At 35.0% G+C, this 137,810-nt stretch overlaps 3 protein-coding genes and 1 long non-coding RNA gene across 9 annotated transcripts in view; 1 reads left to right on the top strand and 3 right to left on the bottom strand.

Annotated features, from left to right (window-relative positions):
* The window catches only part of si:dkey-3h3.3, a 150,608-nt gene extending 100,722 nt beyond the window's left edge, over positions 1–49,886 (top strand). For 3 of the 4 annotated variants that reach the window (XM_087250965.1, XM_087250964.1, XM_087250963.1), the window contains exons 3-5: positions 47,000–48,019; positions 48,889–49,106; positions 49,222–49,886. In XM_087250965.1, the coding sequence (XP_087107091.1) occupies positions 47,000–48,019; positions 48,889–49,106; positions 49,222–49,291 (1,308 nt within the window). In that variant the 3' untranslated portion in view covers positions 49,292–49,886. Of the gene's footprint in view, positions 1–45,601; positions 45,841–46,999; positions 48,020–48,888; positions 49,107–49,221 lie in introns of those variants that run through there. The other variant, NM_001123062.1, reaches the window with a different exon arrangement.
* On the bottom strand, positions 39,201–53,172 carry LOC147844087 (uncharacterized). Its single transcript, XR_015491679.1, has 3 exons — positions 52,544–53,172; positions 52,128–52,220; positions 39,201–39,617 (listed from the first exon to the last, which is right to left on the bottom strand). It is a non-coding gene; the product is annotated as an uncharacterized LOC147844087 (long non-coding RNA).
* Positions 53,173–54,965: 1,793 nt separating this feature from the next.
* Positions 54,966–121,063, bottom strand: parp8 (poly (ADP-ribose) polymerase family, member 8). 3 transcript variants are annotated; one of them, NM_001077175.1, is given in 26 exon segments: positions 54,966–56,245; positions 57,858–57,942; positions 58,040–58,109; positions 58,251–58,324; positions 58,457–58,526; positions 58,831–58,903; positions 62,141–62,253; positions 66,707–66,755; positions 67,512–67,579; positions 69,284–69,349; positions 69,447–69,572; positions 69,879–69,971; positions 72,897–72,992; positions 73,531–73,584; positions 74,997–75,579; positions 79,008–79,136; positions 79,217–79,283; positions 87,077–87,167; positions 87,265–87,325; positions 93,753–93,847; positions 100,349–100,417; positions 100,527–100,597; positions 101,755–101,844; positions 105,293–105,330; positions 119,882–119,936; positions 120,483–120,804. In NM_001077175.1, coding segments are annotated over 26 exon segments (2,580 nt in total). In that variant the 5' UTR covers positions 120,574–120,804; the 3' UTR covers positions 54,966–56,142.
* Positions 121,064–136,492: 15,429 nt separating this feature from the next.
* pdzd2 (PDZ domain containing 2) overlaps positions 136,493–137,810 on the bottom strand; it is a 139,005-nt gene continuing 137,687 nt past the window's right edge. Inside the window, exon 28 of the transcript XR_015491523.1 lies at positions 136,493–136,686. The gene's annotated coding sequence lies outside the window, so the exon portion shown is untranslated. The remainder of the gene's footprint in view (positions 136,687–137,810) is intronic.

The raw sequence follows: 137,810 nt of genomic DNA on the forward strand, positions 1-137,810 counted from the left end.
TTATCGATATCAGCCAAACAATCCATATCAGTGCATCCCTACCTTTAAAAGAAATATTACAATCATCTTGTATATATGATAATAGCATAATATATATTTTCACATTACTTTCCTAAACGCATTTAGTTACTTAAATGTAGTTAAAGTTAGTCATTATTATATTATATTACTTTTAAAAGTAAATTTACCCAACATTGTTTGGTTTAAGTGAGTTGAAGATAGAGTTAGGTCGATAGATGATGCCATCATCTATCACCGATGGCCGATAGACATCACCATGCTGAGCCGGCATTGCGATCCTCCGCCCTGCCCTGTCGCAGCAGCGACCCTCTTGCGAAAAATACACATTTAAGCCCCGTTTACAGTAATAACTCTTGTAACATCAAAATGGCGTATAGAACGAAAAAAATCCACGTCCACACTGATGTTTCACCTAGCTTTTTTGAAAAGCCCTCCTTACACACTATCACTTGACCGCGCAAACAAACACTGTCATGCACTGCAGCATACATCAGTGGGTGCTTTGAGACTCTTCGGTCTTTACGATCAGGTAACGTGTCACAGCATCAGTACACTGCTTCAATCTTTGGCTTTCATGCTTGTACTTAGTAATTTTAGTGTAAACCTCAGATACTGTTGGTTGGTTCCTGTTGGTTGTGCACCTTTTTTACCAACCAAGATTTTCAACGCCATTATAATGACAACGATCACTGCCTATGCATCCCAGAGTCCTGTGGAAAAAGTGATTGACAGGTGTTAATTTATAACTTACCTTTATTTATTTATGATTTGGTTATGGGTAAAACAAAGACTATGCGGGTCAGGTAGTTGAAACGGTAGACTACAAATAATTAATCCGTTATGAATTAATTAATTAATCATAAATAATTAATTCTATGACGACGATGCCATCGTCCATCGCGATGTTTCACATTAGACATTGAACAATGCCAAACTGGTTGACCTCGCCCAACCCTAGTTAAAGAGACATATTTTCTTGCTTTTGTGTGCTTTTGGTAATGTATTCTGACTTTATTTTTTACATTTATATGAATTCTGATTTTATATCTCACTCTTGTTTCCCCCTCAAACTGCAGTTTATTGGCTTATTACAACTTTTGCAATTCTAAATTTATTTTCTGCTGTTCTTTATTCAAAGTCTGATTTCTGAGAATAAATAAGTGTTTATATAGTGGAGGTTGTTGTTGGTGTGTGTGAGAGAGAAGGATTATTTGAAAGACTGATGGGGGATTTCTTCTTTATATATATATATATATATATATATATATATATATATATATATATATATATATATATATATACACACCTAAAGTAATAAGTAGAAGAATGGTCAGTCTCTCCTTTGCTGCTGCCTTGTGTATCCATTAACAAACCTCTCGCTTTTTTAACAACCAAGCCATAAAAAAAGACCTTTTTTCCCCCTTTACACTTGCAACTGTTTTTCCCCCACAGTTTCAATTTTGCTTTAATTTGAACTTCATGCCAAAGCTTGAGGAAGGTGAAAGCAAGGTGGGAGACTTGCAAGCGCAAGGTGCAAGCAATGAAAAAGGGAAGAAGAAAAAGAAAGCCACACACGCCATCCATTGGCCTTTGTATTGATTCACAGGGGTGTTGAAAAGGTCTTTGGTCATGCCCTTACCAAAGCATACTAATTTGCTCGATCAAGTCTGTCAGAATATCGACTGGGAGGAGGTTCGGCGGCCGCCATTGTGTTTCCTCCAGCAGGGAGCCGGTCTGTGAAACAGGATTACCAGAGGTCACGCAGGCACTGAAAGGATGTCCATCACTTTCTGTCTGCTAATACAAAGGGGCGGTTCGGGGACGTGATTGAGATGTTGAAGACAAGAGGAATGGCAGTTTCAGAAAAAAAAGAAAAAGAAAAAAAAAGAGAAAAACATCTCTTGCATGCAAATGTCTGACTGTTAATGTATTCATAGCCATTTCACAGAGTTTTAATCACAGAACGCCACTGGCTAACAGTTTTCTGCTCGATTTAAAAAGTAAAATGAAGAATAGTGGATCAGCTGCAGAATTTACTGTAGCACAAAAATGCAATAAATACATTGGTAAAAATTATTGATTGTTTCAGCTTTATTGAAACATTTCATGAGTTTGACCTTGACAGTGACTTTTTTAATGATAAATTTCTTTAATTTCGTCATAATTTTGTTTTGTTTTTTTGTCTTGTGTAAGATTTACCTGTTATGAGGTGAGAAATTTCTGGTTGTAAAATAAATCAGTACATATGATTTGTTGTAAAAGCTCTTTAAGTTAGAATTTTACAATTTGTTACAAATGAAACGTCTAAATGTTTACAACAAAATGTAAATAAATTGTAATTACTTTTATTTAATTAATAGTTTTTCCCACATAATTACTTAATTATTTTCGGCTGAGTTTCTTTATTCATCAGGAGTCACCACAGCGGAATGAACCAAAAACTTATCCAGCATATGTTTTAAACAGCAGATGCCCTTACAGCTGCAACCCAATACTGGGAAACAAACAGTACACATTAACACACATAAACTACGGCCAATGTATTTATTTTTTCAATGAACCTATATCACATGTCTTTGGACTGTAGGGAAACTGGTACATGCAAACACCACACAGAAATGCCAACTGACCCAGCCGAGACTCGAACTAGTGACCTTCTTGCTGTGAGGCGACAGTGCTAACCACTGAGCCACCTTGTCGCCATATAGTCAATTCATTCAATTAATCAATAAACTAAACATTTTCTGTTCAAAGCTCATTTTTAGCCCTTTTATTACAAAAACATGTACTAGCATATATTCTAGCAGTTATAAGCCCCTTTCACACATACAGAGCTTTCTGGGAAAATTACCGGCAATTTTCCGGAAAGGTCTGTATGTGTGAACAGGCCCTTTTTGAAAATGCAGTAAATTTCTTCTGGCAATTTTCTGGAAAGAGAAGTTGTAACTTTACCAGTAATTTGCCGAATTGCTGCGATGTGTGAACACAGAAGGAAGATTGCCGGAAACAGCACAATCACGTCTAGAACGCTCTGACATGAGTCGTCTACTTTAGCCAATCAGAACACTTAGACGCATACACATCCACGCTGTTTATGAAAATAAAAGCCTTTGAATATTTTTCCAGACTCATTTAGGTGCTAGATGTTAGTCAGATAACATTGCTATGATTTGCCAACTGTGTAAATAATTATCGATAAAATGCTTATGACAAACCGCTGTTTGTTTACCTTCAAGCTCTGCTTCAGTTGCTTGACGTTTGTACAAGTGAAGCAGCCGGTGAGCGCCAACACACACACACACACACACACACACACACACACAGATATACTATGTATCGACATCTTGACATGCAAAAGTGTTCCTTTATATGTTTTCATATAAGTTGTTCACAATACCTATCCATCCACATCATTTGTAATGTAGTCAAGCATGTAAACATGTAGCTGTGGTTCATGTTTCTGCCTTTGGATGTCTCACAAAGCAGCTGCATAAATGATAAAGCTTTAAATAAAAGTTAAATCGCCAGACCCCTTCTGTGTTTACAAATACAAGCTATATGTAGCTAATACTGCCGTTTAGAGGTCGTTTCTGGTTAATGGTGTCAGAACTTATCGGTAATTTGGAATGGATGTGTGAACAGCCTTTTCCTGAAAAATTCTGCAACGTCCGTGCCTGTGTGAACACCTTGTTTAGGAGCTTACCAGTAAAGTCGTTCCAGTAATTTTCCAGATATTTACAAGTACCATTGTGTGAAAGTGGCTTATGTTAATGTATATTCTGTTAATGGTAACACTGTATATTCTATATGAATAATTCCCATTCTCTGTCACTCACAGTCCCTCAGCCTGTGCTCCTGATGAGCGTCAGGCTCTATAAATAACCCATTGTGTCTCCACTCCTAATGTTTCCTAATCTCTGCACGCGCGCTGAAATCCTACGCCACATCGTCCAACAAACCTCTTTGCTCAACAGTGGTTTTTATTATGCCCATTATTATAACAAATATCCAATTATCTATTATCTTGTCGATCTGATTGTGTAGCTCTTTGTGGCGGCGAGGTCAAATACTCTTACCTCTATAGGTGAACATCTGCCTGTGCTTCCTGCCTCGTGGCCTGCAGCCCCTTTAACCTGATCACATAGGTATTTTGCTTTCATTCCCCCCGCGTTTTGTTTGTTTGATTGGCTGAGCAGGTGTTTTATAACCATTAGAGACTCCATTGCGACCCCGTCTCTGAGTAGTAAGCAAATAGAACAAGCAGACAGCCAAGTCATGCAAGTGATTTTTTTCTTCTTGCTCCTCAATGGAACCATCTGGTGAATGAGCCAAAGAAAAAAAGGAAACATAGGGTCGGTGCGCTTGTTTACCTTTGGTGACATAATTGTGTTTGGAGGAGAGCGTTTGGTCATGGTGAGGCTGCCAGTCGCTTACACTGCTTTTAATAAGAGCTTCATCTGTGGCCTTGTTTGCTGTCAGTCAGCCATTTTTGTTATCAGTCAAAATTATGTGATTTTCTTATAGATTTTTGTTTTTAAATGTATCCACCTTGTCCACACCTCAGAATGGTTTGTGTTAATATCAAGATTAACTTCCCTTAAATTATATACAATTTGTGTTTTTAAAAAGGTGGTATTATTCTCCTCACACACTGTGAAACTTAATAAGCAGTGCTTAATTTGAGGCAGATCCTGTTCTGGAAAATGTCTGATATTCGTGTTTTGCGTTCCGGTATTTATTTGAATGGATCCTGCATTAACTTATGTGCTGTGAATACCTGTGTGTGTGTGTATGAGAGAGAGAGAAAGAGAGAAAATAAGAATGCAAGCAAAGGCTGTGTGGACAGTAGTCATCATGCGCAAGTTAAAGGAAAACTATTGGGCCTCAACAGTATTTTCAGCCAATCCGTTTGTTAAGCGGACATAACGGTGACATACTGTATGAAATACTTTATCCAGGCCTAAGCTGCTACTCATTTGAATTGAGAAATATATTTGTTTATAATCACTTTTTAGTCATGTCACAGATTAAAATGAATTTTATTTAAAATCATTGTGTACACAACAATCTCTGTACTTCACAAATACCAAAATTTTAACAATTTATGAAAAATGTATCACTTTTTGGCCATTGCATATTAGACATGGATTTATGTCTTGCAATCGTGATTTTCGAAAGTATCACAGCGCTTTTATTACCATTTGATGAGTCTTCCCATACAGTTTGATAGAGCGCTTGGACCTGGAAGGGTTCGAGTCCGTTGAAGAACAGTTCCAGAAAGCAGTTAAGACAAAAACAGAATCCAAAAAATAAAATAAACAAGTAAATAACAGGGTGAGAATGTGGTAAAATCTGAAAATGTGGTAAAAATCAGATGAGGGCTTTTCTTTTTCTGGATTGCTTTTGAAAATTGTTGGTTGGGTTTAGGGAAGTGTGTGGGCGGGTCAATCAATAAAATTGGTTGGGTTTAATTAATGTTAATTGAGATAAAATGTTCAATTAATCGAGATTTAGATTTTAGTGCTTACATAAACATACAGTAATATTAGCTTCTTGATTAAGTGCTACAGTAAGTATGAGAAGATTAGTATGTGCTAATGTAACGGCTGTATTTATTTGTATGCAATTTTTTTTTTTTTACCCCATCCTCATCTAAACCCAACACAATCTCACAGCAGTTGGTAAATTTTTGATTTAGTGGCTAATTTCTATTCATTTGTATGATCTCATTTGTATATTTTAGTACAGTTTGCCCATCCCCCAATGAAGGCTAGGGTTAGGAACGGGGTATGGGAGCATGCCTCCTTTTAAAAAAAATTACTTTTTCATTTGAATGTATTATATGAGCCACTATTCGGACAATGTTTTAAATAGTTAAACTTCATCATGAGATCAGACTGAGTAAGCCACATGCTCTACTCCTCAATGATAACCCTTCAAAACTGCCAATCCCATTATATATTTATATATATATATATATATATATATATATATATATATATATATATATATATATATATATATATATATATATATATATATATATATATATATATATACAGCATTCACTATATTATTTTTGTGCATGAACAAATAAAATACAGTCGCATAAAGATATGCAAACACAGTTTGACATGCTGAGAACTAGAAATCCTCTAGGAACTTCAGGCTGTACAATCAAATTTGAGTTCACAGATTTTTCTATCTATTAAATACTGTATGATGAACTTTAATTTTAGTGTGGTACACTTATTTATTTAATTTACTTTAAACTGTTCAGTTTTACATTGCAGTTCACCTATAAAATTTAAAAAGACAAATTGTTTGAATGAACAGATTGTTTTCTATAGGACATAAGCAGCAACATAACATAACATAGTAACACCCCACACAAATCTCTCATTTAAATTAATATTTTCTATAGGATGCTTTACAATATTATATTTGTGCATATACATTAGACTAGTCAGTACTGAATCTAATCTGGAGCTTATCTCACAAAATAACTTACAGTAATAGTATAAAAAAATAGTACGCCCAAATTTGTATGTAAAATAAAAATATTAAATACAATTTTAAAAAGTAGCAAAAATCAAGAGAAAAATAAAATATATACAATTTTGTTATAATGTTGTAGTTTGTAACTTTTTAATTGTATTATCTTTCCATTTCTAAATATGTTCTGTGGCTAAAATATAATTTTAATAAATATATCTGTTTAATAAATCTGTTTTGCTCAAATGCACCAATATATATTACCCATATTCTCTGAGAAATGAATACAAATATTCATTTTTAAAATGGGGTGTACTTGTTTATGCGGAGCACTGTATATAGAGAAATTAAAATGAAATGTATTGGGTTTAATTTCTGCATTATACAAGATGCTGGTGTCAGGATCACATGAATCTTCAAATTGTAAATTGGAAGCTTGGAGATTAGATCTTGAGGAGGATATTTCAACAGAGGACTGGATGAAGAGATGCGAGGAAGCTTAATCAGTAACAATAAACACTCGTCTGAAACTGTTACAATATAAATGATTGATGAGGATTTACATAACTCCAGTTATATTGCATAAACATAATGAAAATATTTCAGATACTTGCTTAGATAGATAATAGATAACGTTTGAAAAAAATATTCTTGAGGTTAATATACCAATGTCTCCTTTATTTATTTTTTTATTTAATTTATATCCCAAGGAGATCAAGTTTAAAAAGACTGAGCATATATTTATGAATATATGTATTCTTTAAGCGAAACGGCTTATTTCTTTAAATTGGAAAAGTATATGTGCACCAACTATAGGCTGTTGGCTGAAAGAGATGGTAACATACATGACAATGGAAAAAATAACCTATATGATAAAAAATACATACATAATTTTTAATAGAGTTTGAGGACCTTTTACGCTGTTTTTAAAAGGTGGTGGATTTGTAAATGTTTTACTAGAAGATTAGTAACAGAAGTGATATTGTATTCTGATGTAAAACACTGAGAAGCCTTTTCTTTTGTTTTGTTTGTTGGTTTGTGTTGGATCTGACACATGGAAATGTGGATGTACATGTTAAAATATAATAAAAAGGAATTTGGGGGTAAAAAAGAAATGTATTATATTTTTGTATCTTAGTAACATAATTTTTTGTGTTCTTTCTTGCTTAAAATAATGTCTCATGCATTTTTTAACAAGTTGAATGTCTACCAGTCAGCAAATGTTGTCCTTGCAAATACTCAACTGTTTTTTGACTCTTGCAACTGTGACTCTCGATTCTTGGTCTCAATGCTGACAGTGGAAAGATCGAAATGTTTGTTGTTCATTTGTAGCGTTGTTGTCAATAAACATTCAGAACCGACGTTCATCCCTCCATGTACTGGGCAGACCATTATGCCACACTACTACATGTAATTATAAAATTGATGATAATTACAGAGTGACTCATTAATCTCTCATTAGACCATTGTGTATAAACTCAATGACGTGCAAATCATTAAAACGAGAGGGGAAGAAGAGGATATGTACTTGAACAAGAACCGTGAAGAGCAACTTATTATTTGTGGTAAGACACATCTGAAATATAGAGGGATATGGCTTATTTATACATGTCAGGGTTTTTTTAAAGGTATTTATTTGTTTGTATTTGAATGTTAATTTCAGATGGATTGGAATGTTAATTTAAAAATGTGTGTTTCAGCTTATTTATTATTGTATATACAATGACCTGGAATACTATGTGGATACTTACAGTATGTCAGATTTAAATTTAATAACAAAATACCAAAGCAAATAGTATGTGCAAGCAAATAATGCAAGAGCTTTATTCAGAACTAACTTTTTTAACTGGTGTCAAGGTGATTTTAAGCGGTGGATGAAATCAAGTTCCCCAAGTGAATGCAGCACATCGCATAAATTATTTGACTATTAACTGATTAAATCTTTTATTTTGGGAGATTGGTTATATAGTTTTTATAAATTAATATCTAAAGTAACTGTCAAATGTTTTGACTGAAAAACGTTCCTTAAAATCTAAATATTTTCAAATATTACTTTAATGTTGCTATTGTACTACCAAGGTTACAGCTTTGGGTTTTTAATTTAGTTTAGATTTATTTTAATTAGTATTTAATTTCACTTTTGTTAATTACTTTACAGTGTTACTCTAGTTTTTAAATATATACAGTGCGGGGCACAAAGTAACACTCAGACAAAAATGTTTTTAAATTTTTTGCTCGTTTAAACTACTTATTTAAAATGAGCTGAAACAACACAATTCTTGAGATTTCATTGGGACAACTTCTGCATTTTTTACAGTGCTTTTTGGTTTTGGCCAAATAATGAACTAAGTAATAGGGTTAGACAAACCATATATTGTCAACACCCAAGCCTCTCCTGCAAATGATCACTGATTGTATGATCGCCAGACCTATGGTTTCTGTGCAGTATTGCCTAAAGTGCCAGGAGTAAAAATGTTACTGTTTACTGCGGCAAGTTGTAACAGGGTTAGTTGTAACATGTGCTTAAAAAGGCAGATTTCATGCCATTAATTTAAATTCAGTTTACTTTAAATAGCATACTTTCTCACTACTTAACTATTTTTTATTCTACATAGCACAGCATGTTTATTTATTTATCTATTGGATATACACATTTGGATTTATTTGCATTATTATCCATTATTTTACAATGCATTTATTTGCATTATTAGCAATAACATTTATATTTTTCTATTAAAAAACATTTTTATATAAAAAGTTCTCAACAATACACTCAACATTTGAAAATTATTTTGTTGGTTTAACTGGCATTCAACAGCGAGTGACTTAATTGTAAAACCCTGTTACAACTACAGTAACTCTGCAGAAATGTTTCCATCTTTTAGCCTAGAAGATGATGTTCACAACAATATAAGATTTTGATAACCTACTTGCACAAATTTATATATATATATATATATATATATATATATATATATATATATATATATATATATATATATATTAGTGCTGTCAATCGAAAAAAAAAAATTAACTAATTAATCGCACCTTTTTTACAAAATTAATTGCAATTAATCGTGATTAATCGCATTTAAGATACTGAAACTTGTAATTTTGGCTATTCAAATGTAAAATTAATGTAAACGCAAGACCAAAACTATTTAAATTCAAATTATAATTGTTTATTAGAATTAAAATTCAAAATATAATTGTTTAATAGAAATTTTGTTTAACTTGTAACACAGATTTCTTCATGTAAACAACATACCCACAATAAACCATCAAGATCCTGCTTGACAGCCATATTGATTACAGAAATTAAAACACAGGCATGTTAATGACATTTAAATTTCAAAACAATCAATGCCAATAAAGAAAACATTGATTTCCATGTTGGATTCTAAATGGACTGCAAAAAAATGCCAAAAATACAGGAATTGCAGATGGGGAAAATGAAAAATTATAATAATAAACTATAGAATACAAACTGTTGCACTCATTGTAAAGTTTTATTGCTGTAAGTTGTGAACATTAGTTATAGAGTAGAAACAATTGCGCTTAATCCTCCTTTACATTCATCCAGTTGCTAAGACTAGGAGTATCCCGCAAGTGCACAGAGACTCCTAAATGCCCGCAAACGAATGATAATTTCTCGCAAACCGGTCATTAAATACATTGCACACCCCTCTCCCCCGCATCCCTCCTAGCTCTTCAGGTAGCCTATGTCGCGCGCAACTCACCCTTACCGTCTTTCAGGTATGTCTCGCGCGCACATGCCCCTAGTCAGATACGTCGCTCACTCTACCCCTGACACCCCTCAACGGGCCTAACACAGACACACACAACGCGCTGCAGACGTTTTGGCCCCAACGGCCTTCCATACTGGAGCGACTCCCCTCAGATTCAACACACATGATCACGTTCATCAAATTTGCTAAGTGTCCTTAACTAAGCGTCCTAAAGTATTACTGTATTTCACAAGGATTCTGACACAACAACGCGAAGCATACGCTTTCGTTGCGTTTAATGAGGAAACACGCTAAACTTGGAGGGCTCATGCTGAAAGGCAGAGTAATGCTCTTGTCTTTGACAGCTCGCGACTTCACCAGAGACTTTCTGAGTACAAGTACATAAGACACCACGATTTTAATATGACTAAGATTATACTCTTATTAAAAGTCTACCGTGTTTAGCCTAAGCAGCAATTTTATTACCTTAAAGGAACACCGAGTCACGAAATACGGAGGATTTTCTTTCTGTTCGCCATGCGGTATCAATTTACAACAGAAGTCGAAAGTTAAAAATGAAACACCCGAAATTGCATGAAACTCTGGATAACCTGTGATGCAACTAATTGTTTTATACTGGAACTTGCCTTCAAAAAGTGCTTCCTTGGACGTATCCACATTTCTTGCATGTTAAACACAGGTCCACCACAACAGGAAGTAAAAAAAATGTGCAACTGCGTTAATTGCGTAAAAAATTTTTAATGCGTTAATTATTTAAAGTTAATCGCATGCGTTAACGCACTAATTTTGACAGCGCTAATATATATATATATATATATATATATATATATATATATATATATATATACAGTATAGTAAAAATACTTTATGTGGCAAAAATGGTTTCTCCTGTGTTTCCAATCTAAATTTCGAGCCAAACTTTTTCAATAATTGACAGGAAGATGTCTGCCGACACTGACGTGAGAACCTCGGAAGCATGTCATGGTTAACCCTACGCAAATACCTTGAAAACTGTGTTACACACATTTTACCCTGTGTTACTTTGTGCCCCGCTCTCCCCTATACAACGTTGTGTTTTTTTATCCTGGTAATGTAGATGTTGGACTGAAGCAGCGAATATTAATTTACACTAAAGGGCAGAGGGTTGCTAAATAACTTCTGAAAGATTTCACATGCTGTCTGGGCTTTCATTGCCTTTCTACACCTTCCTTTCTTCATGTGTTTAATACATTTTCTGTGTCATTTCATTTTATTACACACCTTAATTTGTAAACTAATTAGATGTATTTCTTTGGTTATTATCTACATCTGGTAAAAAAAAAAAAAAAATATATATATATATATATATATATATATATATATATATATATATATATATATATATATATATAACTCTGTTCAGTTCAGTTTCAGTTAATAACATTATAATACAGTATATACACATACACAGAATATAACCATCTTAATAGGCAAATGTATGTGAAGCATTTGATTCATGCCTGCTGCTGGTGTCATTTACTGGCTGAACGATGATCAGCAAACTCAGATGTCTTATTTATTTTGAGCTGAATCTGAACCGGACTGTTCAGCACTGAATCTATAAGCCGATCGTGTGTGTGTGTGTGTAGCAACAATTCTGATAAAAGCTTGACTCTCGCGGCCTAATTGATTTATTTACAGTGATCCGGTCTTAGTGGGAAGCCCCTTTCATGTTGATTGATCACCGCAACATGCAGCAGATTTAACAGCACAACAAACCTTTTTGTACTAATGACCCAGGAGCATTAAAGCTCTCGGGCAACGTCTCCATTCACTCAAAAGTGTGGATTTGCAGCTCACGTGAGAGAGGCGACTTGGTTTATGTGTTCCTAAGAAGCTGCCCATAATGAACAATTTCTCCTAATGGCAAATTATCCCTGTTTCTCTTTCCTGAAGCCGAGGCCCCTGCAAATTGATGTATCTGTCCTCCGAGGGTTTCACCGTCACATTACGGCGTTTTAAAATATTAATATGAGAGTGCATTTAGCCAGGAGTAGCGAGGCACGTTGCTTTCATGTAGGTCACAAGAGACTGACTCCCTCTCCCTCTGTCTGTTTCTGTCTGTCTCTTTCATTTTATCTCTCTCTCTCTTTCTTTTCTCCTTTCTCGCTCTCTTTTTTCATCTGGCTAGTTCAGATATTCTCAGTTTTTTTTGTAAATAACTGAATGAAGAGTTGATATATATATTTGTGTATGTGTGTGTGTGTATGTTTGCTATTATTTAGATTTTCTGACTTTCTTTGCTTGGCATTCAGTGTGTAGAGGTGCCCTCTCAAACACTGATTAAAGCAGACGACGTGTCACATCCTGTTACAATATGAGCTGAATGTGGAATCCTGGGAGATTTGAATAAGGAATACACTCAGGTTTTTTTTCCTCTCCGCTGGAGTCTGAGCGGATAAATGTTTTACATGCCGGTGTCGACCGATGTCCATTGTAATGAGAAGTGTGAAGGACACGGGCATTCACATATAATCTTACCGTTAATGACATTACGCTTGTCGTTTTAATTGTTATCTAATGTTCTGTTGAAAGTGGTTATTCTTTTATGAACTGGGCTTTTTCATTTGAAACGTACACTATTATAGGTGAAAACTCAAGTATTACTACTTGAACAAAATCTATTAAGAGACTTTTGTTTGTGTAACCTAATATAGTCAAGTTGATTTTGTCCTTTCAAATATTTCTGACTTGAATAAAACTATTTATTATAGTTTTTTAAATTAAATGTTTAAAAAAAGTAACATGCCTTTTTCAAATGAAGTGTTTTGAACTGTTTTTATACAATGTGCATTTTTTTACATTGCACTTTCATTTCAAAACACCTGCCTCTGTAATTAACAGTGTAGTTATTTAAGTAATTCCATTTGCCCATTTGGGACCCTAGACTACAAATCTAGTCTTATGTTGCACAGGTATATTAGTGGATAATAGCCAAAAATACATTTTATGGGTCAAAATTATAATTTTTAATGCCAGAAATTATGTGAATATTAAGATTTATTTAGACAACTCATATTTTCTTAGTATTTAGACTTTTCTGAACCTCCGATTTCAGGTTGTCATATAGTTGTTCATTCATTTTCTTTTCGGCTTAGTCCCTTTATTAATCCGGGGTCGCCACAGCGAAATAAACCGCCAACTTATCCAGCAAGTTTCTACGCAGCGGATGCCCTTCCAGCCACAACCAATCTCTGGGAAACATCCACACACACACACACGCACACACACACACACACACATACACTACGGACAATTTAGCCTACCCAATTCACCTGTACCGCATGTTTTTGGACTGTGGGGGAAACCGGAGCACCCAGAGAAACCCACGCGAATGCAGGGAGAACATGCAAACTCCACACAGAAACGCCAACTGAGCTGAGGCTCGAACCAGCGACCTTCTTGCTGTGCGGCGACAGCACTACCTGTCGGATGTGCGCCACTGCTTCGTCCGTCATATAGTTGTGTCTTCACCAAATGTTATCATATCCTAACAAACCATGCTATAATGGAAATATTTATGATTCAGCTTTCAGGCTATTTCTGAAGGCCAGTTTGCTGTGGTTGTGTAGATAATGGCACCATTTATCCAACCTTTAAACCTACACATTTGTTAATAAAAGAAAAACATCTTATAACTTTTTTCATGCATTTTTCCCTCCTTATTTACAAATACTATGATAAATTGTGGATGGTTTTCCTATGATATATCCAACAAAATCTCACAGCAATTCGTTACATTTTGATTTAGTGGCTAATTCGTATGAATTCGTACGATCTAGTTCGTACAATTGAGTACGATTTGCTCATCACCCAATGACGGTTGGGGTTAGGGGTGGGGTTGGGTTGGGTGCCACGCCTCCTTTTTAAAATAGTAAATTTTCTTACAGTTGAACTCGTACGAATTTGTACTAATTAGCCACTAAACTGACAAAACGTAAAATACTTACGTTTCCGCCTGAGATCAGGCTGGATATATCGCTGATATCGTGATCTGTCAGTATCGGTGGCAAAATATGATAATATCGTATCATATTACTGTACCTGAATATCTGACTACTTATTATTATTTGTGCTCGACCTTATTTATTAATTCTTGTAATGTCTTTGATTCAATCCTTTACAAGATTATTAAATCGCAGCAAAATAAAATAGTGCAATGTCAGATTTTTCCAATAGATTTAGATTCTTCTGAACCTTCAGATTCCAGGTTTTCAAATAGTTGTCTTTACCAAATATTATCATATCCTAACAAACCATAATACTAGGGAAATATTATATATTCAGCTTTCAGACTATTTATAAATGTCAGTTTGCTGTGGTTGTGTAGACAATGGCCCCATTTATCCAACCTTCAAGCCTACAAATATCAATAAAACTATCCCTAACCTTAACCAGATCCCACTTAAATAGCAGCAACAATGTAACACAAACATGGGTATTACAACAAACAATTGCTTTTTATAAACAAGTTAAAGAATCATAAGAGCAAATTAACTAATTTGTTTAGAAATGTACAGTAGACCTTTGTCTCTGAGATATTCTGACATGTTTAACATTTTCTTCAAGGTCAAAGAAAATACAGCATGTATTGCAGCGGATCAGAGATGTCATAAAGAGGGAATGTGCCAGGGCTTGTAGTTTATTGTAAATCACTGTTGACAGAATTGCTGGGGCAGCATGATTAAAAATTGATAAGAAAACATCCATGCGCTGTGATCTTCCCTCACTGTTTCAGGGAGTTAGAAGCAGCACATATGGTGCTTTATCTCTCCACAGAGCTTAAAGATATGAAAGAGTGGTGATTGTCTGAATTACCAGCAAAATCATCACGTTTTTAGATAAATACAACATTAGTGAGCTTTGAATCCAAACCAACTTCCTTGAATGTTAAAATGTAAAAAGAAGGCTGAAGATTTTTTTACTCATGAGCTCAACCACGACTGATATAAATCTCACAGTAGAATTACATAAACATTCTATAATCAAATTACATTTATTTGAGAAGGAAAAGTACTTTTCAATCATAATTAGGTGAGATTGTGCTTTTAAAATACATTTATTTTTTAGATTCCACTGGCATCTTTTTTTCTTGATTTAATGAATAGTGACAAGGAGGATGTAGCCTCAGTATTAAAGTTAAATGTGAGGAGGGCTGGGCCGTAATATTAAAGTCCACATGAACAAGAAGCTGCAACCATTTTTTTCCCATATTGTAATGCAGTTCCTAAAGAAATGGAATATTAAATGAGCAAACAGTTGGCATGGCTTGTTTTTTTTTTCCTGCGAGCTGAATGGATGTAGTAAAGTACACTGTAAACACTGTACAGCTGGGGTACCAGAAAAAAAAACGTAAAATAACGGCCGTTAAATTGCAAATGTTTACCATAAAACAACAAATACTAAATTACAGAAGTTTACCAGAAAATAAAATTTAAGGAAATTTAACTGAAGAACAGGAAGTACATTTGCAGATTTCAATTATAGATTACAAGACCAAACCATCTTTTTAAGGACATGCACAAAATAATTGTTCACCCCAAAACTAGCAATGTGAGCTAACAAAATCTTATGGTTAGTTTTAAATTCATTTGTACTTTAAAGTTGAATGATAAGGAGGGCGTGGCCTTAATATCAAAGTTAAATGTGAGGAAGGCGTGGCCTCAATATTAAAATTGAATTGTGAGGAAGTTGTGACATCAGTATAAATTAAATTATGAGGAGGGTGTGGCCCTAATATTAAAGTTAAATGTGATGTGTCCAAGAATAAAACTGTAAAAAGCGATTAGTTACTTTTACTTTAAAAAGTGAGTAAATCCGTTGTGACCGGTAACAGTTAAGTTGACTTAACTGTTATAATTATGCATATAATTCATTTACTTAATAATTTTATGGCAATGGGTTTACTCACCTTTTTGTGCAAAATCAACTAATCACTTCAAAAGCAATGAGTTTACTCACTGTTTTAAGGAAAGCAAACAAATAATTTTTTACGTTTGTGTACGTAAAACGTGTACGTAAAACCATGTTCTAACCATGTTCCATACATTTTTCGCTATTCAACGCACTCAAGTGAGCACTCCTCCGTCATTGAAAACCAGAAAAGCATGTTTGTGTGATCATTTTCTGGGTGAATATATTTCACAATTTAAATTTTGATTTATGTCTTTTGGACTAGAGGTTTTGAGAAAAGATGGCCTACGCCTACGCATGTGCATGGAAGATGATAGATGTGAGCAGTGTTCCGTAGAGTTAAAATAGTGTTCCATACAGGGCGCATAACTGCAATTCACTGATAAAAAATAGTTTTAAGTTTTATTAAAAACCAATGTCGGAATATACTACTATTGTGTTAAACTTATAGATTATGGTATTTTTAATAACTTTTTTTGAAAGTTTGAAATGATATAACTTTGATTTGATTTTCCGATCATGATTATTTTATTACAGCATGACAATTTAAAATATTATAACATTAAATGAATGCAAATTAATGCTAACTTGGCTTTTATGAATATCATCACTGCACAAAGATTATCCAAACAGTGTTTGCAGCCTGTCTCTCAGGCTCTCTCTGACTGAAAGTTGCGCTATGAGGTCATCACCCACAACTGATGTTTAAATATCCATATTTCGCAGCATTTATTCAACAAAAGATATTTTATATAACAATTTGTGATAACATAATATTTATTCTATAAAGACTGTAATACTGTGTGATGCATAAATTAAATGCAAATGCAAAATTTCCCCCCTCCCCCCTTTAGCTTGCCCTCTGTCAATTTCAAGCGCATTAGGTGGATGTAGAAAACTTACTGAATTTTCTCAGAAACATATGGTAAGAGGGTCTCTCTTGTGCTCGAGGGTGAGAAACTGAGAAATAAAGATTACACAGACATATAGCTTGTCTAGGATCCATAAGTATTTATTTAGAGATTGCCATTAAAAAGTAATCTGTAAGGAACATCGCTGTGTACAGAACAAGGTTAGTCTACGTTAATGATATGAAAGTTGTGACCTAAAAATTTAACTTGAATGATGAGGAGGGCATGGTCTGAATAATGAATAGGTTGTGCCCTTAACAGTAATGTTGAATGATGAGTAGGGTGTGTTCTTAATAGTAAAGTTAAATGCAAGGAGGGCTTGGCCTCAATGTTAAATTTAAATAATGGGTAGGGTGTGGCCTTAATAGTAAAGTTAAATGCGAGGAGGGTTTGGCCTCAATGTTAAATTTAAATATTGGGTAGGGTGTGGCCTAATAGTAAAGTTAAATGCGAGGAGGGCTTGGCCTCAATGTTAAATTTAAATAATGGGTAGGGTGTGGCCTTAATAGTAAAGTTGAATGTGATGAGGGTGTGGCCTCAATATTAAAATCGAATGGTAAGAAAAACATGAACTCAAGAGTAAAGGCTAAAAATAAAAAAGTTGTGGTGTTAAAATTAAAGGCTAATAACCTCAAGGTCGTGGTCTCAAAACTAAAGCCTATAATGATTATATTTTAACTTATTTTCATGATTGAGACATTTATCGTTGGATTTGAGACACTGAATTTTTCATACTGCCTCTGTAAGCGCCAACAAACACTCTCAATAACTAACAACTAACAGTTCTGACTTTATGTTTGCTGTATTAGTTTGAATTAGCCTCAAAGCATACAACACGTGCATAAACAACAACAAAATAAACCTTTCTCATCATCCATTCTCATCGTTTTGCTTTCCTTTTTCATTCAGTTCTACTAGTCATCCTTTGTGTGTTGTTTCACTGTCATGTAAAGGCAGTTTAGTGTTTGCTTTTATGGGCTTCGCATGGCAAAGTGCATGCAAACAGAAGAGTGTAATATGGTAATCAAATTAGCACAACACATCAAAGGTCCTGGCTTTTTACAGCGCCATTTTCAGATCACAATTCACAACGGCAAGAGCCAATACAATAAAGGGCTTGGCAGCGTGTGTGATGATCCTGGCAGAGGACTTTAGAGTGGTGCAGTGTTCATATCACTCTCAATCCACTTTCACATTAAGAACATCATCTATGAATATTTATTTGGAAATACTGATGAGATGTCAAACGCAACAGTAACACCTTTGATGAAGATTTGGGCTTTATATGAAAATGCAATTCTCTTTGCAAATTCAACTCCATCATGTGACAGCGGCATCCACAAAGGTTCAAAGGTTTAGAAATGCATTTTAAGTGAAAAATGACATCCTTTTAAGTTGGCTCCAGTTGTTTAAAATGCTTTAGCCATAACTTTACATTATACTGTAACAAATTACATTATATTATATTATAGTATCATATATTTTTTCTTGTATGTTTCACTGCAAGTTTCTATTGTGTACATGTTTTATATTGGCAAATTACTTGTTAATAGAGGTTATATTAAAGGTCAACTGTCTTTGTGGCTCATCTTGAGATCTGTCAGGCAAATGAATGGAGGGAACCAGTAAACAATCAAAAACCTTGAAAGCAACTGGTGCTTTATTATTTGTTTTTAAATTGTATTTTTGAACTGTACATTGCACAGTAGATGAAATCTCCTAAATAGTAAATAGAACATAATGCATTGGTTACTCAAAATGAGGACCATTAGAAAGATGTTTTATTCTAGATGTTTGCATACAGGGTCTCACACAATTCCTTCATGTCGTCATAACAAAAATCAATTAACGTAAATGTTTTTTTTTTTTTTTACAAATTTAAGTTGATTGAACTTAAAGCAATTAAGTTGTCCCAAAAAAAAAAAAAGGATTGTGTTGGTTCAACAAATATTAAAGTACTTTGAATAAGTAGCATGTGACATGATGGCTCAGTGGTTAAACAGTGGCTTAGTCGTAAAACATATGCTGGAATAGTTGGCAGTTCATTTCGCTGTGGCAACTCCTAAATAAATGATTGAATGAATGAATAAATGAATGAATAGCAAGCATCCTTTTTTTGAGTGCATGTTTTATCTATTCAATAAATTGCAATTTTTTTATGTGTACTATAGCTCTGGAAAAAATTAAGAGACCACATGCAGAATAATCATAGTTTCACTAGTTTTGTTTTACTGTTTATATATATTTATAGTTGAAGTCAGAATTATTAGTCCCCCTTTTTTTTTTCCCTTTTTTAAAATATTTCCCAAATGATGTTTAACAGAGCACATGTTGCTCTGATGTTCAAAGTATGTCTGATAATATTTTTATCTTCTGGAGAAAGTCTTATTTGTTTTATTTTGGCTAGAATAAAAGCAGTTTTACATTTTTATAAAAACCATTTTAGGTCAAAATTATTAGCCCATTTAGGTAAGTTTTTTTCCGATAATCTACAAAACAAACCATTGATATACAATAACTTGCCTAATTACCCTAACCTGCCTATTAACCTAATTAGTTAAGCCTTTAAATGTCACTTTAAGCTGTATAGAAGTGTCTTGAAAAATATCTAATAAAATATTATGTGCTGTCATCATGACAAAGATAAAATAAATCAGTTATTAGAAATTAGTTATTAAAACTTTTATGATTTAAAAATGTTTAGAAAAAAAGTCTTCTATCCATTAAACAGAAATTGGGGGAAAAAATAAACAGAGACCAGGGGGGGCCAAGTTGAAGCACTCACTCTGGTCCCCCAAGCTCTGCGCTAGTTGGGGAAATTCCAAATAAACCAAAACAAACCATTACAATTGGCTTAAGATTGGCAAGCAAAATTTTGGACATTGCAACCTGCAGAACCTGGGAAAAAAATTATTAAATAATAATAATTCAGGGAGGCTTATAATTATATATATATATATATATATATATATATATATATATATATATATATATATATATATATATATATATATATATATATATATATATTTATATATATATATATATATATATATATATATATATATATATATATATATATATATATATATATATATTTATATATATATATATATATATATATATATTTATATATATATATATATATATATATATATATATATATTTATATATATATATATATATATATATATTTATATATATATATATATATATATTTATATATATATATATATATATATATATATATATATATATATTTATATATATATATATATATATATATATATATATATATATATATATATATATATATATATTTATTTATATATTATTGTATGTGTTATTGTACTATTATATTGTATGTGACAACAAATAGTGCTGTTTATTGTAAATTTGGATGAGATGTCATCAATAATTTATAGAATAAAACTAAAATTGTAATTATATCTACAACTATATATTTACTAATCATAAATCTAGAGAAATTGAGAATTTTCGAGTCTGTACAATAAAATGTTGCCATTTACAGCACTATTTGTTGTCACATACAATAATAAAACGAATTAAACTTGTTTTAAAACATGTTTAAATTCATTTTTATATGACACAATACTTTAAGAAATCCATATTAGTATTAAGAATTTATATTTTAACATTTTACTTAAGCCCATACATAATATATCCAAAGAAACAGGTAAAAGACAGTATAAAATAAAACACATTAACCCAAAACACACCAATTTATGGCATTTCCAGAGAATAGTGTTAAAGTGTTTACATTTTCAGAGCTGAATACTTCTAAATTTTAAAGATCACATTGACAGGTTATAATTTATAAACAAAGAATATTGTTGATTTATATGCTTTAATTATTGTGTTTTCTGTCCACTAGTGTGAGGCACCTGCTCTTCGAGTTTTCCCCTTTTCTCACAGAGATGGACACAGAAGCATGGACGTGGATCCGACAGCTTCCCCGCAGTACTAAATAATTGAGAGGGCTCTCAGCTGGCCTGGAGAACTTATTAACAGGGGAAAGCAAGCAGATGGTATGAAACTTGTCATCTGGCAAAACAACACAAAAAAGTATGAGAAATTAAGTCAAGCAGTCATCACTCCCTGTGTTGCACTACTAATGCATACACGTCCTCCAATGCGTCCCGTACAACACTCACAGGAGCTGGGATTACTGTCCGTATTCCCTGTTCGCTTCTGGACGCCTCGCTCCTCGTGTCGGCATTAAAGTTTCAAGCGGCGCGTGGCTGAAAATTGTGAGACGGTTGTTCTACATGCTGGGATCCCTGAAGAAGCAGTGCTGGAAGGCAGCCATGGGCAACAGCGTGTCACAAACGCCGGGTCTGTTGAGTCTCCAGGTGCTGCTCAGGAAAAGACTCATGTTTGGTTAGCACCTACAGGGACCCGCAGCGTGTTCACTTCCCTCCTGCAGGAAACAAATTGATTGTGTTTTACGAGAACATTCCTGTTCTTGAAGCACTTCTAATAGCTGAGGAATCTACATAACGATATCAAAGTACATTTTTAGGTGTAATAAAACAACAGTTTCTTATTTTTTAAGTCACCTGAGTGATGGAGGGCAAAACATGCAGTGCAGACCTGTCAATTTCACATCTTACAAAAGAAAAACAAAAGTCCTTTCAGGCAAAGGCAAGGCAAGTTTATTTATATAGAACATTTCATACACAATGGCAATTCAAAGTACTTTACATTGACAAGAATTAGATAAACAAGAAAGTAAAAATTATTAAAACAGATAAAAACAGAGTAAAATGTGTTAAAACAGGTTTTTTTAAAAATGAAGAAAAAAAAGACAGACAATAGTGCGATCTGTCAGGTGTAGCATAGTGCTCATTCAGTAAAGGCACAGCTAAACAGATGTGTTTTCCGTCTTGATTTGAATGTGCCTAATGTTGGAGCACATCTGATTATTTCTGGAAGCTGATTCCAGCAGCAGGGGGTGTAGTAACTGAAGGCTGATTGGAATTTTTAATTCACTTGATCCTAAAGATCTGAGTGATCTGTTGAGTTTGTATTCAGTGAGTATATCTGTAATGTATTGCGGTCCTAGGACATTTAGTAATAATACTTTATAACAATATTAGAATACTTAAGTAATAATATGTCAAAATCTATTCTGAATGTAATTGGGAGCAAGTGTAAAATCCTGAGTACAGGTGTGTTGCGTTCTGATTTTTCGGTTCCGGTCAGAATCCTGGCCGCAGCATTCTGGATGAGCTCCAACTGTCAGACTGTCTTTTTGGGAAGGCCAGTCCAGTAATCCACCTTGCTGGCCATAAAATCATGAACAAGTTTCTCACTGGAAACAAAGCATCTAATTCTTGCAATGTTTCTGAGATGATAGTATGCTGATTTACTGACTGCTTTGACATGACTGTTGAAACTCAGATCTGACTCCATAGTAACACAGAGACTCTTGACCTTATTTTTTGTTGTTTGACCCTTAGTGCCGAGGTATGCATTCACCTTGAGAACCTAATTCCATTCCCAAATGCAATGACTTCTGTTTTCTCATTTTTTTAAAAAAAGTATAAATAAGTATACTTAGTAGTATTGTTTGTGTAGTGGGCTATAAGTTTACTACAGTTTAAAAGTGTTAAGTTAACTTTTACAAAAGTGAGTAAAAATATTGCTTTAAAGCGATTAGTCGACTTTGAATGTGTGAAAAGTGTTTTAAAAGTAATTTTTTATTTTTTTTATGTAAAGTTAACTGACCAAGGTATATTGGGCATAGTGTTAGAGCTGTAGAAAATGTTGTTTGGTCAGAGAAAAATCCCCACAATTTACAGAAGTCTAATACATCGTAACATCAGATTAGGTGACTGCTTTAAAAGAAAAAAGAAAAATGATTAAACAAAGGCACTATAATTGTAAAAAAAAAAATCAGTGTAACATTCATTCATTCATTACATTTTCGTTTCGGCTTAGTCCCTTTATTATTTCAGGGTCGCCACAGCAGAATGAAACGCCAACTTATCTAGCACATTTTTATGCAGCGGATGGCCTTCCAGCCGCAACCCATCTCTGGGAAACACCCACACACTCTCAATTACACACACACACACACACACATACACTCACACAATACGAACAATTTAGCCTACCCAATTCACCTGCACCGCATGTCTTTGGACAGTGGGAAAACTGGAGCACCCGGAGGAAACCCACACGAACGCAGGGAGAACATGCAAACTCCATTAGTGTAACAGCTCCACATTATAAAAGGAATTTTTTAACTCCCTTTTGTAACTAATCACTTTTATTAATGTAATGAATGTGCTTTAAGTAGTTTACTTATAAGTGCATTATTTTAATACTATTTGAGACTTTAAGTGCTTTAGATTTAACAGTTAACTTTGAGTCCAGTTGAATGTTTCATTTGATACAATAAAAAATACAATGTTTATTTTTAAAGCACTATTTGAAACGACTGTATTTTACCAAAGTGCTATAATATAATAATAAGGCACAAAAGAGGTACAATAGACAGCAAGAATTAAAAAGGCTGAATGAGCAAACAATATTATCAAATTTAGAAACACTGCAATGAAAAGCAACAATAACGGCAGAGATCAAAGAATATTAAAGCAAGAGAAAATTGCATAATTATTTTAAGCAGACTTGAAGGCTGAAATAGAGGAAGTCTTATATGCAGTGGTTGACTGTTCCAGAGTTTTGGACCATCACTAGCAAAAGTAAAATTGTCTTGTTTTTTTTTTGGTTTTTTGTAAATATATAGTTGTTTAGACATGGTGAATAGATACTAATCAGAAAAGAAAAGAAGAATGTTTATTATTATTATTTTCTTTGCAAATTCAAAAGCATATAGAAAATAAATGTGCTTGTCCATTCTGTATAAAAGACAAATGACAATGTTTATTCCACCATCACAAATTGTGGATTTTTTTTGTAAGTAAAATAAACTAATTTGGTGACTTAGCACTGTCACCTCACAGCAAGAAGCTCGAGTCCCGATTGGGTCAGTAGGCATTTCTGTGGAGTTTGCATGTTCTCCCCATGTCTGCATGTGTTTCTTCCCAGGATCTCTGGTTCCCCCATAGTTCAAAGACATAGGTGAATTCAGTAAACTAAATTGGTCATTGTGTGTGTGTGTGTGTGTTTGTGTGATTTAGTGGATATGGATGTTTTGCAGTACTGGGTTGCAGCTGGAAGGGCATACACTGTGTAAAAAATATCCTGGATACGTTGGTGGTTCATTCCGCTGTGGTGATCCAAGAGGGACTAAGCCGAAGAAAAATGAATGAACAAACAAATTTAAAAGATTTAAAACTCTATTTATGAATGTTTTAAAGCATCAGAGATTACAGAGAACATACATTAACCCTTTATTGGGCAAAGAGTTGTACCTCATATATATATATATATATATATATATATATATATATATATATATATATATATATATATATATATATATATATATATATATAGTAAAAAAAAAACTATGTAATAATCTATAAAGAGTTTAACACTTTAGAATAAATTAAAATGATCTTCATTTGTGCTCTAAATAATAAGAGGGTGAGTAAATACTAAATAGCATTTTCATTTTGGGGCAAACTTTTAACTTCACCATGAAATTTAGTTAGTTGTACTCATAATGTTTGGTAAATCTCTTCACATGTATATAGTTTCCATCATAAAAAAGGATCACTACTTAATCAAATATTATTATATTAATAATACTTATTATTAACCAGACAAAAATGAAAGCCAGTAGAATAAAGTAATGTTTTTCCTCCCAGGTGGGCACACTTAGCATGTGACGTCACATGTAAAGTATCGTGCCAGTGCAGAAACTCCATCAACACATACCAGTCATCCATTGTGATTTAGGGCCTTCCTTTTAATTGCAATTCAGATCATGGCAACAGTTCATGTAAAGTGGCGGTTTGAAAAGAAAGCCAGCCATGATGCTGACCCTGCTGTGCTACAACTAACCTTCGGAATAATTGCAATGCACTCACTCCAGCATAGTTTGGTTTACACCCATCCACAATGGTGCTTATGGAAATATCTCCATGCGTGGCACACATAATATCTCTTAATTAAAGAATAATTTCAAATGTCCACAATGCTGTTTTTCAGCCAGACACGAAATGGCTCTTCTTGTCCCGAGAGACTTGAAGTGGTGTTTTTTTTTATATATCTGACTCTGGCAAAAGTGAGCGTGTGTTTTCATTATGTAGTGGGCCACGAGGTTGCTAATGGATTTGGGATTTTTGATCGGCATTGGTGTATACTGATTTAGTTTGATTTGCGTTGAAAGCATGCTGTTTTTCACTTACAGATATACTGCTGTAAACTACGATTTAAAATCATGAACTTTCGTGAGGTTATTTCTGTAGATTATGCCATCTTCATGTCAGGTTTTTCCTTTTACAAACTATTTAATTAAGCTTAGAAACTCAATGCCTCTTGTATCATAAGCAGAAAACATTCCTTTTACACTAATAACAGACTATAAACCGTCAGATAATTCACGTACACTGTAAAAAGAAAAAAAAAGCAAATGAACTTATCTAGTATACCTAACTTACATAACTTATATCAATCAGACTGACTTTAAAATATTAAATTAAGCTTTGCATAACTTAGCTGAAGTTGAAACCTGATTAAATTAGCAAAATAAATTAAAGTAGCACAAAACACATTTGTAATCATTACTTTTTGTCATATATTTTTTGTGTACTACTCTTTGCTTGTGAAAAGCTGTTTTTTATGGAGCCAGATCAGTCTCAAAAATGTTACATTTACAAAATAAAATTCATAAATCCACAAAATTCAGTTTATAAGTTCAAAACACAATTCATAAATACAAAACATGATTCAAAAATACACAAATCCCATTCAGAAATTTAAAACGTAATTAAAAAATAAACAAATCCAGTTCATAAATTCAAAACACTATTCATAAACTCACAAATCCAATTTGTTAATTCAAAATACGATTCAAAAATACACAAATCCAATTCGTAAATTCAAAACACAATTCAAAAATACAACAATCCAATTCATGAAGCAAAATTATTTTTGATTTTTACTTGTGAATTCATGAATTGTGTGTATTTTGTAAATGTGAATTGTGCTGTGAATGTATGAATTTTATTTTGTAAATGTATCATTTTTGAGACTGATCTAGCTCCATAGTTTTTCATGTAGTTTGTAATAATAGCAGGAAAAAAGATATTCCACCATGTTTTGTTGGCTTTAAAAAAAACTTAAATAAGCACAGTATTTAGCAAGGCTGCTTTGATTATGAAACATCAATGTACTATGACCAACTAATCCATCCAGTCTTGCCTGGAATGGCACATAAACATAAACACAATCTAATGTATTTTGGGATATTTAAAGAGCTGTATGAGTGGTCAGAGTCAGGGACATGTCAGAGTTTGTACTCATGAGGCCTGACAAACAGACGAAGGTTTTTGCATGGCAGGAAGCCTTTTAGCCCACTTGTGAAAAAAACAACAACACTAGTATCTCTTCAGCTGCACCTCAGAACCTCTGCCGTTTCTTCAAGGTTAAATATTCCTTACCATGTATTTGTAGTATATATATGTGCTTCATTTATTTAGTTTTGTAACGAGCATACAAGGTTTCTTTTTGCATAGAACCTCGATGATTTACTGTAATTCCTCAAGAATCATAAGCAAAAGTCATACACATATACATTTATGAAAAAAAACATTATAATAAATTCTTGAAACTTTGAAAAATTGCAAGATTCATTGGATATATTAGACATATGTTTGTTTGAAATTTGACGGTTTTTTTTCCAACTGGTTTGACACAATTTCTGAAACATCTTACTTAAAATGCAAAACTACACAGCAAATCTCCAAAACCAGAAGCTGTTTCTCAGTCTTGAACTTGTTTTCAATTGCATAAAACACTTTTTTTTTTAAAAACTTTATACACAACTCTACCTAAAACACAAATGTCTAACAGGAAGCCACTGGCTTTCCTTTTCCAAACACAACCAAACAAAATACTACACCTATTCCCCAGGTCACACACACACACACACACACACACACACACACACACTGCTCTAATGTGGAAACAATTTTTTTTTACTAATCACTAACTGCTTTAGCCTAGGCCAAAGGTGACGAGACGCTGGGCTGTTCTGGGCCGAAAAAAACACCCGTCCACAATTTGTAGTTTTGTGCCTAACACATATTCACCTTTTCTAAATAGTAAATTAGAAAAGAATAGAGGAATTATTCTCAGCCTGGCTCTGTAAAGTGTATGATGGCCAGCCCTACAGTATACCCGCATGATGCTTCTCCAGGCAATGGACACTTTTTTTCCTCAGACCCCACACATACAGTTGTGTTCTTAACTGTATTCTGGGGCATATACTTTTTCTTTACATATGTTCTTTTACATATATGGTTTTGTTGTATGCTACTGTATGCAACAGTAATGTTTGGCCTAATAAATAGTTTGTTTTTACATGTCATTGGTGTTTACAGTGTACCTGTTACTTTCTGTTAGCTTTCACCAAAGAACACTGTATTGAAATGTAGCTTTAAGCCAATGACAGAGCACAGAGCTTTAGATTTAGAACAACAGTGTTTACATGGTGTACCCAAAGATTTACTATTATGAAAAAAAGGGTTTGCCATTTGATGCAAATGCTTCATTCAGACGTGTGCTTATGGCATTTTGAATGCAGTGTTACATTTTGAAGGAGATGTGAGGCATTTTGCATTTTGTGTGTGCAGTTTTGAAAATTGTGTGTAGACTTTTGAAAGAAGGTGACGCTGTTTTAAAAATGTGTTTAAGCAGTTGGAAAAAACACATATACATAAATGAATACATGGCACATGAATGTCATTGTATGCTCTGAATGACAGCATTTTTGTTTAAACTTTAAAAAATGCCATCAGTAGTAGACAGAATAAAACAAGAATTACGTTTTAATGTTTTTATTCTGTGACAAAAAAATGGAAATTACTGAACCTACACACAGGAGCCTGATAAAAATGCTCATTTTTGAAGAAAATCTTAGATGGCATTAAGAGGTTTTGTTTCAGTTTTTGTTTCAGTTTAGGTTTTTTTATCTGAACTCTTCATATATATATAACTATGTAATACCCTCCAGTAACACCCAATTATTTTTCCAGTGAGTATTTCAATAAGAGCCTTATAAAAACCTTTAAATAATAATAATAAATAATAATAAATTAAATTGTTCTCTATTTGTGCTCTGAAAGACAAGAGGATGAGTAAATAATAAAAGCATTTTCATTTAGGGGTGAACACCTTTACCCTGAAATTTAGTCCGTTGTATTTATAATGTTTGGTAAATGTCTTCACATGTATATAGTTTTCATCATAAAATGAAACAGTACGTAGTACTTACTCAAATATTATGATATTAATTATACTTATTATACATTTTTTTATAATTTATATCATATATTTTTTACATTGATGTTTTTTTATAATTTATTTTATCATTTATTTATAATAATTTTATGCTCTGAATGACAGCATTTCTGTTTATATTTTAAAGAAATGTCATCAGTAGTAAACAGAATAAAACAAGTTGTTTCAAGTTGCTTAATTAAAAACCCTGGAACTAGCCACAGTTCTGGATTGTTATTGTGAAGTTAAAAAAACACTGTTTTTTGTTCTCACAATCTGCTACAGAGTGTATGTCAAGACTTTCCCAAGGCAAGACTTCTCAAGAGTTTAGCAAGAGATTCTCAGGGCAACTGCGCAGGTCGTCATTAATTTGGTCCACTTTAAAGCAGCAAGAGAGGAAGAGGCCTGGTAATCCTTCGCTATCTTCAGGTGTTTCGTTTATGGCAGTTACTATGGAGACAATCAGCAGACTTACTGATGTAGCCTTTACTTAAAAGCTGTCATTGGGGGAAAAGTCCATTTGTAAATTTGCCTCCAGCATCCTCAGAGGGACAGACCCAGCTCCCCTTACAGACTCTCTTAACTATCAGTCTAAACATAACATTTGTCAGCATGTCATTTCAGCACCTTAAAGCAATTGCTTCAAGTTTTTCTAACATGGCTTTAGAAGCCAAAGGTGAGAAGCAGAGTCCTTTTTTTCCCCCAACAGGAGAATGTCTGTTCTTTATCAGGCTACACTCGCACATTCATTTACCAGGAACCAAGCAACTGGACATTGATAAAGGTTTGACTGATCTATCAGGATTAAACATGTCTTTTAAAGGGACATTCACTCAAAATGAAGATTCTGTGCACCTTTTACTCACCCTCAGCTTTGCTCCAGCCACGACTCCTCGACATTTTGCATGAGAAACTACTGTGGAAGTAATATTCTAGGCAGCTCACTATGGCTGCATTTACACCAGTACGTTTTTGTTTTAAAATGAAAATCATCCTCTTTCAGACTGGCATTTTTACTGTTTTAGAAATATAAAAATGATATGACCATTCATGTTCACTGGGCATGCATATACAGCTGAAGTCAGAATTATTAGCCAACCTTTGAATTTCTTTTTTTTTCTAAATATATATATTTCCCAAAGGATGTTTAAAAGAGCAAGGAAATTTTCACAGTATGTCTGATCATTTTTCTTCTGGAGAAAATTTTATTTGTTTGATTTCAGCTAGAATAAAAGCAGTTTAAAAAATGTTTAACACCATTTAAAAAAATTTATTATTTGTAATTAATTAATAGCTGAATACATTTAAGTTTACACGTATTTACACAAGTAAATGCATAGACATGATGGGCTAAAAATCTGTGGAAATCTGCAGATTTCTGCACTCGCAGATTCTGTGTGGGCCTAGTCATAATAATAGGTCAATGGTCATATATGTCATATAAAAGAAGTTTGAAGAATCAAGGATGCGCTATAATCCAGAAAACCAGCTAAAGAATGATTGTGGTAGCCATGCCTCTGTTTTCAAAAGTTTGCATTTCAGGCCATCTATACTGAAACACAACACCAGCGTTTCCAAAATAAAACCAGGTCTATGGCTTTTTTTAAATTGCTCCATTTTCACAGATAGAAGATGCTTAAGTAGTGTGCATGCCGGACAAAAGCATAATAAAACTTGTGGTATTTAAAATGACATTGCATTTGTGTAAATGGCACCTGCAGTAAAGAATATTTTTTTGACATGATACATGTCAAGCAACCATATGACTTAAGGTGAAAAAAAATCACGTTTGAGATTTGTACTTTATTAGCTTAATATATCTTTAAGAATTTAAATAATGGTGTGTGTGTGTGTGTGAGAGAGAAAGAGCGCTCACGCTTGGTAAAAAAGTGAAAAGTCTAGTCAATGATGATGTAAAACAGACTATTTAACATAATCTGATTATTTTTGGATAGGTTCTTGATGTAAAAAAATTATTATATTGATTTTTTTAAAGTGCACAGTAGAAATATTTAGTTAATATTTTGTTTTAAAAGAGGTAAAACAATTGAAGAAAATTAGCAAATAATCAACCATTTATTGCCAATGTGTGAACACTTTGTAATCATGTAATCCATAAAAAAAATTACTTTCCAAAAAATGTTACAATGAAATTTCCCCACAACTCACAGAAATCTAACACACTTTCAAATTAGTGATTAGTGATTAGTTTACTTTAAAAAGTGAGTAGACCTGTTCCCTTGAAATTATTAAATGAACTCTGTGCAAAATTGTAAAAATAAAATAAAATAAAATTACTTTGTCAACTTAGACATAGTTAATCCAAAACTGAAAATTCATCATTTCATTATTTACTCACCCTCAACATGTTCTATATTGTTTGTTTGTTTTATTTCTAACTATGGGAGTCAATGTAACAAGTTTTTAGCTTTCTTCAAAATATCTACTTTTGTGTTAAACGAACTAAAGAAACTCTCAAAGCTTTAAAACCACTCGTGAGTAAATTTTGAATAAATGTTCTTTTTGGGTGTACTTGGGGAATACTATAACTTTAGTATCCCTCAAGTTACAACGGGTCTACTCACCTTTTTAAGAAAATGTATAGATTTTTTTACAGTGTAGTTAGAGAGCTATCTAAAAACAAAGCAAATTAGTTTATTATTTAAAGTCAGTTATGAGACACCCCTATAATTAATCACCCTAAATATTTTATATTAGAAAATTAAAATGCAGCAAAAAATTATTTAAAAACCAACTGTTTCTACATGAAGTGACCGTCCAGCTGTAGACCACCTCCAAACTCTCATGTGAGAAGATGAAGACAGTGTTGATTCCCAGCACTGCTCTTATGGCCAGTTGTTATGTCTGACGTCCAGCTGTTGCCTTCATCTGCTGCTTGACAAGGCTTTGAGACTAGACAGCAGCACACACACACACATGCATACACCCGGACTTAATGTACCATCCATTAGTCTAATACAACCCTAATACTGTTGTTTGTTATAGATATCCAAGACACATAAAGCATGCATATGATATTTAGTAAATAAATGATCTCTGCCACAGCATGGCATTTGAAGTCCATTGTAAATAAACATTTGTCTTTATTTATAAAAGAGCAACGCAAAGTATTTGAGCATTTCATTAAATGATAAATACTCCATTTAGAAGATGGATGCAATGCCGAATATTCTATTTAAATTGTACATTATCTTGAGAAACCAAGTGATTTCATTTACTACCTTTATTGATATGACAATACAGATATTAAAGACAGATGTCCACAGTTTTGAGTTGAAGAGTAAGATATGAAGCAGATATCAGTAAATCGCAGCACCATCATCCAGTCTTCCATTTGACATTTCAGATTCAACAGTCCTGTGCGCATATACATAATTGCCCCAGCAGTAATAGTGCTTCTGCATTAACCAAACACCATTTCCAACCACATCAGTCTTTTTTGCTGAGAATTTTCTACTTAGTCTGATGGTCTGATTCTGAATCAAATGAGGGAAACACTCGACAAATGCAAATGCATAAGATTGAAGCACACCAGACTATAACCTTTTAGTGCTCAGAAAGTTATTCTCATATTTTGAGTCTCGAATGAGCTCATTTGAACACAATTTAAACCAAACTGTTCAAGTTTGCTGCATTACATCTGATTTCATTTCCATTTTGTATAAGTTTGATGTTAAAGTGCATATTTGGGTGTCTGTGTCAGATCTGGTGTACAAAAGTATTTACATAGAAAAGCATATTTTAAGATTTCAAATAATGTGAAAATAAAATATCAAAATATGAGTGAAATAATGCCTTATGGGCGATTGTATGTGTTTTATGTGAATTACTGATCGCACAAAATTTAATAATAATTAAAATACATTTCATTTGAATTCGCCTCAACTCAATGACACCGTACAATAAACAAGAGCAATAACACAACAAGAGAAATAATGAAATATACACAGCAATAGTGCAGATAAAATTAATTAAAGATTAAAAGCCATCTTAAATAAGTGGGTTTTGAGTCTTAATTTGAATGATGTGAGGGGGTCAATGTTTCTGATGGCAGGTGGTAGTGAGTTCCAAAGCCACGGAGCAGAGCAGCTAATGCTCTGTTGCCCATAGACGATAGATGAGCAGAGGGAACAGACAAGTGGAGGGAGGAAGAAGATCGCAGGGTGTGAGAAGAAACAGAAATGTGGATGAGGGCAGACAAATATGAAGGGGTGAGAATGTGAATGACTTTAAATGTTAACTTCAAGATTTTAAGATCAATTCAAAAATGAACCGGTAACTAATGAAGCTGCTGCAGGACAAGGGTGAGGTGATGAGAAGAAGGGGTTCTGGTGATGATCTGGTGATGTTCTGGACCAACTGAAGCTTATGGAAGGATTTATGAGTGAGACCAAAGAGAAGGGAGTTGCAGTAATCTAAACAAGATGTGACAAAGTTATGGACAAGAACAGCAGTGGCATGCGGGTAAGAGAAGGGAGAGGGTTAATGTTGCGTAGGTGGAAGTAAGCAAACCGGGTGATGTTATTGATGTGAGAATCAAAAGATGGGGTGCTGTCAAGGATGACACCCAGACTCTTAACCTGTTTAGATGATTAAATAGAACAGTCATCATTTGAAAGAGAAAAGCTGTCAGTTTTGGAGAGTGTTGATTTGGTCCCAACAAGCAAAACCTTAGTTTTTGAACTATTTAATTTGAGGAAGTTAAGAGAAAGCCAGAATTTGTTTTTTGCTAAAGTTTTTTTAATTATAGAACGTTTTCTGAAAACATTACACTCAACATTACTCCACCCAAGATAAACAAAAAATAGAGACATCCTTGAAATATAGATTTAAAGACTTTAATGTTGTTGATTATTTAATACATAATGATGTAATGGTTAGTGCATCAACATTTGGAACAATGCTGTCCAAACTTGGTCCTTGAGGGCCGGTGTCCTGCAAAGTTTAGTTCCAACCCCAATCAGACAAACTTGGGCTAGCTAATCTCTTACTAGGCTTTCTAGAAAGATCCCTGCAGGTGTGTTGAGGCCAGTTGGAGATAACATCTGCAGGACACCGGCCCTCCAGGACTGAGTTTGGACACCCATGGTATAGGAGCTCATGCTGAACAGCTTCAAACTCACAGGTTTCCTGTTCAGTCTCTTTCATATCAATAAAAGGTGAAACACACACACAAATAATAATAATAATAAATACATAGTAGTGACAAATAGGTAAAATCTAGTGATTTGGAAATGCACTCTAAACAATTACTGGTTGCCTCAAAATTTTAGTTGAATGAATTTAATCTTAGGAGTATTGTAACTAAAATTAGCTTTGACTTAAAACAGATTATAACTCAAAAACAAGTTTTGGAAAGAACTTGGATTAAAGACCTTGGTTTAACTTTAATAAGTTATGATACTTGTTGATTGTTATTTTTACAGTGTACACAACAACAATTAAAGAGTATTTTGTGATTGCACTTAAATGTTTTAATTTGTTATCAAATGAAATATTAGGCGACACGATGGCTCAGTGGTTAGCACTGTCACTTCACAGCAAAAAGGTCACTGGTTCGAGTCCCGGCTGGGCCAGTTGGCATTTCTGTGTGGTGTTTGCATGTTCTCCCCTCCGGTTTCCTCCTGGTGCTCTGATTTCCCCCACAGTCCAAAGACATGCGGTATAGGTGAATTGGAAAATCTAAATTGGCCGTACTGTATGTGTGTGAATGTGAGTGTGTATGGGTGTTTCCCAGTACTGGGTTGCAGCTAGAAGGGCATTCTCTGTGTAAGACATATGCTGGATAAGTTGGCAGTTCATTCTGATGAATAAAGGGACTAAGCCAGGGGTGTCCAAACTCGTCCTGGAGGGCAAGTGTCCTGCGTATTTTAGCTCAAACCTGCTGGAGCTAAACTATCCAGGACCAAGTTTGGACACCCCTAAAGTAAGCGCTTAATGTGTTTTGTAGGAATACACTGTATACTGAATTACATTCTACTAGCATATGTCATCTGTGATTCATTGTAAAAATATAGGATTTGCATAATAGTCCTTAATGTTTATCTAATTATACTGGAACTAGCACAGGGCTTTGATAAAATAAACATTGTGACCCTACCCATGAGTTAGTTACAAAGTCTAATGTTATTTATTTATCCTCAGCCTCAACGGCAATCAATTAATCTGTGTGAATAATAATCAAGTCAACTAATTATCCAGAGGAGAAAGATTAGCCTTCCTCTGACACTCGCGAGTCACGTCCGCTCAAGTCTGCTTCTTCAGACATAATCAATATCTGAAACTTCTTTGATGAATTAGCTACTGGTCATCAAGCAAAGTCTCTCTTTTATTTATCGGTCAGCAGGCTATTTCATTTAATGAGGTAAAAAGAACTGTGGTTTTCAAAACTGTGACTAATCTATCAGGATTTTACCGTCTTTTAAAGGGTGAGTTCACTCAAAAATTAACATTCTGTCATTATTTACTCAGCCTTTACCATTTGTGCAAATGAACACACCCATATCCAGTTGATTTTTAGCAAAGAAATGTCAAATAATAATAATACATAAATAAATAAACAATTAAAATACTGTACAAGTGATTCAGGCGGATGACACAGATAGTTTCTCCCACAAAGCAATTATGTGGATTTATAAGACTTGTAATATGCTGTAGCAGTACACATTTATGTTATTGTTGTTTTTATTAGTCCTTTTTGGACTATGAGAGCCATAGTTAGAATAATCAGTCATTATATGACTAAAATCTTAAAAATATACAGCTGAAGTCAGAATTATTCACCCTCTTTGATTTTTTTTTTTCTTTTTTAAATATTATTTACTGTCATCATGGCAAAGATAAAATAAATCATTTCATAGAAATGAGTTATTAAAACTATTATGTTTAGAAATGTGTTGAAAAAATCTTCACTCCGTTAAACAGAAATTGTGGAAAAAGACTAAACGGGGGGGCTAATAATTCTCACTTCAACTGTACATACATACATATCTATCTATCTATCTATCTATCTATCTATCTATCTATCTATCTATCTATCTATCTATCTATCTATCTATCTATCTATCTATCTATCTATCTATCTATCTATCTATCTATCTATCTATCTATATATATATACAGTAGTGGTAAGTAAGTTGTTAATTACAAATTACATTATAAAAAGTGTAGTACTTGTTTTCGTACAAGACATATTTTTGGACTACTTTTGGATTACTTTAGTCCTAACTTTCTTGCATTTTTATTTATTTGTTTGTTTATTTATCGGTTTGTTTATTTATTATGCCTATACATAATCCTAAAGCATGGATCACACATGAATGAATAGATAAACTGGCTACTGGTTTCTATCTTGTGTTTTTGCAGAAGACTATTTCATTTAATAAGGAAAAAGAAAGAAAAAGAAAAATCTGTAAACCAAAGTCATCTTGATCACAATTCTTTCAGTTCATGGACACAATATGTCTCATTCGGTTTCCTTTTAATTACTGGTAATACTACCAGTTCTGTTTCTGTTGATAAAAATGTACCATTGTAACAACGCGTGATGACCCCACTGCCATTCACATGTTGTTGAGGCTCATTGTGTGTGAGATGTTTTGATGAAGCCAAAAACCCACTGCAGCTTTTCTGAAGAGCTGAGATCACGAAAACAATCTTGAGGTCATTCTAAGGTGATCACCATTCAAAGCCACAGCCATCTTTCTCTGTGTTTTCCACGCGCACGCTTTTTCTTGCTCTATTCATCATATCAGCTTTAAGGAACTGTCACTGTTGCCTTTGTCATTTGACACACAAAGGAGGCTAAAATGTACAATTCTTATATGAGATGCTTCAAGTATGGAAATCATGAGAATCTACCGTTTTCCATCTTTGGGGATAAATTATATAGACACTTTAAGATGGATAAGAGATAGCAATGCTAAGCCTGACAGTCACATTAGCAGCTGACAGTGAAAAATGGTTGATTCTTGATATGTCTCCTGTCAGCGAACAGAGCATTCCTAAGGTAACAATCATATAGATGGATTTGCCTAAACTCATGGCTACTTCTCGCTGATTTAATAGGCTTTGGATCTCTTCTCTGCTTGACTAAAGTATCCGGCTTAGTTTGATGTACTGTAGATGTTTGGCTTGTTTGTGTTTACATTAAGCAGCTCTTAATGCACACATAACATTTGGATTCCTCATCGGCTTAAACATGTACAACATAATCTAAATTCCTCACGGCTGTGGATCTAAATGCAGTCAGCATCTTATTATAAAAGAAAGAAAAAATCCCGGTTGATAACAGCGAGGGTGATGTTATTCTGTAATGCAAATGAGTATGCTTATATACAAATGCACATGACACTTATTGTATTTTCAGAAGAAAAAAGAAAGACAATGTTAGTGTGTGCGCCTCCAAGATGGTTAACGTTTCTTCATGAAACCATTGATGCCAATAAAGGCTCTTTAGTTTCAAAAGTGTTTGCTTCATGAGGAAAATAAACAGTTTAATATTCAATTAAACATTCACAATTATTAAGAAAAAAGTCAATATCTACAATAACAAGCAAGTCACACTAAACAAGTCCTTGTAGCTTAGTAGCGTTGTCTAAAATGTGACTATTAGAGATTTTTTCAGAGTGGGTGTAACAATAAAGGCGCATGTTCATAGGGTGTATTTGGCTGACTTCAGAAAGAAACCCAAAACACATAAATATGTATAATTATCTCAATTATTCTCATGGACCTTTTTTTCATTACAAGGGCTTTTTGAGTGGGGGGAACAGCAAGGCAAAACAACAACATAATTAAACCCCCCACACACCCCCACCCAACCCCATCCCACCAACCCACTGCCCCGTCATATTTAGATCAGATTAGCTGTCCTCTCTGCGGTCTGCTGTCTATCCTGCATATACTGTCCATTGTCTGACACCAGTTTTTTTTTTTTTCTGATGCCAGCTCGATTTATTTGTTTATAGAGTTTTTGCATATATACATACATATATATATATATATATATATATATATATATATATATATATATATATATATATATATATATATATATATATATATATATATATATATAAACTAGATAACTATTTTAACATTAGTTATAGTTTATTTTAGATCGATTCTGAACTAAGAAAATTGACATATTAGTAGGCTATCGAAATAAATATATAAACAGCTCAAAAACTAAACCATCCGATAAAGCGTTGTTTTTGAAAAGAACGTGCTTTGAAAAGTGACGCTTTACGCATTTTCACGCACAGAAAATGTTTGAGAGGAAATCTAGGCGACAGTCTGGCATTAGTCCATTTAGTGGTTGTGTGGTGAACATCACGCAGAAGGGCATCTTGATCTGTGCCCCTTTTGTTTTATACGCGCCGTGGCCGCCTGGATGCTTTCAAGCAGCCGAGTTTTCGTGATCAGATTATGAATTGTACTTAATCCTCCCCGATCTGCCGACGTCTTTCTTGGTTCAATATTACTAATGTACATTCTATTGGCTGCTTTTGACAGATGTCTAGATCTCTCTCAATCCGATTCCGCATAATACTTTCACTGCCATTAAATCCACACTGGTTGGCCTCTTTGGGACCCGGGCTTGCTGAGGACTGGCGGTGCACTTGTTCAGCCGGGGCAGGGTGTGCAGGGCTGCGGGGGCATTGCTTGATATTTCCGCCGTGAATCATGCGTTTGCACACTCAGCGGCTTGCTTTTAGCAACGCAGTGATTTCCAGCATTTTGCGCAAATCGATAAGAGGGAACCATAAATCTGCCAGCACGTCAAGACTAATCTAAATAATGGCTCAAATGGAACGGAACATTTCTCTTTTCTCTTTTTTGTGCAAACATTTCGTATCCAAAAAATATATATTTGCCAAAGCCGTACAAATAATATCATAATTAGACTATTATTATTATTAATATTATTATTATTATTAGCCTATTATTATTATTATTATTAAATCATTTGGTATTATTAATATTAGTTATTAATAACTATAGACTGGCCTACATTTAAAAACAATAATTGGCCTATTATTATTTGTATAATTTATATAATTAAAATTAGTAATAAAACATTAGCTACTAGTATTATAGTTGAATATTCTTAATTAACTCAAATCCAGAAGAGTACAAAAATATTTAGTGGACAACTCATAATAATTATTCCTTCTTATAATTTTAAGTAGCCTATTCTTCAATTGTTAACTTTGTTACATTCTAAAAATGTATCCTAATTATTATATAGCTGTAACAAGGTAAACCAGGCTAATAGCTTATTTACGCGCACTTGAAAGCCGTGCGTGGTATTTCTGGTTACACACATGCAAACAAAATATGAAGCCTATTTTCTCTTGCTAAACTATAATAAAACTAGAGAATTAAAGAATAAGATAAAAGTATAAAATATTAATATAGACTATGTTATGTTTAAATAATGAGTCGCGTGCACTGTCAAATTATATCAATTTCAGACCACTGTTTTAAAGTGCATGGAAAATAAACAACATCAACCTAGTTGTTTGTTTTTTCCACAAAAACAATAACAAAAAGAATAATAATACGCGCAAAAAAATATTCAAACAAAAACCACCAGGGTACACATGATTGAAATATTGAATAACGTTTTAATCTAAACAGTTTCGTGTAAGAAGACATAAAATAAAATTAACTAAAAGCGCGTCTTAACTGAAATAAAAAATAACAAAAGCGATCAAAATACCAAAAAGATGAAGATACGAATAATGTCCTCAAAGTCAGAAGCAAAAAATCTCTACTCTCTAGAGGCAGGCATACATACTGTGATGAACGGGAGCCGGTTTGGCTGCATTGGTGTCCTCCTGTTTTCACAAATGTCCCGAACAGTCGTTGACAAGTCGTCTTGAACGGCCACATAATTTGTGTCGTGTGCAGGTGGCCGATTGTGTGAATATCCGACAGGAGCATCTCTATGCTGAAGTCTCACTCCAATTAGGGTCCCCTTTAAGAATTTCATGTTGGCCACACTTGCAGTGCCAACAGCCGCCTACATAAAAACAAAAACACCAAGCGCTTGGAAATATACTTTTTTGCAGCTGGCTTTAATGTAAATGAGCGCAAAGAGCAGTGAAAGCAGAAATGTGCTTTTAGGTGACAGTGGTGTGTGTGTGTGTGTGTGTGTGTGTGTGTGTGTGTGTGTGTGTGTCATGAAGGAAGTGCTATATTTCCCCCTGGTCAGAAAGGCAAAACATTAAGAGAAGGTGTTGTAACAATCGATTTTGGCATGAATTTGCTTGATGTGTGTTGTCGAAATGAAAGTCTAACTGCGACCTTAATGCTAAAAAGCAGATTGGGGTTATTAGTTTGTCACTGGAGCGAGCTCTTCTGCCATCTAGCGACTCAGAAGAGAGAAGAGGCGATGTTCAGCTATTACATTTATTCTGAACTACTCTACTGCCATCTAGTGTCATTCAGTAGAACCTAATCTAGAGGATGAAAAGTGTGTCCGTTTTTTTTTTTTTGTTAATATTTATAAAATCTTTGATTTATATTAAGTCATAATAGTTTCTTTTCCAAGCACTTGTGTGCACTTTACAATTTTATTCTCTGGACAGTTGGCTACACTTAAAAAAATAACTCTTTGATAAACTCAATTTAATTGATCCAAAAAATTTGTTCAGCACCAAGTAAAAAACAAACTATTTACACAAATAAATGCAATTGAGATGGTCCAGCATGATTTAATCTAATAAAAGTCTAAATACGTTTGTGTTTTTATTCAACTTTAACTCAAAGGTCAGATAGTAGCCTATCATGTGTGTCAATTAGGTGTTGTACATTACGAAGTCTCTTAGCTGCATGTAAAGTGATCTTAAATTAACTAAAAGAGTATATTCATATATTTAATTTTTCATGAGTAACATGAACAGTGGATTGAGACTAATCTCAGAACTAATTTTAGGACAGTTATTGCTTACTGAGCAAAGCAACAACCTGCATTATTGCTAATTAAGCTGCCAACACCCAAAGCATGGGTGCTTCGGCAAGGTGGAAACCTCAAAACTCAAAGCATTACATGAAAATCTAAATCTTCAAACTAAAGTGAAGATTAAACTCTTACTAGTCTTATTAACTTTAAACACCCAAGATTACTTTTATTGTCAACGTTTCCCTCTCCTAATTCTGTCACATGCAAAGCATGCTAGGAATAACAAATCCCAAGGTAGTTGGACCAACACAATTCCTTCATGCTGTCCCAAGACAAAACGCTTCAGTTAACTTAATGGTTTACAAATTTATGTGGACTGAACAGAAAACAAATAAAATGGCCAAAAAAAATTTACAAGAATTGTGTTGTTTCAGCTCATTCTAAAAAAGTTTGAGTAGCAGTAATGTTTTTGAGTGTACAGACAGTGAAAAGGTTTACATTTTCCAGCTGATTTGGAAAAGAGATGAAGAAACCACCATGGTCAAAGCTGGAGCTCTGCATAGCATTCTTGGAAACATTGCTGTGTACATGTGACAGGAGTTTTTTATTTTATTTTATATAAACTATATGCTTAATTGACTGATTCTGTTATATACTGTATGTGTGTTGATCTTGATGCTTATGTTGTTTTACTACACAAAACTCTAATGATATTTCAGAGGGAAAAGGATTTCTGGCAGTGCACTGGTGGGATTGCAGTGGGTTTGTGCTGCTGCTGTCATTAGTTGAAGGATTTAGATCTTCTGCTTAATAGTCTCTAGTAGTCTTGAACACCTTGATTAGTTGGATCAGCTGTGCTTGATTAGAGTTGGAGCTAAACTGTGCAGAGCTGCGACCCTTAAGGAGTTTGTGACCAATGTTTAGATTAGTTTTTTTGTATAATGTCTGTTAAACAATGCATTGTTTTTACAATGGCACAAATTGTTTTGCTTCTGGTTGGTGATTGTTTTTTCTGGGGTCCGTTCTTCGTACGTGGATTACTCAGTTAGCTGGATTTGGATATTGACGATTTGACACGATCCAGGATCGTTTCGTTCTTCAAAGCTGATCCGAGAGTTGTTGTCATGGCAACAGTTCTGCTAGGTCAAACCTGATCGGGAGCAGGTTTAATTCATATAAACAGGATTAGATCGGCTTAGTTCAAGCAAAGATAATACAGAAAGTATTTACCGAATTCTGATATTTTCTTACAGTAGTAGTTATATACACTTGGGAAAATAATACATAATTTTTAAATATATATATAAAGTTATAGTCATTAATAAAATAAATAAAGTTATACATATTAATAAAACGTATGCAATCTGCACCCTCGAAATGAAAGTACAAAGACTGCCATCTGGTGCAAAGAGAAAACTTATTGAAATGAACTTTTTAGATCGCTTTAGAACAAATTGTGTATAATAGAAATGCACAATATGTGATTTTTTTTAAGCAATAATACATTTATGCAGTCATAAACATGTTTTGATAGTTAATATGCCAGTGATTTGATGCTTCACAAAAGTTGCAGACACCTTTACCAATATCAAAATGCTTTTGTAAACAACCAGTTATTCTTTATACACCGATTAAAAAACGGCTACATTAATAAAGAAAATCTTTTCTAAATGTAGAACTAAATGCATTGATTTGCATTGAAATACATGATGAATACTCTTGTCTTGACAAATGAAAGTGTAAAGCCTGCAGCTCACAACAAATGTGGAAAGTTCTTGCGTGTCATATTTAACAAACCATTTACTGCTAATTTGATGTAATTTTGCTCACATGGATAATTGAATATTAATCAGATGATGTCATTACGCTGCTATGCCGTCAGCCAATCGTTGCATTGCTGATCATGATTTCGAGGATCGATAGATCTGTCCTTCATAACACACGCAGCGATCTCAGATCAGTTTATCCAGACATTCTAATCTGATTCGTAAACTTGTTTGAAGAACCAAATTAGCGAGAGATCAGTTATCAAGATTAAAAGATCCAGGATCTGCCAAATCATCTTAGATCATTTAAGCGAGGTACGAAGAACGGACCCCTGGTTTGCATCTAATGGGATATGATAAAGAAAAAGTTTTGAGGGAAAAGGGAATATGGACATTTAGTTCATGTTACAGAACCAATCATCTACGTCAGGAGTTTTTCATCTTTTACATGTTTTGAGCTTCTAACTATAAAAACTTGTTTTATATATATATATATATATATATATATATATATATATATATATATATATATATATATATATATATATATATATATATATATATATATTATTGTTTTATTCAAATATGAAAAATACATTTATTTGAATCCCAATAAACCACATTTTTGTTTTATTTATTTGGGTTCATTTTATTTATAAGATTATTTTAATAATGTTTCTTATGAGTTAGTTTTCTGGGTTGAGTGTTATTTTAAATCTTTAGAACTATATCTAATTAATCAAATGAACTTTATGATGAAATGTAGATCAGCAGGAGGTTTCAAACTGGGCTGATATGGTGTTTTTTCTTATACTTCAACTGGAGTCACAAACATTACACAACAATATATCTAAATTTAAGCTGACATGTAAAGAGAAATAACATGACTTAAATATGCCTACCTTTACTATTGCAATTAAATTGGATGTTAGAACCTATTGCAAACCTATTGTGTAGTGTAAATGACTTGTATGTTTTACAGATAATGTACTGGACGGATAACCGGTCCATAACAAATGTGCTGATGAGGAAAATGATCCTCAGGTCAGTGATCAGGTCAGGTCAGATTCAGTGATCCCTCTTGTCAGTTGAAGATTTATTTTACTCAGGAAAAACCAAGCAATGTTTATGAGGGTTAGTACGAGTACGAGAGTACGAGAACAGAACTTAAATTATTTGTGTTGTAAATAAGACACAGTAACACTTTATTTTAAGGTGTCAGTTGTAACTGTTCAGCTACTGCACAATATTAATTCATTACACATACTTTACGTTAAGTATACTGTAGGTTTAGTTGCATGAAGTAATATATAATCATTTGTAATTACTACAGTGAACAAGAGTAACAAGAACACATTAAAATAAAGTGTTACCAAGATACACTTACCAGCCACTTTATTAGGTACACCTTACTAGTACCAGGTTGGACCCCTTTTGCCTTCAGAACTGCCTTAATTCTTCATGGCATAGATTCAACAAGGTACTTCTAATATTCCTCAGAGGTTTCGTTCCACATTGACATGGAAGCATTTCACAGTTGCTGCAGATTTGTCGGCTGCACATCCATGATGCAAATCTAATATTCCACCACATCCCAAAGCTGCTCTATTGGATTGAGATCTGGTGACTATGGAGGCCATTTGAGTACAGTGAACTCATTGTCATGTTCAAGAAACCAGTCTGAGGTGATTTGCGCTTTATGAGATGGTGCATTATCCTGCTGGAAGTAGCCATCAGAAGATGGGTACACTGAGGTCATAAAGGGATGGACATGGTCAGCAACAATACTCAGGTAGGCTGTGGCATTGACACAATGCTCAATTGGTACTAATGGGCCCAATGTGTGCCAAGTAAATATCATTCACTCCATTACACCACCACCACCACCAGCCTGAACTGTTGATGCAAAGCAGGATGAGTCCATGTTGTCATGTTGTTGATGCCAAATTCTGGCTTTAACATTTGAGTCACTTAAATCACCTTTCTTCCCCACCCGATACTCGGTTTAAACTGCAGCAGATCGTCTTTACCATGTATACATGCCTAAATATGTAAAGCTGCTGCCATGTGATTGGCTGATTAGAAATTTGCGTTAATAAGCATTTGGACAGGTGTACCTAATAAAGTGGCCGGAGAGTGTATGTTGTCTTCATATCTGAATCTGATCTGAATGAACCTCTATCCCCCTCTTGTGGTGAAAATGTGTGTTTATTTTATTTATGTATTTATTTTGCTTTATTGTTAAAAAGGTTTCACAAATGCTTAGTTGGACATTTATGCTATTTTGGTAAGTCCAGACAAAATGAACCATAGAAGTTTTCTACAGCATGTGCATTAAAGTGTATTCAAGAAAATAAGACATTTCAGAATGTAGATAGACTGAGCACTTTTTAATTTGTTTATTGATTGACTTATTAAATTGATTGAATAGATTTTTTTAGATCATTATTGCAATAATGTATTGTGTGTGTGTGTGTGTGTGTGTGTGTGTGTGTGTGTGTGTGTGTGTGTGTGTGTGTGTGTGTGTGTGTGCTGACTGAAGAAAGTTTCAAGTGAACTAAAATTACGACAAAAGAAAAAATTACAAACAAAATTAAAATAAAACAGAAAATATGAAAATAAGTTAACATAATAATAAATAGTCTTGCAAACGATTCTAAAATGAGACTGGTCTGTAATTGCTGCAAATAAATCAGATGGACACCACTAAATAAAAGCAGAGGGGACTTTGATAGGCTATCAGCTCATATTATTGAGGGTTTTATTCCAAACTATAAACATTGTTTTGTTTTGTTTTTTAATCAGCTAGGCGAGGTTAAGGTCCACTTCTTTTGAAATGTCTGCCCTTGATGTGTTTGAAGATTTTCCTCAAATGTCTTATCTTCAGATCTAAACTTTAAATAGATCACATTTGTTTACACTTTTTAAAAAAACTGTGTAGTTTTATGTAGTTTATTATCACCAGTGGCTGCAATGTAAAGTGTAGCAAACATGCACTTTTGGCAGTTTTATGTTTATTTGTAGTATTTTGAATACTGTATTAGCCTATGGTCAAAATAGGGATATGGTTAGTTTGGGGGAACTATTTATAGCTCACATTTTAAACAATTTATCATGCAAAGAGCTAACAATTTACATTTACAAATAAAATGACACCAAATAAAACAGAACAGAAGTATTAAAAGTAGCAAAACTGCAAAATAATTGAAAAAAGATACAGCTCTGAACAAAGTAAACATGAAAATGTTTTAAAAGACTTTTGGTGTGCAAAATGTTGTGGGATCTGGCAACACAAAGAACACACTGCGCATGACTTCCTGGTTTCAAAAGTGAAACCGACGCACAGCACAGTCTTTTTAATCAAACAGTGATATTAGAGTTTTAAGTTTACGCTGAACCATTGGACCAGACAAACTAGCTTTTCCTGGGCAGCTTATTTGAAAACAATGCGCGCTTTCTGCCATTTGCTCCTCGACGGCTGTATAATCTGTAGTTGGTGTCTCGTTTTCTTGTTTTAATTTCCCTGACAACTAAATGACGCACAGGCACAGACCGAGATGATGAGCCTGCCAGAGGTAAGATTATCGTTAACCTTCTGCTAAACATGGTAAAACCTATCAACTCTATTTTCTTTTCTCGTCATTTAAGGACTGAACGTCAGGGGCGTTAGATAGGGGATAAACTTACTCTTTCAAATTGTTGATTAATTCAGTATATGACCAAACTACGCAAGAAGTAGAATCTCGTTATTTATTTTTCACTTTTTACACTGCTCTTAACCCGTGATCTTATTACAGTAAAAATATATATTTAGGAGCATTGATTGTCTGTGTAACGACAGTTTTGCTTAAAATACCATGGTCAAATTAGGTTTAGTGTAACAAACAGTGTTCAAATGACTTTAGAAAATGTTGCATCACAATATTGAGTTACTCCCCAAATAAGAAACTAGTTGCGTTACTTTTCATAGAAAGTAATGCGTTACGTTACTTTTGAGTTACTTTTTCTAACCTGGCTGAGGCTTGATCTCTTTCAGAACTTGCATGCTATTCTTCTTGTTTTAAAAAGAGGAGCTCTACATTTAACAACACACTGTATAACCTTCATTTACCAATAATAAAAAAAACATTTAAAAAAAAAAGAATAATGCTACCTTCTGAGAAGGTATACATTGATGCTATACATGCCTTATATACAGATTAATGAAAGTTGAAAGTAATGTGTTTGCTACTTTTGAATTTTTGTTTTATCATATCAGTAAAATCAGTGTCCAATGGGGCAATTCCCTTTTCTTCCTTGTGTTCAAAATAATGAGAATACCTCCATCAAAGAAATGCAATGCTCTGCCATTTTGTTTTTGCCTGTTCTTGCAGGGAGCTCATTTTCTTATTGAGTGTGATTCAATGTGGTTACATTAATTTTAATTCAGCCATTTTTTTTTTGAAAAGCATATTAATTAATCTGAAAAGTAACTTAAATATTATTACTTCATTTTTGAAAGTAACATGTTGTAATGCGTGACCCCCCCAACAATAGTAACAAAACAATTTCAGTACAATAACTGTAGTTTTTAGGTTTTATTTGTAACAAATCCATGGTTAAATGGTCAAATTTAAAGTTTTTTCAAAATCATAAAAGTCTTACAAAAGTGTATTAGTATTATACCATTTATTTATCAAGTAAATTATGAATCATGTTATTTACTAAACTGTGTTAATTTCTCATTCATTTCAGATATTTACTGAAGTTGAGCTTAAGATTCATCCAGCCATCTTTCAGCCACCAAATTCAGTTACCAGCATACTGAATGGAAAGACTATACGAGTTACCCAGAAAGAAGACTATTTAATTGCAACCGGGAAGTTCCAAGATATTAAAGATTTTTATAAGTCGTGTATAAAGATACAAACAACACATAATAGACCAAAGCATCCAAAGCAACAGGAAATGAGTATGAGCAGTCACACCACTGCAAGCCCGGGATCAGCTCAAAACGACCCTTCAGTATTTGATCCAATTAAAGTTGATGACACTGTTATGCAGTACATCAAAGAAAAGAAATCAAAGGAATTTGAAGCGATCCAGAAAAGGCATGGAGTTTCCATAAATACATTCAAAAATTATCTGACCTTTACACCTCAGACTGGTAAGAACATTCATGCTCAATTTGCACGAGAAGAGTTTATAACACTGTATCAAAAGATTGCAATTGGACTGCAAATCAGGAACCACAATTACCGTCGAGATATTTTTGAATTTTGCTCTTCAGAGTTTCCAGAACTCTTAATCAATCTCAGTAGTGATAGAAAACAAATGCAACTAATTGGCGACTTCATTAGCCTTGAAAGATTTGACACATGTCTGAAAGGGAGTGACTGGAGAAGGTATTCACTGCACCAAACCCCAAGTAGAACAATGACACACTACGACACACCTCGCACTCAACCTGCAAAACATGAGAAAACATCAGACCAGGCCAAAGATGAGACATGTCCCATCTGCTTGGAAACCATCAAGATGCCTGAATCCACAGTGTTAACTAAATGCCAGCACAGGTTTTGCAAAGACTGTTTGGACACAGCTTTTCAGTTGAAGCCGGCCTGCCCGATATGTGGAGAAATATACGGCAGCCTCACAGGGACACAACCCAAAGGAGGAACCATGACAGTCTCACGGGACAGATCCTGTTTACCTGGATATAAAGGATACGGGACGATCGTCATCACCTACTATATACCAAGTGGATCGCAGGGGGTGAGCTCACTAATGTGTTCTATACTTGTTCTAAAGTTCGCATTAGGGATAGTTGACCCCAAAATCAGCTCTCCTTTAAGTGGTTTTAACCCTCTATGATTTTTTTTTCTGTTGAACACAAATTAAGATATTTTAAAGAATGTTGGAAAACAAATGTAGGAAAGCAAATACTATAGAGCCTCCTTTCCACTGCACATGACAAGCGACAGACCGGAATTCATTCATTTCCAATGGAGAGTAGTTCAGGAATGTTGTGGAGTTAAGATCATCTCCGTATGCGGAAAATTCGGATCCAAATTGAGCTGCGGATACATTGAAGTGTTTGAACTTGTGTGACTACACCCTTTGCGACAGGTAAACAAGAAGTGATGCATTTCAGAGTTGTTCAAGCTGATCTGTGCGCGCGAGATGAGAAAAAAGTAGTTTTATCGGTTATTGTTTATATGAGAAAAAGTCTATGTTAAAAAAAAACATTTCTATTCATAAATGATTTATAAAAATATTACTTTTTTATGTTATCTCCACATTCCCTTCAATATATTTAGTGGTCTATGAGTTTCTAATATTCATTTATTCATCTTTGGTGAATGCAGAGACTAAAGACTCTTGCTTTTGCACTCCTTTATTTCGGACACTGCGGGAACAGCTTCTCTTCCATGGTGCATGACAGAACTGAAAATTCTGACAGTTGTGTCCAAATGCGGCTTAGATGTCTGACTACTAGTTTCCAACTTTCTTCAAAAAACATCTTTTTGCGTCCAACAGAAGAAAGAAACTCAAACAGGTTGTCTTGTGAGTAAATGACAACATTTTCTTAGGTTTTTCAGCAAAAGAACAGTTACACCTCTTTTTAATGACCCTCCCTATAGGTCGAACACCCAAACCCAGGCATGCCGTACCATGGTGCGTCCCGCATTGCATACCTCCCTGACTCAACAGAAGGGACTCATGTACTCAAGCTTTTGCAGAGGGCGTTCGACCAGCGACTTACTTTCACTATTGGTCGATCATCCACCACTGGCAAGAACAATGTAGTGACCTGGAATGACATTCACCACAAGACGTCCCGTGATGGAGGGCCCACGCAGTAAGTAAACATGTTGGGTGTTGTCAACATTTTGAAGTGTTTACCTAATCTCAGACCGAGCCCTGTTAATTCCAGTCCTGTTTTAACAATAGTTTTAAATTACTGTTATTTGCAGTTATGGTTACCCAGATCCAGACTACCTGAAGCGAGTGCAAGATGAACTGAAAGCAAAAGGAATTTACTGATTTAACTCACTAAACCTTGTATTCCTACCATATGACCAACATTTATTGAAACAGACTATTGTTTAGTTTTTTACAGCCACTATAAAAGGCGTAACATTTTAGGATTCGAATGGGCATATTTTAGTTTGTGTCAATATAATCTCATAAAGCATGGTAAGAGAGATGTCAGTGTATTGCTGTCACCAGTGCTATATATCCTGTGGTTTAAGCGGTTAAACTTCTAGTTACACATCAGTATGATAGAGGCATCACATTTACAGAAATCTTAAATCTACTTTAATCACCGTTCCAGTACGTGTATGAAGTAGGTTTTCTAATTTGTTCATTCAGTGATTGAAGTGTTATTACATAAGTAGTACGTCTACAGAAATGTATGATTTTTTCACTCTTTGTGTTATTTGAAGTATTCTATGAAAGCACAGAGCAGGTCATTTATTAGCGTTAAGCTGTTCCTATTTGTATCAGTTGTTGTATTTTTATTTTATTTTTTTGAATGATTTATACATTTGTTTATGAGTTTCTTTTTTAATTATTTTTTAAAGTGCAATCTTTGCATTATGCAAAAAACTTTTAATAAACTCTAACAAATAATAAATGCTCATTCCTAGTTGTTGTATTATTTTAAATGATTGATTTTTATATTAGTTTATGCATGTTTACTATAATTTTCTGAAGTCATCTTTGTATCATGCAAAAAAAAAGGCTTCAAATAAACTTTTACGAATAAATAATGATTATTTCCTAATATTTGTTACACTCTTATATTGCACCACATTCATTTATTCAGTTTCCTTAGGCTTAGTCCCTTTAGTCATCAGGGGTTGCCACAGCATAATGAACTGCCAAATTCCAGTATCCAGCATATTTTACACAGTGGATAACCTTCCAGCTGCAACCCAGTGCTGGGAAACATCCATACACTCATTCACATTCATACACTATGGCCAATTTAGTTTATTCAATTCCCCTATAGTACATGTCTGTGGACTGTGGGGGAAACCGGAGCACCTGGAGGAAACCCACGCCAACACGGGAAGAACATGCAAACTCCACACAGAAACGTCAACTGACCCAGCCGGGACTCAAACCAGTGACCTTCTTGCTGTGAGACGACTTTGCTAACCACGGAGCCACCGTGTCGCCAATAGTACTACATAGTTTTACAAATTCATAAAATTCAAGCATTATTACAAGGCAGCTACAACTTGCCCCAGAAGTCAATCTCATGGAAATATAGTCTGCCTCATGGAAAGACGCAAAAGTGGGTATAACATAGCAATATTTATTAATTCATTCAATCATTCAATGATTATTTGTTATTATTTCATGCTTCTGATTGGTTGGAAGGTGGGCAATTAAATTGTTTAAAGCACAGGTAGTTCTAGTCAGTTAAGTTTAAGACACACAGAACAAAATGGCGGGTAACACTTTATTTTGATGGTCCATTTGAGTATTAGTAGACTGTCTGCTTAATATCTGTTGATACTGCTCCTTCAACAGACATTTAACTGACTATAAGAAACTTAGCAAATACATGTCAACTTAAACTAAACCTAACCCAACAGTCTTATAATCTAATAAGAATTAGTAGGCATGTAGATGCAATGTAACTTAAGTTCAACAAACGGGCCATTAAAATAAAGAGTGACCAAATGGAGAAACAAAAAATTTAGGGGGGAAACGCAAATATATTAATAACTATTTAATATAATACAGTCAAGCCTGAAATGATTCATATATATTCAGTCTTGAAGGTATATTACACAAAAAAATGAAGCCCTTAGAATTTTTCCTTGCATTCTGAGTCAAGCAATCATACAATTATAACTTGTATAATATAATACTTGTATTAATATAATATTAATACAATTATATTCATGTTTACTTGTATTCACTAACTTGTATGTTCACAGCTGATTCTCTCTGTATATAATGTTGATAGTACACCCATCTGTAAATATCACCATAGTTCTTCTATAATGGCACTTTATGACTTACACCTATATCCTGCACTTGCTGCTATTGCACTCCTGGTTAGCCCTAAACTGCATTTCATTGTCTCATATAGTATATGTGTAATGATAATAAAGTTGAATCTAATCTAATCCATAGCGCTTTTCACAAAAGTTATCATTCCAAAGTCGCTGTACAAAAGGTGCACATCATTACATTACAGTCTCAGAAAAGTTGAGGAGTTGTGTGAAGGGTTGGCAGTGTATAATAAACACAGTCAGGTCTAGTATGTGGTGTCCGCTGGGTCTTAAAATGACTTAAATCTCAAAAGCTACATTTTAGGCCTTTCAAAGTCTTTAATCTACTGGAATGTTGTGTGGTCAATGAAGTTAATTTAACTTTTCTCATGTATAGCTACCCAATCTGGCCATTAACACCCTAACAATAACCAACAATCTCGATACAACTTTTTACTTTCAATTACAATTACTTTCCTTACAGTAACACTTGCTTAAAAGTTCTCCATTTATTAACTGCTGAGGATGCTGACCTGACCTATATTTTTATAATTAAATTATTATTATAGTGGACAGAAGTAATTGACAGACATGTTTTGTTTTATTCTTGGTAAGGATTGGGGTTTGTTATTAAATATATTTGAAAATTAATTTTAAAAATATTCAAACTAAATTATTATTGTATTATTAAATGTAATAAAATTTAAATAATTTTTAAAAGGGCAAGTAAAAATATTTTTCTTACTAGGATATTCGAAGAAAAAAATCCTTAGCATTTAGCCCTGTATAAGTCTAAATTTTCATTCATAATGGTAATTCATAATTCATTCATAATTATAAATGTTTTATATAGTCTTAAATTTTACCTGGTGAAACCTGCAGAAACACTGTAGTACTTAGCCTCTCTGTGAGTCTACATCTGAACACAGCAAACTGCATTTCAAAATCACCATGAAATGCTGGAAAAAAATTAAAGACACCAATGTTAGCCACTTTGCTATCTATTTACAAAAAGATGAGTCCATAGATTGCCTGGAGTGGCATATTTGTAAACCAACACAATTCAAACAGGTCAATTGTGGCACATACAGTAAATACACTATCAACACTAATAAACACAAAGCAGGTTGAGTTTTCTTTTCAACTTGTCTGAGCGGGCAGACACAGGAGAAACCTACAGTTACAAAACAAAACAAATCTACAAAAGGGAAATGTTATCCAATGTCCCTTTTTAACAATAGTGTTTCTGTGGTATAGTAAAATTTGACTGCCAGAAACTCACCTGTGGCTTTAGGCCAGCTTGAGTCAATGATCAATCTGTTCTAGCACTGATTTGCACACATACAGCTAAATAAGTAACGTATTACATTTTGTAGAAAACAAAATGCACAGCTTTTATCCCTTTTAGAAGCATATTTCAGGGTGACAGGGTGGCTCAGTGGTTAGCACTGTTGCTTCACAGCAAGAAGGTTGCTGGTTTGTATCCCGGCTAGACCAGTTGGCGTTTCTGTGTGGATGTTCTCCCTGTGTTGGCGTGGGTTTCCTCCGGGTGCTCCGGTTTCCCCCACAGTCCAAGGACATGCAGTGTAGGTGAATTGGATTAACTAATTTGTCCGTAATGTATGTGTGTGAAAGTTTGTATGGATGTTTCCCAGTACTGGGTTGAAGCTGCAAGGGCATCCGCTGTGTAAAACATATGCTGGATAAGTTGGTGGTTCATTCAACTGTGGCGACCCGTAATGAATAAAGGGACTAAGTGAAGGAAAATGAATGAATGAATAAACATATTTCCACATTATCTAATTCCTGACAGCAGCCTTTCAAAACCAACATCCCTTGCATTTGTAAACTGCCTGCAAGTCAAAGGTCAATGAGGCTTGTAAGTCTGCACACTTCTTTCTGTGGATGATTCTGCAGTGTTAAGAAAAAGACAAAATAGTGTGAATTATAGGCAAATCTGAATTTAATGAACATAAAACAGATACATAAGCTACTATTTCCATAACTTGTAAAAAGCCATAAAGCTGGATCAGTTCGCAAAATAAGGAAAAAAGTAAAAACATACTACAGAAAATATTTGGCCTTCGTGTTGCTGTGGCATTATTTACACTACATACAGTATTTTCATATATGACATTATTGTCATATTTGCCATTATATCCTTATCGATAAGGCACCAAATGCTAAGTAGCATGATCTTTTTATTTCTTTTTTTTTACCAAATTGTGCAGAAAATGTACAAAACTATACAAATAAAACTATCACATATGAACACAGTCCATCAAAAGAAAGGCAAAGTAAAAATAAATAAATGGAAATGTTATGACGTAGTTGTGAGACCTAACCCTCTTTTTAATCCTTAATTAACTGATCAGACAGCGGATTTAAAGGAATACTCGTTATAATAAATCTGATTTACATCTCGATTGTTAATGACTATGATAACGTAAACGTTTACTTCAGATTGAGATGAATATCAAGCTGTTGTCAGCTGATCAACTGAATCTACTATGAAATACAATTTGAATATATTGCAATTGAACATCGTGGATTTACCAGTGTTTCAGAGTCCCATGAAAAAATAGAAAATACTTTTCTGCACACAAAATGATCATTACTACATATTTAATGTGCCTGCTTTTTTAAAATCTTTTTAAATAAAACCCATAATTCTGCCCTTAAGCGGGGGAAATAACGTGGTGCTACATCTCGACTTTGTGTAAAAGTTGCATTTCCTTCAAATAGAATTTTAAATACAATTAAAAAGAACCAAATACACACTACCTGACAAAAGTCTTGTCATCATAGTCCCAGTTGAAAGAGCAATAAATAATGACTTGACTTCTAGTTGATCATTTGGAAGAGTAGCAGATAAATCATCTGTTGAACTGCATCCCAATCATCAAAAATACTGTTTAAAGACTTATTGGAACCTGCATGGAGCCAATATTCTTAAGAATTCAGTCAAGTTCGGTGAAGGAAGAATCATGGTTTGGGGTTACATTCGGTATGGGGGCGTGCGAGAGACCTTTGTATCGACATATTTGTGCTGCACATTACATTACAAACCACAGGAGAGGGCAAATTCTCCAGCAGGACAGTGCTCCTTCTCATACTTCAGCCTCCATGTCAAAGTTCCTGAAAGCAAAGACGGTCAAGTTGCTCCAGGATTGGCCAGCCCAGTCACCAGACATGAACATTATTGAGCATGTGTGGGGTAAGATGAAAGAGAAGGCATTGAAGATGAATTCAAAGAATCTTGATGAACTCTGGGAGTCCTGCAAGAACACTTTCTTTGTCATTCCAGGTGACTTTATTAATGAGTTATCTGAATCATTGCAGAGATGTATGGATGCAGTCCTCCAAGCTCATGGGGGTCATACACAATATTAATTATTGTTCCACTGCACCATGACATTATATTCTATACTGTACATTATTTCTGTTAAATGACAAGACTTTAAAGAGTCAGACCTTACTCTCCAAATTAAATAATTAAAAATCAAGGCCTGATCATATTTTATTTTGGTATAATAAGTGTAATCTAGAGGCTTTTGCCTTTCATATAAGCCATTTCTGATACCAAATGATCAACTAAAAGTCAAGTTATTAATTGCTGTTCCTAAAACCTGTACAGGCGACAAGAGTTTTTTCAGGTGGTGTATTTATACTGGATGATGATCATCACCAAATAGATGACGTGGTTTCAAATGACCAAAGATTTTAATGTTTAGAAAGTAAACAACCACAAAAGGTGTCTAAACATCACTATAAAGAATTGCCAAAAATCGAACAGAATACTCACACATTTGAACCCTCTGTTGATACATTACAATGTATAAACAACAAGCAGCAAACACTTATTCTGCCTTAAAATCACCTTACAAAAAAGATTTATATTGAAATATTCAAAGAACATTTTACAATTGGGTGCCGAGTTTTGTCCTTATCAAAAAAGCCTCTGTAACCATACCAAGGAGAACAAATTCTTTGAAAATGTAAAAGCAACATGCATCATCTGTTTAGCTGTTGCTGCCGAATATATAAAGTCATCTTTTTCTTTATGATTTTTGTGTATATTCAGTCATCAGTGAAAACGTTACAGCAATACTGTGTATTTTGAAATAAAAGAGTTAATGAAGTGGCAGGTTTAGGAAATCTGGGCAAATTCTAGACTGAGGCCTTTAGAAATTGTAAACCGACAGCTACATTTGAAGTAGCATGACATATTAGCTGTAGCACAGGGATCCGTTTTGAAACGACACGATCAAAAGCTCTCCATCTGCTGTAAACATCAGGAGTCGCTCGCTTGTGTTCCGCGCTGTCAAACAATAAATACGTCTGTCTTTGAAAGGCATTTAAGATTATATGGAAGTTTGAAACATCTATCATACGTTAAGAAAAATAAAGTGCATATACAGTAGACACCTTTTGTATACACAAATTAATGTACTTTAACAAGTACAACTCTTAGTAAACAAGGTCAGATGGCGCATATCCACACAGGAATATTCTTTTGTTTTGTTTGTTTTTTTTTTCTCCAGGAAAGTCTTAAAATACGGTATTCTTCAAAGTGTTTTCATTTTTCGTGTGTTTACAAAAAAATAAGTAGTCCATCAGTTGAACTGAGAGACGTACCATGCTCTTTCAAAATGTACCTTGTATTTATAAACTTAGCAAAATGGTAAGAGTTTGAATCGCCAGTGTAAATATGCATGTATCCCGGGGGGAGAATCGTATAAATAGTGTGTTTTGAATATCCTTTTTGTTTTATTCGTGTGTTCGGCGATTACCAAAAATACAGTTGGTATTGGCCTCCTGCCCTCAAAATGTCCAGCTTTGGGAAAGAGGTCAAGGCAGCGGTTTTGTGTTCAGAAACCTTCATCCAGTGGCTGTTTGATTGCCGATGACTCGCAGGATCTCTCGGTGAATGCCAGCCTCCTGGGTGTTTATACTGGTGTCACCTACCTGTCCGTCCTCGTAGCTAGACGGTGAGAGGTTACAACAAGACAAAAGAAGAAAAAAGGAGTTTTAGTTAGATTCAGTTCAGTTCTTCAACTATTAATGAAGATTGGTAATATCAGATGTGCTGCCTTTATATTCTGAACACTTTAAATAAGTGAGATAGAGATTGATGATTCACTCAAATGAATTGAATGTTAATGTATTCTGAATTATATTTTAGTGGTTCAACTGTAATCATACGAAGATCCAAGAACACTTTTGTTCTGTAAAAATGATTTTATCCACTAATGTCTTCGCTCCCGTGTCAGTTCAGGGTGTGTGTTTATTATGGATAATACAACACATTGCCAGTAGAGACAGTAGCAAGATACACCCAGTCCTGAAATGACAGTGGAACCCCACTGCCTACTAGTGTTTTGAAAGTATTATTCCAGAGCAGCACAGACAGAATGCCGAAATAAATTCTGACAATTTTAACAGTGACATTTTCAAGTCATGTGCTGTGGGATATGGGAATCATTTGATACAGAAGTTGAAATCAGGCTTTATTATCAGGCCTTCTTTCTAAAATTAGTAAATGTTCATATGAATTATGGGAATAAATTATGAAGTGATTACTTGCAAAAAATTTAATAAAATTACTTTTTTAAGTTATTTTTAACCATGTTGTGTGCACAAACCAGCTAATACTTTGGTGGCTTAGAAAGTTTGATTGTGCTGTAGTGTGTGTGTTGAAAAAAACTCACATGCAAATAGAAAAACACTTATTTGGAAAACATTATTATTTGGATTGTACCTAAGACCATGTCCACACTAATACCTTTTCATTTAAAAGTGCTTATATTTCTTTTAGTTTTGGGCTTCCATCCACACTAAGATGACGTTTTTTAGGAAATGAAAATGCTGTCCAAAGTGGATAAATCTGAAAACACTGTTTTTGTGCTTTAGTGTAGACTGTGAAAACAGGCTTTCAGCTAACATGGTGGACGACATTGTAAAGCATATTTTTTGAATGCTGTCCATTTTGACAGGTTTATTTAAGATTAATGTCAATTTTTACATGCTCCATATTGCTCTTTTAAAAAGACACAGAACATTTACTGGGAGCTACTGTTCACTGGCAGAAGCATACAAATATCACGCAGGTAAAAGTGTCTTATGTCTGTGTGCATGTGCAATACTGAACAAAAGCATTTTTAGTCAGTTTAATGTGGATGACAGAAATATAAAAACAGTAGTGTGGACGTGGAGACAAAAACTACATATTCAAATTTTTATTGGCTTAGTGTAGCCTAAGCTGGAAGCAGCCGACTATTAATTTAAAAAATTGTCAATTTTTGGGTTCTACCAACACATTTTTGTTGTGGTGTGCACTATTTGCAGTGTGTTTCTGTATTTGCATGTGTTGTGAAAATTCGCATGTGCATGTTTTGTCAAATTAATGAAGACATTTTCTCCCTTTATTAATATTTTTCTATTAGCATGTTTTTTGTTAGTTTAAGAGCATTTGAGCCCTCTCCACCATCATATAAGCGCTGTTTGAGACAATGAGACATACTATCTACATTTAGCAACAGAAACAAAGATTGATATACAGTATATGTGTACATAGATAACATAAATGTACTTACACAAAGAAAAAACGTGTGCAGACGTGATCTGTATTTGGAACCACCCAGATGTCACCATGCTTGTGCAGGTCAGGAGATGTAATAACTGGTGTATTATAAAATAAAACAGTGATAATTACTAATTAGCATTTTACAGATTCCAAATGACAATCTATATTAAGATATTAAGGTCAAATGTAAACCTTCACATAAGGCTATGCATTTCAGGTTGCGGCTCTGCAGAAACTGTGGGTTCTGGCCTTTCTTCTGTGACTGAAAGCAAAAACAGAAAAATGTGGTTCATGTCCAACAGGTTTCAGGATGCCAAGCATTGTGAATAAAGCCCTTTTTTAAAGCAATCAATGTGCTAAAGATTATTAAATAGTACTAAACAACATTTACTACATTTAATACCTGCAAATGAACAGTAGACTTGTTGGCAGCAGTTTCATCTTTTGAAGCAACTTTCTGCTGTTTTTTGTTCATCCCTTTGGTGGAAAAAAGATAAGTATGCCAGGCAAGTACACATGTAACAAATATTTTTATTATACTATTATGCAAACATTGATGTAGAAAGTCAGTGTTTTTGGAAGATATTTTGTTCATAAAGGTTTTAAGACCTGAGTAGCCAAAGGATATGCTTGATAATGGGCTGAGATAGATTCCACTCCCATAGATTGCACCATGCAGCTGAAAAAAAAACAATGAAGCATTATGAGAGTGAGTTACTGGAATTATTTCAAAAAGTGTCTGCTGAAATATCTCCATACCCCCTCTCCATTCCCACCAGTGTACATGTTTTTACTCTTCTAGAGACGTACTGTATAAAGGTTTAAGCTAAAAATAAATGATGCATAATTATGCTATTGCATTATATTTCCTTAATAAAAACATTGGCTTCATAGTCAAACCTCATCGAGACTAATTACATTAAAAATATGTTCATTCCCTTCAACCATTATGATCTGTCTTTAAAAGAAAATCTAGTCACTACCTGAAGTCTCGTGTTTGATGCCACGACCAAACCATTCCTCAAAATGGAGTGCCAGTTTTCTATGTGCGATCCACTGAAAGAGACAAAGAGGGAGTTTCAAAACTGAAAATTCAACACCCAAGTCTTCTCAAGCCAGCAAGACATTTCACAGCTGTAGCTTGAATTAAGTTTTTTTTTTTTTTTTTTTTTTTTGCAAAAGACAGATTTTAAACCAACTCTATGATGGCACATTTAAATCACAGCTTTTAAAATTGATAATTTACACAAAAAAATAACATTTTGTCATTAATCACTCACCCTTTGACTTTTCTTGATTTTCTGAACACAACTAAAGAAATCTGAATTTAAATCTGAGAACACACAGAAGAATGTGTTTTATTTGTTTTTAATTTCATTCATTTTTTTTCTTGTCAGCTTAGTCCCTTTATTAATCCGGGGTTGCCACAGCGGAATGAACCGCCAACTTATCCAGCAAGTTTTTTACGCAGCTGATGCCCTTCCAGCCGCAACCCATCTCTGGGAAACATCCACACACACACTCATACACTACGGACAATTTAGCCTACCCAATTCACCTATACCACGTCTTTGGACTGTGGGGGAAACCGGAGCACCCGGAGGAAACCCACGCGAAGGCAGGGAGAACATGCAAACTCCACACAGAAACCAACTGAGCCGAGGTTCGAACTAGCGACCTTCTTGCTGTGAGGCGACAGCACTACCTACTGCGCCACTGCCTCGCCCTTGTTTTTAATTTGTATTTTTAATTTTCAATAACTGTATACAATTTTTTATTAGTTTTAGTGATGAGAATTACAATTGTAAATGTTTTAATAAACAGAAGTGTTTTGTCAAAATCAGCTCCAGAACTAAAAAGCTTTTTGTGATACAATAGTACAAATTTAAAAGACTAACCAAAAAAAAAATCTTTATAATTGAGAGACTCCTAAAACATTAGAAAAAACAATGATTGTGCATTAAATGAGACATAAGAGACCATTTTCTTTATGACTCTGTGTCAAGATAAAAGAATTTCGACTTTCGCATAATTGTCAGATCTAAAGTAGTGGATTTTCTGATGGATGTTTGCTCTAGGGTGGAGTAACATATCCTTTCTTTTGTCTTTATGATTATCAATAATGTTTAGGGGCCTAGATTATATGCTGTCATCCCTCTTCAGAGGAAAACAGGAATGATATGTGTGCCATGAAGTGCTTTTTCTCTATGCCAAGTTATTTGTCTTCAGAATCTACAGACCAATTCAAGGGGTCACTGAGACCTCTTGTGGAACTGGACGTTTGATGCTATTTGAACAGCTGTAACTAGTATATTACTCATATCACAGGTTTAGTTTTTTTATTCATCAGGGGTCGCCACAGCGGAATGAACCGCCAACTTTTCTAGCATATGATTTACACAGCAGATGCCCTTCCAGCTTAAACCCAGTACTAGAAAACATCCATACATACTAATTCTTACACACATTCACATACACTACGGCCAATTTAGTTTATTCAATTCACCTATAGCGCATGTTTTTGGACTGTGGGGGAAACCAGAGCAACAGGAAACCCATGCAAGCAAGCAAACTCCACACAGAAATGCCAACTGACTCACCCCTAATAAATATTACTGTATGAAATGATAAATTCTAGCAATTTTGATAAGATGGCTGAGTACAAAACAGTTTTTACTATGTGTGTGGGTTATATTCTTTTGTGGATCATTCTTACAGGTCTGGGGTCAGCTCTGAATAGCCTATCTTGGAAGAGATATGACCCCACCTCTGCACACCTAGAAAATTGTCTTTCAGTATTTTAACCAATCAGGTTAAAACAGCTACATGTATGATGCAGTTAGTGCCATTATGTTAGAGTATATTTATTGTTAGTTTGAGAATGTAAGCAGAGCACCTTACGAACTGATTGTGAGTGTTGAAGCTGGCTTCTGCTGATGAAACTGTAAACAATCTTCAGTAAACGGTCTTTGATTAAATCTCTGACGTTGGGTATAATTTTTGGGTTAAAACGGTCAGTGCCCAACAGTTTCAAATAAGTGGACCAATCAGAAGAACTCAAAGGCTGGGAAAGCATTGCTAGCTTCTTTTTACAGTAGCAAGTTGACATGTCAACAACAACATGGTGGAACTATTTTTGAGCACTGCATCATGTGCAAAGATGCATTCTTTGTGCATTTCTCCAACGTTGTTGCACAGTTGTGAAGTTTTTTTAACCTAATTTGGAAAACAGTATTAGTCATTAGAGTACATGAACCAAACCTTTAGGGCCTGTACCGTGATGGTTTGGGATTATATATACAGTATATAATCCTTTCAATTAATCATGCTAATAATATTGACCGGCGAGGCAGTGGCGCAGTAGGTAGTGCTGTCGCCTCACAGCAAGAAGGTCGCTGGGTCGCTGGTTCGAACCTCGGCTCAGTTGACATTTCTATGTGGAGTTTGCAAGTTCTCCCTTCCTTTGCGTGGGTTTCCTCCAGGTGTTTCCCAGAGATGGGTTGGTGATTCATTCTGCTATGGCGACTCTGGATTAATAAAAGGACTAAGCCAACAAGAAAATGAATGAATGAATAATATTGACCAAAAAAAGTATTATTTTTCCCATAATCAAACGGTCCTAATAAAATATAGTTGGTGCACAAAAAAAGATTTCTGTTGCTTCATAAAATTAAGGTTGAGCCACTGGAGTAATGTAACAGACTGATTTTAATGATGTCTTTGCTACCTTTCTCAAGCTTTGGAGAGACAGCAACAGGCTGTCAGTGGATGAAAAGAAATGGCAGATAGTATTGTAAAAGTATCTTCAGTTGTGTTCAGAGAATCAACAAAAACCTTAGGTCTATGGGACAACATGAGGGTGTGAAATGAATGGGAGAATTTGGACAGCTGGAACTGATTTCCTCTGAGCTGACTTCCAAATGTAATATATTTAGTATAAGTGGACATAATCATAATGCCATTAAGCATTTAAAGCAAGACATTATATATTTCTGCAAGGTTGAAGTGTATAACCTGACATTTGGCAACTACAGCATTTGTTCAGCACACCCACAAACCATGCACAAAGTGCCTGTTTCATAATGCATACAAAAGTGCCAAAGGCTTACAAAAAATAATGACCAGCTCCAACCAGACTGAAATTAGAATACAATTCAGGACCAGAAAAAACACAATTTCCTAAAGCCCTGCTGTACCCCAATCATGGGTTTGTAATAATGTAGGTCAAGGATAAAGGAAGTGCAGTTGCTCAGGTGTATTGTGCACTGGCTGTTTGAGATAGAATTAACTTACTGAAAAGCAAAGGTACTCCCAAAGAGGCCTTTGGCAGCTCTGAAGTTGGATTCTTTGGCTGGCGGACTGCTGAGCAGGAGGAACTGATGGGGTGTGTGCATGAACTTCAGTTGCTGTTGTGATGGAGACAAGATATAAGAGAATATACTTGAGACGTTACGCCTTAATCATTTTCTCTTCTTGAGCTGGAGACTTTGAAAAGTTTCACAGAGACGATGAATTTAAAATAGTCTTCAAAAATACAGAAGAACTAAAAGATGCTTTCTTAAACAGCCATGCTGCTCTCTTAGGGAGCTAAGCCAGTAATTCTATAAAGGATTAATCATTACGTGCCTAACCCTGATACTCTTAATCTACATCTGAGATTTTTACATTTTTTAGAGCATTTGCTTGCAGAAACCTTTTGGGAGTTTTTTTTTTAACAAATGCTTATCTGGATACTCCACCCAAAAAGGAACATTCTCTCATCATTTACTCACCTTCAACCCAACCCAGATCTATGAATATACAGTACACACAGTGATGTTTCAGGAGTGACAACTGTACCTGTACACAGCAGTTAATAGACTATATGCACAGTGTTTTCAGCCAATGATGAACTTCCGGTGAAAGCTTTATGTGACTATTTTCAATTTTAGAAGGTACCTTTTACAGCATCGATGTGGTAATGTAATTCAAATATAATCAGCACAAAAAAAGACAAAAGGCCGTTTAAACGCAAGTGCCGTCATTAGCAGCAGGCTATCACAGAAACTCAATTAAAAATACAAGGGTAAAATTATTTTCCATATTTGAAAGACATGGCGAGGAAAAATATAATTTGATGCAGTGCTTCTTGTTTGGTCAGTAACCCACTTTATATCGCATCTCAGCCAGGCAGTGAAGATCGCTGCTTATTAAAGAAATCAGATCTTAAATGCGGCAATTTTGTACGGGATGACAATTATGCGGAAGCCCTGTGGCTGGCTAACTGAAATTAAAAGTCTGTGTGCATATACCCCATTACCTGCATGTTTCATGTGTGTACGAAACATGAAGCAATTAACAGACAATCAGCACAGCATTTTTATGCTACCTGCTTTGGCTTTCACTATTTATAAACAAAATAATATATTACCTCTCATTATCTCCTTATTTTCTGTAACTGAAGCAAAATAACTATCAATAGAGGCATTGTGCTTTGTTTGCTCACAGAGCACGTTTGCAGTGCTGTTGGATTTATTGAAAATGTTTTAACTGAATACAGCTGTTCCATTCATGAATTGTTAAGTTGTTTTATTTCCAATATAAAACATCAAAATTTTAGGCTTATTGGTTTGTTTCCAGTGTGTTTAAGATCTGACAGCATGAATGAGCAATATAAGCTCTTTCCCTGTAATTTCTTTACACATCCAGAAGAGACACACACATCTCTGATTAGTCATTTACAGCTAGTTGTTCAGTTATGTTCCATACACACTGCATAGAATATTTGTGATTGTGGTTGTCACTTTTTGGAGTTAATTTGGTTGTACAACACAGTTGTCACTACTGAACTGCTAACCCATAATATATGAATTATTACATATTATTATTACATATTTGGGTCTTTAGCAACACAGACCTATATGTTTAACACGGTTCTTTAACTGCTTAAAGTTTTACAACACACCAGCCCTTTGGCCAATTAAAAACTAGCCTGATTTTGACCCAATCACAAACAAACTAAACCAAAAATACAAAAATACAAAACATGCCACTCCCATTCATGAAGTACATATTTTACATCACTGTGTGCATTATACAAAATGTATTTATTTGACAATCAGAATATTAGCAATCATAAAGATTATGTTTTCATGAATAAAATAATTGTACCTCAAAATTGGTATGGTGTCATTTATAAACAAAATAATATTAATGTAATGTGTATTTTATATAGTGCATTTATCATGTATAACCATACATCCAAAGCACCTCACAATCATGAGAGGGGGTCTCTTCACACCACCATCAGTGTGAAGCATTCACTTGGATGATGCAATGGCAAAGTGCTCATCACACACCAGCTATAGGGCCAATTTGGTGAATTGGGATGATTGAGAGGCCATGATGGAGGGAATTTTGCCAGGACATCGGGGTTACACTCCTATCCGCTTGTTAGGTGTGACGTCACGCGAAGCGGCTTCCCGGTCCAAGCGCTCTATTCAACTGAAAGGCGAGACTCATGAAATGGTAATAATAAACGTTTACAAAGCAATTTAATGCTTTCGAAATTCACGATCGCAATATATATGTCCATGCCTAATATCCGATGGCCAGAAAGTGATACGTTTTTTAGAAATTGTTAAATTTTTGGTATTTGTTATGCAGCAAGCCCAGAGATGGTTGTGTACTCTATGATTTTATATAAAATTAACTTTAATGTGTGATAGGAATAAAACGTGATCATAAACGAATGATTTCTCCACTCAAATGTATGGCGGCTTGGACCCGGAAACAGTATACATACGTCACAAACACGTCACCACTTAACAAGCGGATTCTTTACGAGAAGTGCCATGGGATTTTATTGACACTCTCACAGAGAGTCAGGACCTCAGTTTAACATCTCATCCGAAAGATGGCGCCCATTGACAGTATGGTGTCCCCTTCATTAGGCAATAGGACTCACACAGACCACAGGTTGAGCGCCCCCTGCTAGCCTCTCTAACACCACTTCCAACAGCAACCCAGTTTTCTCATGTGTTCTCCCATTAGCTACTGACCAGGTGCATCCCATCTTAGCTTCAGTCAGTAACCGGTCTTAATTATAGATATTTTTTTAAAATCTAAAATAAACATTATAGATATTTCTAATAAAACTGTAAGCAATGAACTGTAGATAACATATACTTTTAAAGCTATTTTTAGCAACAATAATCCTGGAAAGTCCTGACAATCAGTTACCATGGAAACAGAAACAGCCACGCACAGTCTCTCCTCCAGCGCCCTTGCACCTCACAAAAGTGTGCCTACTCTGTTTCATTATTCTAGCACAGTTTTCATAACTGGTAGACTATAAATTCGGTATTTCGACACAACCATAAAAATATAATTGATGCAGTATCTCAAACCTATAACCTGCAGAATAAAAAAATAATAATAATCAACCCACTGCAAGTGTTAACCTGATCTACAAGATTGGCAACCCTGGCATTAGCATAAAAATCTTCTGATCTTTTAAAGACATTTACAAAAGAAGGCTTCAATTTAAGCAGACAGTAATAAATGAGACTAACTGCACTTATTATAGGACATTTGATTAAATTAATTATATAATTAATCAGATATTTAATTCTTGTTGCACAGGAAGCATGTACTGACATTATTACATACATCAGACCACTTTTGACTTTTTTTTTTTACCAAAAAAAAATGTAAAACTTATTTATTTATTTATTTTCTTTCTAAACAGATTGAAATTTGCTTCTGAACTTCTGTAGTTAAAAAACAAAAGAATTAGGGGAGCATATAAACTGGATTATAAACGGTTACTTAAAAGGCACCTATGATGAAAAACTAATTTTGTGAGCTATTTAGACAGAACTGTGTGTAGGTATAGTGTGTCCACTGTTAAATTGGAGGGATTTAAACATAAGTCTATTTTTTAAAAAACATTTGGGGATTCAAATCCCTCCCATTTTAAGGCCAATCACAACGTGACGTAGGAGTGTGGTTTTCCCTGTCCACCGAATTGATTGACAGGTGCCATGTCTGCATAACAACAGGTATACATATGCCAACAAACATTTTTTTACACAGAAACTAGGATTAAACATATGTTACAATTGTCTGTGATCAGCTGCTCCTTAATAATTAGTTATTGTCAATTAATCATCATGTAATTCTTAACCGGTATAATCACCACGGCCGCATGATGCCAGTAAACACGCATATGTGCTTGTGTGTGTGCAAACTGCATTTGTGTGGAACTCATCATTTCAGAAAGGCTTAAATAGACTCCACCACAAATACATCAAATAAACTTACTTGGTATTTTACTTGGTAAAAGGGTTAAAATAGGTGCCCTTTAAATGCTGTGATGTTGTAATGCACACTTATTTCCCTTTGTGTAGTTTCTGAAGCATCATCTTCAAAGTCCACTTGAAATCCAAACTTGCAATGTTTATTTTGCTAGCTCCTATTGTTATTCTTAAGGTGAATAATTAACCGGTTCAAGTTAATCCACTGAAAAAAATGGTTTGTTTTGCTAATCTTCAATGAAAGTCTGAGAATTTGCATCTGCGTTTAGAGTGGTGGTCCTTCAACCCAAGAGCTTCCATAGCAACTCTATATTAATACCCTCTTTTATTGTTGGTTTGCACTTTAGGAAATGATGCACAAAAGAAAGCACAGCCACTTATTCAATACTTAGTTTCAGTTGGAAGCACATCAACACTAAAATAAAAACCTTAGCAACTTCCGGTTGACATGGACTTTTTTCATCCACTTGCACAAACCAGGAGGGGCATGAGGGTCAGTAAATGATGGGTAGATTTGTGGTTGAGTATCCCTTTAATAATAGAAATAAAATATCAGACTTACTCTAGTAACTGTGAGCTTCACTATGTGTGATCTGTTGCTAGATATCACCCTGCAAAGAAAATCCATTTGTAAGTGATTCTGTGACACATTCACAAGTAAAATTGAATTCATTCAATGTACAGTTGAAGTCAAAATTATTAGTCCCCGTCTGATTTTTTTTACATTTTTTTTTAATATTTCCCAAATGATGTTTAACAGAGCAAGGAATTTTTCACAGTATGTCTGATAATTTTTTTCTTCTGAAAAAAGTCTTATTTGTTTTATTTCAGCTAGAATAAAAGCTGTTTTTAATAAAATTAAAAAAAAACTGAGATCAAAATTATTAGCACCTTTAAGCTTTATTTTTCTATAGTCTACAGATCAAACCATTATCATACAATAACTTGCCTAATTACCCAAACCTGCTTCGTTAACCTAATTAACCTAGTTAAGCCTTTAAATTTCACTTTAAGCTGTATAGAAGTGTCAAAAAATATCTAGTCAAATATTATTTACTGTCATCATGGCAAAGATAAAATAAATAAGTTATTAGAAATGAGTTATTTAAACTATTATATTTAGAAGTGTGTTGAAAAAAAATCAAACCGGGGGGGGCTAGTAATTCTGACTTCAACTATACAGGTACATACATACATATTTGAGTAATTGTACATGACATGATGACATTGATTGTCCTAGATACTACAATGATACCTGCTCTCTGTAACCATGTAAATAAAACTATCAGAGCGGACCATCACATTTAGAACATCATTCAAATGCAGAAGTAAAAGAGAAAAGCATTAAAAGTGTCATTCTATCATACCACTGCAGTAGTGGGTGAGCCAAAGGATCATGCCTGTCCATTTGTTTCTTGATCTCCAGGTATGGAGCCTATGCAGGAGAAATGATCAACGCATTACTCTCGCAAATATACAACAAAGCACTGGCTAACTTGTATGCATACTATAAAACACTATAGTCAGTGCTCGATTTAAGGGGGGGTTGGGTTTGTGGTGGCATACCCCTTTGGGAAAAAATTACAAAAAGCATCCCCTTGGTAAAACCACCATCGCCTTTAGACTAACAACAGTGTGTGTAATGTAAAACTTATCATGCAAATTAAATATTTAAATTCTCTATTTTGTGGTAATTTATGATTTTATAATTTATAAACAACAATAACTGACCAATCATAACTCAGTACTGTAATAAGGCGTCATGCACAAGCATAATACAGTTTATTGCGTCATTTCGCACGATTTTCAAAATGTCAAAGAGAGCAGTTCATGCAACTTTTTGCATTGATGTTTAGTTGTTTAATATTACATATGTATGTTATACTTGCCATGCATAACTGCATTTTCACTGTAAAACACAGTTAACAAAACTAACCTTTACTTTATCAACCCAAGTTTTGCCAATAATATCGAAGTTACAGCAGATTCTAGGTTCCCTGTTGCTAAAACAAACCTTTATTATTATCTCTAAAATCAGAGCACAAATGATGTGATGCATTTTTAGAATCACTGTTGTCCAAATGTTGCGCCGTTTTCTCGAAAATGCTTCCAAACAGCTCAGCCATTGTACAGCTCCATACCAAGTTTTGTTTATGAATGAATCTTGAGCTTTGATATGATACAATGAATCAGTCGTCCATTCGGAAAGACATTTGTAAATTAATTATCTGTTTAAACAACTTTTTAATGAATCATTCAGTGACAAGACGGAGACTTGTCTCCATCTACTGGGGGTTTTAGTTTCAAATCGTATAATATTTTTATTGTTAATTTCATTGCACTCATGCCACCTCCTACGGCTTGTTAGACAGTCAATTTATAAATAAACAGTGAATTTATCTAAAAGCTAACTTTGTTTTTTTTTTTCTTTGCCATCTTGTTGTGTCAAGAAGAATTCTATGGATTTAATCTGATTGTAGGATAATCATCCTGATATTATTTCAGTTCATTTATTAAAAAGCTCAAGTAGTTGAGCCACATAAGGTAAAAAATTGTTGTAAATAAAAAGGTACATTTATATTTAGTCAATCAAACAGTTGCTTGTGGTCAAAGACTGACATTGTCCATTAATTATTGTCCCTTTTAATTTCATGATATTCTTGAAAATGACATGCTTAAGATTGTTAATGGTTGGTGGTTATTAAAAAAAGCATTTTCTCACATTAAAAATGTATTTAGACCTATTTTGTTATCATTGTTTGTTATCATTGTGTGTGTGTGTGTGTGTGTGTGTGTGTGTGTGTGTGTGTGTGTGTGTGTGTGTGTGTGTGTGTGTGTGTGTGTGTGTGTGTAGCTACTGGACACCACCCAACCCCACCCCCCGTACCATCCACCTTGAATTTTTTTTTACAATTAGACCACTGACCATAGTATACGGTTATAATTTAAACAAGGACTTGTTGATTTATATGTTTAATCAAATGTTATTTGAACATATATTTTTTAAATCTACTACTTATAAGATATTACACATACTATAATGTATATTTTAATCCCACTAAAATTTATCAATATTAAAAGATTGAAAGCACTGAAACAATGTATCAAAAGGTTGCTACTGCAATAAACTAGTTGATACCTGGGTCATTTCTCTGATAGATGTGATGCTGTCAAGTGCTCTCATCACCCGGTCATAGTCCTTTTTCTGAAGAAGAACCCAAACAATCAGTGTAACATTCTTCCTTAATGGCAGCATTAAACGTTAGACAGGTTGAATGGAATGCTCTTAGAGTTTTGAGTACCCTGGGGTTGAAGGCAAGTGCTTGTGAGTCATTGGGATCCACCACAGAGGGATATGGCTCAAAAATGACAACTTTCCTCGGAGACTCCAGCGCAGATCGGCACATGGAGACTAGTAGATCTACTACCTGTGCATACAAATAGGGTTTGTTAAGGCATTTGGTTATTCTGTAGACCAGGGTTCTCAAACTGCCGTCCCGTGGGCCATTTGTTAAACTTTTGGTTAAGCCACAATTGATTGGGACAGGATAAATATTATGTCTATTATTATGTTGTAGCACTTTCATATCAATTTAAAAAACTACAATATGTACAATAAGAAACAAAAAGAAGGAGATTTGACTACATATACTCTGGTAAAGAATGTCTGAGTGCATCCATTACATCAGTTTTCCACTTTTTTGTTGTGCTTGAATTTGTGTGTTTATTTATACCTGAGCACCAGTGGCAATCTCATCAGCAGCCTCATTCATGACCCCTAGCGTTTGGAAGGCGAAAACACACAGTTCTCTCTCACACACTGTGGGCTGCAGGACACATATAAACAAGCTCATTAGAGCAGAAATTGTCATCAATCATTCAATCAAAAACAGAAATTTATCACTTTTATTAAACAAATGTTTGAAATAGAACAACATGGAACAATAATATGAAAAATAATAAGAACAAATATTTTGGCTTATGAAAAGATAATGTACAGTATAAAGATAATTTCTTGCTTTCTCAAATTTCTTAGATTTTTTTATTATTAAACTAAAACATGCAATGTAATATCTGAGAAAACAGAAATAGTCTCCCTTTTATTTTGACTAATTAATTTGACTGAAATATTGTATGTTAAGATTTTAAATTTAATAAGTAACCTGCACATAACTTGCATATTTATCAAAATGCCTCCTGCAGATATTTTTCTACAAATATTTAAAAGTAATTTTTAAGTAGCCATATAATGTAGCTAATAACAAATTGAACATTCAAACGCTTTACATTGCAAGATAAAACCTCCCCCATTTCCCTCTTATTTGTGTAAGTTGTTGTGTTTCAGATCTGGATTTTGGCAGATAATAGTCAATGGCTTATATAGGTTGCTAATATTTTTACAACATACACACACAGCAAAATAAATCTGGAGATAACAAAAGAAAGTCTGCTGAAAAAAAAAGGAAATGCTGAGACTGTTCTGGATGACTTCAAACTTGGACAGGCTACGTTTACAAGACAATGATGTAGTCAAAAAGTATGCCAGACCAGTATTTGGTGCTGTTATTAAACAGAAGTGATGGTGTGTATGTAGAGTTTCAGGTGTTTACATGGACACGACAACATCAGCATTTTTGTAACCTGTTTTCAGATTTACATTATTTTTTCAGTCCCAAAAGCTAGGTTGTCATGAACTGGCAAACTGCAAAATTTTTCCTATTTTGCCTGAAAACGTTATGTAAATTTCCCTTAATAAAGATTGTATGAAAAATATAACAGTTTTAGCAGCTCACTGTTTTACAGCTACAGCAAGACAAACATTTATATCCAAATGTTCCTTTCCCAAGAAGAAAACCTAAACAATGATTTTAAAATATGAACTGTTTAATTAACTCAGTTCAATTTACTGAATATAATTTGTTTGTGTACCTGGAAAACAACTACATACATGGGTTTTTACTCTAGTAAATTACTCTTTGATTTGTTCAATAAAAGTCTATGTCAAGCTTGTGTGGACAAACATTTATATTGTGCATTATTTTCATGTTTAAAAGTGTAAGTGACCAAATTAACTGGCTCGATCTATGAAAAGGGTGTCAAACTCAGTTCTTGAACACCTCTTTTTAAAGGATTAGCCAAACAAATATTACCAATCCTAAATTTTTGAATGCTAGAGTAATACTTATTCTATTTAGAACACTCTGGTATCTTTACTGGCTCATTTAAGAGCATTCAAGACTTATATCAATTAGGGCTGGACGATATGGCAAAAATTTATATCACGATATATTTCTTAATTTCCGTAGATACGATAAAATTCCAATATCGATATGGACAATATTAAAAAGCCAGGAAAGAACTGCCTAAAAAGTCTATAATACCTACAGACTCTTACAACTTAAAAAAAATAAAATAAAAACAGCACAAAAAATATGTTCACTTTTTATTTGTATTTAGCCTTTACAAGAAATGTGAAATAAACGATTAAATAAATAAAACTCTTAGACCCAGCTTATAGAGACAGTTCGTACGTTTTTTTTGTAAATGCTAAATATTTAGCAATCAAAATAATTCCAAAATCTGACAATTATGACACTGTATGTAAAAACATAGAAAAAGAATAATAATTATAATAATAAAAAAATCAAAAAGAGTATAGGCTACATTAAATTTTGCAATAGAAAACAGTTGTTTAAGTATATTCATAGTTCTGGCTGCTCTTCATCTTGAACGTCCTTTAAGGGTTCTACCTTTCTATTTATATTTGTGTGTGTTATTACCCAATTAAATTAAAAAGGTTTAACATAAAACAGTTCTTATATATTTTATACAGTCTATTTATATAGACTAATATTTTATATTATTTTATAAAACACATTTTTATTATTTAAATGATGTAATACCTATATTAATAAAAAAAAATTCTATTTTAAAATATGTTTGTGAATTTTATTTTGTAAGTTTGCACGAGTGCCATATGCCAGCATGCAGCGTGTTTATGTGTATGTGAGTGTTAATGTGGGTGTTTATGCAAGGATTGAGTTTATATCTAACTGCAAATGCGGGTGTATGCATGCATCAAGTTTATATGTATATCCGCAAGTTTCATAAATGTTTTGAACATTAAAAAAAAATTGTATAGGTGTATATGCGAGTAATTTCAAGGTGTATATGCACGTGTTATGTATGTGTTGATGAGCGAAGGTTGATTTGAATCCTACACGGCGCCTCATAGCCATCTGTGTCTGCTTCATTGCCTTCTCGACACCTTCTCTTGACTGGTTTGAAGCTACAGAGCACGAAAACTATAAGTTTTTCGAAACTTAAAGATGAACCACTTCCACACCACAACATTAGTTTTTCCTCTCTTATAAACTATTCCATCTGCATTCTTACTTGTGAAAGCTTGTTCATTCGCGACGGAGCTTAACCAACTGCTGAGCATCTTTCTGATAGCTGAGCACTGACGTCATACAGTGATAAGTGATGATGTATAAGATTTTAATATATATATATACAATATATATATATATATATATATATATATATATATATATATATATATATATATATATATATATATATATATATATATATATATATGCAAATTGTATCGAAATACCGGAAATGGGTTTAAAATCATATCACCGTTATTGAAAAAAAAATCTATTGCGATATATATATTGATATTGAATTATTGTCCAGCCCTAATATCAACCCAGTACTTCTGCTGGCAAAACAAACAGACTCACTCTGAGCATTGGTCCATTTTGGAACACATGAGGTTCATCACAGACCACACAGAACTCATTCAGCACAGGGATACGCTGCTCTGCATACTCCATAGTCTGCAAATACACATCATACTGTATCATTATCAATACATACAGTGTATAAGTAACATCCATTCAGTAACACTTGTACCCTCAGAGAGACAGAAAAACTCCATCAAACCCCTAATAGAAATTCAGAAGAATTCTATTAAAATTAAAACATTTTCCATTCCATTTGGGATTGACTGGGAGTAATAACAGATGACTTTTTCTTAAAGGTTTGTTACACATTCTGTGTTAGTCACAAGAATACTAATGACTGGAGAATGTCAATCTATTGCCTTCAAGCTTAGTTTATTTCAGAGACAGGATTTTGCAAGTAAAAACTCAGACCCCAAATACTGTTTGATTAATAAAATAAAGCAAAAGGGGACATGCAGATACACCGTAAAAAAATCTGTTACTTTACTTCAAAAAAGGGAGTAAACCTGTTGCCTTAAATGCAAAATGCACATAGTTTGTTTACTTAATGATTATAACCCAACAAGTTTGCTTTCTTTTTTAAAGTCAATTAATCACTGTTGTACAGTGTACTTTATATTTTTAATTTTACCTGAACAAGGAAGCCTCTGTCTCTTACTGGAATGGATTTGGCTCCGACATTTGGCTACACAACACAACAACAAGAAAAAATGTTGTTAGCAAAGTACACAAAGCTGTTTTCAATGCCTCAGGACATTTGTGGGACGCTATTACAGCACCTTGCTGCAAACTGTTTTATTAATTAATCTCCAGTCAACCTATTAAATTCTCTCATCTCTGCCCAGTCAAAGTAATCAACAGTACAATTGTTAAACCTTGTTTTTGCTGTTAAATACTGCTGTTATACCAAACCAAACCACCAATCAAATGAGGTCAGAGGTCAGTCCTAACTTATTACATAAGCTCTAGTGTAGAGGCTACGCCTAATACTGAAAGCCCCTGAGGGGTTGTTGGATGAGCAACTTTAGTCTTTATGAAAATCAACAGACTTTATGTCTTTTACATCAGTGTTTATATTTATTGTTTGCTCACAACAATAAACTGAAATAATCCAAAGTGTTTGTACAAAACATTCAATTAGATCTATTCTCATGTCAAACGCAGCCACCTGCTGTATTGTAGCTTAAACAGCAATAAAACAACAACAACACTAATCACAGAGGTATCTTCAGTCAAGCAACAGCTGTTACCTGAACATTCATTCCCACCTACATTTATACCAATATTCAATATTTCAAAATACAGTGATAATGAATATTTACAATATTGATACCGTGGGCACGTCAAAATACTGTGAATTTTTAATGATTAATTTTTACATGTTAATCTGACCTACTACATGCTGAAATATTGATTGAAATTTCTGTCTTATAAATATTGGGCTATTGTATACAATAAGACTTCAAAAAACATTAGTTTATTAAACTAAACTTATGTTAAAATCTACAAAAGCTTTAATTAAACTCAAGTGATGTCATTTTTTTTTTATTATTGCCTAATAACACGTTAGAATCACAGTCCTTATCTGATTACGTCATATTTTTTTATTAAATAAAGTTAACTAATAAAATTTTGTTGTATTTTTTTTACTAACATAGTTACTGTAATAAATCGGCTTTTTCTCACTGTTTATTTTAATCTATTAGCTAATATTTACCAATGAGACTTTTGTTTAAAGTCTTACTTCTTGTATTTTATATACTTTATATATATATACTACAATTTAATTAGGTTCAAACACTTATGATTACTCTGAACATGTTTCTACAGTAAATAAATACACTACTTTTTTTGTTATTCTACCTGTTAAAGTAACCTTTTTTGCAGTTTAGGTTAATACCAAATTATCTGCAATAATACTGTATACCATGACAAAAGTGTCATCAATTAAATTGCAAAAAAGGAAATTTGAATATCATCACAAGTCTATTCCCACCTATATTGATGTGAGTCCCACACAGTGCTTAGTGTACAAATAAAAACTCACAGGGATGACCAAACGGCCCCTAGATCTCGTGCATTCCTAAGTGTCCTTACCTGAGGTGTGGAAGAGAGTGATGGGGCCAGGATACCGATTAGCCCTGAGGTAAGGGAGAGGCGTCTGCTCTCGGTGACAGGCTCTTTAAAGATGTCGCTCTTGCCTATCTTGGTGTTGCTGGAGTAGGACCTGCTGAGCAGACGGTGGTGGTGCTTCAGGCCATCCAGCTCTTCAGTCCGCACGCTACCAGAGCAGGAGCGGCCCAGGAGCCGGTGGGGCTTCAAAGCACCACCATCGCTACTGCCAGCAGCGTGCTCACAGCGAGGCTCTGCTGCACTCGACCGCGGCGACAGCTTGTGAGGCCGCAGCGGCGGGCAGTCCTCCGGCTTCACAGCAGTCGAGCAGGGCCTCGGCAACAGCCGGTGGGGCTGTTTAAGGGGCTGATGTTGCTCTATGCGTGGGTCACTGGAGATCGAGTGGCCTAAAAGCTTGTGCGGCTTGCCGACACAGCCGTCCATTTCTGGCTTCACCGTGCTGGAGCACGTTCGCCGCAACAGACGGTGGGATTTTGACACACCATCCTGCTCGGGTTTGAGCTTCTTTTTGCTCTTTACACAGCCAGGAGGAGGGTAGCTGGGGGATCTGAGTTTGCACAAGAAGAAAAACACATTAATCAAACAGCGTGAGCTAAGGAGCACAGAAAGACATTGTGCAATTATGCTTGTGCAAATCCTGCACATTTTAGAATGCTTCATTGGCTGATTTACACCATTTCATTTTTCATGTTGAGGTCTACACAGTGCACAGTGGGAATGTGCATTTCTTGCGCTAATGAACTACAGCAGGTCATGCTTAAGTTAATAAGATACAAAGCATTACGCTCTGTTGACAAATTGCATGAGCATTTTTTCTGCATTATCTTGATTCATTTTAGTATAATTTTATTATTCATACAAATATATATATATATATATATATATATATATATATATATATATATATATATATATATATATATATATATATATAATATATAGTATGAATACTTTATACTGAGTATTGAAAATGCCATGCTTTTTCCTTAAGGAGCTGTTTACAGATTTTGGTAAAAAACCCAAACAATACAAACATAAAAATAAAACAAAACAATACAAATCTGTAAAATTAGTTATGTGTAATAATAACAGAATGACATAAGGAGAAGTACTGAACTACTAAAACATATTTAATACTTTATATAAAAGACTTTTTTTGCTGATGGCAGCTTAAGAACATCTTTCATATGGAAAAGTCACATGAATTTCGCAAGTGTGATTTTCTTTTCACAGTGTAAAAAATCTTGATGATTCCATCGGTCTCGTCTATCAAATCTGATCTTTAATTTGTATTTTATATTAGTTTCAAGTCAGATAATTAGCTAGGCCATTCTACAGCTTGATTTTCTTTCTTTGAAACATTTGAGAGTTTCCTTGGCTGTGTTTTGAATCATTGTCTTGCTGAAATGTCCACCCTGGTTTTTATCTTCATCATCCTGATAATGTAGATGTTGGACAAAGCAGCTAATATCAATTTACAATGACAAATAACAGAGGCTTGCTGAATAACTACTGAGAGATTTCAGCTACTGTCTGGGCTATCACTGCCTCTTTTTGAGAAAAATGGTGGTGTGTTCAATACTTTACATATAAACTGTATCTAGATGAAATTTGGGAAATGACTTCATGTGGCCTTATGTGGACATAACAAAGGATGATGTACAGTGTGATTCAAGTCCAACATGACTTTAATAGAATTTTTTTAAAGATTTTTTTTTATTACAGAAAAATTTATAGACTTCACAGGTTTATACAGAAGTGGCTGCTTATAATAAACCCATTACCAGGGCCAGATTCAGAATTTTGTACAAAATCTGCGGATTTATGCAGAATGATTTTGGGAGTATACTTTTAGTAACTAAAAACTTTAAAGGTGAAAAGAAAATTAATTACATTTTAATTATTCTTTAAGGCTTACAATGCAATTCCAATTAGATCCAATTTTTGGTTAAACAAATACGGTAGTGTAGTATATAAGAGTTTGGGATCAGTAAGATTTTTAATTGGTTAAAAATAAGCTTCTCCTTATTTTTTATTTAATCAAAAATTAAATTTTTTGATTTTATTTATTTAATCAAAAATACAGTACAAATTAGTAAAATTGTGTAATTTTATTGCACTATGAAATTAAGTAGTTTAAAACTTAATTTAATAATATATTCCAGTGATTTTAAAGATGAATTTTCAGCTTCATTACTTTAGTCTTCAGAGTCACATGATCCTTCAGAAAAATTACTTTAATATTATTATTATGATTATTACTATTATTATTATTATTATTATTATTAATTTTATTAATGGTAAAAGTAATAAAAGCAGGAATGACTGGAGTCATTTCATTTGAAACTACATACATTGAGAGGGCAGTCATTTAAAATTTTAATACATATTTAACCTTTTTTTTTTTTTTACATTTAATGAATGCCCCCTTGATGAATAGAATAATATTCTTAAAAAAATGTATGAAATAAAAATGTACCCCAAACTTTTGACCGGTAGTAAATATCTACTACAAACTGTATTGTACTGAATTCATCTAAACATTTACATATATAACTAATTAAACATTTACATACTCTAAAACTTAGCAGATACAGCAAGTGTAGATTAGAAAGTCTAGTGTAGTCTAGAATGTTATGACTAAAAACTGCCAAAAGTGTGACTTAATCTTTAAAATACTCATTACATGGCTTTTTGAAAAGCTTGATTCTGACTGGTCAACCACAACATTCCACTGTATTGCATGGTTATATGCATGGTTATTCCCAAATATCAACCCATTAAACTAACAGAACAAGCACATCTGGGTACGACAGATCAGCTTTACTTCGAATTATTATATATATATATATATATATATATATATATATATATATATATATATATATATATATATATATATATATATATATATATATATATATAATAGATTTCTTAGGACTGTTTGGTGGCGTCTTACTACTGAATGAAGATAATAATAGGTAGATAAGTTTGTTTTTCCTTCTTCAAGCTTTAAATTTATTTAAAGAGTTGGTCAGCTATTGTAATGTAGTTGTTTACTTTTGTGGCAGGGAGCTGTGTAATACAGTTGAAGTCATAATTATTAGCCCCCCTGTTTATTTTTCCCCCAATTTCTGTTCAACGGAGGGAAGATAACTCATTTTTAAAAACTAAATTATTTTATCTTTGCCAAGATGACAGTAAATAATATTTGACAAGATATTTTCAAGACACTTCTATACTGCTTAAAGTGACATTTAAAGGCTAAACTAGGTTAATGAGGTTAACTAGGAAGGTTAGAGTAATTAGGCAAGTTATTGTATAATAATGGTTTGTTCTGTATCAAAAATTGTTAATAGCTAAAAATTTTGACCTTTAAATAGTTTTTAAAAAATTTAAAACTGCTTTTATTCTAGCCGAAATAAAACAAATAAGACTTTCTCCAGAAGAAAAAATATTATCAGACATACTGTGAACATTTCCTTGCTCTGTTAAACATCATTTAGGAAATATTTAAAAATAAATAAATAAATCAAATGGGGGCTAACAATTCTGACTTCAACTTTAAGTAGGATCATGTACATCCAGTTTAGGGATGGGCAAACTTAATCCTCAAGGGCCAGTGTCCTGTAGAGTTTCTACTAGAAAGCTACTGGCAGAACACCAGCCCTCCAGAATTAAGTTTGACCATCCTTGATCTAGTCGTTTGTTTTCACAGAATAAAGCCCTTCAGTCTTCACATTGAGCTTCTAATAAACCTGTCTGGCTTTATTCTGTGACTTACAACTAGCTAGATGTACATTATCCTATACTTACTCAAGCCCAGTTCAACCCAGTGCTTGTCATCTTAAACTGAATCAAGGGTTATATCAACTCTAAACAAGCTTTTTTACGCTCGTATATAAAGGGCTTAAAAGGGGGATGTTGTATACATTATTTGTCTAAAATTGGTGTGGTGGAAATATATTTTTTTACCTGCGTAATGTTGAAAAAATATGCAGGGGAGACTTGACTTTCTTCTCTGTTTGCTTTTTGCTGTGCGGGCTGATGAGTTTATCTTTGCTCTGACACTTCCACTGCTGTGTGACAAAGGTTTGCATTATCCTGCCAAGAGATAACACGCTCATGAATGACACCCGAAAAGCCTGTATAACACTAGAAAACATTTCCCTGTAGTGTCTTACTTTTTCAACTGATGTCCGAGTCCAAATCTGTCCTTTGTAGACACTTGAAACACATCAACAGTGGGAACTGAAAAGAGGACACGAAATTATCCATGAGAGAAAAGTATTGCAAAACACAGTTCCACATAAAGTAGCTATAGACATTTGATTTAGACATCAACACATTTCAGGGGTTTTCAAAACACAGGAACAGAAGGTCAATTTGAAATGAGCCACTTATGATGAGCAATTTCTTGGCAGGAGAACAAGAGCAGACATTATGGCCATGTCTATAAGTGACTTCTCCCTCTCTCCCTTGTAATCTGAACTGAAGAGGCCATGTTCTTGAGGAAAGTAATTTTGAGCAAATCTACAATCAACAGAGAGAGCTCAGTGCAAGGACACTCAGACTCTCACTGACAAGAACAATACACATTGTATTAATGCAAAAAAATCAGCACCAAGTATGAAAAACAAGGCCAAATTAGTCTAACGATGATGACAGTAAAATTATCTGCATGATTTGCTTAAAAGAGTTGTTAACTTCTACTGTTTGCATTACTGCAGCTGCAGACTCATGAGATTATTCACACCGGAAGTGTTTGTAGAACATGGTCTGTGCAGCAGCCCCAAAACACCAGTCCTGCAAACAAAATTTTAACAAAAGCATTTTTTTTTATGAGTTAATTATTTTTCTGAAATTAATTTAATTTATTCTTGTATATTTCATTCCATTTTTGATTTGAGAGAGTTTATTGAACTTAGTAGTAAAATAATGAATATAATATAACAAATTAAAATATAATATAATATTCATTCATTTATTTTCGGCTTAGTCCCTTTATTAATCCAGGGTCGCCACAGAGGAATGAACCGCCAACTTATCCAGCACGTTTTTAGGCAGCGGATGCCCTTCCAGCTGCAACCCATCCCTGGGAAACAACCATACACATTCAATCACACTCATACACTATGGACAATTTAGCCCACCCAATTCACCTGTACCACATGTCTTTGGACTGTGGGAGAAACCGGAGCACCCGGAGGAAACACACACGAACGCAGGGAGAACATGCAAACTTCACATAGAAACGCCAACTGACCCAGCCGAGGCTCGATCCAGCTTCTTGCTGTGAGGCAACAGCACTACCTACTGCACCACTACGTTGACTATAATATAATATAATATAATATAATATAATATAATATAATATAATATAATATAATATAATATAATATAATATGATATAATATAATATAGGACGGCAAAGTGGTTAGAACTGTTGCCAGTTTCCTCCGGGTGCTCTGGTTTCCCCCACAGCCCAAAGACGTGTGGTATAGGTGAATTGAATAAACTAAATTGGCTGTAGTTTATGGTTGTGTGTGTGTATGTATGCATGTGTGTAAATCTGAGTGTGTATGGGTGTTTCATACGGATGCTAGAATAGTTGGCGGTTCATTCCACTATGGCAACTCTTGATAAATAAGGGACTAAAGGTTGATTTATACTTTCGCCTGGCACCGCGTCGTGAACCTCCGCTGACTGCGCGTGCACCTCATGAAATGGTCAAGGCTTTTATACTTGCTGCGTTCGCCGTTGTGATATTCTTTAAAATGACAGGAGGTGGTCAAACGAAACTGACTTTAAAAATCAGACGAATAAACAGTGAAGTAGAACTTTTCCGGAACTACATCATATCATTAATATCATTCAAGATTTTCAAACTAGGGCGAAGCAGTGGCGCAGTAGGTAGTGCTGTGTCCTCGCAGCAAGAAGGTCGCTGGTTCGAGCCTCGGCTCAGTTGGTGTTTCTGTGTGGAGTTTGCATGTTCTCCCTGCCTTCACGTGGATTTCCTCTGGGTGCTCCGGTTTCCCCCACAGTCCAAATACATGCAAAACAGGTGAATTGGGTAGGCTAAATTGTCCGTAGTGTATGAGTGTGTGTGTGTGAATGTGAGTGTGGATGTTTTCCAGAGATTGTGGCTGGAAGGCCATCCGCTGCATAAAAACTTGCTGGATAAGTTGGCGGTTCATTCCGCTGTGGCGACCCCAGATAAATAAAGGGAGTAAGCCGACGAGAAAAAAAAAGAATTTTTAAACTAACAATTTTAATAGTTTTTATAATCTATTTTAATGATTATAAAGATTTTTAAAACCATTTAAGATTTTTTTTAATCAAACTTTGACGAATCACTTGCTTTTGTTTATATCTCAGACAGTTTTACCTTTTAAAGTTTATTAAAATATTAATGACAAAAGAACATGGGTTGCTCTACAAATATTTTTGTTATGACAAGAATAAAAGCAAAAAAAATACACTTACAAAAAAATACTGATGTATTTTTAGATTTAGCCCACTTCACAATTGACGCATTACTGTCTGGCTAGTTTTTGTCCTCTACATATGCTAAAAAGGCATATGTTAATTATAGTTTTGTAGCTAATAAATTGTTTTAAATTCAAAATTGTAACATATACATCAGTGTAAAACCTATAAATGTTGGAAAAACATATTCTGTAATTGTGTACCTGGGTCTCAACTTTGCCATGGCCTTTTTTGGCTTTAACAAACTTATCCCTCAGGTTTTTTCAAACTTTTTAACAAAAAGTTTTTCCTTTCGCATGGCTTTTGCAATTTCTAGCCAAGAATTATTGGTCATCTGGTTCTCCCTATGGTCAGGCATGGACAGATCATAAAGATATCTGTACAGTCGAACTGCACCTGTTTCAGACAAAATCTCTTCAAAGTGATTCATATTCGACTCAAATCAATGCTGCAAATCATTTGTTCCTCCAGCTGAAATCATGTCATGTGCACCCAAAGTGAACCTCCGCAAACACAGCAATGACGTCACATTCGCCGCGTGTACTCAAGCGAACTAGCAGACGCATCAATTATGAACCAAGCTTAAGCTGGAGGAAAGTGAATGAATGAATAATATAATAAAACTCTATGAATTCCTCCATAGTTTATATGTTCTGTAGTCTACAAATTTTGGATGAACAATTTTCTTTAGACAACGATTCTTGTTAAACACACTAGGCATGCACATACTGTCTATTTTGTGCTTGTTTTGTGCATTCATAGAACCTGTTGTGTGAAATCATATTTGATGTGGCCATCAAAAGTCTGCTGTCCCTTTAATTGAGTGTGAGCAGTGCATCAAAAATAGACTCTGAGCCAAAACCATCACGTCATTGCTGCTCACGCGCTGCTCCTGCTTGATGTGCATGTGCTGCTCCTGCTCCCTGTGTGAATGCACTAATTTGTTAACATGCAGGCCAAAATATATCCACTGCTCACGCTTGTGGTGTGAAACCAGCCGTAGGTGTAAAATACTTCAATTGACTCCATTATTTTTTATGTTGTACTGGATATCACACATTATTAGTTCAGTTATCCAGAATTAAAAAATATATATTTATGTGGGAGAACATACAAATATTTAATCTGCCACAACTAATAGTTTGCGAAATAAAACAGTCAAATCAGTTTTATCAGTCATTAAATCAGTCTATACAAGAAAAAACCTTATTGTATAAAGATGTAAAAGTGTGAAAAGATTATTATTATTTTTTTTAACGGGGCAAAAAAATAAATATGAACAAGGGCAAAAAAAGCTATCAAATCAAACAAAAAGGCTAAATTAACAAAACAAAAATTAAATCTATTATTAAAATTAATATAAATAAAATCTAATATAATCTGATTAATTCTAAAAATTAAACATTATAACCAATCACACATTTCTGTTGAACTTGTGAATGCATTTGCCAATCACTGAAAAATATCATTTGTTCAGTGCAAACACTCAGTGACTTAACTCTGCTTTTAATCTTCTCTCATCATAAACAACAATTTGTCATTCTGTATGTCATGCTACTAAATTAAAATCATGTGAAGTCTTAATTTTCAAATGCGTACAAATAATAAACTAATTAATTAACATTTTAGCATGCCTTTGGTGTGTAGCCAGGATACTTCATAGAACATTTTTTGTATTATTTAACATTAGTAATCCACGTTAACAATAAGCAAGCACTTATGTCACTGTCGGGGTTTTTCATTTAACAGACTGTGGCAATATACAGTACATTAATGCTATGTCACACAAGTTGCACCAAAAAGATAAAAATGCCTTTGAAAAATCATATCTAAGGTGTGAATTTGTTTCAGACTCTGGTGTTATCCCATAATCCTAAATTTGTACTTTTTCTTAAAGGGGACCTACAGTATTATGCAAAACCCACTTTTATAAGTGGTTTAAAGTCCCCATGAAATCAAAACTAACCATATGATTGATTTTGTTAGCTCACATTGCCAGTTTTGTGGTGAACAATTCATCTGTGCATGTCATTTAAAGGGTCACGAAACACCAAAACACATTTTTTGAGCTGTTGACAGTCGTATATGTGTCCCACACTGCTAAAAACACTATTAGGACACCTATATTTCACTAAGTGTAAATTGGTTGTTTTTGCGTTATTTCAAGCAAATTCGTACTTCCTGTTTGAAACGAATTTTTGAAGCTGCGTCACGGTCATGACATAATAGCGTGTATTCCAGCGTTCAGACTGGGCGTCTGTGCCAGAGTGAGTCTTATTACGTCTTACAGTGTGATACATTAATGCATGAGTAAGGCTTGGTTCAAACCAATCAGCGCACTCTATTGTGCAACTTCATTAATATTCATTTGTGTCACCGTGTTTACACCACAAAGACGCCACGTTGTGTTGGCAAAACAAGCGTGAAGTGTTGCTTTTATAGTTTGCTGCCGTTAAGTTTCGTTTTCATTTTCTCTCTGTGAGAGCTTATCTGGATCACGTGTGGATTAACAGTGTACGTGACGCTCGACAACAATAACTTACGTGTATTAGGAGGATTATTGTTTACCTGAGAGCTGTTCTCATCTGCAAACGCTGAAATCTGGATTTGCTTGTAGTATTCTCTCCATAAAGACGCGGCTCTAGTTGCTGGTGATTGTTCTGTCTCTACAGATTTGGTAAGTGAGCGACCAGTGCTCTTTGTTTATTCAGTTAGTTCATATCGAATTAAGTTAACTATAGCACTGAGTGCAGAAATGTTAGCACCGCATTTAGTGACCGGAATAACACACGCGGCTTTCTGACGCTACCTGCTGTGTGCATCTAAGTTTCCGGGAAATGCGGAGGTTTTTTTTTCTCTCATTCGCCGTGCGGTATCAAACATTGCATGAAAAATACACGCTTAGAGCAGTTCCTCGAATCAAATATCTCGTTTGTCGCGAGGGGCATGAATGAATTCCCTGAATGAAACAGCCAAACTGCAGTTAAAGTCCAACATTTATTAATTCAGCAAATAATTCGACTACAGATGTCCATGTAGGTTAAACACCATCGCTTTCTCCTGTCTGTGTGGGTGTGTATTTTGACTCTGAAACTCGCGCGTGCACAAATAGACACTCCCACACCATCCCACTTTAGTTCCTCCGACACTCCCCCCTAAACAGAGCTGGACACGCCCACTTTTCTGACTTTTTCGAAAGTAGAGGTGTGAAAACACCCTGCTGAAACGAGGGGGTTTCATGGCCCTTTAAAAAAAATAAATAAATTGGCCCTTCATTCATTTTCCTTCAGCTTAGTCCCCTTATTCAGCAGTGGTTGCCAAAGCGGAATGAACCGCACTTCCTTTTTTTTTTTTTTCAGTTAAACTATCACATTACATATATCTTAGGAATTGGATGTGGCTAAGATATTTAACCATGTTGCTCCAACTTTCAGTTTTGAGAAGAAGTTGTAATAGGTTGTCTGTTAGGTAGTAATAACTTTCTCCAAACTCTTCTTCTTTTCCCAATCTTTCTAAATGAAATGTCTACTTTACTACATCCAATCAGCTTGCAAGTAAAAAAACAAGTCACGTCTACTGTTTTCTCATTTAATATTCTGCTTTTATAGGAACTGCGTCACAATATGAGAAAAAAAATACGATCACATCTTCCAGTTCATGTAGATTTTAAACACAGTTGTGTTGCAACACTTTACTTACATAGACAGCCTGTAGTTTTCACTGTAGTTGCTGAAGATAATGTCAGTGACTAAGCGGATTAAAAATTTGGAGTTTTAGGATGTACACATGAACACTGAAGTTTCCATAGACTGGAGACTTTCTTTTGACATTTTCAGTATTTCACAAAGATAATGTTAGACTTATTTTGAATCTGGTGCTATGCTGACCTGCAGGCGTTTGTAGCTCCGCCCTGTTTTGAAATGAGCACAATCTCATTTGAATTTGAAAGTTCAAGAAACCCTGCACTACTTTTTTTGAGATTTTAACAGATCTGTGTGATGCATCAGTTAAGACAACGTTAGCACCTGTCAGCTTTAATTGTGGGTAAAACTGGAAAATTTTGAGCTTTTGTCAGCTAATTTCAGCTTCCGGATTTAAAACAATTATTAGGGCGGGATCAAAATCGGTGACGTATCGCAAAACTGCAAGTGAAGTGATGATGCGTCGGTTTCTCATTATTATTCATAGCTGAGTTTTCTTATCCTATGAGAAGAGCCAGCTCCTTAATTATTTGTGAGACCGCGTGCTTTCCGAAGGCTAAGCAGATCCTCCAAGCTGTGAGAACTTGTGACTAGGTGAGAAACGGGTCGTATGTGTTTGTTTTCATAATTCACAGGGTTTGTTGCATGTTTTTCCCTGCGATGCTGTCCGGGCCGATACTGCAAAGCTGTTGGTTTGCAGCAAGCATTTTTGTCAGGGGAGCTGTATGAGAATTGGAGAATGGAAGGCTTTGTCTTATATCAGCGGAGTTAGTTACCATCAGGTTACCATTGAGAAACATCACCTTTATCTGTGCTGCCGTGTTTGCACGTTTAAAATCCTCCAGATTACTGGCGGGGCTAATGGTTGGAATAGACAGGGCAAGAGACTGCAATGCTATCCACTGTCTGCATTTACACTCGAGGATTGAGGAGGAGAGAAGTCTCATGCAAACTCCACACAGAAACGCCAACTGAGCCCAGGTTCGAACCAGCGACCTTCTTGCTGTGAGGCGACAGCACTACCTACTGCGCCACTGCTTCGCATAACCAATGTAGCAGGGCATTAAAGTACTTACTGTTTATTTCTTTGCATTTTACCTTTGTAAACTATAGAATCATGGGTCTCCTCATGGTTTGTGTGTCATTTTGTGAGCCAACTGCCAGTTGTTCACTTCACACTCTTTCCCCTGCACTGCCTGCCTGCATTTTTTGAAAATTTTTAGAGGTAAACTTGAACTGAAAAAGGGGGTTTTAATGGCCCTTTAATGTAACAGTCAACTTCTGGTTAGGTGAGCCGTCGATGGCAGCATAGAACATACTCTCCCGGTTGATATGTTCAAAAAGCCCTTATACTTTTACCAATTTAATTGAGCCAGACAATTTTAAAACGAAACCTAGCAATGTGTTTGTAAAACCAAAAATAAGCGAGGAGAAGAACAAGACGAAAGAAAACAACGACAAACCGTTACCTGAGAAAAGAACATGGCGCCGAAACTTTGTGAGCAGTGAGAGCACTCAGTAGAGACGTCTCTGAACTGAATTTAAAGCAGCAGTCACCAAAACAACACAATTTGGATCAAATCCTAAAAGGGGAAGTTTTAAAAAGTTCTTAAAATTTATTTGTTGGGTATTTTGAGCTGAAACTTCACATACGCACTCTAGTGACATCAACAACTTATTTTACATCTTGTCATAACAGCCGTAATAGGTCCCCTTTAAATCATAATTTTGGTTTTATAGGTAACATAGATAAATTTAACATGCAAAAACATCCAGTTCAGGTCTTCAAATGTAGTCATTCAGAAGATAAATCTTGTATTACAGAAAGTTTGCTTGTGTCTGTGTGCATCTAACCTGGTCCATTCAGATATTGTGTGAGGGAGCAGTGAAGCCGTACAATAACAGGTTCACTCCGGATCACATCCCAGGCAAGTGCAATCTCCTCCTTTAAACAAATGATTCATTTTAGTTTCACACAATATAATACACACATAAAAAAACAATGCTCATCACTATTCGTGACACTGAACAGTAACACTCACATCTAAGAAAGTGACATCGATGTGTAGGTCGATGTCCACGTCATCAATTGCACCATATTCCCTACATTAAGCAAAAAGAAACAGATTTCCTAACATTATGATATCATTTCAGAAAAAGAAGTTTAGTCATGTTAATTATTATTATACATCTTTTAAAAGCTAAAGCATAGGCAAAAACTTTTTATGTACTTTTCTAAAATGTACTTTCCTTCTAAAAAAAGAAATTTATTCAAGTGTAATATTAGTACATATAGTAGTGGATAAAAACCATACAATAAAAGTTGTCATAAAACTATTGAACAACACCCATTCTTGTCTTTCTAAACATCTTTGAACCACTTCAAATGTTGACTTAAGTGCACTTTCAGTTGACTTTTTATGTACTTCTCTAAAATGTACTTTAAGGGCTTTCTCAGAAAAACCATTAACTAAGAGCACACCACAGTATGCTTACAGTATATATAGTGTTTCAGTGAAAGTACATACACATTTTGTGGCCAATGGTTAAAGAGTCAGACTTAGGGTGCAAAAATTGCGGGCACTGCCAGGGATTATGGGTTAGGGGTATGTGTGTATTTACTACTATTTAATACTGTTATACTTAAAAGGACACCTATGATAAAAATCAACTTTTGTAAGCTGTGTGAACAGAACTGTGTGTAGGTATAGTGAGTCCACAGTCATATTGGAGTGATATAAAGACAATAACTCTCTTTTTTTAATTTACTGACATTAAAATAGGATCCAAATCCCTCCCACTTTGAGGCCCACTGCAACATAACCACTGCCGTTTCCCCGCCCACCGAATTGTTTGACAGGCGCTTATTAACATGTCTCTGTAGTAACGCGTATAATTATATTATATTACAAGTTTAAAATGTTTTTAAAACAGTGTATGTTTGTAATAAGGACAGTAAAATCGCTATGTAATTTATCACCACAGCGCATGTGAGTATAATTATAAAAGAAGACTCTTTAATCCCACTTCAAACGCCGCAACAAATATAACAAATAAGTGTTGGTAAAGTTCTTACTGTAGTAAGAAAGATCTGCTTTGTTCTTGTCTGTTATGGCTCGTTTCCACTGACTGGTACGGTACATTTCGGGTCGGTACGGGTCACCTTTATCAGGCTTGCGCTTCCACTAGCAAGGGTACCCTTTTTGTGGGTGTGGTGTATGACAGAAAGTTTCAGTCGACGTCATTTTCACTTGAGAAAATGTCTACAGTAAACTGTACGGGTGGTTCACATATCATATGAGAAGCACTTCTCACAAAACAGATGCTTTACACACATAAATACTTGTGTATAAATTATTATTATCAACTTTTCTATAAACATAAATTGATTTTTACTGCAGATCAATGACAGTGCAAAATAGCCTACTGTAACATCTGCAATTACATAAAATAAATAAATAAATGCAACATATATGAACACATACAGACCCTTACGGTCGACGATATGTTACCAACTACAGAAGAACTACACACAGTATACATTTAGTCCTTATTTAGGTTTAAAAACAACATGAAATATAGCCCACAGTCTATAAAAACACAAAGCAGACCTCTCATCTGTGTCTGTAATCTTCAGCAGCACATGTAACCTTTGAGTAATTCTGCCATTCTGAGTTCATATTAGTCCGAAAGGTGATAATAATAGTTAAACAAGGCAGTTTGTTCATGTTTGCTGAAAAAATAACTTGCTTCTTTTTTTCTGGCTTCTCCTTTTTTTCAGCGCTTCACTCTCGTGTTTGTCAGTTTCTGGCAGGATCGGGTTTCGAAAGCACGTCAATTATCAAGCGCACGTTATTATCATGAGCTCAAGAAGTTTACTATTTCAGATATAGACGCGTGGCGAGCGCAAGCAAGAAAGCGTAAACGCTCGCGCTTCAGACTGGAACAGGGTAACTCTGCTCTTCTTCTTGGCTTTGTAGCTGTTCATCAAGACGACGACAAGGTTTGTTTGAACCCGAATCAACCATGGCTCGTTATAATATGTATATATAATTCCGCTGCTCGGCTGTGTTTGTATTTTAAACATAGCCGTTTTTATTGTTTTCATTCTGGCTTGTTGCGTAAGCGAATGATGTATTTCTGTAAACTAACAGCATTCAGCTGTGCATCTAGCTTCGCCTTTTGGTACCCTTTCTTGTGTTTGGTACCCGTTCGAAAGGATGCCGAAAAAGTGGTATGGTACGGTTCGGTTTAGTATGCCTTTTGATAGTGGAAACGGCCATAAAAGCATACCGAACCGCACCGTACCACTCAGTGGAAACGGGCCATTACTGTGCTGTTTGTCAACGTAAAGGCTATGGCTCTGACACGCACATGCGAATGGTGGGCAGGGAGAACCAGCTCATTAGCATTAAATGCACAGGCAACAAAAACAGCTACAATGTTATAACAGCTCAAATTTTCAGATTTAAAAAGGTATAATAAATTATCTAATGGGTGTTTTGAGCTGAAACTTTACAGACATGTTCTGGAGACAAAAAAGATTTATATTAAATCTTGATAAAGGGTTACAATAGGTGCCTTTAAAGTATACTTTTATATAATAAAATGTGGATACAAGTATACAACTAGTACATACAATACTGACATGAAGTATATTTAATATACAGTATACTTCAACTACTTAATTACACTACATAAAATGAACAAATTATATATTTTTTTTTAAGCAAATAATCAAGTAAATAAATGAATAAACAATAAATAAGTGTTTTGGTCATCAAGACTACAAAATTGCACAAACATAGTAGTCATCAAAATATGTTGTTGACAGTCACCTTTTGGGAATATGAAGGGAATGCACAACAAATTTAGACATGAAGCAGTTCTGTTTCTACAGCAAGATTTAAAACATTTGGCTTGCAAATTGATGGGAATTGTAATTTTTCACCCTTTTTAACTGGGTTGGGGAAAAAAAATCTAAATAAGAATTAAAAAAAAAAGAATCAACTGACAAAAATGAGACAGAATGCAAATTTGCTGAGACAGAAACCAAAGCTACTTTGGTCTTGTTTACCATTTAACAGTGTTTGTGGCCTTAATTACATTAACAGAAAAAGAAAAGGCATTTCAATGGAAGAGCGAGTAACTGCATTTTATTAAAGATAACCTTGTTTTCCTGTTCTAATCATTTAAATTAAAACTACAAATGTTCATAAAAAATTAAACGGTTTAAATTTGATTTAATGTTGACTCAAATTAATCTAATTTTATACATTTACTACGCAGGTAGAATTGATTTTAGAGGGAATGAGCTTGATGCTCCAGCTATTTTTGCAGTGCTTCACTCAAAGCGTTTATTTCTCATAAAACCATTGCGATGAGTTTGTTGTGTTGCTCTGGGCTAACTGTTACCATGGTTACACCTCACTCCCAAATGTAGCCGTCATCTCAAAAGCAAGAGGTTTGAGAAAATAATAATCCCCTTTGATCTGTCAAGAGGAAGCAGCTTACATACAGCAGATAAACACACACTCATGTTCAGACGCATGCAAACACACTAAATCACACGTTTACCAAAGGTAAAAGAAATTGAGAGCAACTTGAAGGAATCATTTGAGATGTGTTACGCTGCTTGCCAAACACACTAAAGCACTTTAGTGTTTTCATTGCCAAAATCAACTAGTTAAAAGCCAACAAACTAAAGCATTAGTGGGATGCATCCTGGAATTATCAAAGAGGGCTCAGCGAACCCACTCAGACACTGGCCCAGGTTATTTTTCAAGCAGAATACTGAATAAATACTCAAAACAGTTTTCTGTCTGTGGTCCCGGGCAAATGCATCACAAAGATTGCACACTAGACAGAATATGAAACACACTTCTACTGCTATGAATAGAGTCTTTTATGCTGCTCGTTCAATTGACTGTCTGAAAAAAAAGCAGCTTGACAAGATAAACTTTCAAGGACGAAGCTTTTAATAGCTGTCGTCACATGAAACACCATTCAGATTGCCAGATTTTGCGGGGTGAATCACGTTCATGTTGACAATCTGTCATGCATTCTTTTCATTAGAGTCATTAGGCACAGACACATTTTACAGTTGTCCGAAGTGCTTTTAAAATAAGTAGTTTTAAGTTTGTTATATCCTGCTATAAATTTACTCCGACACAGTTCGCAGAGATTAGCTAAAAGAAGAGCTCTCCATCAGAACAAACAACACTGCGATCATTACACCATTACAGCCCTGTAATCAAAGTGAATCTGCTCAGACTCTCAGAGACTGTCCTTCAGTGGATCACAGAGCGTTCCCCCAGATGAGGGATTGAAGAAATGGCCACCTGAGGGTTATGGGCCCTGGCTCAGGCAGAGAACGTCCTTGAGTGGGTTAACCGTGCCAGAACACTAAAGAACGAATACTCTAGGTGTCGATTCCCATAAAACACTCCTCTAGAGTTCAGGAAGGATGTCACAGTTTCACCAGTTGATGTAATGCTTGCACTTTCACTGACATAATGCTACTGTACTGTATATTACTTTTTTAATGACGTTTTTATTAGTTTTTTAAAAGGGCTTATTTACATTTAGCCACTTTTTTTCTAATTGGAGAGCCAACTAGTCATTGAAATGCCCTTCAAAACACATTTGACAAAGACTGCAAGCCAGTTTTCACAAATGGAGTCAGTCAGAACTGAACACATCTACTATATATAGCTGCAAGATGCTAAATCAGCAGATTTTGATTTTTTAAAGATAGTTTGGAGATTTTGCTGGCTCTTTAAATTTCCATCGTCTTCAGTCTCTGTGATAAAACACTTAATTTCAAGGGGCATTACCTCTTGCAGGATTGGAAGTAAACACTCACTATTGTGCCCACTACTGCACTGCGTCACGTGTTCTGGTGCTCGAGATGGCAAGCTCTCTTAAAGAGCTGTTTATGTTTGCGCCATGGCAGAAAAAAATTAAAACAGCCATTGTAATTATTTCTCATCTGGGTATTTACTGATTTTATTAGCAACGCTCAAACTATGATACGCCTGGGGTCTAAACATTAAACTCTGGATTGACATTTATTACCAACACAATGTTAGATTAAAAACAAAAGTACTTATACACATTGCCTCCAAGGACAAAATACCTTTAAGGATACGATGAACGTTAATTTACAGAACAGTACACTGTGTGAAATGCAAAGAACAAAAAACGTTATCTTTCAGCTGCACAGGGGTGTCATTAAAAATAAATTTCAGGCATGAATTACTGATGCTCTGATCTTTAGAAAGGCTTTGTGTAGAAAGAACTTTGTGATCTTAACCCTTTGACGCATACAATCATGCTGCTGTGATCAGTCTTGGTCCCTGGAGCGCACAATTAAAACATTCAGTGCATCATTGATCAGTTGCTAAATTCAAATCTGCTATCCTAACTGGCGCTGAGCCAGAGAAGTCAAGCGCATTGCTTGTCAAGGATCAAAAATGATCAGTGTTTTAAATTAACAATGTTTGTTCTGGCTTGCAGACATTTATTGGAAAACAAAACATTTGTGGTTTGTAAAGTTAAGTTTTATAAACTTTTAAAATTTTTATATAAAATTTTATAACTTTGAGAGGAGCATGTGATATGATTGATCATAGCTAGTTGATGAATTCCAGCCTCTAATAAATAAACCTATTCATCCTAACTTACTTATTTGCGTTTTAAAGAATTCCCCCCATCCACCCCATCTCCCCCTTTCCTCCTTTACCAGAGAAAGCTCTAGAGATCTACTTGATCTTGAACCCCCTGTCATGCTACAAGACCAGGCGGGAACCCTGGGCTCAAGTATCTCTGAGTTTGGGGTGGGAGGGCTGGGGTTTGGTGGAACCAAACTAATTTGACCTTGTGTATTAAATAGAACAGATTGTAGTAAGGTTTACTCTGTTGTTCTTCCAGTTAAATTGTCACTTACTTTCATGACGTTTTGTAGTTGATGAATTTATGTGTTGTAAATCCAGCAGCTGTAATCTCTCCACTGCAGTGCATGTGGCTGTGGCGTGTCATGACACTATTCTAAATAATGATCACGTTAAAAAAACTGACACAGGGGGCTCAGCTAAAGTAATTTAAACATGCATGCAGAAGGGTTAAATTGATTATGGTTGATCAAAGTCAAGGTGTGCGCATTCTACCATGAGAAGTGGCCAAATAAGGAGTTCCACACTTAATGATATCAACTAGAGTCATGTTCAAAAAAACTTTCCAAAACTAGTGTCAATGCAGAAGTATTATTTTTGACAAAGAAATACATGCAAATGGTTTTTAGCACTTGGTCTATGATTTGCATGAGAATCCAAGTCTTTAACACTGTAAATACCACCCACCACCCCCACTTCACATTTTTTTAAACTCCATTTCATGACTTTTTTTCCCAAATCAGAAAATACAATAGGTCTAAATAGCCCCAAAGGAAAGTTAAAACTGTGTTGGGGGAAGGTTTTTATTTTTACAAATTTCGAGAAGTTCAACATCAAGAAAAAGAATGGTCAGATACCTGAGAGATACTGCATGATGGCCATATAAGTCCCTCACGGCCGCCAAATCAGCCTCAAGATGGGGGTGTTTGTGAAGCTCTCCATCGTAATTAACCTGCCAACATAAACACACAGGTCAAAGGGATGATATGCAGAGACATCAGTGAAAACACTTCTACATTTGTTATTGTTACTACCTTGAGGCTTCAGAGCTGCATTATGATTTCTTTTGCCTAAGAAATGAGTTTTTTAATCAGTGTAAGATGCAGAGCACATCAAACAAAGCTTCTAGACATCAATAAGCATGTTCTATTTAACTACTTGATGACTATGGCTCTGCTCTGTCTTTACAATTAAGTTGATTTGCCATACCAGCATATTAGCTCCGGTTTTTATTTTCTTTGATCATTTTCTAATAAACCACTGATCTGATTAAGGCAGAAATGTTGTTCTAGAAACTATATTTCTCAAGAGGTCAAGAAGGCTAATCATTACATTTACTCAAACTTTGTGAGTAGATTTTCTACAACTGAACAGAAATTGTGAACATGTTGTGTAAGTTATCAATGAGGGTGGCACAGTGGGTAGCGATGTTGCCTCACAGCAAAGTCACTGGCTCAAGCCCTGGCTGGGTCAGTTGGCATTTCTGTGTGGAGTTTGCATGTTATCAATGACTAATTTTGATGTTATCAAAATTAAAGAACAATCTATGAACACTTGACTTTTTTTTAGAAATAATGTAATCTTCATCAAACTAAATTTTAAATAATAGTGGTAGTTAGCAGGACAAAGTTTCACAAAGTACCCAAGCCACTTTGATTTTTTTTGCAATGCCATCTAACTACTGGGACACTGTGATACTGGTAGAGAGCCCATAAACTGACGTAATTTTGCAGTAGCATATAGTGGTAGAGGTGCCAAAAGTAAACAATATTTATATAGGTCTTTGCATTAAAATGAAAGGTGCCATTGATACGATCTGTTAAATTGTTCCCTAATATCTACATAAAAGGTATGTGGCTTAGGTAAGAGTAATAATTCTACAAAAATGGTTTTACAGGTCCATTTGCAACCCTAGGAATTGGCCCTAATATAATATGGTTGATTTTGGTTGTGTTGGTTCAATATTTGGACGGGTCTTAAATAATAATGAGCTCTGCTGTAAGATTCCAGCTGCAAGTGCCTGATGCTCACACACACTCACAAACATACACATCACATCATGATATACTGTATTATGAAATAATAATATAATTTTTTAATAACTATAAATAACAATTATTTAATAATATTATTTATATAATTACATTATATTAATTACAATAACATAATGTGCAAAATAATCATACCTCAAGTAAAAAAAAAATACAAACACTATCAAATTGACTAGATTTTATTTTTTTATGACAATATTTTCAACTGAGGTAGTAAAGGTTTATTTTAAGTAAAAGAATTGACAGAGCTATCTTTATGCCACTAGATCAAGGGTCTCCAAACTCTGGAGATTTTAGCTCGAACTTGTCTCAACACACCTGCAAGCACCTGAAAGCCTTTTTAGAGCTTGATTAGGTAGCCCACATGTGTCTGATTGGAGTTGGAACTAAACTTTGCAGGACACCGACCCTCCAAGATCGAGTTTGAGCACCACTGCACTAGATTAACCTAGTTTGTTTCTAAGTTGTGTTGTGATATGCTAAATTATAATCAAACTACAAAAGGTGTCGACTGAGATGAAAACACATTCAGGAATTAAAATCAACCTCTGCATAGACAGATGCATTTTATAGTGTTTACTGTCGTGCTTTCACTAATTTTAGTAAGATCTGAGTGATATAAAATGATGCATAAACACTTAAATTCAACAGTCTACTACATGTGTTTGTTGCCTCATTACAATTATACACAGACCTTTTGCCTCTTCAGCTTGACATTGAAAAAAAATGGTTTACACTGTATATTCTGGATTTTGTGTTCTAGCAAGCTGTGAACACATCAGACATTTTGTGGTCATTCATGGCTTCACAGAACTCCTTAGGCTGTGTCCATATGAACGCGGGTATTTTTAAAGCAACACTTTTTTCTACACAGTTTCGCTGCTTGTCCATACATAAAACGCAGTATCAGGTGACTTAAACTGTCACTTTCTGAAAACTTCAGCCAGGATAGTTTTTTTAAATATATATTCTCACCAAATATACTTAATTCTCTGTTTGATGTCAAGCCAGCATAAAAGTGTCATTATCTCCACCTGTTGGTTCAACGTGCCCTTTACATGCATCACAGTCAGTGTGTTTGTTTTCATGTGGATGGATATTCACCAGTGATCTAATCCTGGCAGATCGCTAACGGACTACTAATGCGCCATTACATAGACTCTAGGTTCCAGTCATGCACCGCTCACACGCACCAGTTCCTCATTCAAGGCAGAGCAAGGCAAGTTTATTTATATAGCACATTTCATAATCAGTGACAATTTAAAGTGCTTTACATAAACGGGAATAAAAGGCACAAGTATAAATAAAATAAAAACAAATAATATAAAAACACATGAAAACAGCGTAGAGACAATTTTTCCATATTCCAAAATACCGGTGTATCATATTTTCTCATTTTACTCTGGGATTTCCCCATTGTTTTTCCAGAGATGGGTTGCAGCTGGAAGGGCATATGCTGTGTAAAAACATGCTGGATAGGTTGGCGGTTTATTCCGCTGTGGCGACCCCAGATTAATAAAGGCACTAAGCCGAAAAGAAAATGAATGAGTGAACAACTTCCCCATTCTTAAATTCTGATCATCCCCCTCTGTTTTTCCCCCGGACTTTTTTGGTACTAATTAATCTATTGGACGTCTCCAACAGATTTGACTTTTCACCTAAAATTGAAACGTTTAGCTTTATAGCTATAATTACATTCCCCCCAATTTCAAATTCCTTCTGGAAGTAAATCGAATGGGCCCTGATTTCTTCCCCCTTTTAGTAGAGTACACTCACTTACAGCCGGGAGCCACTCATGAACTGATTACATGGACTTTATAAACCGCACACACACACACACCTCTTGACTGAATCTTGTTATACTGTTTGTGAACATTACGACGTGTTTTCTGTGCCTTGCCTTTCCGTGTTAGACCTTTGCTTTGTCTTTCTGTTTATTTACGTTGTCTGCTGTCTGCCTTTTGACCATTTGTCTTTGTATTTGACTGACTCTGAAATTCCTGTATACATCTGTGTTAAGTGTTGCTTGCCTGACTATTCTCTGTTAAATAAACCCTACATTTGGTTCCGCACGTGCTCTTGTCGGCATTCCCATTCACATTACAGAGTAAAATATTAGATAAATTAAAAAATAAAGAGAAAATATCATTTTTGTAATCTCACAAAGAAATGTTGTGACCAATCAAATTGTCCCTGAGGCAGGCATATTAATGAATGAATTGGATCATTAGAGGTTTTTTCTTTAAATTGGCCACCTGGGTTTTATATTCACAGGGTTTATATAAAAATGAAAAAAGCAATAGTGTTTGAGGCTTAAAGTAGGTCATTACCGTGTATTACTTTTCAGCTATGCCTGTGTAAATTCAGATTTTCATTCTATTGCACTGTTAGACAAATAAAGTCCATTATGCATAATGATCATGTACTGTATAATGATCATAATTTGGTGGTTGTAAATAATAAATAAAATACAGTGTTTTTAGACATTTAATTTAACAGATATTAAGAAAATTTACCAGCTGCTCTAAATTTCAAAGTGAATCTGCCAGCATGTGACATGGAAGAGTCTCCTGATGGCTTTGAGATGATCAGAATGGCAAAGGACTGCAAAAGTGGCACATTGCGGTGAACGAGAGCCGAGTGAGCATTCAGAGCCCAGCACAGCCATTATGGCATGAATCTTCATCACCTCTGGACTGGTCCTCACAGGGCACACGAAGCTCACTCACTCACTCTAGCTTTATGGATTTGCTCCAGTGCATTGTCACATGATTTATTTAAGCACAAGCCATGTGTGCAAACATTCATTCTCGTGATGGAAACTGTCTCGAAAAAAGGAGGGATTAATCATTAAAAGTTATAAAGCTCTTTTTTATGAGCTGCAAACTACTTTAACCAAATTTACCATGAAATGAAAAGTCGGAAGCCCCAGGTGCTGAGAGTCTGCAGCCAGTTTTATATACCTTTAAGACCTTAGGAAGTTTAGTTGCAGTGACCATTCGAGAACATGATTCACATGCTGAACAGACCCTAATTTAGCAGACTCCAACACTTATTTTTAAAAAACTTTCACCATTATCCTTTTAACACCTTCTACCTAAATGTCACATTTTTACATGGTTCTAAACTCCCTTCTGCACCATTATGTGTCATAAGAGAGCCATTCATTTTAAGAAGCAATTCATAGGTAATTCAGTGAGGAAAGATTTATGTCTGTTGAATCACAAAAAGTGATACTGTTACAATTTAAAACAGCTTTTTATACATATATTTCATACTCAGTAGTTTTCGTTACTCAGTGTCACATGACCCTTCAGAAATCTTTCTAATATGATGATTTGATCCCAAAAAATGTTGTGGAAATCTGCATTATCTTGTGGAACCAACTTATTTTAGAACTACTGATGAGTGAAGTTTATTTATAAACTAATTTCGAGAGGATCACATGCTTATGATTGCTTGCGGCTGGCCCCGCATTATCCAAGTTATGATTCACTAATCAGACGACTCCTAAGCAACTATAAATGCCCTAGGTTTCATACCCCAGTCATATTCGTTTTGAAGCATTTCCCGTCCACCCCTACTCCTCCTCCTTTCCTAGATGGGTGGAACGGGGAGAGTACAGAGTTTACATGTTCTCCCTGTGCTCACGAGGGTTTCCCCCGGGCCCCCTTGTTTCATCCCACTGTCCAAAAACATGCAACTTAAGTTATTTAAATTAATCCAGATCGGCACCATAGACATGCACTTAGTAAGTAGTTATCTCCTAAGAGCAATCTGTTCATTAACTACTAGCAGGGAGTTCTCGAGTTCTACCTAAGCTCAAAATCCCCTCTTGCCTTGCAATGGGAAGGAGCCCCTGGGCTCGAGGACCTTATGAGCTCAGGGCTCTCTCCCGGGACAGCATGCCAAATAAGCTTTATAATCAATCATTAGCTTAGTGTGGATTCTTGAAATAAATATTTAAAAATAACACTATTTATTTAAAAAGAAATCTTGTATGACATTATAACAGCCTTTGCTGTCACTTATAGTCAACATAATGGCAAAAAAACAGATAAGGAGTGTACAAAGAAGACAAGAAAAACTTTAGATCAAGACTAAAAATCATGCCAACAATTTAGCTTAAATAGACACAGCATGGTCACTTCAATACTTGAATTGTAACACTTGTATTTTGGGCAGTTAGTGAATAAGGTTTCACAATAAACCAGTGCGTGTGACAAACAACTGTATAAGTCCAAAAAAATAAATAATGAGATAACCACATGACATTAATTGTATGTGTAAACTTTGTATACAGAAACAGTTTGAGGATATTTTTGCGCGACCAAGAGTCTGCATTTTAAACATTAAAATAGTGTCACACGGAAAAAACTTTTAAGTCCACTAAGATGAACAGAGACGCTGCTTGCTGTACAGTTTGAAGACGTTTTTACACAGGTACGCTGCGCCAGCTTTTCTAAATAAACAACAATACTTAGCTATTATGTTTGTCTGCATTCTATGTATTTATTGTTGTATTCATTTATTCACTTATTATTTATAGTTAATAATTGATTGTTATTGCCTGTACTGTAAGAGGGTCTATGTATTAGTACAATGTTCATACTGTATTTTATGTTTTAAATAATAATAAACTTGAAAGTGATGATTAATATAAACCTGAAGTTTCTGTTACTGTACTACAACTAACATAAAGGAATCAGATCTTCAGTAGTTTAAAATAATATGATGAATTAGAGTTATACTGTTATTCCACACTAACTGGACATATACTGTTCTCCCACATTTGAGACATTATTCATTCATTTTCTTGTCGGCTTAGTCCCTTTAATAATCTGGGGTCGCCACAGCGGAATGAACCGCCAACTTATCCAGCAAGTTTTTAAGCAGCGGATGCCCTTCCAGCCGCAACCCATCTCTGGGAAACATCCACACACTCATACACTACGGACAATTTAGTCAACCCAATTCACCTGTACCACATGTCTTTGGACTGTGCGGGAAACCGGAGCACCCGGAGGAAACCCACACGAAGGCAGGGAGAACATGCAAACTACACACAGTAATGGCAACTGAGCCGAGGTTCGAACCAGCGACCCAGCGACCTTCTTGCTGTGAGGCGACAGCACTACCTACTGTGCCACTGCCTCGCCCCCATTTGAGACATAAGAGTCCAAATAACTTTTTATTTTCATACCAACACTAAAAAATTTTATCTCCTTAGAAATGAGAAGCTTTTGTTGTCTATCTTCAAGTAAAATAATAATACATAACAAATTATTTACAATCCTAATGAAAAAAAATCTTATTACTCAAATTTTGAAAAAGTGGACTTGTTGTCTGTCTCAAGGCCTCAAATGTTGAGTACACAAATGTAGTATATTGCTTGAACTTACCTGTCCAACATAGTAGAACTCCTCAGAATCATTGTCACCCTCTGAATCCTCCTCTATAGCATAATGGCACTGAAAAAAAGTTTCCAAAGTATGACAGGACATTAGTCACAATACAACTTTTTCATCGTTATGCCTAACAATTGAAAATAAAGCTATTGATGAAAGTAACATTTCTTACCGAGTGTTTATCAGTTTGAAGTTTTGACTTAATAGACAGACAGCTGGTGGCATCATTATTTAAGCGTATTTCTAAAGACACAATAAAAGCACAGATGCGTGAGCATGGCATGAAATTACAAACAAAGCATTTCAAATGAAACAATAAGTGATCTGCAATTTTAATTATTAAAATCTGGATTATTTTACATCATGAATATGCAAAATCCAACACACTTATCCAACTTTCTATCCATTGTTTATTGTATGAGGCTCGTTATTATGAATAATACCACTATAATTCCAGTCTACAAAAAAACAACAATGTCGAAAGTATAACTGTTCCAAATATGTCAAACCTGCAAAGTAACACACTAACTCATTAGTGTTAAAAATGCAGTGTTTTCTTGACCAAAGAAGTGATATTTTGTTCATAACACCTTAAGAGTTCTTTTTGCAGAGGTCTGTGTGAGAAAGCATTTACTGCTGACAAAGTGTGCACATCTGAGATCCATCAGCAGAATGTGCACAGCCTCATTAGTTGTAATGTACTGCGTCAGAATATGTCAAGAGTTTTTTTTTCTATTAAATGCATGGAGTTAGGTGGGGATGTTAAGCATCTATTAAGCGTCAAACTAACTGCTGAAGGAAATTAGTGAGGACTGTTTTGCCACTTTGTTTTGGAACATATGTCTTGGCTGGGCCTAAAAATAGCATCAGAAGAAATAAACTAGAATTCCAGGATAATTTATTTCCAGAATTACTGCCAGTATAATCAAAGAGCCTAAAAAAGACGTTCTGACTAACACTATGTGAACACTGCACATTAAATTTTTACATGATCATCCCGAACAAAAAACACCAATGTGTTGCTTTTTTAACATTTTAGGGGGTTCAATAATTTGACAGTATGGGTTTGGTAATGATTTGTCAACTGACCATCATTCACAGCAAACTTTAATTATTTTATGCTATACAAACTCTGAGATAACTCAATGAAATTCAGTCAGATGATGAAATGATGGGTGCTAGCTCAGGGATGTAGCAAAAAAAAATATTCAGCCAACAGGGGCCTTGACCAAAGTTGAAAGCAATGAAATATTCCTGTGAAGTCCACTCTAGATCAAGATGACTGCTGGTTTCCTTTCCCCTAGGCATGACTTTACAACATCTGATCGTTAAGCTGTTTCATTTGCTTTCTTTGGCTGCAGCTCTCCCATGGTTCACTATTAACTGATACAGACTCTTACCTGTTGCAATTCTGTGGAAAATCACTGGTATTGGATCTCTGGTCACTAACACTTCATCATCGTTTTCAGAATTAGACACATACGTGTTATCTGAAATGACAAAGACAAACATGTGCTATTAAAACACCTAGAAATGTTACCCTGAAAATCAACTAACACTATAAATCAAGCATTTAATTTACAATGCTAACCAAAAGTATTAACATTTCTCCATATGCATAATTATTAGAAACACTCCAAAAGAGACCGAGCACGGCTACATGCTAGTTCAACAGTTTCTGGACAATTCGCTGTTTTCAGGTTAACACATCCCATGGCATTCTGTGGCAGTGTTGTCTAAATCTGTGCCAAACAAACTCCTCATTCTTATGCAAAGCTGACTGTCTGCCATTATGCTGTGAATCAGGCTGGATTAAGTCAAAAAGGGAGGTCCATAGATTTATATTTAGATATAAGGGACAGCTCTAGTGTGTTGACGTCTTTGGCAATGTCACAGCCTTTATTGTGTGTTTGTGTGTGTGTGTGTGTGTGTGTGTGTGTGTGTGTGTGTGTGTGTGTGTGTGTGTGTGTGTGTGTGTGTGTGTGTGTGTGTATTAAAACTAGGGCTGCACAATATTGGCAAAATGCAACACTGCAATATTTTGTTATTCTGCAATATGAATACTACTTAACCAGAAGATTTAAATATCTATATTTGTAAAGAATTTATAAGTTTAAATATATTGGGATGATTCTATGGGGGAGTGCATCTGAATAATATATAATAAACAATCTACAAGCACATAAATACAACACAAAAGATACTAATTAAATAAACAGTAATTTATTGTTTTCTGAGAAGTCTAGAACTATTCATAGCAATTGAATAATCAAATGTAAAATACTGCAGTCTTCATTTTATAAATAATAAAATAAAATTAATCGTTATAAAAGTTACAAATGATACAATTTATTAGGCCTGAATGCTTTTAAAATCCTCATACAGTCAAGCAAATGATAAATTATAATCCGGACTGCATATCTTGCGATGTGACTATTGTGAGTCATTCATTCACAATACTGCGATATCAAACCTGAAATGATATATTGTGCAACCCTAATTAAAAGGGGTAAATATTCAACTTCTGTTTACTTTTTTTTTTAATCTTTTTGACTTTTTGACACAAAAGTGAAAATTTACAAAGCATTTGCTCATTCTCAGGTGGTTCTCTACCTTTATGAGTTTCTATATTCTGTTGTACAAAAAAAGATGTTTCAAAGAAAGATGAAAACTAGTAACCACTGACATCCATAGAAGGAAAAACAAATACAATGGAAGTCAATGGTTTACACTTTCCAGCTTTCTTCGAAATATATTAATTTGTGTTTAAAAGAAGAAATGGAGGCTTGGAACAAGTGAAAGGTAAGTAAATAAATGAAGCCTATTTATATCTCCTTTAGCGTTCACAAAGAAACTGATCAAAACCAACTACCTAAACGTAAAAAATCTAGCCTACTGTAGCTATAAAATCTACTGAGCTTCAAAGTTGTGGCATTTCATTTTATTGCTTATATAAAAATAAAAACATACACAGTTGCCCACTTGAATGTATTGTGTTGTTATATTATAATGTGACAGAAAAGATTCAGGGGATTCTATAAAGCAGGGATTCTCATACGGTGGGCCACGGCCCACTACTGGGCCTCAGCAATTCTGCAGGTGGGCTGCGAGTTTAAAATGAACTCTCAATATTATGCTAGAATTTCATAATAATATGCAATATAAAAATGATCGAAGTAATGCACTTTGTCCTGTTCTATGGTTAATAACTTTAAATTTAGTGCAAAAACAGTCTCATTATCGCGTCTGCAATTAGTAAAATCATGCCTGTTCATTCACAAACTATGCGTGACGAGAAAGTGAAAGTCTCTCTGTGCATTTTTGTGTGACCTATTGAATATATCCGCATAATTGTAAGTGTTTTATAACAAATGCGGGCCCATACAGGAGAATCTAGCATGGCCCAATGCATAGTGTTTCTTCCATAGATTGTAAACAGATTTAGAGTGCTTTACTGTATTTTACATTTGTCTGTATATTTTTCAATAGTATATATTTATTTGTAGATACTCAGTCCAGTTTAAAGCAATCTTTTGCAATCTCCCTGTTGACATGTGGCTCTCTTCAAATCTGTCTGTTTAAAATGAATAAATAAATACAATTATATATATAATATTGTTTTAGTTTTAGATATAATTAAATGTAAATAAAAGTATATTTTTTTAATAAAATGCTGACAGAAAATATTATATAAATAAGCTATTGTCAGACAGGTGGGCCTTTAAAAATTGATTGGAGAAAGAAGTGGGCCCCGCAGTGAAAAAGGTTGAGAACCCCTGCTTTAAAGCATCATTGGTCCAGCACTGAGGTGGCTCTCCTTTATAGTAGACAGTCATCTCACCAATCAGGTCAGTTATATACAGAGTAAATTATAAACTAAATTTCTATATTTTAACAGAAAACGTGTCATGTCCCAGTGCTGGTTTTGTGGGTACTTGACAAGGTGTTGATATGCAGGTGCTATATGCGTTTTGGCTTTAGCACCTTTAGTAAAAGCTGCTACTTATGATTGCTCATAAGTCAAAAAAGCTCCCCCTCCATGGCACTGAGATATTCTAAACCCCTGATCAGGGCTGTGTCTTTCTTTCTTTTAGTTAGTTAGTTTTATCACTGACCATCTGAATCTGATGGCTTTGAACCATAACAAGCTCCTTAATAAGCTGGCAAATTTGAAGACACGGAGCAGAGCAGATGTTCAGGTTGAGTTACATTGCATATTTTGAATGAGGCCTGCACAATATTGGAAAAATCATTTCCATGCAACATTTTTCTTTGCAATATTTTTTATTCTGCAATATATATTGTGAAATGAACACAATTTCACTAGATGAGTTGAATAACTGTTTGGAAAGAATTGATTGTTTTAGATTGAAAGGGATGATTCTGTATAAAGTGCATAAATTATAATAAACAATCTACAAGCATAGAGAAATTAAATTTACCAATGAAATAAACAGTGCTTTATTGTTTTCCGAGTACTCAAACCTTATTCTGGTATAGAGAAATTGAACAATCTGATAAAAAATAATACTGCATAGTCTTCGTTTTGTAAATAATTCAATACATTTAATCATTATTGATTCGTCAAAGTTACAATTTATTATGCCTGAATGATTTTAAAACCCTCAAACAGTCACAGGCCTTAAAAAACTCTTGCGAAATGATCAATTATAATCCAGACCTAACATTGCATATACCAGTGATGTAACTATTGCGAATGATCTCATTGCGATAATGATGCTGAAACAATATATTGTGCAGCCCTATTTAGAATAATCATGGGTAGGGTTTTCTCTAAATCACAAGGTAAACATTAATAATAATGTTAATGACTGTTGCATATAAAGTCACACAGGGCAAAGGAAAAGGACTGGTGAGAGTTTTTGGGTATCATCTCTCTATTAATCAAACAATCAATCTATTATTTTTATGCAGTACCTGGATAATCATCAGAGACGTGAACAGAGTAGGACACCCTGAAAAAAAAAACACACAAATGTCAACATTAGACTGGATACAACAACACAGCAGTGTACTTGCTCTCAGAGCATATGGTACCTGACATACTAATATCTCACATTTCATCAGACCGAATAAACTCACTAATACAGTTAAGTTCATATATTGTGACAGCACTAGTGGAGCTACTCGTGGAGAAATCCAGATGTGATTTGTTCTTTTTTGTTTTGCGCATGTTTTAAAGTCATATTCCACTTATACTGCACTTTACAGGCTTATCAGGGCTGCGCGATACTAAAAAATATGCGATATGTGATGGAGTTGAGTAATGCAAAAATTATATTTCTTATATTTCCCTAAAAAGATACAATTTTTATTAGCTATGTTTTAAAATCATTTATTTATTTATTTAGTGACATTAAAATAAACAGGTAAAACAATTTTTCAGATACAATTATTTCTAATTGGCTGCATGGTGGCGAAATGGCACGTTTGCCTCACAGCAAGAAGGTCGCTGGTTCGAGCCTCGGCTGTGTCCGTTGGCATTTCTGTGTGGAGTTAGCATGTTCTCATGTTGGTGTGGGTTTCCTCCGGGTTGCTCCGGTTTTCCTCACAGTCCAAAAACATGTGGCATAGTTGAATTGAGTAGGCTAAATTGTCCGTAGTGTATGTGTGTGAATGAGTGTGTATGGATGTTTCCCAGTGATGGGTTGCAGCTGCAAGCTGCATTTAGTCTTTAAAACACTAAAACATCAGCGGATATTGCAGACTATTGGCTGTTGTCATTTTCCTTTCTTACCATTGGTGTTTATTTTCAGCTCTGGGTCTACCTTTAGGTTGCTCCAGCCAATAGCAGAACAGCAATTACTGGGGAGGCGGGGCTTAAGATAGTAAGACACCATTTTATTCATTAAATTTACATTAAAAACATAAAAAAACTGTAATTTAACACACGTCTGCAATACATATTGCATATACTACTATCACAATAACAATAATTTTGCAATATATTGTGCAGCCCTTTTTATCAGCATATGTTTAAAACTTCCGTTTAAACTTCAAATATACAGTTTTCAGAGATTTTGCATCTTACAGAAAGCCACCTGAGCTCTCTAAAACACAAAAAGTTCACATAAAAAGTTGTTTGCTTTTGTGGATGTAAACAATAAGAAAAGAAATCAAATTTGTTTTCGATTTGTGTGTTAAAATGACAAAAAGGTCATATACAGTATCTACTGCAGTCTATGCTATTTACAGAAGAAAACCTAAAGACTACTCTTTACTGAATAACCTTAGTAGCATAATAAAAATAATACATTTGTTCTTTGTTAGATGTAGGCAGGGCTTGTTTAAAAAATGTGCCAGTTTGGACAGAAAATGTTAACGCCATGTTTTCAAACACTGTTTATGACTTTTGGAAAATATAAAAAGCAGTGGGTGGATTCTTACTGTTGGATGTTTACACACACTGTCAACAAACACTTGTGCTCAAATACCATGTAACAGTGCATTTTCCTCAACTGACCTCTATTAAATAGCAGCAAAACTGGAAAAAGGCTCAATAAAATAAAAAATCCTCCAACAGTTACACAAAGCTGTATGACTGAAATGAGCAGATGGAATGTATAAATTCCAAGTGACAAAAGGAATTTTGTAAACACTTTACAGAAGAGACTATCGGGTCCCAAAGGACTGCTGCCCACATGTCCTGAAAACAGCTAGTCTAAACACTTAAGAGGTAATTAAGGAAAGTGTGGTCTCCGTTTCACGCAATCAAGTAAATAAGGCTGCAACGAACAGTGTTGACAACAGGACACTGTCTCCTGTGAAGTACCTTGAATTAATGTGCAGATTAAGTGGCTTGCTAAAAAGCCTTACAGTATCAACCTGCAACTGCTAAAATGATATTAATTACCTCAGTATAGGCTGATCTGGCAGCAGTGAAAACATAACATCATGTAGGTGACCTTTATGTGATTGCGCTCTCTTTTTTTTTTGCTTCATTGCACAATGCGAGAAAAATATATTCAAGAATTAATGGAGTCAGTGACCTTATACATAACATTAAAAATCATGCCAAATAACTTACTGGAAAACAACATTAAAACACACACAATTATACTGTATATGTATGTAAATTTTGACTACTGCCTGAAAAGAATGCTGTACTTGGCAATGAGTATTTATGTGATGACAATACAGAAAAGAGAGATTGATTCAGTGGAAGTGAAACCCCTTGTGGGGTCTCACACAGGATGGCGCCACTCACAGAAACCATTATTCACAATGACACCTGCAATGTTTAAAAATGACTTTGGCGTCATGTGCATGATACAGGGTTTTTTTGGGCCCCAAGAACACGTTTTTATTCAAGCGCACCAAACATCTGCTAAATGACGATGACTGTGCAAAAAATGCATTATATGTGTTTGTGCCTAATCTCTCACACAAAGGCTTCCTAAAATTTTAAAATACATTTTCCCCCCAACAACTAAATTTCTTTTATTGAAACAATTTGGTAACCAAAAAAAAAATAAACTAAAACCTAAATAAACTTGCTTTATTCTAATAAAAAATAAATTAATACATTTATATTTATGACTAATACAACCAACACTGGCTCAAAGGAAAATGTGAATATCAATATATATTCATTATACAAAAAAAACATAAATTTTAACATAATTGCTTCTTTTTTTGTTTCACAACACAGTCAAATGCCCAGTAATAAGTGCTAAAAGTGAGTTCAGTTTCAACCACAACGTACAATTTGAGTAGTTCAGAAATGAAACGTGTGAGAGTTGCTACAAGAGTAATAACAAGCAATCTAGACTAAACCCACCTTAAAATGAACCGATAGTGTTATCAAAAGCCAACACATTATCTAAAACGTGCCATTGTTTGTATGTTTAGGCTCTGAGCTCTTCTATCATGACGTATGTTTCAAAACACTCATTCACAAGTACAATGCTGTAGCAGATGAACTAGAGCAAGTTTACCGTGTCAGAAAGCCACAGTGTACAAGTGAAGCTGCTATTTAATGTGATTCAAAGTTGCAAACATCAAAATGTTTTTGTTTATAAATCATGTGCTATGCATTTTGCACAATTCCTTGCACAATACTATCTTATGACCTCAAAACACTTTTACGAGGAACAATAAGTGTCAGCTGGATACTGGAGAAATGAAATGTATGTAAAGGGAAATTTCTGACATTGCCAAAAAAAAAAAGACATGAGACAAGAGGTCAGCCAACTGATTGATTATGTAAGGGATAACAAACAGATTTTTAAAGCAAATTAAGAAAACAAATTTGATTGTCACAAATTTCATGGTCATTTGCCAAGATTTAGAAAAGCAGCACGATGTTTGATGTAATTTTCATCAGATAAGCCACAGATCTCCCCATTTAAATCAGTCACAGTCTGAGAGAGTTTGTATATATCTAATAGCTCATAAGTGGTGGCTACCTCTAACTGTCATTGAGTAACTACTGTATGTTTACCACTAATGTTTGAGGAAGCACATGTCTTTCTAACTATGATTAAAACTACCCACGCATTAAGCAATTTTATTGCACAACTTCCCCATTCAGAATCAAGATTTTCAACAGACCATGGAATAAAAAGTGATCCGTCAGTTGTCTTGATGTTGCATTAGAAAAGAAAGAGAAGCAGTATAGTACACTTATTAACCAGGCTTAATAAAAAGAAACGCATAATTTAAAAACAGTATATTGTCCAAATTTTTGCAACAATTAGGTTAATATATAGAGCATTTCAATGTGGGTATGTCATTGGCCCATGAATATTTCCTGCTTCTTGTTAAACTATTTCCTAACTGTAACGAGAGGTGATTCAATCATAATTTGATGTTAAAGTAGCTATCATAACATTATTTGTCAATATGTAGACTTTTTTAGATACTCGGAAGCTCATTCATTCATTTTCTTTTCAGCCAAGTCCCTTTATTAATCCGGGGTCGCCACAGTGGAATGAACCGCCAACTTATCCAGCACGCGTTATGTGCTGCGAATGCCCTTCAAGCTCCAACTCATCTCTGGGAAACATCCATACACACTCATACACTACGGACAATTTAGCCAACCCACACGAATGCAGGGAGAACATGCAAACTCCACACAGAAACGTCAACTGACCCAGCCAAGCTCAAACCAGCGACCTTTTTGCTTAGAGGCAACAGCCGTACCTACTGCGCCACTGCGTCACCCTACTCGGAAGCTATGAAAATTAAAATGTAAAACAGAAAATTTGTTACGACCATTGTTATTGTTTACATCCCTCAAAATGGTCTATTTGGCATTGTTGCTAACAAGAAAGAACCTTTAACATCCATGGAAGTTTTCCATTGAGAAAAGGGTTCTTTAATGGAATAATGTTCTTTAGATTATTAAAATGTACCTAACATTATTAAAAAGCAAACAGTTATGGGCTTCTGGGAAACCAAATCATGGTTCTTATACAGTATTCACCTTATTCTCTGCCGACGAGCGGGCGCTGCCATTTGAATCTTTTTGGCTTGAGACTTCCGGTCTCATTCACTTCCATTAATTTTTTGACGTTAAAAACTGCTCATTACGCTGCTTGATGTTGCAATTTGATATTTTCTTATTATATTATTCTACTTGGTCTGTATAGTCATGCAAACATTTGTTTGTAGAGCAAGTAGTTTGACTGTTTTCTGCCGTTTATTATTCCTAGTAATTTCTCCCATAGGCGACTGAATCGGAAGTTCTAAGACAATCGTGAAAACAGTCGCACTTCCGCATTTTAGAATAAGGTCAATAGTACCCCTTTGAAAACCTGCATTGAAAACTTTATCTTTAAGACAGCATCTGTTTGCATTAGTTTTTCCAGCTTGCCATGTTTACAGTATATCCAGCTTGCCATTTAAGGAGACATTACAAAGAAAATAAATATGCAGCCGACAGCAACATATACAGTTGAAGTCAGAATTATTAGCTATAAGAAACTATTGGGAACTATAAGAAATTTTCTTCTTTTTTTTTTAAATATTTCCCAAATGATGTTTATCAGAGGAAGGAAATTTTCACAGTATGTCTGATAATATTTTTTCTTCTGGAGAAAGTCTTATTTGTTTTATTTCAGTTGAAATAAAAGCAGTCTATAATTTTTTAAACACCATTTTAGGGACAAAATTATTAGCCCCTTTAAGCTATATTTTTTTCTCGATAATGTACAGAACAAACTTTCATTATAAAAAAAACTTGCCTAATTACCCTAACCTGCCTAGTTATCCTAATTAACCTAGTTAAGCCTTTAAATGTCACTTTAAGCTGTATAGAAGTGTCTTAAAAATATCTAGTCAAATATTATTTACTGTCATCATGGCAAAGATAAAATAAATCAGTTAATAGAAATGAGTAGTTAAAACTATTATGTTTAGAAATGTGCTGAAAAAAATCTTCTCTCCGTTAAACAGAAATTGGGGGAAAAAATAAACAAGCAGTCTAATAATTCAGGGGGGCTAATAATTCTGACTTCAACTGTAAACAAATCAGAATTGCATTGGGGATAAGGTCCTTTTATTTATTATGAATTTAATCAATATTTTTGAACAAATTATGTATCAATTGTTCTAAGACATGAGCAAATAAAATGGGAAATATAGATACCTTTCAACACATTGGATTTTGGGTAGACATTTAGGAATAACAAGGATATCAATGCTTGATCATCTCCAAACATAAAATTGTAATATTTGTAATCAGGAATCAGGATCCACTTATTGACACAATGTTCATTTTTTAATTATTTAACTTAAGTTAACATCTGTTAGCATGTACTTATTGTGCTATGAATGAACACAATCAAGGAACAATTTCAAAGCTGTTGTGAATTTTTGTAGTTCCACACGATTTTACATTTTATATGGTATGTTATGTTTATCTTTTATTTAGTAACAACTAACAACTATGAATTTAATAATCTAGTGCAGTCCAAAAACCTACAGCAGTTACGAATAAAATCCACTTTCAATCTCTACCTGAGATACTGGGTTACACAAATTAAAGTACATTTTGAGGGTCAGAACAGTGCTTTTAGGTAATAAGTGTTCATTTGTAATGTCAAATGTAGAGATTTTCAGGGAAAAGACCTCTATTTATTCAAATCCAAAATGACAAGGTAATTACAGCTAGCGTCTGGAATCTCCTGCCCTGGTTGGCTTGATTCTGGGGTAAAGATCAAGAAAAGCATTATAAATGGCTGTCAAATGGGGTCACATGCCAAGACAGAAGCTTCTACTCCAGAAATGTGTTCTCCAAGACAGAGCATTATTGTAAAAGCGGAAAAAGGAATGCACAGACTTCAGTGAAAGCAAACAACCTCTACATGTGGACGGCCAAACATAGGAGAGCGAAACCCTGCGGGCAGGTCTCAGCAGTGCATCTACACTCATTTTTCAACTGCCTGTCACACTGAGAGAATCTTTCCCTTGTGGTTTGCATAGAGGTCATAGGCAAGTAGTACTGCTACAAGATGATAGCTGCAGTCGGACATATGTGTAATGAAATCAGGACTCAGCTTGATGCTATAAGCGTAGTGCTGCTGACACAGAACGCCATGCAGTTCAAAGATGCCACCAGTCTCCACACACCACTACAGAATAAAAATGCAAAAGTTGTGTGAAGAGTTTTCAAGTGTTTAGTATTCTCTTCACACTAACAGCTGTCCCTTATTTAATCTATTTACTAGGTATGTGCCGAGTCTATCTCAAACATTGGTATTGGGCCGATCAATGCATTTTAACTGATTGGTATCTACTGTAGGAAGCCTGATCCTTTTTTACATCTGATATCAGCATTGTAGGAGAATATGAAATTTGTGACTGAAATGCACGGCAAAAAGGCGGTTATGTGGAAAATACGAAAATAGTGTATAATGTATGCAGTGCAATGCATTTTGCAACCTAGTATCAAATGAGTGTAGTTCAATTCTACCAATCTGATATGGCAGCTAATGGCCTGTTTTCACTGACTCGTACAGTACGGTATGGGTCGGTACGGGTCACCTTTATTAGGCTTGCATTTCCACTGACTAAAGGGTACCAAGGGTAGTATGACAGACTAGTGGGCAAGGTGTATAAAAGAAAGTTTCAGTCGCCTTCATTCTTGCTGGAGGAAATGTCATAGTAAAGATGTACAGGTCGTTCACACATTATATGAGAAGCACTTCTCACAAAACATAAATACTAGTGTTTAAATGCTCATCACTAACCTTTCTATGAACATAATTTGATTATAACTGCAGATCAATGATGCAAATTGTATAAAATCTGCAATTATACAAAACAAATAAATAAAATAAATGCAACCTATATGAACACACACAGACTCTTACAGTCTCTGATATGTTACCAATTATAGATAAACCACACACAGCATACATTTAGTCCTTATTTGAATTCAGAAACAAGACGCAATATGTAGCCCACAGTCAGTGCAAACCTCTCATCTGTATCTGTAATCTTCACCAGCGCATGTAACCTCTGTTAAAAAGTTATTCTGTCATTCCCAGTTCATAATAGTCCAAAGGGTAATGAAAAACATGGCAGTTTGTTCATCTTTTAGGCTGCTAAAACAATTTGTTCCTTTGTGTTTTGGGGTTTCTCCTTTGTTTTTTCAAGTTTCACTCAAGCATTTGTTCTTTTTCTGAAAGGATCGGATGTCGGAAGCGCTTCAATAATCACATGCACATTATTGTCAGCAGCTCAAGAAGTTCCTCATTTCAAATATAGACGCGTAAACGAGCTCCCTGGAAAACCGCTCGCACTTTTAGACGACCTCGTAAAACAATCTTGGGTCGACCATGGCTCATTATTATATGTATATATTGTTAAGATGTAATCTCTCGGCTGTGTATTTAAAACATGGCGCTTCCTTTGTTTTCATTCTGGCTTGTTGGCTGAGCAAATGACGTATCTCTGTAAACCAATAGCATTCAGCCGCATGTCTAGCTCTGCCTTATGGTACCATTTAGTCCTGCTAGGTACACTCTGCAAAGGGTAACCAAAAAGTGGTATGGTACAGCGTTTTTTAGGTACCTTTGGACAGTGGAACCGGCCATAAAAAAAGCGTACCGAATCGTAACACTCAGTGGAAAAGGGCCATGAAAGAAAAACATTACATTTATATAGTAATATTATATATATATATATATATATATATATATATATATATATATATATATATATATATATATATATATATATAGTTATAGTTATATAGTATATAGTTTTTTTACATATTGGGGGGAATATCCTCATCCACCACCAGTGTGCAGCATCCACCTGGATGACGCAACAGCAGCCATATTGCGCCAGACCACTCACCAGCTAATTGGTAGAGGAGAAAGAGTTTTTATTGACCACGGAGATTCAGGACCTCAGTTTAACGTCTCATCCAAAAGACATCGCTCACAGATCAGTATAGATTCCCCTTCACTATACTGGGGCATTAGGACCCACACAGACCGCAGGTTGAGCACTCTCTGCTGGCCTCACTAACATCACTTCAAGCAGCTACCTAGCTTTCCCATGGGGTCTCCCAGCACCAGGTGCAGCCCTGCTTAGCATCAGTGGGTGACCATGTGAAGGTTGCAGAGAGCCAGCTGCGGGAATATATGCTATGTAGTATGTCATAGTATAGTGTAGTACAGTATACTACTATGCTATACTAATCCTGAATTTGATGTTTAAAGTGAATTTTGTTTATTTTATAAAATAATAAAACCATAAGTAACTGATTTTATTTCTTTCTACATTACAGAGCTATGTCAGGGATCGAAATTGCGACCGTTTTGGTTGCATATGCGCCCGAAATTTGATCTTTGCAACCTTAAAATATATTTGGAAGCATTTGTGCAAGTGCATAAAATTGATGTCGTGTGATCAGTTTTTACAGCAAAATGTTCACCACATGCACGGAATTAGGAGGCATTCACGCATTAAGCATCTTTGCACCTAAAAACACCAAATGCAGCGCTCAGGAATGGTTTGAAACCATTAACATGTCAACTTGCTGCAGTAAACAAAACCAGCAATGCTTGCCCCACTTTCAAGCTCTTCATATTGGCCCACTGTGCTAGAACAGAACCCAAATGGATTGGTTAATATCAGCTGTCAATCACTCAGTTCCGATGACAGGGAGCTACAGCCGCGAAAATGTAAAGGTCTGGATCTGAGAGAATGAAAACAACACTGACAGATTTAGTTTTAGAAACCACCTAAAGTTACAAATTATGGCAGATCGGATTAGTGATAATGTAATAAATGTCAATCCAGCATTTACACTTTTCAAAGAGTGGATAAAAGACTTCCAGTTTTAAAACATTTTAAAATCCTACTGACCCCAAACTTTTGACCGGTATGCTTACAAAAAAAAAAAACAGATGTTCACCAGGGGTGCCCAATCCTGCTCCCGGAGATCTACCTTCCTGCAGAGTTCAGCTGCAACCTTAATCAAACAAACCTGTCTTTAATTACCAAGTGCTCCTTCAGATCCTACATAGCTGGTTTAGTTGTGTTTGATAAGGGTTGGAACTGAACTCTGTAGTAAAGTAGATCTCCAAGAACAAGGTTGAGCACCCCTGATGTACACAGATGTTTAAGCAGAAACTGTTTTAACTTGATTCATATGTCTGCACTCTAACAGATGTAGTGGTTTATAAAACCTTAAAGTGGCCTAAAAACCTTTACAAAAAAACCAATGCAGCACGAACACGGTAAACTGCTTCTGCTTTTGGTGCTTTCACTTTCTACATCATACTGTGAAACACCTAAGTTAACGAGCCCTAAATTACAAACATCCTCATCTAATCCCTGAATTAATAGTTTGCATCTCTTTCATATACAGTAGTATACCAAATGACCTGAAGTTTATTTCCACTGGTTTGCCAGCATCCATGTCTAACGCAACAACATTTGTTTGAATTAGAGCTTGTCACAATTTAGCACTCATGATAATTATGCAAATTAAGTTATACCAAGATGATGAAACTCAAACATAATTTGTGTTGATCTCGGCCATGATGGATTATTCATGAGAAACTACTGCATCTCAGGGATTATGGGCTTGTCTGTTCTTTTCACTGCTTGAAATATCTTATAACTACTTTGGTAACATCAAACAAAAGTGAAACCTGAATATCCATCTTTGAATAGTTTCATGTGTTAAATATCAGGGTCACCTGAAATGTGGGATATTAGAACTAGTTTATTTTCAGTAAAGAAAAAAAAAATGCCAAAGCATCCGAAAAAAAACCAGACCATTAGAAGGAAACATGAACCCTTCAGTGAAAGACATCGAGTGCATCATAAGTGCATGCTCTGCAAACAGGAAATGTGTTACTTCCGCTAAAAGCTGAAGCGCAATGATTTTTCATAGAGAGCCCACCAGTTTACTTCCTGCTTGTAATGCAGGGCACCTCCTCCAAGAACAGAAGTGACATTTTAAAATACGATAAAACAAACAACGATGATGAAAAATGGTCCATTTTTAAAGTTCAGCATAAGTAGTGTACTAAATGTGCACAAATAAAAAACAAATATGGTCAATATATAATGAATGAGTGTATAACAAAAATAAAAAACCAAAAGAATACATTTTAGAATTTCCAAATACACACATGCATTATGCAATCAGCATTAACAGTCATATATATATATACAGCTGAAGTCAAAATGATCAGCTCTCCTATGATCTTTTTTCTTTTTTAAATATTTCCCAAATGATGTTTAACAAAGCAAGGAATTTTTAGTATTTCCTATAATATTTTTTCTTCTGGAGAAAGTCTTACTTGTTTCATTTCAGCTAGAATAAAAGCAGTTTTTATAAAAATAACAATAAAACATTTCCCCTTAAGCAATTTGTTTTTGTTTTTCGGTTGTCTACCAAACAAACCATTGTTATACAATGATATGCCTAATTACCCTAACTTACCCTAATTAGCCCAGTTAAGTCTTTAAATTGCACTTTAAGCTGAATACTAGTATCTTAAAAATATCTAGTAAAATATTATGCTTAATCTATTATGTTAAGAAATGTGTTAATTAAGGGCTAATAATTCTGACTATATATATAGTCAAAATCGAAAACTGGATTGACAGTTTAAATTTACTAGAACTTCTGTGTAAGGCTGCTTTGACACAATCTATATTGTAAATGTGATATAGAAATAAACATTAAATTAAAAAATTATATAAATGAAAAAAATAAAAACAGCAAAATAAAAACATGGACACATTCAACCACCTTTAACTTATAGTAATGAAAACCTGAAGACCTCATTTAAAGACTATTGGAAAGATGAGATCCACCACTCGGCTTTCATAAATCTTTTCAGGTCCCTCTTATCGCTACTGGTTATGCTTCAGTGAGCCTAAAGTGCTTTGTTGGACAACTCATTTAAATTAGCATATTTATCATAAAATTTGCATGACTACAATGAGGAAAGCACTATACAAGTGCTCATTTCTACCAAGGCCTGGTAGTTTTGGAGGTGTATTACTCATCCAAATAGCCCTAAGGTAAAATTTCAGTTTGGTATCATTGGAGTTCATTGTTAACTGAGGTTGAAATCCAAAGAAAAAACAGTGGTCTGTATTCATCTCTATCTGTTGAGAAACACTAAATTATATGCTGGCATAGACAAGTGTTTATAGTAAACAGGTCAATAGATTGGACCGACTTCTCTTTCAACAGTAAAAGCAGTGGTTTTCTTCTCATGTTTCCTTTCACCAGATAATATAGAGCATCAAGACTGGGTAAGACGATATGTGAGCACTTGACGTCAAGCTTTCACAGGCTAACCTAAAACCACCCCTAACTGAAAGTATCGTGAACTTCTGCTTGCGTACTTTTGAGACACCCCTTTGATAAAAACTAACACTGACCTTTGCTTGCAATGTCTTGTGTCAAACCAAATTACAGAGCAGTGACATTCAATGACTGATATGATACAGTAGTTGTCCAAAAAAAAAAAAACACAGCAAACTGCATATTTAAACTAAACCTCAGGGACCTATCAAATATTCACAGCATTTAGCCAAAACATTACACATATGTGCCACAACGGTGTGAGCCCTGGAGGGTGACATACAAATAAAACAACCACACTTTAACACACTGGTATTTATGATCACCGGAGCGATGAGTATTTTTTAAAATTACTTCACGACAATATGAAAATGAATGTGTGCACTGTGCAGTAGGAATGAAAGATACTACATTTACCATGCTGGTGATCTACCTGCGTCTGTAGTGTCTTTCACTGTGAAATCCTCTACCAGACTGAAAATGTTTACTGCATGCACCTTTCAGAATTCCGCCACAAGCAGTAGGTCATCCAGGTATTTTCTTTTATTTTTTATGAGCACACTGATTTCGAACACTTTTTATTTTTCAATATGTAAGTCGGTAAAATTTCAGACATAGCCCTGGATTATCTGCTTTTTAAAGCATTTTAAGAGAGAACTACATGACTTAATAGATATCCACAAGACATTTTGTTTTTTACCATATACTCATTGCTTTTATACAGGGAAGGTAGCAGCTAAAAATGGCTGCCTATTCATCACTGTAAAAGTGATTAGTCAGTGTCTAATACGTCAATGACAGGGTACAGGGTAATTAATTATATGTAAACATAATCTATTGTTAATCACAGCACAGCCTACATACTGCTCAAGCTTCCAAATGTTGTACATATTTGTCAATCCACAGGATTTTGCAAGAATTGACCACTACAGAAGCAGAGATTATGGCAATTATGCTACTGTGGGTGTAAGGTAAAAAGAGAACACAATTGAACCTCAACTAGACTGTCTTTATTAGGAATGACCAACCTTTTTTAAAGTGCCTGTTGTATGAATTATAAGAAGCTCATATTTTGTTTTGGGAAGTCACCAATAACATGCATACATTTTGTGATAATATGCATGTATTTTTGTCTAATTATTTGGGGGGTTTTTTCAAACCCCTTCTTGCATGATGCTAATCTGTGGTAATTGGTCAGATGAACCAGTCAGTTGCGACTGGTCTACTGCATGCAGTATGCAACAGAATGCCCATCATCTCCACGTAATAACAACAACAATCATTCAGTATTAATCAAAACGTTTCTGCAGCAGCAAAAGTTGAACATTGTTTAACTTTGACCACAGCACGCTTATATGCGCATTGAAGGTGTCCTGTACTACGTGTGCAGTTTAGTCATAACAGTAAAAGCAAAAAATGCCCCTGCGTGGCTCAAGCCATTGAAATTAGTTTCATTTCTAAGCTTTTAGAGACAATAACTTTACACATGGTTCACTTCTAGATTTAAAACCTAGCAGGATGTTTTCATACACTTGGCGCTGTTACACACTGCATGAAAATATATGTTTTAAAACATAATTGACCTCATTCTCAAATGAAGCCTTTTTTGTGACTGTTTTAGAACTTTTGGTTCAACTGATAATGGAAGAAATTGCTATGAACAACAAACGACATAAAATGGTCCAGCTACTTGCTCTACAAACAAGTGTTCTTATGCCTATACATACAAAAGAAATAATATAACTACAAAATGCCAGTTTATACCATTAAGCTGCATAACAAGCTGATTTTAATTGCTAAAATTAAATGAAAGTGAATGAGATCAGTCGTCTAAAGCCAATAAAGTTCCATTGGCTGCACACTGCTCTTACGTGAAGAGTAAGGTCAATAGGGGCACTTTGAAAAGGGGCGATTGAGGTGGACAAACTCAATATGTTCATACTCATTATGTTGAGATGTTCTGCATAAGTACATTTCAATTCTGTGTTTTCCATATTGCACTAAAGTACTATTAATTTATATTTTAATCAGCAGCCATTTTATGAAATATGAAATTATTTCAAAAGCAACATTTTAGTGTAGTTTCAGTTGCAGGCAACTACTGTGCATTCAGCATGCTTTGAAACTATTATTTAATTTCATGTCTATAACGTTTATGTTTTACTTATACGTCATATAATTAGCACTTCTTGTGAGTATTGCTTCTTTATAATAAGTTGCTTAATGCCTAGATAACTCGAAATTCATTCATTCAAGGTTAAAGAGGCCTATGACCAATATGACCGAAGAAATAGATCAAAGCAGTTATCATTGAAATATATATAGCTTTACAAGCTATTTTCAAACAATTGTATAGTTATTTTTATCCAGGAGCCTTAAGGGTGTTACATGGTTCTGAACATGAGAGTTAACAAAAGTAAAAGATGCTCAAAATAAAGTTGCCATTGTTTCTCACTCTCATCCTGTCGTGAACCTGTATAATGTTCTTCTGTGAAGCACAAATAAGATGTAAGCTTTCAATTTCATTCTACATTCTTTTCCAAAAATTAAAGCAAATGTAAATTGAGCCATTCAGCCTAAGATAACCTTTTGGTCGACATGAGGATGTTGAAATGTCAGATTTTTTGTTATTTGACCAATAGTGAGCAAAAAACCCAAAGCAGTGTGAGGATCAGCAATTGTTTACATTCAAAGCAGCATCTATTATTTACCTTTTAGGTCCTTTTGAGTAGGTGAACGTGAAGGTGGAGTCGGAGAATCTAAAGTCTGGAACAAACAGACAATGAAGACAAGTGAAGACACAAACTTGATGTTTGTGAGAAATACACAAGACAAAAAAGTCCCTTTCAACAAGTGTAGTCTCCATGGCAACATCAACTGGAAATGTCCACTGATAATATCCATATACACGAGAATGGCATTGATCATTAATAAATGTGTGAAACTCAACAATGGGAACGCGGGGGCTAATTGAAAAATCATTCACATCACAAAACAACACCTGAGAGGCATGTTAATGCCTGTATGAGATAGTAAGAGCAGAATATGTGGCAATAATAACGGCAACTCACGTTTTGCTAGGCCCTCGGTTGCAGTTGATTATTGCATAATTTATAACGTCCAGGAAAGATTAAATTGCGGACGCCGGGGCACATCATCGGCCACATACGTACGTGTTTTTGAGCATATCGAGCTTTGGTGTGGAGAAGGAAATAAAGCCATCAACAGTGAGGCTGACAGCCTGTCAATTGTCTTGAGTAAATCTACGGCAAGACAGTACGTTACTCTTAATAAGAGACAATGGAAACTCACCAGAAAACAGGCAGTCTTTCTCTGCCTTACACCTTTGAATTACGATGTCGACGTCTTTTTGAATCCTCTCCTGCCTTGAACACATCCCCATGAAATAACACACACTAGAATGGCTTCTCTAACTAATATTGGGCGAAATAAACGAATCCTTTCCGCTTGCAGGCACGATGGCTGTGGGGAACAGTAGAAATACGTGCTCGGAGCTCTGCTGAAACGATCCCAGGTGTGTCACGCCAACCGACACCGTTTCATCTCGTCTAACAATAGCCTCGATCACATGAGCTCTTCCTCGCCACAGCTTTCATAAAGATATCACTTTTGTACCGGAAGCATCTCTCGGTCATCCTCATAACTCTGCTGAACCCAACAATGGCGATGTCGAGAGTCAGTCGAGCCGCGGAGCGATAAAGAAAGCGCAAGTGTTTAAGTAAAACCGACCGAGGCGGGCGGAGCGACGGACAGTTACAAGGAAGCTGAAGTTGCACACGGGGGAAATCGGTGTGGGAATCCTGTGATTGCATCCACGAGATGAACCCGGCGGGAACGGGAATCACAACAAGGCGGATGATGATGTCATGGACGTGTTTTTCTCCCCACGCGTCCACTCTGTGCTCTCCAGCACTCGGCAGCATCACAGGAGAACAACACATGGAACATAAACACAGGCCAATTATTGACCAGTAAACACTTAATCAGATTAGGATCGTTGCTGGTTTGTGATTATTAACAATAAGCGATATTACTGCAGCAGCGTTTTCTTTCTGATGACATACAGGAAAACGCAGGTGTGCTGATGTTCAGAACTGTAACATTCCTAGCTAAATAAGACCGTTCTATGTAAGTTCCCAACAAACTGCACCGAGCTTTTCTGTAAGTTCAAAAGAACTTAAAAGAGAACATCCTGGGAACATTCTTATAACCTAGAAGGAAAGTCCAATTTATATAAAGAAAACCGATGAACCGACAGAGAGCTTTCTAGGAGCCAAAAGCAGAGGTTTGCCTGTGTTTGTTAGACTTATTAGACTTAGTAAAAGTTTTAGACCTAGTAAAATTAGCATCCATCTTGTTTTTGGGATTTTTTGCACATTTGTGATTAATACATTTATTTTTTACTTAAATATTTAATTTGTGCTCATTTTTAGTTAACGTTACTACAAAAAACTACTAAATATTAAATAATATTTATTACCATTGTTTTCAACATTAGCAAATAGCCAGCTTATGATTTTAATAAAGTATATCAGTAGGCTTAATAATTTTCCCAGATAAGGGTTGCAGCTGGAAGGGCATCTGCTGCGTAAAACATATGCTGGATAAGTTGACGGTTCATTCCTCTGTGGCGACCCCTTATTAAAAAAGAGACTAAGTCGAAAGGAAAACAAATGATTAGGCCTTTTTGTTGTGTTTGTAAACTAATTTTAAAAAGCATAATTATATTATTAATCAGCAATAAATGCATTAATTATTGGACCTATTGTAAAGTGTTTTTAAATAATAATAACTTTGGTTCCTTTCATATTGGTGGCCTGAGATTTTGTGTCTTTTTCTACATTTTCTATCCATACACACACATGTGCTTCTGAAGGTATGTAAAACAAAATCACACTTTTGGTATTGGGATGTCAAAATGTCCCCAGCTGAAATGATTGGGAAAAATATATATTTTTATCTTTATTAGACAAACAAAAAAAATCTGCCATAAATGACTAAAAAAATGCACAATAAATAAGGCCTGAATCCAGATTGCGAATGAAGAGGGAAGCAAACATGTTTACTAACACACACACACACACACACACATTCAGGTGTGACTACAATAGATAGCATTAAAATCAGCTACAACTGCCAAACACAAAAACAAAAGGGGTTTGACTTACAGTTTCATACACACACACTGGCCACCAGCTGTCAGAATATTTTTGTTCAGACAGTAATGAAATTTCAACCTGGATTTTATTATTTTATTTTTTGCTCTTAAGTTTAATTTCTTTTATCTGCATTATTAAATTATATGTGGTGTTACTGTAAAAAAGAATATCAATATTATGCAGAGTCAACACAGTTAATTTAGGTAATAACTAGTTAGTTAAGTTATTTTGGTATTTTATTCTAAAATAAAAAAATTAATTTCTCATTCATTCTTTCATTTTCTTTCCGGATTAGTCCCTTTGTTAATCTGGGGTCGCCACAGCGGAATGAACCGTCAACCTATCCAGCATGTGTTTTACGCAGCTGATGGCCTTCCAGCTGCAACCCATCACTAGGAAACATCCATACACTGTTAATCACACACATAAACTATAGACAATTTAGCTTACCCAGTTCACCTATAGCGCATGTGTTTGGACTGTGAGGAAAGAACATGCAAACTTCACACAGAAATGCCAACTGACCCAGCCAAGGCTCGAACTAGTGACCCTCTTGCTGTGAGGCGATTGTGCTACCCACTGCGCAACCGTGACACCTCATTTCTTTGCACATTTGTGATCAGTAAATTTATTTTTTACTAAAATATTTAATTTGTGCACATTTTTAGTTAAGGTTACTTAAAAAAAACTACTAAACTATTAATTCATTTTTAATAACATTGATTTCAACATTAGTGAATTGCCAGCTTATGATTTTAATATATTGTATATCAGTATAGGCCTAATCATTTTCCCAGTGATGGGTTCCAGCTAAGGGCATGCGCTGCGTAAAACATATGCTGGATAAGTTGGTGGTTCATTCTGCTGTGGTGTCCTCTGATTAGTAAAGAAACTAAATGGAAAAGAAAATGAATGAGTAGGCCTAATCATTATGTTTATAAACTAATTTTAAAAAGCATAATAAATGCTGTAAATTTATTCTTTATTGAAATGTTATTATCAATAAATACATTAATTAATGGACATAATGTAAAGTGTTCTCAAAAATGATAATCTTGGTTCCCTTCATATTGGTGGCCTGAGATTTTGTGACTTGTTCTGCATTTTCTGTCAGTCTATTTTCTGCATTTTCACTTCTCGTAATTCATATCAAATTCACACTTTTGGTTTTGGGATGCCAAAATGTCCTCAACTGCAATAAATGGAAAAACAATAAAATATTTTTTTGCATTTATTAGATAAACAAATGCCATGAATTAAAATAATACACAATAAATAAGACCTGATTCCAGAGCATGAATGAAAAGTGAAGCAAACATGTTTACTAACACACACACACACACACACACACACACTCACACTCAGGTGTGACTACAACAAATAGCAAATAAAATAAAGTAAAACATAAAATTAAATAAGCTACAATTGTCAAAAACAGAAACAAAGGGGTTTGACTCATACACACACAAACACACACACCGGCTACCAGCTGTCAGAATATTTTCTTCAGACTGTGATGAAATTTCAAATTAAATTTTATTATTATTTAACTTTTTGTTCTTACGTTTAATTTCTTATATCTGCATTATTAAAGGGCAGCATAGTGGTGCAGTGGGTAGCACAATCCCCTCACAGCAAGAAGGTCACTGATTCAAGCCCCGGCTGAGTCATTGGCATTTCTGTGTGGAGTTTGCATGTTCTCCCCATGTTTGCATCGGTTTCTAACGGGTGCTCCGGTTTCCCCCACAGTCCAAAGACATGCAGTATAGGTGAATTGGGTAGGCTAAATTGTCCAGAGTATATGTGTGTGGATAGGAGTGTATGGATGTTTTACAGTGATGGGGTGCAACTGGAAGGGCATCCGCTGTGTAAAAAATTAGCTGGATAAGTTGGCGGTTCATTTCGCTGTGGCGACTCTTAATTAATAGACTAAGCCGAAAAGAAAATGAATGAATGAATGCATTATTAAAGTATACTGTATGTGGCTTTACTTAAAAAAAGTATTAATATCCAGAATCAACACAGTTAAACTAGGTAATAACTAAAGATATTTTGGTATTTTTTTCTGAAATAAAATAATTATTTTTTTATTAAAATGAGTTTCACTCTACTTGAACATTTGACATTACATAGCATTATCATTACATCATAAAACGAAGAAAAAACATGTTAGGAAGGATGTTTTTCTTAAGACTGTTGTTGTTCTCCTGCTTCTGCTCTGCACCACATGAACACAGACAAGTACTGTAGCATCAGACCAGGGATTGCTAAAGGAAATGACAACCTTGGCATTTGTATCATTGGAGAAAGCAGAGCTGTCAGCTTGAATCACATGTACTTTGTAAAGCATTCATAAAATGCCCTTGATTTCATCAATCGTTTTTTTTTCTGAGCTTTTAACAGTAAGTCTTCTTTGCAGATTCTATAGAGCAGAATCCACTACCGTAGATGAGCCTACTGTATCTTTTGCACAGTTGTCTGTGTGTTTGACCTTTAATTAACAGCTTTTAAGAGGAGATTTATTTGATAACAGATTACTCAAAAACGAATGTCATGCCTCATAGTCATGTTTCCTCATTGTCCTCAAAGAGTCTGGCATTCACCATCACATACAAATTGTTTTAGCATCGTATTTTGTCTGTAAAGCAACAAAGCTTCTACCCACTAAACTGAATGTGGAATGGCTCATTCGGTCAATATGAACCAATCACAACACACTTCATCACCCTTTTCTCACTATGCTTGCACCCATCTTTCCTCTCACATTGACATTATGAACAATGAATGCTTTTAGAACGATAAATGTGCCTAAACACTAACAAAACGGTTTTTGGAAATGTTGATTCAGTAATAACAAGGGTTTTTAACATGAATACCCATGACAATGTACATAAATGTGTTAATATAATAATAATCACTCAGCACTTTTTTTTTGTACTGGAAACTTAACAAAATAACAAAATTTTATTTTATCTGTAAAATAAATCACATCAGGTCAAAATTATTTTTGAGCAAAAAGAAAACAGATAAGTCACTGTTACATGTCTGGTGTGTCTGTATGTTGTGTCAGGTAATGGCCCATGTGCTGTGTTCCATGTGCTTGTGTACATGTGCCATGTGTCCATGTGCTTGTGTTTATGTCATGCAGTGACTCCTTTGTTCTGTTTTCCTGCTGTGTGTTAATGTTCATTAGTTAAACCTGTTGTCTCACCCCTGTTCGTAATCTGTTTAATCGTGTCTTGTGTATTTAGTGTGTTGATTGTCTGATATTGTATTGTTACACCTTCTTGTCCTGCCTGAGTTTCATGTTTTATAGCAAGTGCTTTTTGTAAATAAATACATGTTTTTGATAATGCCTGAGTTGCCAGGTTACTGGTAAACCTTAATAAAAGAAAACCTTACAAACATATACAGTGCATCCGAAAGGTATTCATAGTGCTTCACTTTTTTTCTACATTTTTTATGTTACAGCCTTATTCCAAAATGAATTTTCTCATTGATTTCCTCAAAATTCTACACACAATTCCTCATAATGACAATGAAAAATAAAAACCAGAAAAACCACATGTACAGTTGAAGTCAGAATTATTAGCCCCCTTTGAATTTTTACATTTTCTTTTTAAATTCAGAGCATACTCACACTATGTACAGTTGCCTTGAACCGGGCCAAAGCACGCTTGTCCCCCCTCCCGTCTCCCCCGACGGCCCGCACTCACATTACATTCGGACCTGGGCACGCTTACGTCATGGATGATGCGCTGTTCAGTAGAAGCACTCTCGCTCAGCACAGTGGAGATTTTTTTTAGTTATATAATTTTAGTCGTTTGAGATGTGGTGACACACAGTCAAATATTTTGCCGAACAGATCCGCCACGTTTGACGCTCATAAACAGTCATAAAGTCCTCGTGCTGCAGGAATTAGGAGGTTTGCTGAAGGCGCAGCTGTGGTGCAGTGAGGAGTTGCGTCTTTAATAAACTACGACAGTTTGCGTTCATTGAATGGTAAGAATGATTAATAAATCCATACGAAACAGTCCCTTAAAAGTCACGTCTCGCTTTCAGTTTCTGACTTAGGCGCGTTTTGCACTCACACACAAGCGTACCACACCAAAGCCCAAGCACTCAGAGCACTTACACTTCTCAAACGATCCAGGAAACGGGCCTGGGCACTGTTCGGATAACATAGTGTGAGAAGGAGTGTGAATACTTATGTACATGTGATTTTTCAGGTTTCTTATTTTTGATAAATTTGCAACAATTTAAATTATTATTAATTTTTTTTCATATTGTCATTATGGGCTTTTGTGTGAAGAATTTGTAGGACATAAATCAATTGAATCGATTTTGAAATAAGGCTGTAACAAAACATGTGGAAAAAGTGAAGCACTATAAATACTTTCCAGATGCACTGTACATCTATGGGAAAAAACAATATGAGAACATTATTTGGTAGGAGTTAATATTTGTTTTATTCTTTAAAAAGGTCCAACACCATTTATCAGCTTTCAAACAAAAATATTGTAATTTAGAAAATGACAGTGTCAAAATAACAAATATTGGTTAAAATATACATTTTATTCAAACACAAATACACACACACACACACACACACACATAAAATCACAGCATGTTTCAGCTGATAAAAACATTCTGACTTATAATGGAGTTAACCTATTAACAAAGCATAGGCGGCAGAACCACAGCTCACTTTGTCTCAACCAGTCACATTCTTCCTAAAACGTATTTAAGGCACACCAGCCCTCTAGCACTGTTCTTCTTATTCTTTTGAATCCATCCTTCCTCCATTTCCTCACTTTCTATTCACAATCTTTTAACCCTCTTTTCACTCATAGGTTGAGTCAGGGGATCAATCACTCTACCACAATATTACAGAGACAGTACCCCCACTCTGAGTCTCTGGGCATCATTGTAGAACGCCTGCTCTTACTTCCCTTCCCCTTCATCCCTCTGTTCTGTTACTGTCCCCTTCATCCCTACATCCTCACCTGCATATACATTTTGCTGTATTTCAGAATAAATATCAATTGTCAGTTTTGTTTTTGATTGTGACTTCAATGACAAACGTGACCATGGACCACAAAACCAGTCTATTTTTACATCTGAAAGCTGAATAAATGAGTTCACATTGATTGTATGTTTTATGATAGGAGACAATCTATCATCTAAAGCTTAAAAAAGTCGAAATATTAAGAAAACTGCCTTTAAATCAGTCTAAAAATGCTTAATAATGCACTTTAATAATCAAAAAATAATATTTAATGCATTTATGGAAATGTACAAAATATCTTCACGGAAGACGATCTTTAAATAATTTTTTGATAATTTTGGCATAAAAGCTATTACCAAAAATATACCAGTACAACATAAGACTGGTTTAGAGGTCCAAGGTCGGAAATAATAACCATAAATTCACATATTGTTCAGTTTTTCTTTTCTGAATTAGAATCAAGCATGAATGAAGCTGATAGGAAACCAGAGAGGAAAAGCTGTAGAGGTGTACGCTTTAGACCACAGTAGCCTGTCCAGCCTGAAGATGGATGGCTGTGTTAGTGGCACTTTGATTAACAGCTCCATCCGGACTTTGGCTGGTGGCTCACCACTCTGGATCTGCTCCAAGGAGACCCCACTCACCCAGCTGAGCTGAAGCAGGCAAGGCCTCAGCTGATGACTGCAATGGCAGGAAAATCCATCTTCCTGCATTGAGCCACATACACTGTGTGATTGAGGATTTAGTGCATGTTCTGATGAATACACACACAAACACACTTATCATTTTCTCTTTCACCTAAATGACGCCTCGTCTCAGTGTAATGTTGATAGCGTCAAAGCAATGCAGAACTTTGCTAATGATTCTTCTTTTCTCTGCCGCCATCAACTCATCATTCAGTGCATCTCTCCATGATTTCACCATTATGAGGGTGATAAAAGAGCCCCATGGTGAATTTCAATGTCGGGCATTTTAGAGGGAAATTCTACTGATAGAGCGCTCTAGGAAACAGATATATGCGATAAGTGCATGTATTTACTGCCAGCTGGCTAAAGATAAGAGAGAAACAGGCAGGAAAATAAACCAAAGAAGCAGGTGGATTGTTGTTCTGGTGAAGAGACCCATGGCATTTGAGTTGATTTCTTGCTGAACTCACTTCATTTATTCTCATTTCACAGCGAGTCAAACAGTTGATGACTGTGAGAATACATATGCACTCCGATGCTCTTTATTATCTGGTCTGCATGCTACATAAAGTGCGTTTAAGAGGCTGGATTCATCCAATTTACCAATAATCCTATTTCAACATGATTATTGAAGCTTGTGCATTTGATTTTGAGGTGAGAGTCTTCAGCATGTAATTATTCAGCACAATATTTGCTATAATTCATTTGGCAAGCCTCTTCCTGCTTTAACACTGTAAAAAAAAAAAGTCCTGGTTGCCCTAAATTAACCTCATGAGTCCACTGAACTTATATTAAGTTAAACTGACTTACATAACTTATAAAATTAAGTTAGACCATGATTAACTTAGTTTAAGAAGTTACAATGAACTAAAAACATATGCTGTCATCAGGGTTGGAGCAAGCTGAACTGGCGCTCTAGGCAAACGATTTTGGAGCCAGATCAGTCTCAAAAATAATACTTTTACAAAATGAAATTTAAACATGCACACCGCAATTCAAATCTACAAAATCCAATTTGTAAATTTGTCAACATTATTCATGAATTCACAAGTAAAAATCATTAATATTTTCACAAAATGAACTGGATTTGTGTATTTTTAAATCGTATTTTTAAATCGTGTTTTGAATTTACGAATTGCATTTGTGTATTTATGAATGGTGTTTTGAATTTACGAATTGGATTTGTGTATTTATGAATGGTATTTTGAGTTTACGAATTTGATTTGTGTATTTTCTACTCGTGTTTTGGGTTTGTTGTCACGGACGAAAGTGAAGACCGGGAAGGAGAAGGGGGTGGGATGTCGCGCCGGCCGTGGCGGTCATTGTTCATATAATTTTTTACTGTGAAAAGTTATACCATTCACTTATTATTGACACATTTAATCAACTGCGGTCAGGTGATTTGCTTTTATATAAAATACTGCAGTTATTTCAATTAATAACCAGGCACCCTTTTTTCATGAAACTTTTTAGTCCTGGTCAGTGCTGGTCCTACAGGTATACGCAAAGCATGCAAATTTGTAGGACCTCAAACCCCCTTTCTTCCAAAGATCCTTCAATGAATAGGGCTTTGCAATTTAGTTTTATTTATGATTTTGGTTTCCAATCTGAAAACTGTTTTTATTAGTAACCCTGATCCACAATGGAGTTCAATGCACATTTAAAAAGAATCTGATCCATTTGCATCTCTTAAATGAAAGATTTAAGTCAAGCTGGCTTTTTTGTAGCTCAACAATAAAACAAACAAGCAAAAGGTTGCATTAAATTAGAAAAGACAATCTCTGTTAAAGGCAATCACCCCTCCCCCCTAGACCCACCCCTACATTTTTATTTTCTTTACAAATGGAATGGCAGGCCAAATCAAAGGTTATCATGGGCCAACTTTGTTTGGGCATCTCTGATTTAACCTAATGCTATTGAACCTGTTGGGTCTTTTTATCTGTTGGGCACTTTTTGTGCTACTGTATTGACTTACATATCCGGAAAGCAGCCTTCATTGGACAGAGAAAATTACATCTGACATTGTTTAAGTGAGTTTTAATTTATTAAACTCATCGGAAATGAGTGAAGTAAATGAATGTAAATATAGTGGTTGGGTCATGAACAAAAGTTTATAGGACTGAGGTCATCTGTACATGTCATTCATTCATTTTCCTTCGGCTTAGTCTCTGATTTGTCAGAGGATGCCACATCCGCCAACTTATCTTGCATATGTTTTACACTGCGGCTACTCTTCCAACTGCAACCCTGCACAGGGAAACACCCATACACTGTCACATTCACACACTACAGCCAAGTTCATCCAATTCACCTGTACAACATGTGTTTGGACTGAGGGGGAAATCGGAGCATGTGGAGGAAACCCACGTAAAAACAAGGGAAGAAAATGCAAACTCCACACATGCCAACTGGCCCAGCCGGGACTCAAACCAGCGGCCTTCTTGCTGTAAGGCGACAGTGCTAACCACTGAGCCACCATGCCACCCCTGTAGTACATATATGTGGTGAAAATAAGCGAGAATTACACTTAAAACTAATAGGTAAAATAAACCCTATATATTGGATTAAATAAACAGCCCTGTCCTATATTTATCCAGTCACTCGGCTAAACACAACTCACTGTTTTTAAATAGTCTTTTGCCTACATTTCTGTGAAAAAAATTTCCACACAATATTAATACTCTAAATGTGTTTATGTTATGAGGATGAGTACAGTATACCTAGTGGAAAGTCCCTATAAAACCCCTCATGTCCGTTTGAGGGACTCTTATTATTCTGTTGTCTCTCTGCTGCAATTATTCTGGCATGAATAGCATTAGCAATCTGGGACTTGATGTCTCGCAAAATTAAAAGTCTAAGGATGAAAGAATTGGGAGAAAATTGCCACTTTCTTCCCCCTTTCCTCAGAACCAATATTCTGAATGAGCATTTAGATCCCAGATGTGCAATGAGGTCACAGTTAGCTGGGCAAAGAGACACTCTTCACCCAGAAGGCATGAGTGTGTGTGTGTGTGTGTGTGTGTGTGTGTGTGTGTGTGTGTGTGTGTGTGTGTGTGCGTGTGTGTGTGTGTGTGATGTGTTGGTGAAGCTGGGATTCCTTCATTCGCTCAAGAACATCTCATTTCCCTTCCCTTTCTCCCTGTAGAGTGATTCTGGAATGAGACCAGCATTCCAAACACCCATGACTGCAAGTGATGTAATCCATTAGCTTAGCTTGCAGGAACCACTGTGCTGTGAAACACAGTGTGGAGACAGAGGCAGTGAGCTAAGCGTTTGCTGATGGAGATTATGATACTAAGGTAACCCCTTCAGTTCTATTTGAACCGCACAAAAGCCCCATTCACACTACGTTCACACAGTAGAGAGACTCACAATGCATTGATGAAATTAACAGTTGGATGTGCCTAAACTTTTTTTCAGATAAAGAGAAATGTGAAGTCATTGCATTTTGGAACAGAGATGAGGTTCTCAAGGTGAATGCGTACCTTGGCTCTATATATCAGTGGTCACCAAACTTGTTCCTGGAGGTCCGGTGTCCTGCAGATTTGAGCTCTAACCCTAATCAAACACACCTGAACAAGCTAATCAAGGTCTTACTAGGTATACTTGAAACACCCAGGCAGGTGTGTTGAGGCAAGTTGGAGCTAAACTCTGCATGGCACCGGACCTCCAGAAAAGAGATTGGTGACCCCTGCTCTTTGGGGTCAAAAAACAAATAATAAGGTCAAGAATCCTGGTGTTATTCTGGAGTCATATCTGAATTTTAGTAGTCATGTCAAAGCTGTAAGTAAATCAGCCTACTAACATTTTAAAAACATTGCAAAAATGAGATGCTCTGTTTCCAGTGAGGACATAAGGGTGTCGCACCAGAAGCGCCGCTAGGCGACTGGGGTTATTTATTTAATCTAAACATAGGTTTCTATCAGGGTACACACACCGGCATCGCAAGTCGGCGGCTGTCCGTGGCGCCCAGCCACGACTCAGGACACTGTTCATATTTCTGCTGCGCCACAGAGCGCTATCTGATTAGGTTAATTTTAAATTGTGTGCGAATGTGCGCGTCTGGTGTGCCATACTTTCAACTGTCGCTGAGTGGCGCATCCGGTGTGTGACGCCCTTTAGAGAAACTTGTTCATGCTTTTATCACCAGCAGAGTGGATTACTCTCTAGATGGACTCCTCACTGGCCTTCCCAAAAAGTCAGTCAGACAGTTGCAGCTCATCCAGAACGCTGCAGCCAGGATTACACTGGCTCACAGTTACATTCAAAATAGATTTAAAGTTTACTACTTGTCTATAAAACACTAAATGTCCAAGGACCTCAATACATTACAGATATGCTCACTGAATGCAAACCTAACAGTAACACTCAGATCTTCAGGATCAAATAAACTAGAAATTCCAAGGGTTCAGTCAAAGCAGGGTGAATAGGCTTCAGTTACTACACCCCCTGCTGCTGGAATCAGCTTCCAGAAATGATCAGATGTGCTCCAACATTAGGCACATTCAAATCAAGACTGAAAACACATCTGTTTAGCTGTGTTTTTACTGAATGAGCACTGTGCTACGTCTGACAGATCACACTATTGTGTCTGTCTTTTTTTTCCATTTTTTTTAAACCTGTTTTAACACATTTTAATCTGTTTTTCACCATTTTTATTATTTGTTTTTAAATTCTTATACATGTCTCTTTTATTCCTGTTTTTAAGCCGTTTGAATTACCACTGTGTATGAAATCCTATATAAATAAACTTGCCTTGCCCTGCCATTACATGATTTATATTTTTGGTTATGTCAGATAGCTGTCAGATTATGCAATTTTGTGTAGATGTGTTGTGGGACTGAAATATGCCAGACTACATGTTGCTTCACAGTTAACCATTGCATGATGTCTACAATGCTTATTATGTCATGTAGAAGCCACATAAGTTATAAATATCTCTGTCATTGTCCGATTTGTTAGCTCACATGGTAATTCCAGTACTCACTCAACAGGCTGCAGGAGGGCCTCAGCTATTGATTGCCAGCATAATTTTTTTTTTTTTATTTATGTTATGTTTTTAGTCATAGTAGTTCCATGATGACACATCATACAATATCGCATGGTGGAATTCATTGTGGAAGAAGGGAAAAAATTTAAATATGCTAGACATTCTGCAATGATGTTGTGAAAAGATGGAGCCATGGTATTGGTTGTTGTGCACTATGGCATACTACACAAAAAGAAAGTATTGAATCTTGCATGTTGCATTTGTCGTTTATGAATTAACAACACCCTACATCAAGCAAATCATACCGAAGTCAGGAAAACATTTTGTAAACTGAACAGGGTTTAAGTGAGATTCAAACTGGTATCTCTGGCATGAGAGGTTGGCACTCTAACAAAGGAACAAAGGACCTCAGCTTATACCAACAGGTGCTTGTGAATCTGAAGGCCAAAGAGGTTAGATTTACTTGAGAGCTCCTGTTAAATTGCTGCCCTCAAGCATCACCCTATCAATCAATCTATGAATTGAAAAGAATTATGAGAATCAAAAACTTACATTGCACAATATCATCGTTCAAATAATGCTACATACTGGTCTTTGACATATTTTCCAACTTATTCCTGATGGCAAATCTTCGCCTAAAATGACAGCAACCTTTTTGTTTACAAGTTTGCAGGAGTTCAAGTAGTTGTTGTCATGTGATTTGCATTTGAATGGCAGAGGTGGGAATTAAAGTAAAATAATGACGTCAAACAGGAAAGACTGTACCTCATTTTCATTTACTACAGATTACAAAACAAGAGAACATTTTTTTTTTCAAGTTTAGTTGTTTGTTTTAAAGCAGGGGTCACCAATCTCGTTCCTGGAGGTCCGGTGCCCTAAAGGGTTTAGCTCAAACTTGCCTCAACAAACCTGCCTGGGTTTGTTATAAAAACAAATGTCTGTGTTTACTTGCAATAAAATGGAAAACATCGACAATCAATTACTGGTTCTAGGGCGGCGTTGTGTGTGTTCTGGCTTTCGCCTCACAACAAGAAAGTCACTGGTTTGAGCCTCAGCTGGGTCAGTTGACATTTCTGTGTGGAGTTTGCATGTTTTCCCCGTGGCGTGGGTTTCCTCCAGGTGTTCCAGTTTCCCCCACAGTCCAAAGATATGCAGTACAGGTAAATTGGGTAAACTAAATTGTTCGTAGTGTATGTGTGTGAATGTGAATGTATGGATGTTTCCCAGTGCATCCGCTGCGTAAAACATATGCTGGATAAGTTTGCAGTTCATTCTGCTGTGGTGACCCCAGATTAATAAAGGGACTAAGCTAAAAAGAAAGTGAATGAATGAACAACTGGTTCTTTAAAGACCTTTGGCAAGTTGTGACACCCTTTTTTTTTTTACTTTTTAGATCTGCTGGCTAACTCTCTTGATTCTAAAGCTGAGCAATAATATATGAATACATATTTATTATTCATTTTCAATTTTTTCATTTGTTATTAATTTATCTTTATTATTATTGTTATTTTTATTTATTTATTTATTTATTTATTTTATTTAATTATGTTTATTTAGTTTTTCCAATGGGAAGTTAGAGGACTTTGGGGGAGGGAAGTGTTTATTTAGGAAGTGTATTTAGGGTAGTGTTCACAACAACATGGAAGGATAATTATGAATGTTAAAATTGATATTTCATGTAAAAAAAAAAAAAAAAACAATAAAGAAATTAGAAATAAAAGTCTGAGGTAAGCCTCGCCCTCCAGAAAATCGTCAGTCTAGAGTGATTGTAGACTGTCTCCTTTATTTGAAGGCAGTGTTTCTAATGCGGATCATTACTACACAAGTGATATGTTTTGCGTATTTTATAGTGTTTGTCATCACTCCCGTTTGATTTACGACACCAATTTAACCCCTTCAGTTCCACTCGCTGGGATTGAAGCAGATAGCTAACAAAGACACAATGCTACAAGCAGGGGAAGTGAGGTTTTGTTTCACAACTCCTGCAAGCTAACTTTACCTAAATTCTAAACGACTCCTCATTATTTTGTTTTATTTAAGGCTTTTCCTCCAATACAAATCTGTAAGTCAACCGCAAGAAGTCTTTGTTTACATTTAAAGTTCATGATCATCTATAAAGCAGCATGACCTTTTAGAGGGAGTCTTCATCGTTTGGTTTCAGCAGTTGATGTTTCTGTTCATTTTTAAGCTCAAATAACATCTATTGTGATGCTATTGTGTCCGATTTCATATGTCTCTTGGCATTATAACAAAATCCAATGGTGTTTAGTCCAGTCTCTGATTTACGTAGAAAGAAATGCTTTAATAAAAATACCAATTCCCTTTTTTGTATGCTGTTTTACCATATATACAGTTGAAATCAGAATTATTAAACCTCCTTTAAACTTTTTCTTTTTAAAAAAATATTTTTATCAAATATTTTTGATGTTTTAACAGAGCAAGGAAATTTTCACAATATGTCTGATAATATTTTTACTTCAGGAGAAAGTCTTATTTGTTGTATTTCGGCTAGAATAAAAGCAGTTTTTAATAAAAAAAAAAAAAACATTTTAAGGTCAAAATTATTAGAAAATTTCAGACGGCATTTAGAATTCCTTATATATAACTCTTGATATACAGTCAAACATGTTAAAACTCTTAATTCTGATTAGCTGGAGTGTGTGCTTTAATTCTGTTGAAACACACAGGTAGTTCCAGTCAGTTTTGATCACATTTTAAACAGGATAAAAATAGGGGAATTGGTCATTTAATTTTTCATATTAATGAATTAGTTCATTGACTTTTTGGCTTATCTACAATCTGTTTTATCTATATCTGTAATCTATACATGCATTTTAAACTCCAGCTTTAGATTTTATATCATGCATGCTAAAATCTTACTACTATTCGGGTGAAATAGTAATACTAACATGCATCTTTACACAGTGAATTATCATTACATTTAAAATAGTTTTATACATTTGTTTGGTTGCATAAATTACATGATAATAATAATAATAATACATGTCAGCTCTACTGCTAAAAAAAAAGCATCTTTGACTTTAAATTTGTAACCAAGAGGTCAGAATCTGAATATCAAAACTGGCTCCATTTGAGGTTCTGGAAACCAAAGCAAGCACACTTGAAGAAAGAATAAAAGATTTTATGGAAACTTCATTTGCAGAACGACAGAAACGCCTTTCTTTGAAAAAGGTACAAAGGAGATTGAGTAGGGGCACAGGACTCCCCAGGGGGAGGCATAAAGTCAGCTTCACATGTTAGAGTACTTCAAAGCGTGAGACACTGAAATGGAAAATTTCAAGGGCTGTTTGCCTCTACAACATTTCATGCATAAGAGTGGAAAAATGCGTTAGTTTTAGGAAACTGTCATTAATATACATTTCTTTAACACTGGCAGAAAAATCACACCCTGCTAATAACAACCCTGCACAAAGAATGCCTACAAGCAGACATTTATATTTATTTATTTGGGTTCATTTTATTAGAATTTAATGACCTTTATAGGTGGAACAATGGCCATGTATGGAAAACAAACAGTGCAGTGAGTCTGAGGGTTTATAATACCAACTTTTTCCATTCTGTCTCTCGTCAAAGAGCTTGCACCCTCCCACACAGCTGATATTTCATCTCTTTGTCTGATTTGAGTAGACATCTAAAAAAAGTTAAGGTTTGAGGTTTTACCAAAGTCTATACAAACGTGCAAACATCTTCAGTTATACAGCAATAAAACTATGTATTTTTTCTTTTCAAGTGTTTGTTTTTAGGTGTGACATATCACATATTTTTTACTGCTAACTGGTATTTCACACTGGTTTTGTGGCTTTAATCACATGACTTGAACAGAGAACAGGAAATGGTTGAGAACCGAAACCAGTGATGAACGTCAGTGCATTAACGCTTGTATAGGCCACAATCAAATTTTTTACCATTAGACAAAAGTGGCAACACTGCCTTTGACCCAGACAGGACATACAGTATATAAGCTATACGTGGTTTAAATGGCTGTTTAGTTAATATACACCATCTTTCAAAATTTTGTTGTCAGTAAGATTTTTTTTTTTTAAATAAGAAGCCATTTATTTGATACAAAAAATACTAAATATGTGATTTCTGAAGGCTGGAGTAAAATCCAGCTTTAAATCAATGGAATACATTACATTTTAAGCAACACTCTGTCGCATTAAATACTAAACTGCGTTAAATACCAGCTGTTGCATTAAATACTAATATATATTAAGTTTGATCAAGCAAATGAAGCATTAAGGTAAGCAGAAGAGACTTAAAAAATAAATGTACTGCATTAGTGTCCAGGAAACAGTGGTCACCGCTCGTCTAAAAACGAACCCCTATATACATTTCTGGAGATCGCAAATTACTCAGAATTACATATGTACGGTGGCCGGAAGTGCAAAACAACATTACAAAGTTGGAAACACTTTTACAAAGCTCGAGACTAATTTACATTTTGAAAAACATTTTTACCTATCATCAGACACCATTACATAGGAAAAACTATTTTACCAAGGTAGAAACAAATTTACATTTTAGAAAACAATTAACATGACGCAAAACACTATTACAAGTCCCAAAACAAATTTACAATTACAAATACCTTATGGAAAGGGAATGTACCACACACCGGAAGTGACGTGGAATGTATCACACGCAACGAAAAATATCAGCTTGTGTGTGACTTTGTAGACACAGGTTTCCACGATGGTTTAAGCAATTGCGATAAACATAATAGAGCTATTCTGAGAAAATATCAGCGTGATT

Source organism: Danio rerio, chromosome 5, assembly GCF_052040795.2.
Source record: "Danio rerio strain M-AB ecotype USA chromosome 5, GRCz13ab, whole genome shotgun sequence".
Classification (NCBI taxonomy): domain Eukaryota; kingdom Metazoa; phylum Chordata; class Actinopteri; order Cypriniformes; family Danionidae; genus Danio; species Danio rerio.